The sequence below is a fragment of the Pecten maximus genome, chromosome 7 (assembly GCF_902652985.1).
Source record: "Pecten maximus chromosome 7, xPecMax1.1, whole genome shotgun sequence".
Lineage (NCBI taxonomy): Eukaryota > Metazoa > Mollusca > Bivalvia > Pectinida > Pectinidae > Pecten > Pecten maximus.
In genome coordinates this window covers 42,168,384-42,291,257 of record NC_047021.1, presented here as the reverse complement: position 1 = coordinate 42,291,257, position 122,874 = coordinate 42,168,384, and the positions used below count along the sequence as shown (strand labels likewise).

Here is a 122,874-nt window from a genome sequence, read left to right as displayed (position 1 = left end):
CAACTTTGTAGATGAGCCGGCGAGACAAACGCATCCCATCTAGCCATAACGCTATCAATATTCCGTTAATCGGCCATATCAGATCCCGATTTCTAATTCAAATTGATTAATAACACGTCCATTTGGGCAGGTTATCTGTTGAAAAGAATAATTTGTATTGAAATCACGTTAATATTGCTAGGCGTAGTGACAAGCTCAAATTTACATCAATGGAAATGTTCTATAAAAGTAAATGGATGTGCACATACAACACAATGGCAACGAATTCGAAGTTGCATTCGATAAATGTTGAACTTCCTTAATCATTCAGCATAATTTATTCACAAATAAAAGTATTTTTTTATGTCTCGAACTCCAAGTCGACAAAATTAATCCGTTTCGCTGTATTGAGAAATGCGCAGTTTCAAATTGGTGGTTTTCCTACATTGGGCTTATGCTAGTAAACAGTTGGATTTTTTTTTATTGAGGCATGAAATTCTTACCAAAGTTCATAAACTGTTCCATTATAATACTGATACTCGATACATTTTCGATTTGCTAATCTTTGCAAAACATCGCCTTTTTGTTGTCTGTTCATTAAACGTTAAACTGAGTATAACTGTAAAAACCATTGTTAGAAAATTTGATCAGGCGTAATATTTTTCTAAAAAAATATCATAAAATCAAAACTAAAAAAAATAAAATAATAAGATAAACAAACAAATAAAAAGTTTACGCATCCATGTTTTGTAAAAACCTAAATCAAAGTTAAAGAATAACATTTTTATTCGGTAGGTTTTGCATTAATGCTCCTAAGCAGAACGCTACGCATGCTTGCAGAATATTTCATTTTCGGAGATGGGTTAAGCATTGTAGAAGACATTCTGATTTTTGCTCAGAAGTATCTAGGTGCCGATTTTTGGCAACCCAATTTAGGCTTGCCGACATTGTTTTGAGAATATTGTATTGATGAAGTAGTTGATTCTAATGTTTATAGCAATTATAGCGCGTTGGAACTTACACGTAAATTAAACTTATTTTTAATATAATTTGTGTTTTTAGTATGTTTTTGAGTCATTAGAATGATGCTAGTGTACAATAGAAACCATTTTGTAACCATTTTCATTCTAACAAGTTTTCTTGTTAAGAGTTTAGGGCATGAGTTTAGTTTTATAAAATCAACTTGTCTTCACTAGACGGTTTCGTGCAGGGCGTTGTTAACCCAGAAAGGACACAAATAATGTTCTCGCGTAGACATTTGTGTAATTACACTTTTTCATTGACAAACAAAACAGATTACTTTTTCAGAGGATGTTTAGAAATGAACAATATCTCGTGTTTTCATATAAATGCATTTTTCTTTCTTTTTATTCTTAATGTTTGTACTAAAGTTTCACTGAAAATATGAAAAACTGAAGCAAAATTGTCTAAATATCTGCTTTTTCATGTCCTAAAATCAAAGTACGCTTTAGTTTTATAGTTTTATTATCCACGAGAAAATATTTATAAACCACTTAATATGTAAATATTATGGTGATATCCTAAATAATTTAAATGTATGCTTACCTTTAAACCATTCCTCTTAAATGCCTTCCCTCATCCCAATATTATCTCAGACTTCACGCAAATTTCAATCTCTCACGATAAATTAAGTCCTATGATCTACATTTTATTACATTTCAGATCCGTACGTCTATTTGCCTCGAAGCTAGCCCTGTTTAGGACTAATTATGATATACTCCTGATTGGGTATCTACGTGGGGGAACTACATTTACAGGAGAAATCCTAGGACTGCGACAAGGGAACTTTTATATTTACGAACCTTTATATAGACGGAATATGTTGCGGTACTTCAAGCCAGGCTGTATCTGTAACATGCAGGACGAACACTGCCAGTACGTATACAAACTAACACCATCTTTTTTTCTACAAAGCTGTCATTATATAATGATTTTTAAAAAATGCAAGTTTTATTTATTTTACAACAATTCCGAAACAAATTATACCAACATTTATTAATCACGCTTGTTGACCCGGGTGGAAGAGCGCAAGGGGTCTTCTGTGGGAGACTTAAATCAAGGATACCATGGACACTTCAACATCAATCGCTTACCTCGATCTTTAGTTAATTGACCATTTCTGGATAGTAACATTCAGTATTGCCTTTCCTATGATATTTACGCATCTAGGAAGAAAGATTCGATAGTAAAGAACCTGTTCCTAATATTATGACTTCCTTGACAAATACCGAAATGTTTTATTCTGATTTAGTTATACCCCCGCAACGAAGTTAGGGGGTATACTGGAATCAGGTTGTCCGTCCGTCCGTCCGTCCGTCCGTCTGTAGACGCATTTTGTCCAGACAATCCTCCTAAACCGATGGGCCAATTCCAATGAAACTTCACACAAATATTAATGATCATGTGAAGATGTGCATGCCACTTTATTTTTCTCAAACTTATGGTTGCTATGGCAACTGGTTACTATAAACAGGTTTTCCGATAAGAACCAGAACTTTAAGTTTGTCCGGACAACTCCTCCTAAACCGAAGGGCCAATTTCAATGAAACTTCACACAAATATAGAGAACCGTGTTTGATGTGCATCTCACTTTATTTTTCTCAAAATTATGGTTGCTATGGCAACTGGTCACTATAAACAGGTTTTTCGATAAGAACCATAACTTTAAGTTTGTCCGGACAACTCCTCCTAAACCGAAGGGCCAATTTCAATGAAACTTCACACAAATATAGAGAACCGTGTTTGATGTGCATCTCACTTTATTTTTCTCAAAATTATGGTTGCTATGGCAACTGGTCACTATATTACTGGGTTATCTTATTTAGCCTCTAATTAACAGTTCCAATTCACCATTGACTCATGCAGATTGCGGGGGTATTAGTCAGCCATTCTGGCGACAGTTCTAGTTCATTTTTCATTCTTTTGGGTAAAAGATCAAGCACATTTTGATATTCATTCATTCATGTACTTAATTGTTTACACTTTTTCTTTAACAGAAAATCTAATACTTCAGATGAGTTCGCTCTGAACATTTTAAGAGGAATATTCCACTGTAATAACAGTCGTCTGTTACAATCTTTGGAAATGTGGCAAGTATTGAAAAGTAGAGGATTCGATGGAAGTCCTCATAATCCAATGTGGAAAAAGTATTTTCCTGAATGCCATGGTGAGCAGAAAGGCTGTCGGGAAAAGTTTGCGAATCAGTGTTCCGACTCAAAAGCACGAGTGAGCAAAGTCCCTCGTATCAGTTTAAATCTAGCGGCACAACTGTTAAAAACTGAACCGAATCTAAAAATTATCCACCTTTTAAGAGACCCGCGAGCTATAATGCTTTCAAGGGATGCTTTCAAATGGACGCCCGCACCTGAGGGCTCATTATCGTTATGTAAGAAAATGAAGGAAGACTACCTTGAATCGGACATAATAAAAAAGACTCATCCGGAAAGAATATTGACTGTTTTTTATGAAGACCTTGTACAACATCCTAAAGAAAGTGTTCAAGAGATGTACGATTTCGCAGGATTTGAGTTTGATGAACGAGCAGTTAACCATCTGAGACGCATGACACAGATAAAAACGAAATCGATTTCACCGGGAACTACATACAGGAACACATCTGCACAGTTCGCCATGAGTTGGAGAACAAAAATTAATCGCACAATTCTGGAGTTGATGGAGCCCGGATGTAGGGATGTATATAAACTATTGGGATATCCTTCGTTAAAAACAGAAGCCGACCTACACAATAGTGACATTCCTCTCAGAATACTTAATTGATAGATCCATGTTGTTTAAAGTGATGTAACAATTCTTTTATCATGGATCAACATCATTTATTTCAAAACTAGAAAATCCCGCAAATCCCGCATTTTTCAATTTCATTTATTTGTTTTATTGTTTTTTTTTTTTTGTTTTTTTTTTATTGTTTTTTTGCTTTCATTTTTTGTTTGTTTGTTTTTATTCAAAGCTGCAATTACATGATCAATATAATACGTCTCAAATGGAAATCGGTACTTTCTACAATCCATTATCCTTGTTTGACGTTAATCACTGCGGGTGGATTTCTATCCCCAAGATTTGCCGTTTAAATTCTCCAATCTTCAGTTCTTCACAATCACAATTCCCTCTATAGGTGTTGACTGGTGAAAGAAGTCAGAACAGTTTTGATAAGAGGACATACTTATCAATGGAGACCAAATTTTATAGTGGACACCACGAACCGAGACTATACTATGTCAATTTCTGTTTTGATCTCGTTGAAAAAAAGTTCGTTCAAAGGGGAATAACTCCACTGTATTTAGATACAAACCTACTTATGTTTCAAATCGTGCTGATATAACTGGTGGCAGCATTCAGTGAATAAAAACAGTATTGCATATGTATAGGACAATTGATATTGTTGATTTAGCATTTTTTTGAAAAAAGATATCTGTATAAAGTTTTTGTATAGAAGAGTCTTGTGCGCGTTTATCTAGTTATATAATTATACTTATACATGTATTTTTGAATTTTCCCCTTCTTACTGTTGTATTTTTTCATTCTAGTATATAGAGTGATATTTGTTTTTCCTTTTATATTTTATCTTTGTGATTCATGCTGATCAAATTTGTCAATAAGATTTATTTAAATAAAAATTGTCAAATGTATCTCATGTGTATGACTAAACATCAATATTTTTATGAGTGAGAAATATCAGTATAATTCTCAGTCTATTCGACGAAACAATATAAAAGTGGTTGTGTAAAAACACGAATGCAATTTAATATATAACAAAATTCTATACCATGACACCAGTCCTCAATAAATATAAAAATATCGAAGAAGGCTTTATTTTGGCGCACTCAAATTTTTGCGAATACCTGAACCTAATTTTAACAGATTAATATTATGGTGATTTGTCGTATACACTTTTGTATAGAGCACTTGCAACAGAAAACCATTGAGATATGCAATTAGCGTAATTATAATTTCGCGAAAGGTTTTCAACGTAAAACACGCGAAAATAAAATACCGCTAAGATATGAACGTTTACAGTAACTATGTAGTGCGTAGAAGGGCTTGCCCACATAATGCAAAGCCTGTTACAGATTACACTAACGTTCGAAATCTCTTTTTAATGTACCGTATACACAGAGCCGACAAATTGAGGAAATTGCATGATGTGGTGATAAGCTTCTTCAACTAGTGCTATGTTTCATATGATGAATGTTATCTACAAAACAGATTAATGTTGACTCGAATCTCTCTAATAACTTGCTAAAGATGAATCCACAATATATCTTATTCCCTATCTACACAATTCAAGCTAGGAGCTACCGTTATCAGCGGTAAAGAATTTAGAACTTTGATTTCAAACTTTATTACAGGTAGGGATGCATTTTTTTACTTTCGTATTGTGCGTAAAATGTATATCAACAAAAAGAATAATGACAATTAAGAATTTGTCTAGTAGATTATGCTTAGAGTTATTACACCTCCACTTCTAGATCCATCTAGATTTTCACATTCCTTTCAATCTTTTTTAGCTTCTTCCATCGCCATCTAGGTATCAACATATCTCTTTGCATCACTAAAAGGACGAAACAGCTGCATCATGCAGTTTCCTAGTAATTAATATTACTGTTTGGCATTAATGTGTCTAATTCTTGATTTTTTTAAAGACATTGACAGATCTTGAACAATTCTTAATAAAATGTGACTGAGACAACAGCCGAGATATCACTCACTTGTAACGCTATGCTTGACGAAGGACATGATAGAATTTGAAAATAACAATTACTGACGTTTGAACGAAAAACATAATTTTAATCCGATCAATATAGATAAAAAATGTCGTTAACCAACTATGTATATGAAAACGACTCTTTTTGATACATTGACGATGTCTGCCATCAACATGATACAGATTATACAGGGAAATGAAAGATTTCAAAATGATATCATAATGACAGTTATCAAACTCCTCCATTATAATCTAACATTAACCCCCGTCTCATAAAGCTCTGTGTTTTTTCCGTCAGCAGTCGATCTTTGTCATTAGGATTTAATTTTTAAATATGTTTGCATAACAATTAAGTATAAATGCTTAAATATGTTATAGATGCATATCTCTTACACAGAAATGATTGACAGGTGTTTATAAAAGACAAATCATGTGGATATGATCCTAACGACGGACCTAAGGGTGTATGTTGATATAACACCTCCCTAATGATCTACACATTTAGCAATCTGATAATCTACAGTAAAAAAAACTTGGAACTACGTTTGTTAATTAAAGTTATGATAAAGTTGAGAAATCCCCCCCCCCCCCCCCCCAAAAAAAAACCCACCAAAAAACAAAACAACATAAATAAATAAATAAACCAGTTGTGTAAAACAAACAGTTATTCTGAATGACGAAAGAAGACGAATAATGAACAAATGATTAGAAAGTCTTAGCTCCAGGTTATTATTTATATATCATCATTATAGAAAAATATAACAATTGTAATATAAACGGTGTATGATTATGACGAAAATTGTTAAACTTGACGTTATGCAAATATATTACATAAGGAAGTGTGATCAATTGCAAAATATTGGTAACGTTTATTTCACACTAATAGTATTATCCAGGAAGTCTGACACAGTAAAACCGTTAATGAAACTAAGGATTTGCTCTATATTTATATATACATCTATATGGGACAATGCCATCATTTTGCCGACATTTGTTAGCTGTCAGCTTTAAAGTAAACCTATCAAACATTATCGCTTATAAAATGTATATGTTTATAAAAGAAAATCAAAACATGTCCATATATGTCAAGCTAAAATGCAAATATATCATTCAAATGTACGCTAACATCTCGATACCATTAAACGTAACAGGTGTTTGCTCTCAAACAAAGCATAAACTAAACTTCATATTTACAATTCTTGACCTATATTCGACATTCGCACTTTATTACTATAAAAAATTATGGATTTTCATACAGATTAAATATAATAAGATGCCAATGATAAAAGGTCACGTAGCTGTATTTAAACAGAAGTACAGTGTTAATATCATGAGGAAAATGATACTATACAGAATGCTTAAGCTGACAGTGCTTTATCTGTGCTAACCATTGTAGACCCAATATGTTGATAAGTTTCCGCATCGGATCAGTTACCGCATGTCACATTCCGTAGCCTGTATCAGCTTTCTTTAAACGAAAAAAGATTTGTCGTAACATTCTTGTTATATTATAGGTATATTGTAGTTGCGATCGCACTGACCTCACTGTTCGACAATCAGCAGTATGTTAAAGTACAGGTCAAATCTGAGATCGCATGCCTGAAGCAAAGTTACAAATATATCTAATAATTATTTTCAAACAGTTTACTATCATTTTTACCTGTGATAATGTATACTGCAGCTTCGTAATTGTTTTTTTTTTTTCAGTTTCAGGTACATAAATAATATATTAGTTTGTCTTTTGATGACAAGAAATGTATTAACCATCTCGATCGTGATACATGCCCTCTAAACTAGAGATCAGGGACTTAACATACTATTCTACACAAGTCTCTTACTTCTCTTACTTAACCACACCAAATAGCAAGATGGCCATTTGACTTTTGTTCATGTCTCTGTTTATATAGATAGATCTTAGCATCTCCCACTTACAATAATCATACACATTCAAACTCCGATAATGCGAAAACCTTGCTTAATTCGAAGTACACATTCAGTTTCTAAAGTAAAGTCTATCTAAAATATACTAAATTTCCTCTTATACTCATGTTTTCTCGACCTTTTTCATGATCCCACTTCGAGATAACCAGGTTTGACTGTACATTGATGTTGATTCCGACATCACGATTTCCGTGATATATGCATACTACTGACAAACATTTATTTCTAGAGGTACAGGTTGATCAAGTCTACGGGGAAGTTTCCTGTCAAAGTTAATGTTGGTGAAACTAAATTCAAATTCAGTGGTTACTACCTTGTTCCCTACTTTTAGAACGTTACATTAACTATATATATTCTGGGGGTGCCATTGACGAAGTAAAATCCATCTACCTATCTGGAGGGCAACATCTTCGCTAGCCAAGGCTTCTGATTACGTTTCACTCCACGAACCCTCGGCAGATATAGCCGTCAGATTTGGCCCTCTAGCGGGGATTCGAAATTACCGCCATTTACGCATTAACCAATTAAAACGAGCGTTACAGAAGTACTCGTGGAGTGAAACGTAATCAGAAGCCTTGGCTAGCGAAGGTGGGAAGACCATGACTTCACATTTTTGTACCTTTTAAATTACAGGTTTATTCAATAATGCTGAGACAGGAAGTCCTAAATAATCAGCGGAGTCTGACACGGTAACACACAGACTTATGATAATGCCTGTACAGTGAACCGACATTGCTGAAAATAATACAACTGTGTTATCTTAAACCAACGACATATTTTCATACGATTAGCATTACCTATCAAATGTTGCTTGCAAATGGTTTTGTTCGGAGAAGTCTTTTTGTGTGTATCGCTTCATGTTCCAACGATATTGGATACACCTGCCATCGGCGAAAATGAATAAGTCAAATGCAGCTGAAATATCATGCGTTTTCCTGAGGATTTTGTTATTGTATCCTCATTGAGTCACACGTTTACAAAAATCTATATACATGTATGTCACTTAATATTTATGATCTAAATGTAGCATGTTCGTGACAGACATTATAATGCGATATGCAACACACTGGATTCTAAATGACAGAGTATTGGAAACTTGAGATGAAAGTGTCATTTAGGTATAGGAGCTAAAACTCACATAAAGCTTTAGTATGGAATAAGACACGTGTAAACTGCTAGTTTAGAAGAAACTGAGAATTTTGTCCAATGAATATCTTCTTGTAAAGACTTGTTATGTGTTTTTAAACATTTTCGCACTTTCATCTAACGTTTGAAAAAAATGGGATATATATATATACAAGACATTATGAAACGGGTTTTACGTTTCCTATAAAAATCCAATTGATGTAACGTCCTCAACTTGGGAACAGGGGTAAGGATAAACACTGTAGTGGGCCCCACAAATGTTAAACACGACCTTATATTGGAAGTTCAGTTCATGTACGTGTATATATTAAAGTGTATAAACGAACAGAAGATCTCAGAAGATGATACTAAATTGTGTATCTTAAACAACGTGTCGTTTTGCGAGACTGATAAGTATGTCTGAACTACGGTTGACCCGGGCAATATCTGAACCTGAAGACTGCTCAATGATATATCAATCCCTCATCAACCACTGTTGTTCTTTTGTCAATACTTCAGACACTATACCGATATACAAGGAGGGATGTGTATGACACAACCAGATGTCATTGTATTACTACAACAATTCTCAGGTCTCCGACCTATTCGGCTGATTCAGGATCTCGTTTGCATAATGACAATGTTTTAGAATGGTCTAAATACACAGCTGTCATATTATACACTGTTTGACACCAAATTGCATAAAATGGATCAAAGTTATGGAAGTGTGAGGTTCCATTTTCTTGGATTATCATGCTTGTATTATTTGTTTCCTAATAGTCAGGTGAGTTTATTGATTTATTGTGTCTGGTCGGGATGGCCAGGTTCTCTGTAGTCTCTATAATGATAATGGGATATGGAGTATATGCTCTAATTGACAGTGGGGGAAATAAGGGTCCAGTTAATTATTTAATTGGTTGGATAAGTCTTATTAGCAGTAGGATTGTTTAGACTGGTGTAATGGTCTTAAGGTCCATAGAGTGATAAAATAGTAGTTATTTCTATAGGTTATACATGTAGTTATTTCTATAGGTTATACATGTAGTTATTTCTATAGGTTATACATGTAGTTATTTCTATAGGTTATACATGTAGTTATTTCTATAGGTTATAAATGTAGTTATTTATATAGGTTATAAATGTAGTTATTTCTATAGGTTATATATGTAGTTATTTCTATAGGTTATATATGTAGTTATTTCTATAGGTTATACATGTAGTTATTTCTATAGGTTATACATGTAGTTATTTCTATAGGTTATATATGTAGTTATTTCTATAGGTTATACATGTAGTTATTTCTATAGGTTATATATGTAGTTATTTCTATAGGTTATACATGTAGTTATTTCTATAGGTTATATATGTAGTTATTTCTATAGGTTATACATGTAGTTATTTCTATAGGTTATATATGTAGTTATTTCTATAGGTTATACATGTTGTTATTTATATAGATTATATATGTAGTTATTTCTATAGGTTATACATGTAGTTATTTCTATAGGTTATACATGTAGTTATTTCTATACTAGGTTATACATGTAGTTATTTCTATAGGTTATACATGTAGTTATTTCTATAGGTTATACATGTAGTTATTTCTATAGGTTATATATGTAGTTATTTATATAGGTTATAAATGTAGTTATTTATATAGGTTATAAATGTAGTTATTTCTATAGGTTATATATGTAGTTATTTCTATAGGTTATATATGTAGTTATTTCTATAGGTTATACATGTAGTTATTTCTATAGGTTATACATGTAGTTATTTCTATAGGTTATATATGTAGTTATTTCTATAGGTTATACATGTAGTTATTTCTATAGGTTATATATGTAGTTATTTCTATAGGTTATACATGTAGTTATTTCTATAGGTTATATATGTAGTTATTTCTATAGGTTATACATGTAGTTATTTCTATAGGTTATATATGTAGTTATTTCTATAGGTTATACATGTTGTTATTTATATAGATTATATATGTAGTTATTTCTATAGGTTATACATGTAGTTATTTCTATAGGTTATACATGTAGTTATTTCTATAGGTTATACATGTAGTTATTTCTATAGGTTATATATGTAGTTATTTATAGAGGTTATACATGTAGTTATTTCTATAGGTTATACATGTAGTTATTTCTATAGGTTATACATGTAGTTATTTCTATACTAGGTTATACATGTAGTTATTTCTATAGGTTATACATGTAGTTATTTCTATAGGTTATACATGTAGTTATTTATAGAGGTTATACATGTAGTTATTTCCATAGGTTATACATGTAGTTATTTCTATAGGTTATACATGTAGTTATTTATATAGGTTATACATGTAGTTATTTCTATAAGTTATACATGTAGTTATTTCTATAGGTTATACATGTAGTTATTTATATAGGTTATACATGTAGTTATTTATATAGGTTATACATGTAGTTATTGCTATAGGTTATATATGTAGTTATTTCTATAGGTTATACATGTAGTTATTTCTATAGGTTATACATGTAGTTATTTATATAGGTTATACATGTAGTTATTTCTATAGGTTATACATGTAGTTATTTCTATAGGTTATACATGTAGTTATTTCTATAGGTTATACATGTAGTTATTTCTATAGGTTATACATGTAGTTATTGCTATAGGTTATACATGTAGTTATTTCTACAGGTTATATATGTAGTTATTTATATAGGTTATACATGTAGTTATTTATATAGGTTATACATGTAGTTATTTCTATAGGTTATACATGTAGTTATTTATATAGGTTATACATGTAGTTATTTCTATAGGTTATACATGTAGATAGTTAAGGATAGGCATTAGAAAGTGGAAGCTAGAGTAGTTATTTAGTGCCTAGTGTTTATATATAGATATGAGGTCATTGGTGTGGACTGAGTAGGTAATATGATGTCATTGGTGTGGACTGAGTAGGTCTTGTTATATATATAGATATGAGGTCATTGGTGTGGACTGAGTAGGTGATATGAGGTCATTGGTGTGGACTGAGGTGCAATCCATATAAGTATGGATGATGTCATTCTAATAATAGATACCAGTAGTAATTATAAGAAGTTGAGACAAAAAGAGAGGTCACTGGGGAGTAGGGAGTTCTTAGAGTGAAGAGATAGAGAGAGGTGGTGTTATAGTTGAGAGCTGATTTGGACTTAGGGAAAACTCTGGAGAAGTTTGGGATTACTTTCCAGGATTCAGTGTAGTTTATAGTTTAGTTGTGTAGCTTAGTTTAGTGATCTAGTTTTGTGTAGTTATTTAGTGACAACTTGGGATTACTCTACCTTACTTTTGGATACTTGGTAATTGGTAATCACAACACCTTACAATTTGTTACTTTTTGAAGTACAGCATGTGAGAGAAATGATCAAACTGGTTCATGAATCGTGGATAGGTATATATCAACCCATGTGTAAGAGTTTGGCTGGCAAGCAAGCTGGAATCTTCATACTAACAAGCTAATCTCTTACACCCTGGTGAGATATCAATGTCCAGGGAACAAGCCCATGTAGGCTTCTATTATTGTCAATTCGGCGTGATGACATTAGTATGCTAATTTCATACATTTCGTATATTTGCTTCCACAGACACAGGCTTATAACATATTTAGTTTACAAGTACAAAACTAATTAGGATCAGCAACGACACAATTCATCCCATTAATTATATATAATTAAAGTCCAATGTTTACCATAATACTATTATTGACATTAGACTGTAGTTTTGGATTACTGTATATATCTTTGACTAGCTCCAATTCTAACACATCATTAATTTTCAGTGGATCAGCCCATGGGTGAACTGTAGAACAAACGATTTAAATATTATCATAAACAACTCCTGGGGCTGGTTTCTCCAATATTCCTTAACTTATAGAAATCCCGTAACTGAAAACCTTCCATAGGAAGGTTCCGTTACTATGATTTTTCCCTCAAATTCTGTAATTCTTTCCTATTGGGGAATTTAACTTACAGAATTTCCTAAGTTCAGGAACATTGATGAAACCTGGGCCTGAAATACTAAATATACGTTTTTAAAACGTTGATCTAACATAATTGATTGTCCAGAAAATATTCAAGCATTGAGGTTTTTTTTTTATCCGCTTAGCGGATTCTTACAAAGTTTGCAAAAAAAATTCTTTTCATACCCCGATGAAAATAAAAAAAATCAACCTCAATGCTTATAATTAATTTCAGTTAATTGTCTTTTTCTAATTCAAAACATGTTTATGTACAATTTTACGGGTTTATTTGGGATTCTTTTTCTCAAATCAATACACAACGTCAATTGTCGTATTGTGACGTCATATTTTTCGCTCCATTCTCTGAATTTCTTTCATAGAAGAATGAAAAGAATTTTTCGACCAATCACATTTGAGTATTTACCATGAAAACAAAGAAAAATTAATTATAATGTGTATTATCACTTATTTTGTTTCTGTCATTTTTAATACACGATTTTATATATTTGACGTGTAAAGTTTACCTACGTATTGGCGAACTACAATAATATAACGATTATACAATTGCAATTTAGTAGGATTATCATTAATCATTATTTCGTTAACACCTAGTGTCTACTGGCACGACTCTATTATAGCTGATGATTTGCGAATCATCTCATTATCACTAAACTAAAAAAAAAGTTTACAAAACCTCAAACAGTGTTATTAAATGGCAGGTCTACATTTGTTTTATGTAGAACTGTTGATCTTGAATAGACACCTTTATAAAACGGTATACATTTTAATCTTAGATAATATAGAGGTTATAAAGCATGTAGCATTGTCCTACCTTGTTCAGGTATTTCAAATTCCGGAATGGGGGATATCCGTTTCACTTGTTTTCTACTTCCCGTTAAGACGAAAGGAGTCCTAGAGCCCCAATCCATTTTGACCTTTTCTTTTTCTGATTTGCTAGAACAGTTCCCTGTATCCACCTCCGATTCACAACAATCTTTTCCTGGATCCCCTTCCGATTTACAATAACTTTTTCCTGTGTCCCCTTCCGATTCGAAATAACTTTTTCCTGTGACCCCTTCCGATTCGAAATAACTTTTTCCTGTGACCCCTTCCGATTCGAAATAACTTTTTCCTGTGACCCCTTCCGGTTCCCAAGAGCCTATTTCCTTGTACCCTTCCGGTGAAGGAAACTCCTTTCTAATACGCTCCTCTCGAGTACGGTTTTCATCCTTGGCTTCTGCGTACTCTGTCTCCGGTATAGTTGATAAGTATGACGATCGGAGCTTTTTTGAAAAGTCAGGCAGGTGAGAGATATTGTGATCGATAGCCATAGCTGTCACCATTGCTTCCTCAGATGTCGTACTGTTAAGATATCGGGCCTTGTCAGTCGGTGTCCCAGTCAACACAAATAAGGGATCCCCCTCCATTCTCATTGTCACCATTTCACGCCAGCATTGTCTGTCCCCTTGTAGACTTATTCCAGTATTTTCTGCCTGCTTTTGTTGTCGCTTTTCATGACAATAATGGGTCTTTGGCGACGATAACAAGTTTTCGTTCTCATTATCGAGTTTCGTTTGGTGTATGTTTGCTGGAATTTGCCAATTTCTGATGACACGTTGGTACGGGTCGTCTCTGTTTTTTTCACTCGACTGACAAGAATGATTCATGTACCACATATATTCAACCCAATGTTTAGCAGAAGGTTTAACTTTTCCGTCTAACCACTCTTTGGAACCCGGCAATACAATAGAGTTTTGGAACGCTTCCGTTTCTTTGGTAACGATATTTCCATCTCTTGGGTTTTGAGTGGTAGTATTACGTATGCTCCGTCTGAAGCTTAAAGGGTGAATGTCCTGTATATCTAGCGAATCATTTGACTGAAATGCTGATTGGGAACTGTGATCTTCAGCGTTAATCAGAATAGGATTTGCTCGAAATAAACCTGTATGCATTTTCTGTGTGTTAGTTGATGTGTAGTCAAGACCTCTCGGAATGTCTTTGTTCTGTAGGATATCTAATGACGATTTTGTGTCATCGTGGTCTTTCGGATTATCTCTGATCTGTATGGTATCCAATGTCGTTGATGATTTCACCGCACGGAAAATATCCTTTATGCAGTAAATCATTTGAGAGTGAAGTATCCTTAAAGCTACTCGGAACACCTCCGTCTTGAATATCAAATGATGAGAGCGTATCACCAAAACTATTCGGACAGCCTCTTTTTCTAGGTAAATCCAATGTATATAAAGTATTATCACAGCTACGCAATATATCTCCGTCTGCTAGAATATCAGAGGAGGGTAAAATATAATTCCTGTTTTTTACAGCTGATACAAATTTTTCCGAGCTTATCATAGTATCCAGTTCCTCCATTACACATGGCGATGAACCAGGGTGTATCTCATCATTTTGGACCTGATTTAACTCTCAACTCAGATAGCTGCTCTAAAGCGCGGTGAACATCGTCTGAGAACTCCAAACCAATGTTTTTACTTATATCATTGTTTGAGACCGGTAAACAGTCTCTAAACTTCTCTATATGATACTTGCAGTCATCACCATCATTCATTGTGTTTGGTGCAACGCAACCGACCGTGTCAATGTCACGGTCGGACACATCTCCGATGTTTCGGAGTTCTGTACTACGATCAGATGTATTGAGGACGAATTCAATGTCACCTTCACCGGTAGGAATAGCATGACACACGACGTCCCCACAGCCACAATACGCTCCCGTTATTCGACAAGAAGAACAGAAACATTGGAAACTTTCGTCATCGTCATCGTCGTCATCGTCATCGTCGTCATCGTCGTCGTCATCTTCGTCGTCTCCATCATCGCTGTCTACGTTCACACAGGCGGGATCAGTGGTATATTCACACATCCCACTATTTTCGTCATCACTGGTATCGTCGCTGATTTCATCGTTGTACAGAATGTTAATAAATCTAGCCGTCGATGTTTCGGCGTTACCCACTGAATTGCAGTAATCGGTATTCATTGTTGTTGCCTATGACGTCACCTCCTTTGTTGTTATACTAGCCTTTACATATCAAGCATATAAAATTCATTAATGTTCAGAACTAATGTCCTTCCCATGAATGTTATGAATTACTTGGCTTATTACACATTAAATAACATTCACTCCGTAATGATATTTTCATGATGCTTTTTCTTTCCGGGTGGTTGGTAAATGTGACAGCCATACACATCCGTTGAATACCGTTCAATGTCCTTGAACGCCGTCGTTGGATGCAACCCCCGTCGGGCATAATACTACTGTACCTCCGTACATCCTAGCTCTCGCTACATTATAGTGTCTGCCAATAATAAAATACGACAAAACCCCACAATTACACGTACGTTTAGCTTACTTACGCCGAGTTGACAAGGTAAAATGTAGACGCCCCGATGTGGGAGCCCGACTAATTGGGAGCGATAGAACTTCGTTGTGTATGCATATTAAAGCCTAATTGGCTTTTTATCAACCGCCGGAATTTTCCCAGGTATGCGGCCAGGTCACACCGGCATGTCCTAATTATGTCCAACTCAACTTGCACAAAAAAAACAGCGATACAACTGTCGTTTTAATCATCACGATATCACAGAGCGTCACTGGATACTAGTAGTGTCCAGTTCGTATAAAATGTCTTGAAAAAGTCCATGGGTATAGGGTTTAAATGTTTTAACTGGAATGAATAATTTCTTTTAACTGGTAACACATTTAGAGTTTAAATAATAATTGCGATTTATCATATTTTCTGGTCTTAAAAAATACTGCTTAACCATTATTATCTTGACAATAAACTCTAGCACAGCATATCTGAATCACTAACTGGTATTTAATTTCACGGTCCCTGACTGAGGACTTCAGTTCCCATACTCATAGACTCACTTATAGCAGATTTCACACTCCCTGACTGAGGACTACAGTTCCCATACTCATAGACTCACTTGAAGTAGATTTCACACTCCCTGACTGTGGACTACAGTTCCCATACTCATAGACTCACTTGTAGTAGATTTCTCGCTCCCTGGCTGAGGACTACAGTTCCCATACTCATAGACTCACTTGTAGTAGATTTTACACTCCCTGACTGAGGACTACAGTTCCCATACTCATAGACTCACTTGTAGTAGATTTCACACTCCCTGACTGAGGACTACAGTTCCCATACTCATAGACTCACTTTTAGTAGATTTCACCCTCCCTGACTGAGGACTATAGTTCCCCTACTCATAGACTCACTTGTAGATTTCACGCTCCCTGGCTGAGGACTACAGTTCCCATACTCATAGACTCACTTTTAGTAGATTTCACACTCCCTGACTAAGAACTACAGTTCCCATTCTCCTGGACGCACTTACAATAAATTTCAAGTTTCCTGACTTAGGACTGCCAGTCCATATACCCATAGAAACTGATATGTTTAAGTTATAAATTTACCATTGGAAGTGGAAGTAAGTATCTTACCTTTGGTAGCCCTTCGTTTTCAACTGCTTGTCCAATATTTATCTCATTCATAATCACAAGTTGTAGACCCAGATGTCATTTTACCAGCCCGAAGAATGTTTGTTGGCTTGAAGTTAATAATTGTACAAATGACACGCAGATAATAGCAATTTTCAATACAAACTGTTGTTAAATACTGTATAGACAAACATTAAATTAATTGCATCAACAGCTGTTTCATCCTTCTAGGACTCGACAGTGCATGATATCAAGGGCCTAAATTGTTGATACTTAGGAGACGACTCAGCAAACTCAAAATAAATATCAAAATATGAATGAGGAGGTGCAAAAAGACAATACATTTCATAATGGTCAATATTGGCTTTTTTTAAACAATGTTAAATATATCTGTACAATCTAAATCCTGATGTAAGATTCAAAATTAGCATTTATATCAATTATCCTGTTTACGATTGTAACTATGCTATTCTTCTTTAAGGAGGAAATAAAGGGAATAATAATACCAGTGTGCTGGTACTGAAAATATTTATGTTTTGGCCAAGCTCTATTTTTTAATGTTTTCAGGGATAAAAAAATCGCGAAATTACTCGTGAAAAAAAAGTATGGCGAATTTTATAGTTATCCTAAACAAATATCCTATTTGATTTGACCCTAAACATATTACAGAAAGAAGCACGCGGTAAGTCTAATTCATGTTGGCTCTATTGTATTGACCTCCATCTTGTTTAGAAATGTGTTAATATCTTGTGCGTATTTTGTACAAACATTTGGATTTCCCAGTACCAGAGGTTTATCGCAACCTGCTTATCAAGTTTAATTAATTCGTTACACAATATAAACATATGCCTAATGTTCTTTTAACATGCATTATTAAAAAATTATGAAATTTATTTAATTATGGGTCTTTTGCACCGAGTTCCGTTTTTGGTCGCCTACTCCTGTCATCAACATTTTAGACCCTTGCAATTGGCATTACTGACGATTCCTAGAAGGACGAAACAGCCGCATGTTGTTATTTGGACTCTGTCATATCCAACTCTTTGTTTGGAAAAATGTTTAAATTGTATATCTTGTGTTATTTTATTTAATTATTCATGTGTCGTTTGGTTTTTGGTTGTTTTTTTGTTTTTTTGTTGTTGTTTTTTTGAGGGGGGGGGGGGGGGGGGAGGGTTGCTTTTTCTGCTGTTATTTGTTTTGTTTTCTTTTTACTGATACTTTTGGTAAAACCATGAAATGTATTCAAAGGATCGAATAAGAACTTGTGTCCTTACATTATCTGGGCACACATCCAAATTCGCTGTTATTGTTGTTTCGTTATTGACCTGTTTCGCGATAGTCATTATGCTTGTAAACATGTCGTAGCTGATTAGTTTGTCTGGCGAAAACCCACGAGGGCACATATTAATCATTATCTGTATTAATTCTCTACCTCTAATACGTACGAAGCTTGTGTGAGTTCATAATAATACTAACCTTTTATGAAAATCAGTTACCTTAATTATGGAATGACATAATCCCTGTCGTGTGTTTGCCAATTTGTATAATCCCAAACGCATCGTGAATGACCTGTGAATGACCTCTAGAGGTATTAATGTTGTTACTTGTACAAATAAACCTTATGAAAACTGTTAACATATACAAAATTATGAGGTTTCTGAAAGTCCTAGGCCTGTACCACAAAATATGACACAGGAACATTTATCTTTTTGAAGTATGTACAGATGTACGTATGTGTGTGTGCCAACATTTATTTCTTTATATATTTAGTTTTTTTTTTGCCAACATTTATATGCCCTAATGACCTGTCAAAAGTCGATGGTTCGTTTAATTGAAATGATAATAATTCTAGCTGGTACACATGATGTAAAACTCATTCTACCACAATACCCTGTGTTATTCAACTCTCAGACCATCAGTTAATCATTACAGCTGTTGATTAACAATCTGTTTATACCACACGTGGTATAAACTCTGTACGCATTTCGATTGGCTAACACGGTGAACTTTGACCCAAGCTGCAATTGTTATTGACGTCATCAATAATCTAATGACGTCACATCACCGGGTCCCGTCACCGGTACACTTTATTTGCATACGCGAAATTATACTTGGCCACGTTTCCCTTTGATTCAAGCCGATATTATTGTGGTAGAAACAGGTCACACGACTCGAAATTGTTGGATATGGAATTTATTTCACACTCGTAAGTTATTTTTTAAAAGTTGCAAAAAACACTCGCTAAAGCTCGTGTCTTTTGTAACTTTTAAAAAATAACTTACTCGTGTGAAATAAATTCCATATCCAACAACCACTCGTTGTGTAACCTCTATTTCTACCACAATACCCTGTGTTATTCAACTCTCAGACCATCAGTTAATCATTACAGCTGTTGATTAACAATCTGTTTATACCACACGTGGTATAAACTCTGTACGCATTTCGATTGGCTAACACGGTGAACTTTGACCCAAGCTGCAATTGTTATTGACGTCATCAATAATCTAATGACGTTACATCACCGGGTCCCGGACGTCACCAGTACACTTTATTTGCATACGCGAAATTATACTTTGCCACGTTTCCCTTTGATTCAAGCCGATATTATTGTGATAGAAACAGGTCACACGACTCGTGATTGTTGGATATGGAATTTATTTCACACTCGTAAGTTATTTTTTAAAAGTTGCAAAAAACACTCGCTAAAGCTCGTGTCTTTTGTAACTTTTAAAAAATAACTTACTCGTGTGAAATAAATTCCATATCCAACAACCACTCGTTGTGTAACCTCTATTTCTACCACAATACCCCGTGTTATTCAACTCTCAGACCATCAGTTAATCATTACAGCTGTTGATTAACAATCTGTTTATACCACACGTGGTATAAAATCTGTACGCATTTTGATTGGCTAACACGGTGAACTTTGACCCAAGCTGCAATTGTTATTGACGTCATCAATAATCCAATGGCGTCACATCACCGGGTCCCGGACGTCACCGGTACACTTTATTTGCATACGCGAAATTATACTTGGCCACGTTTCCCTTTGATTCAAGCCGATATTATTGTGGTAGAAACAGGTCACACGACTAGAAATTGTTGGATATGGAATTTATTTCACACTCGTAAGTTATTTTTTAAAACTTGCAAAAAACACTCGCTAAAGCTCGTGTCTTTTGTAACTTTTAAAAAATAACTTACTCGTGTGAAATAAATTCCATATCCAACAACCACTCGTTGTGTAACCTCTATTTAAACTATAGCTGGAATCGATAACTAAACAACGCAACAATATAAATAAATGAATAAAAATCATTAAAAAAATAATAAATTAAAGATTAGCTTTATCCAGGGACTCCATGGACATCATAGGAATCTTACTTTTCAAGTGGAAACAAGTAGGATCTTTGAATTAGTGTTACGTAGTCAATCAGTCTTAAAAGACTGTACAAGTGGATGCCGCCTTTCATCATTTTTCTTTAACTTGCTTCAGTCTAGTCTCCATGACTACATAACAATAAAGCTGAAGTAGGTATATATCAAACCCATTAAAACAATGCACAATATCGTTATAGTGTTGTTGCATGGACTAACAACGAAAGTTTGTACACGCATTGTACGTAATTAATGGTTCTAACATGTAAATGGCCAATATGACGCTCAGTGCTTGTTTGGGGTTTTCGTCTGAATAAACCCATGACCTTATTTTGTCACTGGCCTAATAAAATGATTCTTGGCATCTTTTTAGACGTCACGTACGTCTCTGGCTGGACAGATGTATTTCTTACCATGGCATAAGATCACTTGCCCTTTCGACAGGCTACGTGTGCTTCACACCATGCCATACGATCACTTGCCCTTTCGACAGACTAGCTGTGTTTTTTCAATACGACGGCTGTTACGGCCTTCTTGGATTTCAGACCGGCGCAAAATGTTCTTTAAAAGCATTACCACAGGACAAGTGTTAGCTAGCTAGCTTCCATAGGAATATCTCGGCGAGTTTGCAATGTCTCCCGTTTTCAAAGAAAACTTGAATGTGTAATTATCTCAAAATGTTCGAATAATGACGAGAACGATGAACACACATTTCAGACCCAAAATCCTGATTGTTAAGTGTCGTCTATATAGCAGAATAGTGTTGAATTTCAAACACGAATAAATACCTTAAGATTTGCACAAAAAATGTCATGTAATATACCAAAATGTTTGTTTGGACATGTAGCTTCTTACAATCACCAATAATATGCTATAGATGCTACCAGTTTCTTCTGTAGAGTAACTTTGTGGTAAGATTTGGCATGGAATAAATCTAAGTCACGCAAATGATCAAACCTGAAAAATAGCCATGCTGTTATGTTCACAAGTGTCTATAGCACAGGGTAGGAGCATTTGTTTGACCGGATTTTACTGTATGTACGTATAAACACTTATTTTGTTTTGACCTTGAAATGCAAATGGCAACTGAGAATAATATTACACAAATATGGCTTAAAGGAGGCATTTCAGTTAATAACAAAACTCCTATATCGTACTTTTAAGACATCTCATCATAGTAACATGAACATTTGAATGTCAATTTGTTAAAATGGTGAGTTTGCAGCCTTTTTCAGAAATAGGCATATTTTACCCCAAACTCAACGGTTGAACATTTTTTCATAAAAGCAGTCTTCTTGCCACTTCAAGAATACCTTGCCTGCGGCCTTCGTTATTAATTTAATTGCAGAAAATAATTGCAGAATATCCTCATCGTATATTCTGCAACAATACACGAGCATCGAGCATCGTGTTCTTAAATAATGAACTAAAGCTACATTATTGTTAAATAATGAACTAAAGCTACATTATTGTTAAATAATGAACTAAAGCTACATTATTGTTAAATAATGAACTAAAGCTACATTATTGTTAAATAATAAACTAAAGATACATTATTGTTAAATAATCAAGTAAATCTACGTTATTGTTAAATAATACGAAGACAGATGTGTTTGACTTGCGGGTATTTTCAAATCTGTCATCACCGGTACCTTAATTCTCATTTGAAGAATGCCACACAACCCAGATTTGACCTACATGTAGATTTACTTTGTAGTTGTCGTCGATGAAGAAGAAAACACTTACTCTTCCAGAAAATGTGGTCTTTTTAATTTTAATTTTTACCACTGATCGCCATGTAAATTATTATTTCGTTCCCATTTGCCATTGTTTATCGATTTTGAGTTAAAATTACAATTTAATTTTAATGTCAGTACTTGTTATTTTCATTTAAGTAGAATTTTAGAACGAATGTTAAAATCGATACACGATTGACAAATGACAATTACTTTTAGGCCATCACGACCTTTCATTGTCCTTTAAAATAAACAAAACAAAAATCAATATCAATAATAGTTATTTATTGATGAACAAAATGAGCATTATTGACAGGATCTAATTATCCATGCATATATACCCAACAATTAACATTTATTAACATAGAATATTGTTATATTGTATTTCATTGTAGTTATTTATATCCTTAAAGTCGCACATGTACATATATTCAAAATAAATTCAGTTTTTTGAAGATGACAAAAAATATTTCAAGACAAGAACAATAATATATAAAAATCAATACAACATTTTTTTTATATCTAATTTCACATATTACAACACCATTTTGCGATAATAATCTTTTCACCTGTAACGTAACATCAGGAAAACGTAACATACAATTGTGTGCAAAATATATGTAGACTGTGATGACTATGATAATACAAGCAGTGACTACAGTTACTCTCAATCCCACAGCTGACCGACAACATTTGTACAATGACGTAGCTTGATACTCAAATTTCATGTAAAACAATGGTGGTAATTTTAATTAAGAATTAATTAATGATTGTAAACAGTTCAAATAGAGTTTTTTTGAAAAATGTGCTGCTTTTTTTAGAGTTCAATTGTAGTGAAGAGTATATTTGCAATGCTCGTAACATTCTTTAATAAGGAATCTTATACAATTCATAAATGCGGGAAAAATATGCACGAAAAACATTAACCACTATGGAACAATGGCGGCAGTATTGGCAGACTATTCATTAAATTCGAGAAAACATAAAAGATGTGGCTTGATGAGAAACGCATTGCACTTAAGCTTCCCATCATGCAATATGGAAGTACTGAAACAACTTCTTACCTAAATCAATATCCATTACATTGCTGTTCAATGGTTTTTCAAATCAAATGCAGTAATTGTGGAATCTCTTTTTCATGTTTCAAGCTATCTATGAAAAGGAAAAACAATCCAGATAAATTTAACTCGTAAATGCTTCAGTCGTAGAACATATATAAAATTATTTGTAAATCAATGTTTTAATTCAAAATGTATGAACGGTGATCTGGGTGCAAAATCGCGACGCCAAACTCCTGACGCAAGGCAAACTAATAGGGGCAAAAGGCAACGCCAGACTCCTGTCGCGAGGCAAACAAATGGGGGCAAACAAAAATTAAGGCAAATAGGTGAAATAAGCTTGTAAATAATAATCAAAAATAAAACTAAGGCTACAAACTCCTAAGAATGACAATAAATTCATACAAGGTTTCAAGAAGCTTAAAATTTGTGGAGCAATGAAAGCATTTTACTTGTAGTTATTGAATGTTTATGTTGGCTTCAAAACATTTAAATAAGTATGAAAATTGTACGGTTTTAATATGAAATGAGACTAATTATACAGTGCCTTGCTAATGTATAGCAGATATACAGATACTTATCACACCCTTATCATGAAGACTGAAACAGTTATGATTGATGAATTCAATTGTTAGTAACTAATTAACTTACTGTTAAACACTTGTACCAGATTAAGAATTGTTAAAGGAAACATGTTTAATGGCAGGAAAGTGATATAAAATCACTTTCACTTTCAAAGTTAAGATGCTGTTAAGCAAGTTATATAAAATCACTTTTACTCTCTAAGTTAACGACTGGAATGCAACTCTACCTAAATAGTCTCACATCTACTTCAGTGATGAAAAGAGAAAACAGTTCTCTAAGGTAGTGGATTTCAGCTCTCTATGACCATAAACTTATCTCGGAGCCCAAAATGTAATGCATCATTTTTTTCAGCGAACATTGTATGGAATATTGTAAATATGGAACATTAATTATGGAAATTTCAACTTTTGTTGACTAAATTGACCCTTTTTTTAACTGACAAATGAAATTCTGACGTTGCTTCTCTTGGACTAGGGTTGTGTTAACCTGCAAACATGTAAATACCTGCAGGCTTATGTAAATTAAATGAGTCAAAGATCACAGAATACATGTATAACTATTGTAAGCTAAATTATTTAGGTATAATATAGATTATTATAGATCAATATCAGACAGGTGTAAAACCGGATTGCACGACTGCTGTTGTAGTTTTTTTCACATGGTCCCTCTTGTAGCACTAACTAATGCCGTACTAGTGATTGGCTCACAGAATCGATGGTAATGTATGCCGTACTAGTGATTGGCTCACAGAATCGATGGTAATGTATGCCGTACTAGTGATTGGCTCACAGAATCGATGGTAATGTATGCCGTACTAGTGATTGGCTCACAGAATCGATGGTAATGTATGCCGTACTAGTGATTGGCTCACAGAATCGATGGTAATGTATGCCGTACTAGTGATTGGCTCACAGAATCGATGGTAATGTATGCCGTACTAGTGATTGGCTCACAGAATCGATGGTAATGTATGCCGTACTAGTGATTGGCTCACAGAATCGATGGTAATGTATGCCGTACTAGTGATTGGCTCACAGAATCGATGGTAATGTAAAGAAAGTCTAGTATATATTGCTTTGGCCCTAATATCAATAACACCTTTGGTCCTTTCCCTATAGTGATAAGAGCTAGAAATTAAAGGAACACAATTGCCATGATGAATACATACTGTTGAAAAACTAGTTTCTTTTTTTTCTGATTTTCCGTTTATATTGAACCTATATTGCCAATAGTTCCATTTTGAGTACAAAATCTTCTGACTGACATTTTATTTAACAAAGAGTTCTTTAATCTTAGAAATAATCATACCATATAGGTATCTACTAAATATGCCAAATATTAATCAAAGTTTGTAATTCTACACAACCTCCATACAGAATTTATACATCAAAACTCTTGCGAAAAGTGCCTTTAAGTTCCAGCCCTGCATATGTATAGATTAGAGTGAACAAAATCCATGTTTGACATGATCTACATTCACTGTTAAAAGAAAAAATAGAAATGATGCCTTTAAGATTTCTACTGCAGTCAGTGCTGATAAACTACAAATCATCCATATTCTTTTAATCTGAGAATGTGAATTCATCAAAGGTGATCTTCATTTCAATGCATCTTAATGAGATTTAATATATGATGAAGCAGTCGTGAAAAATAATTGTATAATATTCCTAGCAAAATTACGACAATAGCACTTTGTAGTGAGATTCTGATCAGTAAATAAAAGTTTAGCAATAAACCAATTAAACAATAGGACACTATATATGAAATCCAGATAAAACAATACATTCTTATAGGCAATCTGTCATATCTAACCAGTCTTTATTCAAGGTCAATATTTTTTTGCAAATTTCGGATTTTTTCATATATTAAGAAACAATGATGAAGTAAATTCCTCTAGTGAATTGCTTCTCTCATAGGAAATACATTATATGTTAAATATAATCCAGACTGTCTAGTGTCAAATATGACAAATTGCTGTGAAACATCCTCTTATATTATCACAATTGCAACACTTGGCTCCAACATATTTATAATACACAAATGACAAAACAGGAGCTTCATTTGGTACTGATGAATAGCCCAGAATAATTTATTTGTACAAATCTGATAGCTCTTAATCTGAATGCAAATGAAAAGAGTCGCTCTCATATTTCAGTTGGCTAGGTAATTCTGGTAATGTGCCAAACAGAGGTGTCTTAGACGACAAAAAATAAAATGAGAGGATATAAGAGAGAAAATTTAACCCTAAAAGTCACAGCTCTTGGCCAGATTAATGTCATTGCTCACATTTGACCCCCGTGACCCTACCATATGTCCAGGTAGTTTTAATCCATGTGGCCTTACTGTACATATGTCAAGGTAATTCATTTGAACAAAACCTGATAGTATCTTAAACTCTGATAAACTGTGTGTGATAATACCCCAACATGATTACCCTAATATGACTATGTAGTTCTTAAGAAGCTTTTTATAAAAAAAACTCTGACGGAAGAACAATGAAATATTGGAATAACTTATTTTGGCCTTTCAAACTGATGAAAAGCCATCATTTTTATAAAAAAAAAGAAAGAAAAAAGAAAACAACTCAAAAGTATGAATCCATAAAAAAAACCATTAATCATTGAACTGCATGAATAAACATATTCTAAAGGTTTAGCACATCAAATTTTAGGCATGAATCATATAATGCTTATCCACAACTGACCAAGAATAGATTTTACGACAATGTCCCTTCAGAACAATGAAATCAATTCAACGACCGACGAATATATGGCCCGAATTACAGTGTAATAATGACTATCAGTTGACTTAGATAAAGTTGAAATCAAAAGCATATTGATACTGCTGATATCTGTCCTTAGGGATTTCTTGTAATATATGCACTTTCATGTAAAACAAATGTCTGGCCATGAATCTCTGTAAAAAATAGATTCAAAATAGTCAGGATATCAGATAATATATTGCCACTTAATAGACATATTTATCCTGAAATTAGCCCAGAGGGCAAACACATAAAATTTTGACTGAAAATAGGGCTATGGGTTTATTGCAGAACAAGGAAATGCATTTTTACTGAACTGCAACATACAGGGTCCAGCTTTCTTACCAGGCATAAGCTTATTGCCAGATAAATACGGTATAATCATTCAAAACCTAAATAGCACCCAGTGTACGTCCTCTTACTGTACAGACCGTCACAACAAAGAGCTGATTTTTCTCTGCAACATTCATTCTTCTGTACAACATTTACTGAAACACAAGTTATCTCCCTTGTGGCTTCAATTATCTCCCTTGTTGCTTAGTAGTCTGTTGAACTCTTCCCAAAAGATCGGAATGTTGTCATCTTTCTAACTTCCATTGCTTGGGATTGCTGCTTCTAGTACAACCTTTTTTCGAAGCTGTAAAACAAAAAACAGCATCAGTCAAAAGCTCCAGTCAGTGAATATATTTCTTATTTTTTTTCTTCATTTATTTATCATTCATTATCACAGCACAAAAGCTAAGCATGTGACTATATTTCCACCATTTTAAAGTGTTGGAAGTACATATACGTGTAATGTTAGGATTTGCTCTGACTATCCCTCCCAGAAATTTCATGACCAATGAAAGTTAAAATTTATCATCTATGTTTGTATTTAAAATTCTATCCGCTTCTCTATCTTTCGAATATATATTTCATTTTCAGTGCCAGAGGGCATTTAAGCAAAATTCTATTCCTCCCAAAAGCTGCTGGGGGCATCATTGAATTGCAGAGTAATTTATTACTGATGACCAATGATGACGCCATATGGTATGTTTATAAGAAAACCTTGACAAAGTGGCGGGAATAATCATTTATGATGGCAATAGGTTTTCAACAATTGCACTGCATAATTACATGTCAGTCCACTATCATGAATTAGGTTGTGGCGAACACTGTGGTCTATAACAATTTTAAGTTCAAATCCTTTTAGCCACACTGAATAAGTAGTCTTTTAGGTATGGATGACAATATACTACACAATTTATCTAAAAAGCCGACTTAATTGGCATCTGGAATCTACAAACAAATTACTTAGGTAGACATTAACCCTTTAAGCAAATGTTTGCAGTGGTATTTATATAAAATACAAAAAGTAGTAAACCGGACAGAGACAGAAAGTAAGATAGCAGTAAGCTTCTCTCCTATAAATTTAAACATTAAACTGTTGAAGTATGACTTGGCTCTGAATATGTAAGAATTAAATTTCATCTTCATCTTCATATTTATTCTTCCTTTACTATCTCACTGAATTAAGAAAAGATGTGAAACAGCGATAGAGGGACACACATATAAGCATATCTAAATAATGGCAGAATACATCATTATATAGCTCTGAATAGATCTGCAACCATATGTTAATAAAGTGATGATGTATAAAAAATGTTCAAAACTTTTCCTTAAGCCATAACATCGTAGTAAAAAACTCCATGACGTGAAATTGTCTACCAACATTTTGCATAGGATACTACAAAACTAAATTGTAAGCAACACATATATTATATGTACGAGATGTTTATTGGATAAATATGCCCTACCAATTAAATATCTCCAACAAACTATGTATAGCAAATGTGTTTCAAGAAGGATTTGCAGACAGACTAGCTAGAGCAATGGGGAAGAGAGAATTTAAAGCTGAAATCTCTACAACATGACTGTATATAAATACTGTACATATGTATATTAGTACCAGGTCTCACCAAATGGTAACGGGGAGATAATCTATATACTGTATACGTGATATACAAATTCAACCAACAATTTCAAAGTTTCAATATCATGCAGTCTTGTGCAGGTCAATGTATTTGGGGGTAAAAAACAAACGTAACAAGGAAGGGAGAGCATATACCATTCGGAATAAAGAGTTATCAAAGGGAGGTAACTACGATGGCATTCCAAAATATCCATCCAAAGTGCTGCCCTGATGTTGTTTTTATAAGTCAAAAGTTACATTTCTGTACAGAAACTCTCTTTACATCATTACAACTTTGTTATGTTTTCATTTTCATTTATTCAATAATTTTATTTGTATTAATCAATAACTTAAAATTCACTAGCATTGCATATATATTTCATTTCTAAGAAAAAACTTGAAACTCTAACAGCATTATATCAAAGCAAATTATCAAGTTTTTCTATTCTCTATACACAAAATTCTATCAAATTATACTGCATTTACATACATATTTTTATGATCTTCCACCAACAGCTTAATTAGGTCCTAAAAACATTTGAGTGGGAAAGCTCTGCAGTAATATTACCAAACCTTGCTAGTCGTAGTGACCTTGCATGCTGTAAATGGCATCTGATGGTCGAGGAACGTCAAGAGTTTTTAAATTAGCATCTGATGGCTAAGAACCATCAGAGTTTTAAAACAGATTTTACAAGTATTGGCATCTGATGGTCGAGGAAAGACACAGAGTTTTAAAATAAATTTTACAAGTATTGAGTGTAGAGTGATGATGACATAGAATAAGAAAATACTTCCCAATCAATATTAATTAGCAAAGGTACCTGAAATTACTTATGATAAAATGATAAATTAAATCATCTGGAATGGTTATATATAGAACAGATATTTTTTAGGAGGTGTAGTTATGAAAAACTGAATTTTTCTTTGAAAAAAAAAAAAAAATCAGATATATATATCTGTGCATTATTGAGGAATGAAAAAAATCATGTTGAATAAATGCACATTCATGTAAAAAGATTTGGGGGAAAGAATTGATTATTGATAACGAATATTTAGCGTGATTGTTATACACATGACATATGAAGGAGACGTTTGTTATTTACCAGGCTGGCTTGTAATGCTGTCAAACGTTGAGATGACAAAATGTGATGTTAAATTGTCAAAACATGTCACACAAAAAATGCCTGGCAGATTTGATCCAAATGGAACACACTACCTTACCTTAATACAGACGAACATCGTAACTACAATCAACAACAGCCAGTGATTATTTCAACCCTAACCCTAATCGCCAAACCTCCCCACAGCTGATAAGCCGTTCCTCTACTGAACAGGTGTGGTGTATATTATTTTTTTTTATTATATTCAGTACAAACTTATTTTACAATGATTCCGAAATAACACCCAGTGATTATTTCAACCCAAACCCTAATCGTCAAAGCTCCCCACAGCTGATAAGCCATTCCTCTAGTGAACAGGTGTATATTAGAAAAAATATCATATTCAGTATAAACTTAATTTACGACGATTGCGAAACAAGTTATATCAACTAATAATCACTCTTGTTGGCCTAGAAGGAATTGCGCTAGGGATGTAACTGACGGAGGAAATTAAACTGTGGTATCCGTAGAAAACCGACAATGTAGGGCAGGCGACCACTCTACTTTTCCATGTCTGAGCGGGGAATCGAACCCAGATCGTCTAGGTGAAGGTTAGTGTGTGACCACTGCACATTTAACCTCGCATAGGAGTTCAAATTTACAAACTAAACTGGTATACCATCCCTCTGTCAAACACAGAACTCTCTGTATTATCAACATAGTGTAGGCCTAGGCCAATGCAAGCTTTATATTTGTCACTAGTTAATTTTCTGATGTATACAGGTGACACAACGAAGTTACAGAAATATCATTCATACAAGAGGCCCATGGGCCTTAACGGTCACCTGAGATTTGAAATATTCAGTTAATTTAATTTACCCTTTTTGGCCCCGCCCATCAGCCCTCAGGGGTCAGTCAGGGCCAACATATGCATATTATCAAACTTTCATCCCATGCTGAAAATGTTAACCAAGTTAGAATGAATTCCAATAGAAATCAAACAAATCAGTCAAAAATGTAATTTCCCTATATAAACTATAGTAAAATTTAACCCCTCTCCAGGGGCAAACTTATGACCCCCGGGTCATTAAATTAATAAATTTTAGTAGAGCATCTTAAGACCCTTCCAACTATGAAGAGTATTTGATTCTACCTTATTTCGGTCTTTAGAAGAAGATTTTTGAAATTTCAGCCAATTTGACCATTTTTAGCCCCGCCCATCAGCCCCTGGGGGTCAGTCAGGGCAAACATGTGCATGCCATCAAACTGTCATCCCATGCTAACAATGTTTACCAAATTAGAATGAATTTCAATAGAAATGAAACAAATAAAAGTCAAAAATGTGATTTCCCTATATAAACTATAGTAAAGTTTACCCCCTCCCCAGGGGCAAACTTGAGACCCCTGGGTCATGAAATTCACAATTTTAGTAAAGCATCTTAAGACCCTTCCAACTTTAAAGAGTATTTGATTCCAACTTATTTTGGTCTTGAGAAGAAGATTTTTGAAATTTCAGTCAATTTGGCCCTTTCCAGCCCCGCCCATCAGCCCCTGGGGGTCAGTCAGGGCCAACATGTGCATGCCATCAAACTGTCATCCCATGCTGACAATGTTTACCAAATTAGAATGAATTCCAACAGAAATAAAACAAATAAAAGTCAAAAATGTTGTTTCCCTATATAAACTATAGTAAAGTTTACCCCCTCCCCAGGGGCAAACTTGAGACCCCGGGGTCATGAAATTCACAATTTTGGTAAAGCACCTTCAGACCCTGCCATCTATGGAGTGTATTTGATTCCATATTATCCGAGAGTAGAGAAGAAGATTTTTGAAATTTCAGTCAATTTGGCCCTTTTTAGCCCCGCCCATCAGCCCCTGGGGGTCAGTCAGGGCCAACATGTGCATGCCATCAAACTGTCATCCCATGCTGATAATGTTAACCAAATTAGAATGAATTCCAATACAAATAAAACAAATAAAAGTCAAAAATGTGATTTCCCTATATAAACTATAGTAAAGTTTACCCCCTCCCCAGGGGCAAACGTGAGACCCCTGGGTCATGAAATTTACAATTTTGGTAAAGCACCTTAAGACCCTTCCATCTATGAAGAGTGTTTGATTCCACCATATCTGAGAGTAGAGAAGAAGATTTTTGAAGTTTTAGTCAATTTGACCCTTTTTAGCCCCGCCCCTGAGGCCCCTGGGGGGTGAGGACCATATAATTTACAATTTTGGTTGACCTTTAGCCATAGAAGCTTCCTGCCAAATTTCATTGAATTTGGTTTAGGGGTTTTGGAGAAGAAGTCGAAAATGTAAATTGTTTACGGACGGACGACGCACGACGCACGACGCACGACGACGGACAAAAGGGGATTAGAATAGGTCACTTGAGACTTTGTCTCAGGTGACCTAAAAATCCCTATTACTGCTAAATGTGTTTATGAAAAAAATACTCACTACACAGTGTTTCATGTGCATACTTCAGTACTTCTAGGGGACAATAATAATTATTTGAGCAGCAAATTAAAAAAAAAAATATTGAAAGAAAGACAATACAATATCTCAGTATGCATTTAATGATATTTACACAAACTAAAAACTATCTATATTTACCTGTGCAAGTTATGTACACCTCCTTCAATTTGTGCTGAAGTGGTTCTCCTCTCAAACTTTAGCTCGCCCGAGTACATCATTGACCTGTTGGTAAAATGAAATAATGTAGGTTAACGGACATTTAATAAATAACCCTAAAAATCTTCAATATTTCCTCATATAGTACTAAAATTCTCTATCTTGATATTTTGTAACAAGCAAAAGCTACTTTTGTAGCCGTGGCCATTATGCTAAATTTGTTTGTGTTTTAAGATTTAAACTGTGTCATATTAACTTGTGACATGATCAGTGATAAATCTGATGTACTAGTTCTCATTTCACTGATGTGCAGACAAATATTTTTCTTAAATATAAAACGAACATAACACTTAAGTCATTGAAATAACACTTTAACTTGTATTTACAGTCTCCAATTTAAAAGAAACAACCTTTATCAATCATTCAGTAAACAAAAAAAAAACATGCATTTATCTGAAAATCTGGTTAAAATATGAAGGTGTCAAGCTATTCAATTTAAACTTAAGTTTTCATGGAAATAACATTTTCTTATAAACAATACAAATCGTGCCGTGCGGATTCAAATTAATTTTAAACCAGCTGAGACAATATCTAAACAGCACCTGGGTATACGTACTGAGTAGTGAGTTTAGTTAAGTTAAAACATAAACCTTACTAGCATGTAAAATGACCAAGGGGATTCAGTCAGTAAGTTTTTTCCAAATTATAGACGACTCCTCCGATGAGCAGGTAGTTCTATACCATCATAATCAAATGCCATATGATTTATCTATCTCATGTTTATTATGGCGATAACATTTTTTCTTGTACTCCAGAAATGAAACTTCAAAACGGGAATGCAGCAGTAGTATATATCTAGTGTGAATTGTTAGGTTTTTATCATGAAATTGCTTCCCCTCCCTTTCCTATTAAAAAAGAATTTTCATTAATAATACAGAAAATAATTACTATTAAAAAAGAATTTTTATTAATAATACAGAAAATAATCAATGTAGACTTCACTGCTTGGATTTCATCTTAGGTCATTTTGATTGTACAATATGGCCATTAATTTGAATGATTTTAAAATATTATCCTGAATCAACCCACAAACTCTTAAAAAATGTCTTATACTTGAATTGAAAGGAGAAAGAAATTTTACAGTGAATCAATTTACAAATCCTTGTATACAGTAGTAAAGTGTTGGGACACTCTTATCTTAACAGGAAAATAACTTATAAAGGACTGTATATACAGTAGAAAAATAATGGCACAAGTTCTTTATACAAACTTTGAAAATGAAAAAAATATATACTGATCATGAGCGTGGACAATTTAAGGCCTGAAAGTTTGTATTTTTGGGGACACAGGATGAAACTTTAGTATGCAAAGACACAATTATAGCAGTATATTCATATAATATAGGTGATATAGCAAAGAAGTTTCATATAACTATTTACTATTGGTGATGCTCAGTCAGTGTAACAATGACATGATAATTAATTAATAATTTACAAAATATTTATAGTCAATGAAGAGTTTGTTGTATAATCCAATCAGCTGACAAAAATTGATGTGACAAGCATACTGCAGTGTGGAACAATATACATAAATATATATGTCTGTCCGATGACAATGTGACAAAGACTTGTACAAAAATGCATAAAATATAGAAATTAAGAAAGAAGTAATTGTGCTACAAAAATTCTGAAAATGTTATGGCAAAAAATCCTATGAAGTTTCATACAGAACAGTTCAAAACGAATATCCCAAGGTTAAGTTACATTCTGAAATAAACAAAGGGCAATAACTCTTTTTCAACAAAATCACTTCATACATTTACATCATGATTATAAAGTCAACCAAGTTTCAAAAAGAAATTGGTTGTAAACGGAGAAAGAAGATCTCTAGAAAAACATAGGATTGTGTCAGAGAGACAGACCTATATAGACAATGCCATTCATATGTTTCACCTGTGAAATTTTGATGGGTGACAGACCTATATAGAAAATGCCCTTCATATGTTTCACCAGTGAAATTTTGATGGGTGATCATGACAGACCTATATAGAAAATGCCATTCATATATTTCACCTGTGAAATTTTGATTGGTGTATAACAAACACTACAGAGTGACACAATATAAAATTTAAAGAAAATTTACATGAAAACTTACAGGTTACCCATCAAATATCAATTGCAGTCTAAAGCCACAATATTAAGATTTCGTGTTAGTAGTAAACATGCTGGCAACATCAGGCCATCACCAACCAGCTAAGGACAATTTGAAGCATTTTACATTTGAACTATATACCAAAGCTACAGATCAGTACTACCATTTTAATGTCAAGCAATGATTGTATTTTCATCTATTTTCTACAGGAAAATTTTACCTTTTTTTTTAAATTTTTTTTTTTTTGCATTGTGATTTCTAACATTGAAATAAATGTAAATCTAAAAGACAGGTGTTTGTATATAGCCAACACACTATGTCATATACTTCACGATTTACCTCGATAACATCTGTCATCCGAGCTGAGTTGCTGCCTGATTGGGGGATGTAAGTTTGGCTGCCTGGGGGCGTGTAAGGTTTCAGTACATGTATGGCCGTTTCCCTGAACAATATATAGCTTTAGCTGATAAAACTGTTTCTACAGACATACAGTTTGCTTAAAAGTTATAACTATAGCCTTTTGGAGCATGGACATTGAAAAAACCCATTATATTCTGAATTTTATTTTCTAAAATTTTATTTTCTAAAATTTTATTAATATACAGGAGTTATTTCATTTATAAAAGAGATCGTTTTACATATAACCTACATGTACCCAGTGCAAATTAACCCTGAGACTGTCTCAAATAAGTACCAAAGTCAAAAGAAAATCATCTGTTGTGCTATCCAACCTGTGAATGACTTGTAGTAACAGTTCTGATCATTAAATAACTAAACATGCAAAAAAAAAAAAATGGGTTATTTTACATATTTTGAACAGTTTTTAAAATATACATTTTCTCCATTAACCCATTTTTTTCAAGTTGATAAGTTCACAGATGATATAAGAATATATCAACCCCAGCCAAAAGGCAATTAAAATATTCCTTGTTTCTCAGGCCCTCCTACATCTATAGCTATTGAACCTGCTGCGTACCATGACCATTTTTAGCCAAAATAAAAAAAAAAAATCTCTGGAAAATATCTTATTCTAGCATGTTAAAAATCCTTACATTCCAGAAGCCAGTTTGCTCTCTGTATATAATTACATTTGTCAAAGCTATGAGTGTGTTTGTAATGCTACCCAAATCAGCATTCAGTGGACAAGCATATTGAAGACCTGGACTTGAACTCAGCAGGGAAATATTATATAAATAGTGCCCTTGTCTGAGGGGAATATGGAGGATTGTTTCCCCGAGGGAACATTATCTTCCCGAGCCGATAGGCGAGGGAAGATAATGTTCTCGAGGGGAAACAATCCTCCATATTGTTTATTAAGTTTATAAGTTTATTAACTTATTATCATGAAACAGAAGAACACTAAATAGGAATGTTAAACGCCTTCCAGCTTTACTCCTAATTACTAAATGACTTTCAATGTTTAAATTTACATCAAACTCTTAAAAGTGATTTACACAACACGATGATCTAAAGTGATGGCAAAGGTTACAGAATTTTTTTAAAACAGATTTTTTATTTTTTTTGTCAGCACTCAAATATGTTTAACAGACCAACAGCTCAGCTGGTGAACAAACACTAATTATTCATTGATAAATAACTAATTATATATAGTACCTAAAAAATTTTTTCATGAATATTTTTGGGGTCAGATTTAGGGATATTATATATTATCAATTATTTTATATGAAAATTTCATAAAAAAACAGAACATACATTACATGTATTACGAAGGAGAAGATGATTCCCTTCTTGTTGACGCTCAATCTCCCATAACATTCAAAAGTCACAACTATTCCTGTCGGCTTGACAAGACTTCTGCAAAACAGTCTGCACTCATAATGTGAGTATCTTCCACATTTTCCGATATCTATAATCTTCTGCAAAGCTTGAGCAGTACACACAGAAATCCCTGAACCACATGCAAACTGAAATTACATCATTAACATAGGCCCAGCCAGACACAGCATCCTTACCTTAGGTTAGATAGACTCCGAGCTCCAATGTCCTGACAGGCATGTTGAATCCCCGCGATCAGATAGGGCACAAATTTGTGGATGGACCCTTTGTCCACTATCGAGCCAGATACGCCCTGGGCTACCTTCAGCTTGTCACTTTCACTGGAGAATTAAGCAAAACCAAAATTATATAGGTAAGAATTCGAAATGCTGTAATATAGCTTAAACATGCATTTGTCTTAATTAGTAAAATTATGACATTTTTAGTAAAAGCTGTTGAAATTTTCTGTAATAACTTTTAATATTTGTTTGATTTATTCTTCCAAACATGAAATTTGAAAAGAAATGATTGTTTATTGCAATTATTTAGATGTTATTTAACCACAAAAACATGCAACAGAATAAGATCATAGTCCATGCATCTAGGTTTGAAAAGCAAAGACAAATCAAACCATTAAAGGATCGTCATGTACATTTCCACAAAAAATTTGAAAGTTGATAGACGTATGAAAAATACTACACAAAACAGAACACAGACAAAAAATGGCTGCTTATTTTTTGGACAATAAGAGGGATTGATTGATGTTTTTTTTTTTTACGATCATAGATTTTGTCTGACTGGGTTTCAAGCCAGAAAGAAAACAACAGAAAGAGATATCATGCATTTTAGCAACTGACTGAAGATTGTTGATACACAAAAACAACACTGAATGAATGAAATTAAAACGCACAGGAATAAACTGTTCCAGGAATCCCATTTCCAGCATAAAAAAAAATACAAAAAATTTGACTATGTCATAAAATTGTAGAAATAATTTTTTTTAACGAGTTAAAAGTTAATCTGCATGCATCAAATGAAAATTGCTGTGACTTGAAATTGTATGCCAATTTTAATAAAGAAAACGTTTTTGTTTAAAATTATGACTTTAATTTCGATTTTCAATTATGACTTTAATTTTGATTTTCTAACTTTATTGTATTATAAATTTACTTCAATCTATTATTTCAAGTAAATAGATAACTCTGCCTGGAGTTAAATAATTAGAGATTTTAGAAAAATATTATATATTCAATCTATTTCTCTTAACTGCACCAATAAAGTAGAATTTTCTTCCTCATTCTTTATATTATCCCAAAAATGATGCAATCATATTTTATAGATTATTAGTACATATCCCCTTCCAGTCCCTGCTAATAATAGTAACAGTGACCTTGACCCAAAAACTCTAAAACTGGAACTTTTCCGAGATATTATGGTTCTTTATCATTGTGTGAAGAAGCCTCTAGAGTGCTGACAAACTTTTGCATTATGTACATACATACGTAAAAGACAGACAAAGAGGAAACCTATAGTCCTTCCCGTTTCACTTGTAGGGGACTGATAAAAAGATTTTCCAGATAGAGATCTTGAATACAGCACAAGTCTAAATTCTAATTTGGATCATCTGCAGATCATGCACAAGTCTTCAATGAAACTCCCATCATATAACCCTATATTACTGGATGCAAGTCCATGGTCGGGAATAAGCCCACCCCATTATTTTTTCACATTTTCATTGCATAGACTCGTATTCAGGAGTTAAAGCGACATCATTGTAGAGGCCATCTTAAATGTAGCACAACTGGAATTTTAGTTCTGACCATCTGAAGATGATCATTCACAACTCATCACTGACCACCTGAAGATGACCATTCACAACTCATTACTGACCATCTGAAGATGACCATTCACAACTCATTACTGACCATCTGAAGATGACCATTCACAACTCATTGCTGACCATCTGAAGATGATCATTCACAACTCATCACTGACCACCTGAAGATGACCATTCACAACCCATCACTGACCACCTGAAGATGACCATTCACAACCCATCACTGACCACCTGAAGATGACCATTCACAACTCATTGCTGACCATCTCGTTTCTTTGTCTCTTTATGACTATCTGTTCAGGAAAATTGGTAGTTTTAAGCGATTTCATGGGGCCATCTTGAAAACAACACAGGTTCAAATTTCAGTAAGGACCAAATATGGACCATTCCTGAATCACTGGTTAAGTGTTCCAGTTTCATCATCAACGAGGGATGATAACAATACCGACCAATCGAGGACTGATACCCGAGGATACACCATGATATAAGCTCTTCTTGTCTTCGACCAAAAGAGCTACAAGTTGAGAATATTCTCTGAAATAGGGTTATTACCTGAAGTATCGACTCTGGCTGCTTTTGTGTTTCTCCATGGCATCTAGAGAACCCATACCTCTGTACTTCTTCAGTCGCACCCCATCGGCGAAGAAATACTCGCCGGGTGCCTCACTGGTTCCGGCTAACATTGAGCCCATCATCACTACAAACACAAAGATATCTCTATTATTCTCTTGTTTTAATGCATGAAATCTTCTTATAGTCACTTTGCAAATAAAAATTGAACAAAGGGCCGTAACTATGTAAATAGAGCAGAATAAGATTTGATTTATTATGCTTCATTTTCGTATCCAGTGAAGAGGTAGTTAAGAGGATGTGGTAGGTAGGGCTTGTTTGTATACAGTGTAATATGGTAACTGTCTCTCAGCCTACAGAACAAAATTCTTTAGTTTCAGTTGATATATATTGACATGGAGTATCATACTGGAGACCTAAGTGAGATCACTGTCAGGAAGGAATGGTTTTATTTCTGATTATTTTTTTAATACAAAAACGCATTAGATACTCTAAACAATGTAACATACAGTAACTAAGGGCAGTAATTGTACATAGAGTTGGCATACAAGATCTGATCTTAATGAACTAAAGGCCATAAATCTGTATAAAATCTGAGATCTGATTACAGTATGAAATGTTAATGCTGCCATTCAGCGAGGTTCAGAATCAACTAACAAAGTTTACCAATTGCAGCTGCCAGTATAATTTGTGAGTTATGCCCAACACAAAGTAGATACCTAGCAACAAAGGGCAATAACTCTGGTAATCATGATTTATGGGTATCAGTAGCCACGTACAGTAGTACTGCCATATAATATGGTTCGAGACGATCGATGCCTAAATCGAACTGGTGTAGGAAGAACATAAGCCCATAAATCTAGAGAAAGACATGCTTAAAACAATACTACTGATACACAAACCAATACTTCTGTATGCAGGATTAATACACAAGGCCCAATATCAGACACTCTACAGATAATTTAGCAATTGGAGATGTTGAACTATGAGATATGCCATAAAATAATCGACGCTAGTAAACATTTTGCTTTTTTTTGTTGTGTTATACCTGTGGATGCCCCGAGAGACAGTGCCTTAATGATGTGACCGACAGCCGAGATTCCTCCATCAGCTATAACAGGAACACCAAACCTGCGAGCGTACTCTGCCACTTTATACACTGCTGTACCCTGAGGCCGTCCTACGGCCATGACTGGGAAAAAAAATATCAAATTAATCAATAATCTATTTGTATATCTGTTATGGAAAGTGAACAAGAAAATCACAAATTTAATCTCTATACTGTACAAGAGATCCCAGAGGGATCTTGGCGCCCACCATTGAATGATCTTCATAGGTTCCATGTCAGATTGATCTTTTCTCTACTTTTCCCTTCATTTTACTAATCTGTGCAAATTGAGACATCCCTCCAGTACTTTTCAAACAAGGGAATCCTAGCTATATAAAAAATTTGAGATTTAACGATAATGGCTGTTTGTTTGTCAGGTTGTTTTCAGGACAGACTGGTCCAAAAATGCAATACAAGGGACCAAGGGGAACCTACTTATGAAATTTGAGAAAGATCCCTTCAGTACTTTCTCAGAAATAGCGATAACAAACTTCAACTGTCAAAATCCAAGATGGCTGCCTGTCGGCCATGTTGTTTTCAGATTGGTCTCAAAATGCAATTGCATAACTAATGCAATATGCATAACTAGGCACCAAGGGGAACCTAGATATGAAATTTGAGAAAGATCCCTTCAGTGCTTTCTCAGAAATAGTGATAACAAACTTCAATTTTCAAAATCCAAGATGGCTGCCTGTCTGCCATGTTGTTATCCAATTGGTCTCAAAATGCAATATGCATAACTAGGCACCAAGGGAAACCTACATATGAAATTTGAGAAAGATCCATTCTGTACTTTCTCAGAAATAGTGATAACAAACTTCAATTGTCAAAATCCGAGATGGCTGCCTGTCGGCCATGTTGTTTTCAGATTAGTCTCAAATCACAATATGCATAACAAGGCACCAAGGGGAACCTACATATGAAATTTGAGAAAGATCCCTTCAGTACTTTCTCAGAAATAGCGATAACAAACTTCAATTGTCAAAATCCAAGATGGCTGCCTGTCGGCCATGTTGTTTTCAGATTGGTCTCAAAATGCAATATGCATAACTAGGCACCAAGGGCAACCTCCATATGAAATTTGAGAAAGATCCCTTCAGTGCTTTCTCAGAAATAGTGATAACAAACTTCAATTGTCAAAATCCAAGATGGCTGCCTGTCTGCCATGTTGTTATCCGATTGGTCTCAAAATGCAATATGCATAACTAGGCACCAAGGGGAACCTTCATATGAAATTTCAGGAAGATCCCTTCAGTACTTTCTCAGAAATAGCGATAACAAACTTCAACTGTCAAAATCCAAGATGGCTGCCTGTCGGCCATGTTGTTTTCCGATTAGTAACTCTCAAATCGCAATATGCATAACTAGGCACCAAGGGGAACCTTCATATGAAATTTGAGAAAGATCCCTCCAGTTCTTTCTCAGGAATAGCGATAACAAACTTCAACAGTCAAAATCCAAGATGGCTGCCTGTCAGCCATGTTGTTTTCCGATCGGTCCCAAAATGCAATATGCATAACTAGACACCAAGGGGAACCTACATATGAAATTTCAGGAAGATCCCTTCAGTACTTTCTCAGAAATAGAGATAACAAACTTCAATTGTCAAAATCCAAGATGGCTGCCTGTCGGCCATGTTGTTTTCCGATCGGTCCCAAAATGCAATATGCATAACTAGGCACCAAGGGGAACCTACATATGAAATCTGAGAAAGATCCATTCAGCACTTTCTCAGAAATAGCGATAACAAACTTCAATGGGCAAAATCCAAGATGGCTACCTGTCGGCCATGTTGTTTTCCGATCGGTCCCAAAATGCAATATGCATAACTAGACACCAAGGGGAACCTAGATATGAAATTTCAGGAAGATCAGTCCATGTTAAATGACATTCACAATTGAAAAAGTTACAGACAGATATCATACTGATCTAAGAATAAAAAGATTTTTTGCTGTTGTTTTAATCAAAGACAACTAGGCCAGGCGACTGACTTTTCCAATTGGCGCCTAGATTTAATGACTTGGTAGCCAAATAGGCCACCTGGTAAAAATATCCACTTTGAGCCCTGTTAAGTAAGTAAAACTATAAGTGTTACTTACCTTCTTGTGTTATGCATATAGACCCACTACCCATGCCCACTCTCAGACCATCCACACCTGCATCAACCAAGTTCTTAGCCTGGGCTGCTGTCACGACTGTAATATAAAATATCTACGTACAGTAATCTTCAGAAATCATTTAATGTAATATTTGTGTTCAGTACATTTAATTATGTTACACATTGTTCCTGTACATACCCTAAGAAGTCATGCTACATAATATTGTGTTTACATAATATTATGTCCAGTACCATTTCAGACTTCATGCAATTTGTTACAAAGTACAGTGGGTTGTCACTCTGGAGACAGGTAATTTGTTTGGTTTGGTTTGTTTTTGTTTAACGTCCTATTAACAGCCAGGGTCATTTAAGGACATGCCAGGTTTTGGAGGTGGAGGAAAGCCGGAGTACCCGGAGAAAAACCACCGGCCTACGGTCAGTACCTGGCGACTGCCCCAAGTATGTTTCGAACTCGCAACCCAGAGGTGGAGGGCTAGTGTTAAAGTGTTGGGACGCCTTAACCACTCGGCCACCGAGTGTAATTTGTTACAAAATACAGTGCAAGCTACTCCTCCGGAGGCAGTAATTTTCAGATAAAATGTAGCCTCAGAATTTTTATCAAAGATTTCTTTTAAATTCATTAATAACACTAAATTCCTTCAAATTAGCAACATTCACAAATTCATATTTTGTGTGTTAACATTTTTGTGTGCCATGTTTTCAGTTTTTCTAGGTTTCTTGATCGACACATAGGACAGACCATCAAACAAACAAACTTGTCCAAATGGACTTACCATTTCCTCCGATAACTTGCAGATTTTGATATTTTTTCTTGATGTGTTTGATCATGTTGATCTGGTAAATAGAGTTGCCCTGGGAGGAATCCTGGAAAAAAATTAACATACAACAGTTTAAACATGTCTCCACTTGCCAAATGGTCTCCTCTCTATTCAATAAACAGACACATATCAACGTTTACTGACATTAATATATATCTAAGACAAACCTTCAAATAAATAGGAGATGAATATTACGTACAGTTATCTCCCTTCCTCTTCTAGCCGAGAGTTGATCACAAGAAGCTGCCAAAACTATGATGTGAACTTCTGCCGAGACTAACCTTTGAAGTCTTTTTTTATCTTAATTGTACCGCTGTACACTTCTATAGTCTTTTTGAACCTTAATTGTACCTCTTTAGACCTCTGTAGTCTTTTCTTATCTTAATTGTTCCTGTGTAGACCTCTGTAGTCTTTTCTTATCTTAATTGTTCCTCTGTAGACCACTGTAGTCTCTTCTTATCTTAATTTGTCTCTGTAGACCACTGTAGTCTTTTCTTATTTTAATTGTACCTGTGTAGCCCTCTGTAGTCTTTTCTTATCTTAATTTGTCTCTGTAGACCACTGTAGTCTTTTCTTATCTTAATTGTACCTGTGTAGCCCTCTGTAGTCTTTTCTTATCTTAAGTGTACCTGTGTAGACCTCTGTAGTCTTGTCTTAATTATCTTAATTGTACGTCTGTAGTCTTTTCTTATCTTAATTTTAGAGCTTTTCACAAGAAACAGAACTTACCAACACTACAAAGTCGACCCCGGCAGAGACTAACATCTCTAATCTGTCTTTATCGGAATCGTGCGTACTAATGGCTGCACCCACTAACAACTGTTTACTGAAATAAAAATTTCATAATTTACACAATAATTTGATCTTTTCTATAGCATTTCTTCCAAAATACTTATGACTATAGCATATAACTCATTCAATAAAATATTACAAAAGTATACATTCACAATTTCTGACTGATAAACTTTTAATTCAACACACATCAACCCACTTTAAAGAAATTGGAACTTAAAACAAATTAAAATGAAATGTTCAAAGCTTGGAATAATTTTTTTTATATTTCCCAAAAGTTAAAATTGTTTTTATTGTCCAATTTGACTACACAGCATTGATGTTTGAACCAAACACAATAAGTATTAAGACCATTTATAATATCTATGTTACATACTGTTCATCTTTAGAAGCCAACGGAAAGTCACGGTTCTTTTTAGTATCTGTTCTAGCGATTAAGGCTACAAGCTCGCCACTATCATTGATGATGGGAAGTTTTCCTGAAATGAAGAAACATACGATATTAAGCTAATGGATATCATTTACTTCTGGATTTGATACCACGCACACTAGAAATGTCCAGAATGTCTAGATCTAATACTATAAGTACAGGAAACGTCCATAATGTCTGACTAGATCATATACTATACGTACAGGAAACGTCCAGAATGTCTAGATCATATACTATACGTACAGGAAACGTCCAGAATGTCTAGATCATATTATACATGTACTGGAAACATCCATAATGTCTAGATTTAATACTATAAGTACTTGCATGCACGGGAGGCCGTCCTTAAATGACCTTAGCTGTTAATAGGACATTAAACAAAATAAACCAAACCAAACCAAACACGAAATGTCCATAACATCTAGATTTTATGCTACATATGAACATGAGATGTCCATAACATCTAGATCTTATACTATATGTACATGAGATGTCGGTAACATCTAGATCTTATACTATATGTACACGAGATGTCCATAACATCTAGATCTTATACTACATGTACACGAGATGTCCGTAACATCTAGATCTTATACTATATGTACATGAGATGTCCGTAACATCTAGATCTTATACTATATGTACATGAGATGTCTGTAACATCTAGATCTTATACTATATGTACATGAGATGTCGGTAACATCTAGATCTTATACTACATGTACACGAGATGTCTGTAACATCTAGATCTTATACTATATGTACACGAGATGTCCGTAACATCTAGATCTTATACTATATGTACATGAGATGTCCGTAACATCTAGATCTTATACTACATGTACACGAGATGTCCGTAACATCTAGATTTATTGCTAAATGTTACAGTGTACATGAAATGTCCATAGCATCTCAATTTTATACTGCCCATACATAAAGTGTCCGTAACATCCAGATTTTATACTACATGTACATGAAGTGTCCCTAACATCTAGATTTCATACTACGAGTACATGAAACATCCGAAACATCTAGATTTTTTTTAGAAATGTCTATAATGTCTACATTAAGTTTAATCTAATATGTCTACCTTGTGAGCTGATGAATGCCTGAGATAGATGGATGTTATAATATTAAATATGCAGTACATGATGACTGCACTTGGCCCTTCTGCCAATTAAGGTTAACTAAAATCCAGACAAGAGGTCCAAAGGGCCTTAACGGTCCCCTGAGATTTGAAATATTTCAGTTAATTTAATTGACCCTTTTTGGCCCCACCCATCAGTCCTTGGGGTCAGTCAGGGCCAATATGTGCTTATCATTAAGCTGTCATCCCATGATGATAATTTTAAGAAAGTAAGAATGAATTCCAATAGAAATAAAACAAATGATTGTCAAAAATATGAATTCCCTATATAAACTATAGCAAAGTTTACCCTCTCCCTAGGGGCAAACTTGAGACCCCAGGGTCATGAAATTCACAATTTAAGTAAAACACCATGAAACCCTTCCTTCTATGAAAAGTATTTGATTCTATTTTATATAGGTATTGAGAAGAAGATTTTTGAAATTTCAGTCAATTTGACCCTTTTTAGCCCCGCCCATCAGCCCCTGGGGGTCAGTCAGGGCCAACATATGATACCATCAAACCGTTATCCAATGCTGATAATGTTGACCAGGTTAGAATGAGTTCCAATACAAATCCAACAAATAATGGTCAAAAATGTGATTTCCCGATATAAACTATACTAAAGTTTACGCCCTCCCCAGGAGCAAACGTGAGACCCAAGGGTCATTAAATTCACAGTTTTAGTAAAGCACCATATAAGACCCTTCCATCTATGGAGAGTTTTTGATTCTACCAAATATGAGAGTAGAGAAGATGATTTTTAAAATTTCAGTCAATTTGACCCTTTTTAGCCCCACCCATCAGCCCCTGAGGGTCAGTCAGGGCCAACATATTCATACCATCAAACTGTTATCCCATGCTGATAATGTTGACCAGGTTAGAATGAGTTCCAATACAAATCCAACAAATAATATTCAAAAATGTGATTTCCCTATATAAACTATACTAATTTAAAAGTTTACCCCCCTCCCCAGGGGCAAACGTGATACCCAAAGGGTCATGAAATTTACAATTTAAGTAAAACACCATGAAACCCTTCCATCTATGAAGAGTGTTTGACTCCACCATATCTGAGAGTAGAGAAGAAGATTTTTGAAGTTTTAGTCAATTTGACCCATTTTGGCCCCACCCCTCAGGCCCCTGGGGGGTGGGGACCATATAATTCACAATTTTGGTTGACCTTCAGCTATAGTAACTTTCTGCCAAATTTCATTGAATTTGGTTAAGTTGTTTTGGAGAAGAAGTCGAAAATGTAAATAGTTTACGGACGCACTACGGACGACGACGGACAAAAGGCGATTAGAATAGGTCACTTGAGACTTCGTCTCAGGTGACCTAAAAAAAAAATCCCAAATGCTTCAAAGATTCAAATGCCCACAAATAACAGAGCTATTATTATTGACAAAACTTTCTGAAATTACCATAACCAACCTTTTTTACTCTTTTGTAATATCAGGTTAGCCTCCTTTAGTGTTACTCCGCTATGTGCCACGACCAGAGCCTCAACTTTTGTCATAACCTAAAACAAAACATATAAAACATATATAGTATATTCTCCTGCTTAATGGTGCTGAATTTCATCATTTTTAATCTCATTGATAATATTTCCCATTTGTATCAATTTCTGACAAGTATTGAGATCAATACATACTGTTCATGAACTGAAAAGGTTTCACAGTTCAAACACAGCTAGTCACCATTAGGTTAGCCTATAGGAAAATAAACTGTCCCCCCACATCAATGACGAAAAATTGTAAGATCATGACTTTCAATATCCTGAAAATCCTAAAGTAATATGAAGTCAATGGAAACCAATTTAGCATATCAAAATACTATAAATACTAAGCAGAAGCATTGGATGAGGAAAACATATTTATCCGTAACATAGCCCAATTCGTTAGAGAGAGGTTTTTCCTTTGATTGTAGATCAGAAATTTGTGACTACAGTGGCTTTAATGAGATAAAGGGAGAGAGCAACATTTATTTTGTTATAATATAAATGGATCTAAAATATGTATGATGTCAATTGAAATTGTCCTATACAACAATATCTAGTGAATGGATCACATTATTTGTATTAATAATTTACCTCTCCCAGTGGGGTGTTGAATTCCTCCGTGGTCAGAAAATCGATGTCTCGCTGGGTCACGAGTCCGACTAGTTTCTCCCCCATGTGCCCGTTCTCTGTGATAGGGATACCCGAGAAGCCATAATTCTTCTTGGCTTCGTTGACGTCTTTCACGGTTTGTCTGGGTGACATGACAACAGGGTCCAGAATAAATCCTTGTTCATATTTCTGAAAAAACAACAACAACAAAATGACTAAAGAAATGTATTTATCACCTTCTTAACTAAATTGTCAGGGAGCTGAAGCTGGCCAATTTGCATATAATGGAGAAATTTATACAAGTCTTTTATAAGAGTATTTTATCTATCCTGCTGTTTTTTATAAGAGTATAGAGTGGATGTATATTATGTATCCTGTTGACAGCCTATAGCAAAACATGCTCTAAATCTGCAACAAACAAATATCAAAAACTATATACAGATTTCAAACCTGTAATTAGTTCTGCCATCCAGAGTAAATGGCAGAAACGCTGGTCTCTCAAGACGAGCAACAAACTTTTTAAAGTACAACCGAAACTTAAAACATCAACACCAAGTTGGAAGGATCATAGATAGTAGTGGTGCGCCGATCATCGATTATAATCGGTTGACGAATCGAATGCACCTTCGATTTCGACCATCGATTTCCGTTTTTCAAGAATCGATCATCGAACGCGCCCGAATCAAGGGAAGTCACTCTAATGTTATAACCTTAGAATAAAGATGGCGGACGGCTGCCTTGTCGTCGACGACTCCGTTGCAATTGCCACTACAACGGATACTGATACAGAGCTATTCGACCACCCGGGGTTGGAAAGGCGAAGTCAAAAGTATGGAATATATATGCATTCCGCAAAATAAAGAAAAGAATGGGGTCCTTCTAGAAAAAACCTTGACATGACGGTCGCTGTTTGCCGCCTTTGTAAGAAATGTTACAAAAATACAAGTAGCTACATTTCGGTATTTGATAGTATTAGATAGTGAAAGACTTATAAAATGACTCCATCTGTTTATTATTTTCGATAATAAGTAGCCCTGGAGGAATCATTTGGTTTCTTAATGATAAGTTTTAGCATATTTTATATATATTAGCTGAGTAATGAGGTATGTTTCTGCTAGGTATAAGGGAAACAGTCCAGCCACATTGCTCAATCCCTGCATACTTATATAATCTCGCAATAGGCAATACACAATCTACATTCTACAAAGAAGCACATTTTTATTTATATTTTGTAATTGCATACTGTATATTAATAGATAAATTTATGGTTTAATACAATAAGTACATGAAATGTCCGTAACATCTCAATTTTATACTGCACATACATGATCATGAAGTGTCTGCAATGTCTAGATTTTATGCTACATATGAACATGAGATGTCGGTAACATCTAGATCTTATACTACATGTACACGAGATGTCCGTAACATCTAGATTTATTGCTATGTGTTACAGTGTACATGAAATGTCCATAGCATCTCAATTTTATACTGCCCGTACATAAAGTGTCCCTAACATCTAGATTTTATACTACAAGTACATGAAACATCCGGAACATCTAGATTTTTTTTTTTTAAATGTCTGTAATGTCTAGATTAAGTTTAATCCAATATGTCTACCCTGTGAGCTGATGAATGCCTGAGATAGATGGATGTTATAAAATTAAATATGCAGTACATGATGACTGCACTTGGCCCTTCTGCCAATTAAGGTTACATTGTAACTAAAATCTAGAAAAAAAAAATCCAAATGCTTAAAAGATTAAAATGCACACAAATAACAGAGCTATGACTATTGACAAAACTTTCTGAAATTACCATAACCAACCTTTTTTACTCTTTTGTAATATTAGGTTAGCCTCCTTTAGTGTTACTCCGCTATGTGCCACAACCAGAGCCTCAACTTTTGTCATAACCTACAACAAAACATATAAAACATATATATCGAACTTCATCATTTTTAATCTCATTGATAATATTTCCCATTTGTATCAATTTCTGACAAGTATTGAGATCAATACATACTGTTCATGAACTGAAAAGGTTTCACAGTTCAAACACAGCTGGTCAGCATCAGGTTTGCCAAGGAAAATTAACTGTCCCACATTAATAACGAAAAATAATACACCTAAAGTAATATGAGGTCCATGGAACCAATTTAGCATATCAAAATACTATAAATACTAAGCAGAAGCATTGGATGAGGAAAACATATTTATCCGTAACATTTATTTTGTTATAATATAAATGGATCTAAAATATGTATGATGTCAATTGAAATTGTTCTATACAACAATATCTAGTGAATGGATCACATTATTTGTATTAATATTTACTTCTCCCAGTGGTGTGTTGAATTCCTCCGTGGTCAGAAAATCGATGTCTCGCTGGGTCACGAGTCCGACTAGTTTCTCCCCCATGTGCCCGTTCTCTGTGATAGGGATACCCGAGAAGCCATAATTCTTCTTGGCTTCGTTGACGTCTTTCACGGTTTGTCTGGGTGACATGACAACAGGGTCCAGAATAAATCCTTGTTCATATTTCTGAAAAAACAACAACAACAAAATGACTAAAGAAATGTATTTATCACCTTCTTAACTAAATTTTCAGGGAGCTGAAGCTGGCCAATTTGCATATAATGGAAAAATTTATACAAGTCTTTTATAAGAGTATTTTATCTATCCTGCTGTTTTTTTATAAGAGTATAGAGTGGATGTATATTATGTATCCTGTTGACAGCCTATAGCAAAACATTCTCTAAATCTGCAACAAACAAATAACAAAATACCATATTCAGATTTCAATCCTGAAATTAGTTCTGCCATCCGGAGTAAATGGCAGCAACGCTGGTCACTCGAGACGAGCAACAAACTTTTTAAAGTACAACTGAAACTTAAAACATCAACACCAAGACGGAAGGATCGTAGAGAGGAAATAGTCCTCTCTCGGCTCCGTACCGGGCACACATATCCTACTCATTCGTTCCTTTTGAAACGAAAGGATCCACCGGTGTGTTATGCATGTGATGCTCAATTCACAGTGGAGCATTTTTTAATAGAATGTTCCGATTTCAAGCACATTCGTGATAAATACTTTCGAGTCACGGATATGAAAACCCTTTCAGTTCTGTGGATTCGAAAACAATATTTATATAGCTACTTGAAAGAAATCGATCTATTCTATAGACTTTGATGTCTTTTACGTGACTCTCTTTGACGTTCTATCTATATCACAAAGTTCACATAATCTATTCGTACATCTGTATATATATTTCACCATTTTTAACGAACTTTTTTATAATAATGATCTAAATATACAATACGAATGCTTTTAAAAATGATAATTTTTATCTGATTTTAACGTTAAAAATTAAAAAAAACGATAGTATATTGTTTGGCCCTAAATGACCCTAGTTGTCGATGGGCCGTAAAACACAAACAAACAAACAAACAGCCTATAGGTGGCTAACACATGAACTTAAACTTAGGCTTATTGCAGGGCAACGAAATGGCTTTTTAGGCCATATTTGATATAACTGAAATTGACATTGAGAGGGCCTATTTAACCTGGCATAGAGTACTGCTTATTATCCAATAAATGTATAACAAAATTTCAATCTGATGGCTTTTGAACATAGACTTGATCTTGATACATGAATTGAATTATCATAAAGCTTGTTGGCCTATGTTAATGGCTGCCTTTAATTTGTAGAGTATCTACAAAGAGACCAAGCAATGATTATGGGTCACAGTCCTGTACATAAATAAATCAACAACCGTGACATGATACTGTGACAATAATCAATAATACTATACTCTCAATACCAAACATCACAAGATTAATTAAGGCAGGTATTCAGGGATACCCTTGCCCCATCCCTGTAAAATCACCAAAATATTTTTCACTAATCATTTTATGTACAAAATTGTACATGTATCTATATTCACAACTAAAATCACCAAAGTTTTACTTTCACTATCAATTTTCACAACTTAAATGATCAAAATTTTATCATTTGATTTTACTGCTTTGCATGTGCAATTCTCCTAATCTTCAAAATCAATCTCATAATGATCATTAGCTTAATACAGACTTGTACTTGGCAGGTGATGAGGTCAAAACTATCAAAGGAGGTAAATGCTTGCTAATTTTGTCACTTTACCATCAAAACAGTCATATAGTGACAGTGGTCTTTGGGTTGTTAAGTGTGGCCTTTGACCTTTAACCTTGACTGAAGATGACCACCAAAATCTTTCTAGATTTACACATATATGCACTAAGGCATTTAGCATGGACAGATGGTGGCACATATGTGTAACAGGAGAGGAGAAAATGTAGCAGCCAGCTGACCGGGGTTCGAACCCGGGACCTACGAACACTAGTCGGAGGCTCTACCAATTGAGCTACCTGGTCACTGATGATCGACCCAGTCAAGTCCCGCTACATATGCATGCACATGCAGACATGTTATTACAATGCACTGTAGCTACAATGTATTCAGGCCTGGCCTCCATACACACACACACACACACACACACACACATATTACTAAGTGGGGTTTTAAATCATAATCTCCGTATCAGATCTATGCATTCAATTATGACGTATAGAATACCGGAATAAACATAATGGGTGTTTAATACATCTTTCATGGTTTTGTGAGTTTTATTTCGGTCCATATTTGTTAACCGAGATCACGACACTCGACATGGATGTTTCCTGAGATAGTTATTTTTACGATCCCCACAGGTCTGTAATCACGACCCATTAATCATTATATAATGCCAGGTTGCTCACTACTTACAAGTTAAAATTTCAAGCGTGTAATATCAATTATTCAGGGGCATTTTATGTAACACCTGTGTGTGTGGCGGAGTCTGTTATCTCTATTATCAATGAGATTTAATTATGATGTATAGATATACTGGTATTATTGGTGTTTATCTATCATGAGTTGTGACAAACCTTTATATCAGCCCACATTGAGATCACGATATAATATATATACTCAACTATCATAAACGTTACCATTTGAGGTTTTTTAAAAATATATCCGACACAGTGTGACCTTGAAAGTAGGTCAAGGTCGATGAGGAAAATAACCATCTGTCCCTGGCAGATTTCTACCAAGACACCAGTTCAAACAGTTGTCTAGAAGAAGGTTAATTACCATTAAGTGTAGGTTAGACAGATCTATAGATGGACAGACGGACAGTTGATGGACAGTATATCTGGGATGGCCTGCACCAGGCAGACCCTTTCATGCACTGGGAGCTTATATAGATCGAACAATTTTCTCCAATTCAAGGTGCTAACAATAAATTAATTAAGACATGGAAAGTGTTTGGTAACATCTAAAACCTAATAAATTAACACATCAGTCCTGCATACCACTGTAAGCACACCCAAACCTTTTTCAGGAAAATAGGATGGGTGAGCTTAATGAAACATATAAAAAGTTTTCTACCTCATCAATCAGCCAATATAATCTTCAGTCTTTATTTTAGCCAAAGATTCTAGATTATTTTTGCTACACATAATTATAAAGCATTTAGATGGAAAAAAAATTCTACCCAAATTTCCCTCATTATGCTTTTAGTAAGTACCCCATTTTTGTAAGCACACAATATGCTTATTAATCAGGTCAGATGTGGTATAAAAATCAGGTCGAGTAAAATTGAAAAACAATCAATGCATAACTAACAAAACCCATTTTCCTTGGAAAACATTGATCAAGCTAGCACACACAGCCTCGGGTATATTGACCAACTGTGTATACACTCTACACCTCCCCGGACAATTTAATGACACACAACCAAATTATCTATGGAACATAAACATGTCAACTCCACTTTATTGAAAAACCAATAACTTATCTAAATAAGTAATTGAAGTTTTATTGAACGTTGGGTAATTGGAATCCTGACCGTTCTGTGAGGATCACCTTAGCAGCATAAATCTCGCCACCTGAGCTGCACCAATTAACCTCACCTCCTAATCAGTGACTGCCGATAAATACCTGCTCAGCCATATGAATCCAGTGGTAATTATAGCTTCATCCAAACAAGATTAAATCAGAAAGGTTATGCTTCGTCTTAATCGATCACTTTGATTTTCCGTAATGAAAAACATCAGGCTCTTCATTGATTTTCTGCATTTTCTACTATCAATCTTACATAGCCCTAAATGTCAGGAAAACTATATTTGTAGCATGTATATCTCTTGAAAACATTAATTGGTACCTTGCAAGGTCAAAACTTTTCTAGGTACAAGACATGCATGTATATATATGCTCGCTAAATTTTAATGCACCGATGCATGCATATTTTGAGATTGAAATTCTACTTACATTTTGTACATCAAAAGCATATGCAGGTGCCCTCAGAGTAAATAGCATGGTTATTGATTATATGTCACAGTATAATCAGCTTCTGGCTATTACATGTTTGTGGATCAAAAGAGTCTGTCATGCAACTTCTCCATAATACCTGGATTCTGACATCAATAATGATATCAGAGCTAGTATGGACTCATCAAGTGATGTTTCAATCTTCAGAAACATCAACTTAACAGGTAATCAGCTTTGACACAGTTCTGATTCAATAATCAATTCTGCTTTTGACAAGATCTATTTCTTTACACTGTTCACCAAGAATTATATTTTCAAAAGATACATACTGACCTGATTAAAGTTTATATTCTTTATTGAACAATCCAAGATTAAACAGGGGTTAACTTATTGTCATTTTCAATTTCTTAATATGTAATTCCTACTTGAAACCAAGAAATTCCAGCGTCATGGTCCATTGAAACAAGATTTGTAACATTATAATTAGTCTGTCCTCATTTTCGCATATGTTTCAGACAATGTACATGTCTGATCAATCGAAATTGGGCCAATTTCCAGCACCAGATTCATCAACATTGCAGCTCTACAGTGCAGCTAAAATATGTACCACCAAATATCCACTTTCCACTTGAGCTCTCAAATACTATAAATGTCGAGTACATACAATGATATATGTATGCCGGGCAATCAACATAAAAGATGCGCTTACCATATCTACCATTTATGCAGAAAATTTCCAATGTGAAATCATTTTAGTTGGAAATACTGAAGAAAGCTAGAAAATGTCTGTAAGACATAAATGCCCCTGCTGCCACTTGACAATCCAAAACCTCAGCAGTTCCTGACACTATCTAGTTACATATTGCATTAGGATGGGATGGGATGGGATGGGATGGGATGAGACGAAACGGGACACACATGGGTAACGCTATATGCCTCCCCATTTTATGGCGGGGGCATCAAAATGAAGATGTGCTTATTGATATAATCAAACAATATATTGATTTAAAGAAAAAAAAGCTTTTGTTTGGAGAAAGAAAAAGATTATTCATGAACAGAAATCTGAATGTTTTGATTTGAATTTTTTTTTCTGAAACAGTTGAGGTTGCAGATTGCACTGACAGATCTTTTTAGTGATTTAATTGAAGACATCAATCCTCTACCACAGAATATGTGGGGAAGGTACATTTATTACGTCCAATATGGTAAAATCAAATCAGCATTAGTAAGCAACAGCACCTGATCATATGCTGACCATGAACCTTCAAAGATTTTTGTTTACAAGATCATTTTCAAGATAAAAATATCTATAGTATACTTAATGATTTATGAAAACTCATTCCATATTTTCATGGTTGTTGGTGATCATATCTTTCAATATACTTTATATGTCAAATGCAAACTCATTTGCTAATCTATTTATCTTTGGTACCATTTTGCGTCTCTTGAGTTCTCACACTTTTTGTTATCCTTGAAAATGATCATTTTCTACACTGTATGGATAACATGGATGTTATCTGCCCTCCCTTACACCAGATCTGTCTATTATCGCAATCTGAATCAAGATCCCTTTACATGCAAATTTGTGAAGAAAGGATTTACTTTTCTCTTACCCTGGACAGGGATATCCGCAGTTTTACCGGGGTGAGATTTTCTTATCTCACCCTAGGGATAAGACAAGCTACACATGCTCTTCTCACGTTCGCATCAATTGTATTTCGTCACGTCAACAATATCATGACGTCACGGCAACAGTACAATGACGTCACGTCGGCAATTCAATCACGTCACGTCGGCAATTCAATCACGTCACGTCAACATTTCCTTACATTGAAGTAACGTATATATTAGATACATAAGCGGGTAAACAGGGTAAGAGAAAAATAATCATTCACCCCCATGGAAGTGAGACAGGGGAATCTCAACCCTCAGGGTAAGATAATTAAGCTGCCAAACACTTTTTTGCCTCGTGTTTGGCAACTTAAGAATCTTCCCCTTGGGTTGAGATTCCCGTCTCACCCCCATGGGAGTGAAAGATTCTATTAGTCTGGCTCTACATATATGTACCTGTTATCACAATGTATGACAAGATTAAAGACAAAAGTGAGTGAAGATCAAAGATAAGAGTGAGTTTGACTGGCACTGCAGCTTAATGGCAAATTCCATGACTAGCTTTGATGTTGTATTATATAGCTCTCTGACAATCTTCTAAGCCCAGTGCAGGTAACATTCTATCAGTCGGTGGTTGGTCATTAGCTAACACATCACAGTGCCATACATAAACAGTAACGTATGTATCCACAGATCGTTTATAAAAATGTCTTCCTTCCTCATTTGTGTTACTGTACATCTGATTATTAGCACAATCAATGTATCCATATGCACACTATACAGGTATGTATTGTTTCTGTTGTAATTGTACTGTGTTAAATTTATGTTATATATATATATATATATGCAGGGCTCAAAGTATTTTTACAAGGTGGCCTAGCTATTTGGCTACCAAGTCATAAAATCTAGGCGCCAATTGGAAAAGTTCATCATGATCACTGCACCATCAAATTGTTCATTTTTTAAAGAATGTTAATGTGGCACAATGGTAAAAGCTGCAGGTATTTCTGGCTAGGTGATTATATTTATTTATTAGGTGCCATAGATCGTGACTTCGAGGCTCGGTCACAGCACGAGTCATAAAATTGTAATCCTTTGTGATGTAAAGAAAAATATTTAAAAAATTTGTAACCAACTTACTTTTAAAAAAAATTTCCGTATTCACGATCTCCACATGGATGTGTACCAAACTTTTTCTTACTTTATTTATATAAATTTATATATATATATCTGATACAGTAGATACAATTATATGTAATGTGTTAGTACGATCCATAAAGTTGAAGGGGACAGTAAATTATAAAACAAACACATATACCTGGTAAAAAATTAATGCAAAAAATTAAGTTATCAAGCATACAATGTACCCTATTTTAACATATTTCAAGCCTCAGGAAAGTACACGATGTACCTTATTTTGACAGATTAAATATCTAAATAACTAGATTGTTTAACAAGCTGCTGCTCTTTCTGATGACCTAATTCTACTTTTTAGAATTATAATTCATGTTTTACTAATACACAATTAGATTTTAAGGAAAATTAAATAAGATTCATCGTAAAATATAAAATCTAAAACATCTGATGAATAAATATACAAAAATGTTAACTGAGAGTGAGAAAAATTTATTCAAATAAAATTTATTTTTATTTTTCACAACCGTATCTTCTAAAATATAAGGGGCCACGGTGGTAGAGTGGTTAAGGTGTCCAAACACTTTATCACTAGCCCTCCACCTCTGGGTCGTGAGTTCAAAACCTATGTGGGGCAGTTGCCAGGTACTGATTGTAGGCTGGTGGTTTTTCTCCAGGTACTCCGGCTTTCCCCGCCCTTCAAAACCTGGCACGTCCTTTTAACAGCCAGGGTTATTTAAGGAAAACAAAATAAAACCAACAACCAAATAAACGTCTAAAATATAAAGAATTAAGAATAATCCACTCACCTTAACTTTTCTAACTTCATTGGCTTGAAACTCTGCTGCACAATTGTGATGGATGACACCCACGCCACCACATAACTGTAAGACAATTAAAAGATTTGTGACTTTAAAGTGATCTTCCTGATTTTGTAATTTATAAGACAGATTTTATTTAAGCATTGATGTCAATTTTTTTTAGTTTCATCGGGGTATGAAAAAAAAAATTGTTTGCAAACTGTATGAATAGTGGTATGAAAAAAAAATCTCAACCAATCAGAAAGCCGCATTCTGTGTACAAACAATGGGAAATTAATTATGAACTATTGTACTAAGTATCTGTCATAATATTTTTTTTATTGAAAGGCAGATTTTACCCTTTCAACACTGAAATCAACAACAAACAACAATCAATAGTTGATATACTCAGCCTGTTATAAGCCTTGGAGGTGGGGAGGACTTATTTCAAAAGTTAGATTTGGATTTGGTAACACTTTTTATTAAACTTATTGATATGGTTGGGCATACAAGATTGTTACCAAGTGGGGGCTTGTATTTGGATCGATTTATGTATTATTTGAGAATAATCATTTTGGCAATATTTACTTTCAGAAAAATATTACATAATGTCAGGTTTAATCTATGGACTTATAAGTGACTAGAGTATCATTACTTCTCCTCCATATGATCTTATTCAGGATTAAATGTTGTTTTATCTACAAAGCATAGGAGGAAGCCAATATTACATTACTTACCGCCATTCCGATTGCCATACTAGATTCTGTGACAGTATCCATAGGAGAAGAAACAAGGGGTGCCTTGAGGGTAATTTTGCGTGTGAGAGCTGATGTGAGGTCCTGCAAAATAAAATCAATGATATATTTACACAAAACCATTTATTTTTCTTCAATTTAGCTTTAGAAATTTTAGAGGTCAAATCACTATTTCTCAGAAATATGAAGGGTCAAAACATATGTCAAATAGACATGTCACTTAATATCTCAATTAGACAGATCTTATTTAGGTGATGAGAAAATAACTTACTATCAAGGGTCTAATATAGATGTCCTGATTCTATTTCATGATCATATACAGATGTAAATGTAAAATAGGCAATATATTCAAGGTCAGACCTTTAGAAATTAGTTATTTTATTACAACAACCATCAACGCAATACATATGTACATATATGCATGTACAAAAATGTAGATTTATCATATTTTTAGGTTCATAGAATATTTTTAAAAAATCAAGTCTATTTTTTTATCAATAATTCAATTTTTTTCTGTTTTAATTTTGTATCAAAACATGTACAATATTTGAATTTTATATACCCAGTATTAGGAACTTTTTTTGCCAAAAATTCAGCACCAGGTTGGTAAAAAGTTTATTTCATTTAATAGTAAATTTCAAGACTAATCTGATTGCAATGAAGTTTTCATCTAGAGAATTTTGCATAAATTAATTAAGTGTATTATGTGATGGCGACAGACTATGATATACCAAGCTAATGCAATCATACAGCTGAGTAAAAAATGTTAATATGATATGTACATTGCATGCAGGCTGATCATGTACAGGATGATGTGGGTATACATACGAAAACAAGAATTATATACATACCACATTTTCCGAAAGAAAATCAATAAAACCTGGCAAGATAAGGAAATCACTGAAAAACAGAGAAAAAACCCAATAAGATTTCACTCAATCAACATCTGACTGCCATTAATTATGGCAGAGTAATTAGCCCATATACGACATTCATCTACATTTGTCCTCATCGGTACATATATTGTGTATATAGCCAAGTTACTGGGACTTGCTTCACACCATAAGATTGAATGTTTCTGCTATCTCTTTGAAATCTGTCCGATATATTCTCAAAATCCTGCTTGGTGAAAAGAAAAAAAGAAATAAATAGAAAACATGTGTTAGACCTTGGTTATTATATATACGATAAAGGAGAAAATATCCAGCCATGCAGTTGGCAATTTTGGGAAATTACCACCTGGTGAAAATTTTTGAGAAATTAAGAACTAAAGAGTAAAATGATTACATGGGAACATGCTCAACATATAGGTAGCTGGTTTCCATTTCAAAAAGCTTGGTAATATAACTTGCAAAATTTCATAACTTTTGCATAACTCAGATTTACGAAATTACTTAGAGTTTCACAAAACTTAACTCCATGTCCACTTTATGTCTGTCTTAACTTAAATTGTGTTGTTTCTATACTATACACAATAATTAATACACTTTTGAACAAAAAATTGTGCCATATCATGATATGTGTGTAAACGCAACCATAACCTTTCATTAAGAAGTGACCTATGCATGCGTAATGAGTGTTTCAAGACACTGACAGAAGTTAAGATTTGGGATGTTGTAGATACTAGCCCAATAATCTTAATCCTGTGACTTGTTCTTGATATCCGTACACTGATCGCGAGTTAGGCTATTTTAAGAATAATTTTTTATTGCATTGCCACCTAGTCCTATGTGCATTACTGTGCAAAGAGCAAAGCGACATACACATATAGGCTAAATTACTGATTGTTTTACTATTAACACTAGCAACCATCTTGTTTCAAACAACCCAAAATTTTGGTATAAACTGCAATCCTAATGAATTAAAACACTTTACGTGTTGCAGTCTGTAAGGTCTAATGAATAGGATCGAGATTGCATTTCGTAAGGCAGGTAAAGTGAAAGCATTTATTCTACAGACACCTGATACAAAGTTATTAAGTTTTGTGTAAAATTTTATGTAAATATTTACCAAAATTTGTAAGTGATGAAGCTTTAGTTCATGAAATGGAAGTGAACTTTTTTAATATTTTAACAAAATTTGTACGTGATGAATTATGAAGCTTTAGTTTGTGAAATGGCAGTGACTTTTTTGGGGTGCATTTGGGACTGATTATATAGCTCCTTCCTCTAGTAATATTTTCCAAATCAGAAATTGTTGAAGTATCCCTGTACATCAATTAGTATGAAGAAATGTTGATTATCGAAACTCGACACACATAGAACAAGATTTGTTAAGAATATTTCCTCAATTAGTGATAGACTTAAAAGTTAGAACACAAATTTTTGACAATATTTCCTCGATTAGCGATAAAAACGATGGTATTTTCCCAAAAGAAATGGTGCAGGCCCCTGTAAAAATAAAGGTAAGACAATCACTGAATATGGTATCTTGGATTTATGTCCTGAAATATCACACATAGCCCTATATCTTAGATATTTGATTTTAACACAGGGTGTTAATAATTAACTAAATTTATATTTTGCTGTCAGTGGTAGATTTAACTATAAGTAGCCAATGTACATAATGTAATAGTTATACTATATCATGTGAAATTTTACATTAAAAGTTGAGATTTTTAAAAATATTCCTGAAAGTCAGACATTTTCACGATCCAGCATTACAGTAGACAGTATTAGAAAGCTGGAACCTTTAGGTTAGTAGGCCTAACAGGTTTTGTTTTTCAAAATTGGTTTTATTAAATCAAACTGAAAATTTATTCACACAGTCAGAGCAAAAACCCTATGACAACAGTGTCACAAGAACACTCTTTTGTTTATTGTAATATAATATAACACAAGTATGACTAATAGTTTCTAGTAAGTGTATGTAAGATTTCAAAACAGTTTAACTAATGACTGGAGACTTTGTTTACATAGAAAAGATTACACATATCACACGATAAAATTAATGGTTGACTATTAGTGAAAACTGTCTGAGACCAGTCAGTTTAAAACTTGTCCCGATTAAGATAAATTATTACAAATCAATTCAAGCCAAGCAGAAATAACGATAACCATCAGTTACACCCCAGTCTATTTATAGAATCGCAGTGGAGTACTTGAATGTGTACGCACTCACCCGTGGTTAGTCAGGCAGGGTTGTTTACCAAATGTCGGCGATAACGGGATGAGAGGAACATTCGCTAATATTCGGTATAGACCTTATACAACAACTAATCAAATATCCACAATCCGTCCTTACTAGCTAGAATATGTTATATAGTATATAACGTAATTAACGTTTGGGGATAATCACCGATGAAATGGCTAGCAAACAGAAAAAGTTTATTTTTAGAACCCGTTACTCGGTAAACAATACGCCTAAATTACAATGAATAATACATAAACTAGAGTAACCAAATATAATTAGAAAGGTCACTTACTTATATGTCATTCCATCCCCATTCGCAAAAAGACCAGCCCCGGTTAAACCATCGTCAGGGACGTATCCAGCACCGCCAGTTATTAGGTAGTCTGCCATGCTGTCGAGAAGAAAAAGACCGGCGTTACTAATAGCTGAAACGACCTCTCATCCGGGACAATTGTTCCGGAATACGTGCACGCACGCATACCTGTAACCAGTTGTCGCCGAGATCTATACTATTGGACTTAAGCCTCTCTGATCTATCTTTTAAAAACACAGGGTTAAAAAATAGTCTTTCGACTCATTAAATGCTGCTCTCCACGGAAATCTCTAGTAAAAGGCGAAATATTTATGCGTGGTTTGAAGAGAAAACACACTCGATCTGAACAGTCTCTGATCTGTAAGACGAAAATCTCCACATCATCCACACGAATTATTACCATTCTCTTTATTACTTCCTTTAAGAAGTTTTTAAAAGCAGAGTAGTATAGTTACAATTTTAAATATGATAATAATGACAAAAATGGGGTTTCTAGCGAAATAAAAATTCAGCATTAGATGCCATTCAACTCCTCCTATTTGGTTTATTTCCTTTAACGTCCTAAACCACTCGGCCACCGCGGACCCTTCCAACAAGTCTCAGATCTGGCCAAAAGCCAAAATATTTCAGTACTTGACTTGAATTTTAGTAACGAGTAAGGAATAGTGAACAATTGTTAGATTTAAGGAAAAGCGACCATGATATACTAAGTTTTAATATCAATATTTGAACTAGTTCCACTCCAAGTAAATCCGAGAAAAGGAATTACTCCAAATTAGATACGACTCTATATATTCCAGAATTGCTGAATTGGCAATATGATTTTCTTGACGACAAACCAGAGACATATACACACATACCACAGTCACCAACACAGAAACTGGACGGTACACAGTTACCAACAAAGAAACCGGACGGTTCACAGTCACCAACAAAGGAACCGGACGGTACACAGTCACCAACAAAGAAACTGGACGGTACACAATCACCAACAAAGAAACCGGAAGGTACACAGTCACTTACAAAGAAACCGGACGGCACACAGTCACCAACAAAGAAACCGGACGATAAACAGTCACCAACAAAGAAACTGGACGCTACACAGTCACCAACAAAGAAACTGGACGCTACACAGTCACCAACAAAGCAACTGGACGATACACAGTCACCAACAAAGAAACCGGACGGTACACAATCACCAACAAAGAAACCGGACGGTACGCATTCACTTACAAAGAAACCGGACGGTACACAGTCACTTACAAAGAAACTGGACGGTACACAGTCACTAACAAAGAAACTGGACGGTACACAGTCACCAACAAAGAAACTGGACGGTACAAAGTCACCAACACAGAAACCGGACGGTACACAGTCACCAACAAAGAAACTGGACGGTACACAGTCACCAACAAAGAAACCGGACGGTACACAGTCACAAACAAAGAAACTGGACGCTACACAGTCACCAACAAAGAAACTGGACGGTAAACAGTCACCAACAAAGAAATTGGACGGTACAGTTGTCACCAACAAAGAAACCGGACGGTACACAGTCACCAACAAAGAAACTGGACGCTACACAGTCACCAACTAAGAAACCGGACGGTACACAGTCACCAACAAAGAAACTGGACGCTACACAGTCACCAACAAAGAAACCGGACGCTACACAGTCACCAACAAAGAAACCGGACGGTACACAGTCACCAACAAAGAAACTGGACGCTACACAGTCACCAACAAAGAAACCGGACGGTACACAGTCACCAACAAAGAAACTGGACGGTACACAGTCACCAACAAAGAAACCGGACGGTACACAGTCACCAACAAAGAAACTGGACGGTACACAGTCACCAACAAAGAAACCGGAAGATACACAGTCACCAACAAAGAAACCTGACGCTACACAGTCACCAACAAAGAAACTGGACAGTACAACAAGTCACCAACAAAGAAACCGGACGGTACACAAGTCACCAACAAAGAAACCGGACGGTACACAAGTCACCAACAATGAAACCGGACGGTACACAAGTCACCAACAAAGAAACCAGACGGTACACAAGTCACCAACAAAGAAACCGGACGGTACACAAGTCACCAACAAAGAAACTGGACGCTACACAGTCACCAACAAAGAAACCGGACGGAACACAAGTCACCAACAAAGAAACCGGACGATACACAGTCACTAACAAAGAAACCGGACGGTACACAGTCACAAACAAAGAAACCGGACGGTACACAGTCACCAACAAAGAAACCGGACGGTACAAAGTCACCAACAAAGAAACCGGACGGTACACAGTCACCAACAAAGAAACTGGACGGTACATAGTCACCAACATAGAAACCGGACGGTAAACAGTCACCAACAAAGAAACTGGACGGTATACAGTCACCAACAAAGAAACTGGACGGTACACAGTCACTAACAAAGAAACTGGACGGTACACAGTCACCAACATAGAAACCGGACGGTACACAGTCACCAACAAAGAAACTGGACGGTACACAGTCACCAACAAAGAAACTGGACGGTACACAGTCACCAACAAAGAAACTGGACGGTACACGTCACCAACAAAGAAACCGGACGGTACACAGTCACCAACAAAGAAACACAGATGAACTAAACTCCTATTTTGGCTCTGTATCTAATTTACTTGACATTGATGATGGACTAGAATTTCCAACGAAGCCACATAGAAACTGAAATCACTTGTATAAGGAAAGCTATGTAGAAATTAAACCCTAACAAATCTCCTGGACCGGACATATTCATTCAAGAATTCTCATTAAAACTTCGGAAAAGATAACAGAATACTTGGGGATTGTCTTTATAAAAAAAATCAGTTAATGAAGGAACTTTCCATATGACAGGAAAACTGCTCTCGTAACACCGATCTTAGTGGGTGGTAAACCACAGCAAATGTGGACGGTATTATTTGTTAATAAATAAGAAACCATCCCTGATCTTACAGGGCTTTATTTGTTTGGTATATTTGCGTCTTTTTAATTCGATAAGGCTTTTTACAGAACGGTTTCTACGAATGATATGTCCAACTTGATAGGATTGTGACACACCACGTACACCAAGTCGCATAATACTGATAACGGAAGAAGCAGTCCTAAAGCTGTTCATTACATGTAACATCAAGCAGAGAGCGTGTGTAAAACGAAAGATAATCAGAATTCCTGGAAACTCTCCTAATCACAGAATGACCGAACACACCGGCGCTGAAGGTGGAGGGGGTCATTAAGTGCTTTCTACGACTTGTATTGAGATTCAATTTTTTTTCAAATTCATTTAATTCTCTTTTCACATGCTGACATGATGTATAGAGAAAAACATATTTACAATATAATATATACAATTAAAGTAGTGTTCGTAGTTGATACATGGCACTGTTTCACAACAAAACATTTTCATTCTTATCAAGGGGGAGGGATATATGTTATCAATTAATCTGATAAAAATTCACATTTTATTAGTTTTTTAACATTACCTATATTCATAAGTTCACGAGACATAGCGGATCTGTTCTTTCTTTGGGCATAAACAACTAACTACATATGGTTGTGCGCACGTGAACTAAAAATAAAAACATGTACAGAGAAAATAAAGATTGAAAGGTTAAAAGAAAGACAATGTAACCGTTGTTAACATTGTTAAAATATTGATGGTCATTATTAAAAATATTACAGTGTAAAAAAAAATATTAAAAAAATAAATGAAAAAAATGATGAATTAAATTGTTTGATTAACACTTTTCAGAAACATTGAATGGTGTAGAAACTAATGCGTTTTCTATTCTAACACTATTCTTGAGCGCTTTCTTTGGTGTAGTGGTCTCAATTGAGTTATTAAGTTACAGTTATGTGGTACAAAATTTCGTTTCTGCCACATATTACATGTAGTAAGCTTATTTAACTAATTTGGAAATCATGTAGCAGTATTTGTGTTTTTATACATGTAATAACTATAAAAACTGATGGTATTGGATGGATGGACACATTTTAAAGGTAATGACGGTAAATCTGATGGGATATACATGTACATGGACTTTATAAAAACACTTAATTATGTACCCCACCAACGTCTACTAACAAAATTAAAGGGATACGGAATCAACAAACAACTAACTAACTGAATTGAAGGCTTCCTTTCAGCGTATTTTTGTCAATGCGCAGTCATCCAGAACCTATCTACTGTTGCGTGGAATTCCACAAGGGAGCGCCCTTGAGACAGTTCTCTTTGCGACTTATGTATCTCCCGTCTCTCGTGTTTGCGGACTATTAAAAATTATACTGTCATATTTGAAACCATCAAGATGTAAACATTCTGGAAGACAAACTCGAAAAAACTTTATAAATGGTCAGCGAAATGTTCACTGATGTGCCATCCAAAAAATGGAAGGTTCTCTCTGTGAAAATTTGACGAAAATGAAAATACAATGACAGGTTCGAAAGGGGGAAATATCAGTGGAAATTTTCAGGAGAAAAGGATCTATGGGTTACAATTTGCGACAATAGGAATTTTCGGACTCATGATCAGCATTGTGTTAACAGAGTAAACAGCATAGCAGGTTTGATAAGAAGAGTATCCGATTACTAGCTTAAAGTCAGTTTGTGGAGCCCCAAAGACAAAAATGATATTGATATATTGAACTTACATATTCTTGTAAAAAACTCTTATTGAACAACGAGAAGAGATATGATCAACGAATACAAAATTTGCGAATATATTATGATGGAGTCACTTCAAGTTTGTTTGAAATGAATACATACTACAGAAAGAGAGGTTATTCCCAGAAAAGTTAAAAACAAATTACAACAGAAAACAAGCATACCGTATTGTTAAAGCAAAACATGTCCCCTACCCGCCCATACTAAACACAATAGCCTTGACCTTGACCCAAAAACCTTCAAACTGGAACACTTTTCCGAGATATTTTGGTCCTTAATGGCGGAATGAAGCCGATAGAACGACTGGTGTAATATCCATGTGTACACACGTACAAGATGGACGGATATACATGAATAGCATATTTCCGTTCCACAGTCGATGCATCGTCGCCTATCACGGCCGCTTTTGGTCCAATATCTCAGCTTTGAATCACTTTCATACGACAAAAGAATAACAGGTATTGATATTTAAGGATTCTAAACCAAGGTAACGTTACTGAAATGTGTGTGCATTTGATATTTTAGTTGGTTGAACCTAAATTAAAAGTGAATCGGAAGCAGCAATCTCTCCCAGAGTGCATTGCGGTTCCCTTCATAATAAGGGCCAATCGGATAACCTCGGGCCTTTCCGGCAAGCTCGGAAAAACATTGGATTATTGAAAAGAATACCCGAGGAGTTCCGATTGAACAAGGGCTTCATAACAAGGGAACCGCAATGCACTCAGGAACCACAATGCACTCTGGGAGAGATTGTCGGAAGCAGATGATGGAGCTTCCATAACGTTCGCCCATGGATTCCATTGTAACCTTGGTAGTGCGTCGATCAGCGTCCGTTACTGTGTCAGTAGTGTTTCCGAAGGTGGGCGTTCTACGTCAACGACGAAACCTGTCACATCTAGATATATGGCACATGCACTAAGTTCACATCTTCGCAACGAGAACCCGGATGTGGTGACCATATAACTACCAGGCGTACCAAAGATCATCGAGCACGCCATTGTTTTGCGTCCACAAGGAAATAAAACATGATATCGACTGAATAACCCTCATGATTTCAATCGACCTGCATCTCTCATAACCCCATTTTGTAAGATTGAGTGCCTATTTTTACATGAAATACAGATGAAATATAGATTCTATCAGTAACACTAGGTACAAGTGTACTGTGAAGTGCCACACTATATCCTCGCAATATATAGCAAACTGTTACTTTATACAAGATTCCTATTGACAGATTTTAGACTGTTAAACGTAAACGGCATCACATTCGGGAAAAGGGTGTCATCAACTCATCTACTATTATATAAGAGCTAAAACTAGGTTCTTTCAGAGACTTGTATATCACATATACAAGTCTCTGGTTCTTTCCAACCTGATGGTTATAGCGATTTTATATCAACTGTGATTCCAATTATTTAATTATACTGGTTTGGTTTATTTTGTTTAATGTCGTATTAACAGCCAGGGTGAATTATATTAATTAAGGACGTGCCTGGTTTTGGAGGTGGAGGAAAGCCGGGGGTATTCGGATCATCATCGGGTTGAATTTGGGGGGAAAACGAGGAGTTCCGGATGAGCCGGGGTGCCCGGAGAAAAACCACCGGCCTGCGGTCAGTACCAGATATCGGCCAGTCCAGGCAACTGCCCCACGCGTGTTTCGAACTCACGACCCAGAAGTGGAGGGCTTGTGATAAAGTGTCGGGACACCTTAACCCCTCGGCCAACGCGGCCCCATTATACAGGACACATTTTTTTCATAACTCTTTACCTTAGCCTTCTTAACACCTTATGTCAATTTCTTTCTGTGTGGGAATGTGTATGCGTTCAACTTAATTTTTAGATGAAAAGTATTTTATGTTGCTTAGTTCCGGGCGTTTTACATGAAATGTTATTGAATATTAATAGTTTAATATTTACATATAAGCGAGTAAAAGGTTTTACTCTATTCTGAAATCACGTTTCGTAAATCATCATTTCTTTGACATTTTTTTTTTTATTATTGACCCTAAAAACAATTTCTAGATATATTTCATTGCATTATTGTGATTTTAGCTCATCTAGAATGACTCACCGACTTTTGTATTCATGGATTGCTCTTTTAATTTGAAGATGAACTATTGCGCTTTTCTTGATACAAATGTAACGGGGAAAGATGCAGGGGAAATTGAAACATTTCTTTGTCCTACCTTTCTGATTACATAAATTGAACTAATATATATATTCAAGGAACTAAAACGTGTCCAAGGAACTAGTATTCAAGGAATTAAAATGTATTCAAGGAACTATATATATTTCTGGCTAGGCGATTGGGTGCCGCAGATCGCGAGTTCGAGGCCCGGTCAGGGCACGAGTCAAAAAGTTGTCTTCCTTCGTCATTTGTGTTGCTAAACAATATATATAATTTCAAGAAAATAATGTTTATTTAAGGTACGTATTCAAGAAATATCGGGTAGTTCGTATCTGATGCCACAATTGGATCTTGTATATCTATAAAAAAAATTATTTTCAATACTTCATTTCATTTCAACAAATTGTATTATACAAGTGTTATAGTAGAAAGGGATTTGACAACAGGCTTTGCCTATATCAGTCTTCTCCCACATAAATGACATTTTGATAAAATAATATTGATTGAATTTAATACTTCTCTAGCATCAACGAGGTTACGTTTTACTATATCAATTTGCTAGATAGTATTTTACATTATACTATATAAATGCATCAGTATACTTTACAAACATCAAGTGTATTTGGATATCCAATTAGCATTTATTAGAGCGAATCGGAACTGCTGGCGAAGGATTCTGACACAAATTACATTTATAGAGCACGGAGACACATTTCCGTCAATAACTGGAAACCATCGATGCAACTCGCCTATTGATTGCAGCTCACGCGCAGATCTACAGGTTCCCAGTAACAAAGATGGCCGCAGTTGCGTATTTATTTATAGCCCCCCAAAATAAACAATTTCCCTTTATCTTTGTGAACATTCATTGTTGACCTACCTGCTGTCATAACCAAGTTGGCTCATCTGATCATGGCATCGTTTTCCTACGGAGACATGCCGCGCTTGATGTGAACTATCGTCATCCATTAACAAAGTGGACATCTGTCGTCTGCTCGACCCCTCACAGACTAGCAGATCAGCTGTTGTCTCGCAGAGAGATTCTTCTGCAAAAGATGTGTATTTTCTCTTCAAATTATTTTGCCTGAATCTATTTTCAATGCACGTAATGAAAATATATTATGGGATGGATATGATTCCTCTTCGCCCTGCATTCATTCACTATGTCTACATACACAGTCCTAAAAGCTGCAGTAAAATGTCACCTTCTCTCCTCGCCTAATCAGCGACACACTGAAAAATTCTAACACGTCTGCTCCGCTACTATACATTGGCACGCATAGTGATATCTCGTCCAATCGATTTTCTAACTGTATCACTAGACACTAGCACAAATCCGAACGATAATCTGACCACGCCAATTGACGATGTTCTCCCCTTCCTAGTGGTTGAGAATACTTCAATTCACCAATACTCTACATTATATATATACTAGTTAGGATTCTGTCGAACGTTTGCTATTTATGGAACGATTATTTATAGAAAGTGGAACGACTCATTTCACATACCCTGTAATGCTGATAGAAATGAGATAGTTTAATTCATAAAAAAGCAATGCTACGGTCGGTAAACATCAAAACACGATCTTAAGAAACTGGAGTTGCTAACTTTCATTATCATGCGAGAATGTGGGTCTTTTTAATACACACGTTTTCAGCTGGAGTTTACGCTGGATTATTTGAATAGGTAAGTGTTAAGTCAACTGGAAATTATAGGAACTACATATCACGCCAGCTTTCTATGTGAAAAGTCGAGGTTTATTTTAGTTTACATGTCAAACAATACTTCAGTGAGGGGTATAAAGTTGAACAAATATCATGAGAATATCCGGCATGGCTGTCGTTTCAGAGAGTAAATTTTGTAATTTCATCTAGATAAACACAGTCGTCTGCTTCTGGTAAATTTTTTCCAGAGAAATATTTGCCCATACTCTTAGTATATCGATACCTTGTTGATAGAGTAAGAGTAGAGGCTAATATTTTTCAGTCATTCTAACCAGGAACAGGCGCCTGAAATAAACAACATATATAACCAAAATTTCAAACTAATATACCCCATAAACAGACAGACAGACAGATAGACAGACAGACTTTATTTCCTCTTTGAAGAGATTTACATAAATCGTGTTTTTTTTTTTTTTTTTTTTTACATCAAATCAGATAATTATACAATATAGATACAAGGAACAGGGACGGATCCAGATTTAGATGTTGGGTTGGGGGGGGGGGGGGGGGGGGGGGGGGGGGGTGAGACAAATCATTCAGGCGTGGGGTCTGGGGGCCGCCCAGGTCCCCAGAAGCCTTCGACAAAGTGGTATATTATCATCAAATTCTGGGAGTTTCTGGACCATATTTTTCAAGTTTTTCTTTTTCTTTTTTTTTGTTTTATCCTCAGGATATTGTTTTCCATGATTAACTGTTCTAGGGTAAAGAAAATAAGGTGGGGGTCTGGGGGCCATGCTTAATGTTCTTTTCTGAATGATTTTTTCACGATTAACTATTTAATGGAATCTTGGGGCCGCCCCAGAAGCTCTTGATAAAATGGTGTATTATCATCATATTGTGGAAGTTTCAGGACCAAATTTTTCCTACTTTAATTTTCTTACACATTTCAGGTTTAACTCTTTAGAGGGCGCGGGTCATTAAAGAGAATAAAGCGGGAATCTCGGAGCAGTCGAAGACCAATTGGTTTTAAAATGGATCTAATAAAACGAGAATCTGTTTTGATTATCTTTAAAAGTGTTTATGTCCACACAAACTTCTGAAAATGCAGAGTTTTCAGATTACATAGAAGACATAAGATCGTTTTTGCTCTCGTGCATTCTTTGTTTTAGATTTGCAAATGCTAAGGCAGCAGTATACTGCTTCGACCGTGAGTTTTCTAGGTGTCTTACTAAGGGTATAAAGTGTACAGGTAGAGATCTATACAGAGAGAAAGTGACAATGGAAATGACTGAAAACTATAAGGGAGGCTGAGAAAAGAAAGATTTTTGACAGAAGAAATGAGTGAAATATCACCTCCATATGAAAAACAGAAACAATTCTTTATGTTATTGTCATTTTACACAAACATAACATTTATATGTCATTGCTAGGAGATACTCTTCTACACACTAACTGTTGAAATCAACAAACTATAGCCATTGTCTTGAAACTGACTCCTGACCTGACCAGGCCTCGAACTCGCGATCTAAATTAAGTTTCTCGCCTTTTACTCATCTAACATTATTGGAGGGATCCTGCTGTATATTCCCCAGGTAGTTGAGAAAGACTCAATCTTTTGTGGCATTTAAATAGAGACTTTTCACAATAATAACTATGATCATCATCAAGTGCAGTGGCTGAACCGAAATATTTAAGTTTGATTTGAGCCTGCCGCTCAAAGCCTTGATGTGAATGAAGTACATTTCAAGTTCACTGACACTTTGAAAGTCAAAACAATTTTCAATTGCACATGCCACATAGCTTCCGCCTGTCAAAGACAATGTAAACATTTCACTGAAATGTCATCACTTGCGTATATCTACTGCACTGTTATCATGATAGGGTTATTTTTGTTCTTTCCGCGGTCGAGATAAACCGCGAATGAAAAATGCAGTGAAAGTTTCCGTGTTCCCAGCAGGAGATAAACAATGACTTTATAATGGTCCTCTCGAAAAGGAGTTTAATATATTTTAATATTAAGGGATTTTCATGTTTATAACCTATTTGATACTCTATTTGATTAATAATGCTATTTCTGTGTAATAATATAATAATATTGGACATGTTTATGTTTTTTAGTGTCTCGTAAGTCTGATAAGGCTGTACATTTTAATGTATCATATCTATGTGCATTATGTACTTTTATGTATTTAAAATGTGTGACACTTAAATAAAATATATCTTATCTTATATTTACATACAATGTATATTTGTCTTTGCAAGAAGTTTTAATGGTCAATGCTTAGACTATCATCTTGACGGGCGAGTTTCATGGATGAAGCAGAAAACTCTAGATACTTAACCAATGGCCTATAAACTGCTTTTCACGAAAATGCATAAAATCGCACCCATGGCATAGAAAATAAATAATTATTACGAAAAAAATGAACAAGTAATATCTAGATAATTATCGCTTATCAGACCTTAAGTCATAATCCAACACGGAGAACTGTCGTGCTGAGCTTTGATTTGGGTATTGAATACAAAAGAGTTGATATTTAAGGTGCAACATTCGTGAAGTGTAACGTTGCTGAGTACAGGCCTAAGTGTAACGGGATCAAGTCCAGAATGGCTTTGTTTTTCTTTAAGTAGTTGTGTGTGTTTTGTTTGTATAACTGTGACAGTACTTATTTTATCGTGTTCTTATACTAATTAAAACGGATTAGCGCAATGATGGATAAGCGCATCGACAATTCTTGCCATGTCAAACATTGTATACTACCATTAGCACAATCAAAATCTAGTGGAATTCTTCCCTCGCGAAAATCGCTAAAATAGGATTATCACTAAAATATGTACGTTTACAGTATTTATGAGTAGATTGTATGTTTGTGCGTATCTTTTGAATCGGTTTTGATTCCTCTCTTTATTTTTTTTTCTCTCTTTTTTCTCTCTCTTCCTATTCTACATTCCATTTCTGTCGTCATCCTTGCTGGCAACTACTATTACCGACTATTTGCCAATCATATAACCTTCCAAGAGACGAAGAGCATTGGCCGGTTAAAAGGTAAAAAATACAAATGTATGTAAATAATATAAAAATAATTATATGAATTGTTATTTTTTATTTTGTTGTTGTTTTTTTTGTTGTTTGTCTTTCTATTTCTTCTTTTGAAATACACATCACTGTTCGATATTTTCCCCATTGGACCTTGCGAATTATTTGTAAACAATTTGTAACATCGCAGCCAGTTACTCCACAACGTGCACATGGGCACGTTATATACTTGCTGAATCTGAACAGCAGTGTACAGGTTGACATGCATGCGACCAAATGGGATCACCTGCTTTACATATCTCACGAAAAAGGTCAACGCGACAAGTTGCTCCGACTATACCCACAAACCATAGCGGAAGAGCACAATAGGGTTTCTTCGGCTCAAGCTTTCAGAAGGTGGTACTAGGGTCAAGTGTTAAGCTTTTGGATATTGCAAAGAACATACAATAGCATTTTCTTGTTTTCAATTTATCACGATAACTCTTTTCCATAGATGCAGCACATTTATGAATCATTCGTAAAAACATTTTTTAAATGTTAAAATTTGGAAAATATACAGCAGTCATGGGTACTTTTTATCTAAAATATATTCTTTTTTCCTGAAAACAAGAATCAGATAACAATTTTTTTAACCGGAGACTTACTTTGCCAAGGAAAACAAGAGACTTCATCGCGGGCGAGAGTTCAAAAGTCCACAGTTTTATAACAATTGTCTATCTTCGAAGGGGTGTCCAGAGGTTTGTCACACAATTAGGCTGTTAAAAAACTGCGAAGAGAAGTAAACATGTTTAACTCCATTTGAACCTTAAGCAAAGGTTAAGACGATTCTATTGTGTAAGAACCTCGGCGGCTGGAACCCACTTAGGCTTTCCAGGTAAATCAAATACGGAAGGTGTGACTGTCGGGAGCTTTAATTAGCTCGAAGTATCGTTGAACGCAAACAGGTTCTATAAATAGGTGTTAAATAAGTACTTAACACAATAGTTTGGCCTCCTAGGCATCAACGCTGTAGGCCCTTACCATCACCGACGAGTCCTAGAAGGACGAAACAGCTGTATGATGTCCCTTACATCACTGACAAGTCATATAAGGACGAAACAGCTGAATGATGTCCCTAACATCACTGATGAGTCCTAGAAGGACGAAACAGCTGTATGATATCCCTAACATCACTGACAAGTCCTAGAATGACGAAAAGCTGTATGATGCCCCTTATATCACTAACGAGTCATAGAAGGGAAACAAAAACAAAACTGTACGATGTCCCTAACATCACTGACGATTCCTAGAAGGACGAAACAGCTGTATGATGTCCCTAACATCACTGATGAGTCCTAGAAGGACCAAACAGCTGTATGATGTCCCTAACATCACTGGCGAATCCAAGAAGAACGAAAAGCTGTATACTGTCCCTAGTATTACTGACGAGACCAAGAAGGACGAAAAAGCTGTATAATGTCTCTAACTTCAATGACGAGTCCTAGAGTGACAAAGAAGCTGTATCATGTCCCGAACATCACTGACTAGTCATGAAGGGACAAAAAAAAAAGACTATGATATCCCTAACATCACTAACGAGTCATGGACGACAAAACAGCTTTATAATGTCCGTAACATCACTGACTTAGAAGGACGAGACAGCTGTATTATGTTCCTTGTATTCCTGGCGAGTCCTAGAAGGACGAAATAACTGTATGATGTCCCTAGTATCCCTGACGAGTCCTAGCTGGACAAAACAGCTTAAAGATGTAGTTTTATTCATGTCGTTTGTACATAATAATGTAATTATAGATGAAAGGTGAATAATTTACACTGAAGAACTCAAACAAATTGCAAGAAGAATCACAACAATGAAGACAGAGTGTTCAGGAAGGCAGAGCGTCTTTAACTTTACAGGCGACAACCGCAATGTAAATCCAGGTCGTATCTAGTTGATGTAACGTCCTTTAAATGAGAAAATGGAAAAACAAAAGGAGTACAATGGAAAAACAAAAGGAGAACAATGGAAACACAAAATAAGAACAATGGAAAAACAAAAGGAGAACAATGGAAACACAAAATAAGAACAATGGAAAAACAAAGGGAGAACAATGGAAACACAAAATAAGAACAATGGAAAAACAAAAGGAGAACAATGGAAACACTAAATAAGAACAATGGAAAAACAAAAGGAGAACAATGGAAACACAAAATAAGAACAATGGAAAAACAAAAGGAGAACAATGGAAACACAAAATAAGAACAATGGAAAAGCAAAAGGAGAACAATGGAAACACAAAATAAGAACAATGGAAAAGCAAAATAAGAACAATGGAAAAACAAAAGGAGAATAATGGAAACACAAAATAAGAACAATGGAAAAACAAAAGGAGAACAATGGAAACACGAGGCATATCGATGAGCATCATTATACCATGTTATATGTTTAATTATTAACACAATGGTGACACACGATATTCAATTGTTATATGCATGGTATTCAATTGTTTAACACGATATTCAATTGTTTAACACAATATTCATTTGTTACAAACATGATGTTAAATTATTACACACTACTTTCCACACATTATACATGTATACAATATCTTCCATACTGCATTCAATATACAGGTATACAAACGCAATATAAAGAGACATACATTTCATACATACATGTGACAATTCAGGTAAAGTGATTAAACAATAAAATACGTTTGAAAACATTGTCAGGCGATAATATATTTTACTTTAGGAATTTATCATAAAACCATTACTTTCCTTTACTTACGAGAACTAAAATTCTCCGAACCCTTGTTTTGTACATACATCTACCTAAATCAGTGCAAAACAATAAAATTCGGTAGGTCCTACTGTAACGGAATTGGACCGGGTCGATCGTCGGCGACCAGGTAGCTCAATCGGTAGAGCATCCGGCTAGTGTTCGGAGGTCCCGGGTTCGAACCCCGGTCTGGCCGTGCATTTTTTCACTCCTACTACATTTGGTGCCTGTGACCAAATCTTGTTTCAAGTAAGGTGAATACGTGGCAAGGGGATACCCGAACCTGGGTTGTGAAGTTGTTAGGTCTTCGGGGTCGAAGACTTTAAAAGGGAGGGAAGAGTGTGTCGGAACTGGATCGGGTCGATCGTCGGCGACCAGGTACATGTAGCTCAATCGGCAGAGCATCCGGCTAGTGTTCGGAGGTCCCGGGTTCGAACCCCGGTCCGGCCGTGCATTTTCCCACTCCTACTATACTACAACAATACATATATATGTTACCTCGCATAAGCAGAACGCTGCAAGGACTTGTAATTCACTATTGTATATAAGATATACATCAATCATGCACATCTCAATGCATGAATCTCTGAAGACTGTATATGTACTTCATGTATCTATTGATTATGTATACTGATGATAAGACAGACCCCCAAAAGCACCGGAACAGGAAGTGAGACATGGGGCCGCTTAGGTACCAAAAGCATCGCTTAAGTCATCAAAATAGTGTAAGTAACAGAGTGGAAGGAAAATGTCGGGCATCGGCTTACTTTGTATCCGTTTATTGTTCACTTCATTCTTTCAAATTTGTGACAACATTCAATGATCATAGACACGGTTGTGAATATGATCCATTCAGTATGAAAATATTCATTCTTTTTTTATCTAAACATATTTTATTTGCTTCAAAAACATAAAAGATTTGACACATATTATTACAACATTACTAAGGCCTTCTCCACAATACATAATATATAAATTTAGAAATAGCATAATTTGATCACAAAGAATATATTATTTTTACAAATAATTCAAAAAGATGTATATCATATCATTTTACCGAAACCTTCATATTCCATACACACAGCTACATATTTTAGAATTTGAATACTTGCATAAGCTGGTAAAGGCATGGTTGTTAACTTCTATTTATGGTGAACTGATAACGAACACTGAGGGGATTGGTCAATATCCCAACCCTACCTCCTATATTTCTTACACACTTTGGTTAGGCCTACGTCTCATTGCTTGTTAGGGTGTGAAAAATAAATGAATATATACAAATGCAAGTCAAAATGACCACACAAGGTCTGATACGCTAATAAACCGTGGTGATAGTTGTTAATTGGCTGTCTATATATAGAACGAGCTTTACTCTTAGATGACAGATTAAGCTTCATTGGTTATTTCGGGATGGACTTTGTTTCCTCGAGTTATGGGGGGAAACAGTTAGACATGATATTTATTACATATAAGGTGTTAAAACATGCTTTTATAATCAGAGGATCTTACATGGATGTCAAGGCCGCATAGAATTTATCAAATGAGTGAAATGGTTTGATATGCCGCAGACCTTTAGGCGAATGGCATATTAAATTATTTAATACTATTCTATCAAATTTTTCGTTTGTCATATATGGGAAATTAAAATGAATAAATAAATGAATAAATAAAACAAATATATAAAAATAGATAAATAAATAAATAAATAAAAAATTCCCTACCCTTTAAGACATGCCTTTTTTGACCCGGACAGCACGTTAATCACAACTGTGTTATATGGCATTTGTGTCCTAGGATACCAATGACATGACAGAAGAAGTCAGTGATATAAAAAGCGATATCCTTTCATGGGACATAAATTGGTTTCTTTGGTATCACATCTGTATGTAACTCCCACAATAAATATGACACTCACCTGAAGGCTGTTGTCATATCCAGTTATTCTCGTTTACTTGCTTGATAATTAAATAAGACATAGAAGAAAGAGTACATCATTGGTTGTATTTGAGAATTTTTTTGCAAGTAAATTTTCCTCATTTTGAATCATAAGGGATGTACAGTTTTATTTTTTTGATACTTTCTATTATTTCATTTAATGTACCAATAAGGAACGCATCTCTGTTATGTTGCCACATCAAAAACTATTATAATATATAGCATATTGAATCCACACTGATTTTCTGGCTCTACTTTACTAAGTACAAAAACTGTTTAATAAATATGAATTACTGTTTTAAAGAGCATTCACCTTTGTTTTTGTAAATTATTAAGTAAGCATATGCTCACATCCGCATCTACTGTGAACTAAATTATTTTTGCGTGCGATTAATTTTCGCGATTTTCGAGGACGATTCAAAATTCTCGAAAATTAATCGCCGCGAAAAATGTTTAATCAAAGGTATAGTAGGCATTTTATGACTGTAAATCTCGAAATTAAATCGCCGTTAAAAAGGCGTTACGCATGAAAATGCGAAATTAAGTTGCCGCGAAAATAAGTTTGTTTAAAATATATAAAATATTAGCTGGAAAGAGTAAATTGATATTAAAACGAAACTGTAATCCAAAATCGACAAATTGAGGGGAAAATATAAAAACATATAGAGTTGCACGGAGACCATTGAAAGGAAAAATGTATAATTAGACTAGGTATTCTGAAAGGGTAAGCGTCTTCTCCCGCCATGCAAGTCTAGATGAAATCAGAGTTCAGTTGCATTAAGGACTCATAAAACTGAATAGTCTACTATTTGTTACCATTAGTGACTCTCCTCACTTACTCATTTGGAGTTCAAATGATATGAAATTTATCTCACATAAACGTTTAAAGTTTCGCTACATGAGAAATGATATCATTGTGTTGTTTGAATGTCACACGAGTTTTCGAAAGACAGTGACCCTGATATTAACAGTGAATGCGGATCTTCTACCAGACGAATTCCCTCCTTTTCCACCTGTATTACTGCGTCATTTGCTTCTCAAATTATAAGACATTACGTTTTTTTCTCGTCTATAGGGAGTGCCTATTCGATATGTTAATTACTAAACACAATAGCTACAGACATTGGAAGTACATTTTAGGGACTTGGTTCGAGTTTGGCAGCTGATTGCCAGAAAAGTTGTGCGAGTCCTTGATAAGCCTCGGCCATGTCTGACTTTTTATAACACGAGGCCAATTGGATCAGAATGTCGAACATAAAACGTTCTTATGATCTTCATCGGAAAATCATAGAGCCCCAAGACAATAATATGTACAACATTTGTTCAAAATGATTATATATTGTTTATTTTATTTTTATTTATTTATTTATCTGAATGTCCCTAAAGTCTGTCCTGTATTGACCGCATTTGTATACAGCATGTTTATCTATTGAATGACCTATATTGTGAGGTAAACAAACACATCCAGGATAAGATAAAATAGCCATTAGTTTAATGGCATATGCCGTCCCTTTAATTTTACTGGAAATATATACTAATTTACGATAATATTTCAAATATGCTTTGGTAAAGGTAAATTGAAAAACAATTATTTAATTTTAACCAGCATTTAATTATATTCTTACATTATCGCCAAAATTATTCACAAATCTATCCTTCACAGGTCATCTTTAGAGGAAATTGAAAATATTTCAATCATACATGAACATTAATCAATTGATAATACTAAAAACAAAACATTGCTACAAATTGGAATACAGAATTGACCTTAGCTATAACTTTGTGCATATAGATAATCTGTTATTTATATCATATATCTAAACTATACAAACAAATATAGATGTTTATCTATATACCACGGGACCTTCACCATAGATATTATGGGACACTGCTACAAACAATCACGACATGGATGTTCTAATACAACGCTTGAAACACACTTTCAAGGATCTAAAAGAATCTCGACATGACGTCATTTTTCGTATGAATCTTCATCCGTTAACCTTTTACATAACACCAAAATAATTCACCATGAAGGGTGAAAGTTCTTCACTTTTAGATAATGAGAACGCTACAAAAGTTCAAAGAGACTGTAATGTGAAGAATGTCACCCCGGTGACAAGTAACAAGTCGTTTGTTATTGCAGTGGTCTTTTCATCCCTGATTCTTGATTTTGGATCCGAAGCTAATACTCAGTATATAATTCAATTGACAAGAGAATTATCCAGGTCGACTTCAAACTCCACGTTCACTCAACATCGAAATGTGAGCGAAAACTCATGTGGCAGACGTTTGAACGAGACTACTGGAGAAGAAATTTTAGGCCAGAAACTTGCAGCAAAATGGACTTTCTATTGCAGTTTGACTGAACATGCTTCAACTCTACCAGTTGTGATGTTATTTGGAATTTATTCAGACAAAATAGGTCGTAAGCCTTTATTCTTAATGTCGACAGTCGGCATGTTTCTGGAGTACGGAATAAAAGCCGTAGCCATTTACTTTAAGTTACCACTGTACTTCTTTGTCGTGGCAGCAGCTGTGGAGGGTTTGACTGGCTGTAGGTACCTATTCAGTATCGCAACAAACTCTAGCATTGCCGATACCACTGATAGAAATCATAATCGAACGGCGTCTTTTGCATTAGTAGATGTATTTCTAGGAATCGGAACGTTTGCAGCCAAACTTGGAACTGGGTATTTGATATCTGGTACAGGATTTTTCTTCCCTGTCATATTGACAGCAGGTTTAAACTTTCTAATGGTAATATTTATAATAAGTTTTGTACCTGAAACACTACAAAGGAAAGTAAAAAATAAATCAACATGTGATCTTTTCAAGGATTCTATGTCATTTTTGTATGACAGGACACAGCTTCATGGTAATAAACGCTGGAAGTTTCTTTACTGCTTTTCTGTCTACATATCTTTAGAATTCTCCGGTATGGCCGTATCTGGAATATCGACAATTTATTACATGGGGTTTCCATTATGTTGGGATTCAAAGAATATCGGTTGGTACTCGGCATCTTCTTCATTGATTCATACGACTTTAGGAGCAGTATTGTTAAAACTCTTCGTGAAAAAGGGGCGGGACGAACCTTTAGCTATAATAGGACTACTATCGTCGATCGGCGACAACGTTATTATCGGTTTTTCTTCTCAATCATGGATGCTTTATTTGGGTAAGTGAATCATTTTTCATTTTATGTACATTTTAATGCATACGCAATTTATCTTTTTTTTTTTTACAAATGAATACTGTCTTTTTTGTAATATTCGCGGTGAATTTAATTTCGCTATATTTCTGGTCATTGAATGTAAATATTCAGCGAAAATTCATATTGTGAATTATGAATATACGTATGTATATCATACACACACGTGCTCTTCAGTCGACCAGCGAGCTAACTCCGCCCCGGAACAACCGTGAAATAAAAAATGTATTAGACCCGCGAAATTTAACAATTACACAGTATGCCTTTGTCCTACTTTGTCAAAACAGATTATAGCATATGTCCTGTATGATGTTATGGTTTCCGTAACGTCTTATAAGACATCGTTATAATATATTATCTATAGATAATCACAAAATGATCAATGATTAACACTTTTATTTGGACATTCTTTTTACATATATTTATGAAAAATATAATTTTTCTCAGAGTATATATCTCACTTTGATATGTCAAATTTAATCACATTATTGATATTAAATTTTAGTGGTCGTTTTGCCACTTTTAATGAACTATTTCTTGTAGGCGTATTTTTCTATGATTTCGAGTGTCTTTTCCACCTTTTAGGCATTGTTATTAAAGTGAAAAATATCGCAATTACGATCAAAAAGTTATATAATACTGGTATATATTTTTGAATAATGCAATTGATAATTAGAGACTATTGAAGATGTTATGACACAGGTACGAGCGTTGGAGTCCTCTCCTTGCTTCAAGGTGTGGTTATTCGTTCTGCTATGTCTCGGATGGTAGTCGAGAGTAAACAAGGTGAGTTGTTCACACACATTAGAAATATACACAACAATGTGCTTCATTCTCTGAAAATCTCTGTACAGTTTGAACGAAACTAGTTTGATGTTATCGAGGATGGTATCTTTTCAAAACGTTTAATTTTATCGATATGAATTCATAATAATAATGTTACAATTGTTTTATTTTTCGTTACATATTTCGTTTTAAAAAATAACAATAGATTGAATATACATGTATCTATCACCTTAAAACATGTCCTGTTCTTCATTGTTACAGGATCCTTCTTCATGGTGTATCAACTGGTAAAGATTGTTACAGTTTTAGCGGGTAACTCTTTGTCCACTAATATATACCAAGCTACAGTATCAATTCTCCGCGGTTTCCCTTTCCTGGTGGCTGCATGCCTTTATCTCTTCGTGTTGATCATGGTATTGTAAGTATTATGCTATGAAGTTTTTCTTGTTCTATAAGCCATGAGATATATATCAGTAAAAATATGGTAAGTTATCTATGCATAACTGTTCATTTATGCACAAATGTAAGTGTTTGCTACATGTCATGTAAATAATAATAATTCATGAAACTGTATATAAAATAGAAGTTAATGACATATTGAATTCAATTAACTTATATTTATTTTTCCAAATTGCAAATTGTGATTTACCTGTTATAGTGGGCAGATGTGACGTAATAGTTAACCATATAAATACTTACCAACACAAAAAGTTTCACAATTTATTTTTTCTTATGTTTTGTTCTGTAAAATTCCGTATACATTCTAAATTAATTGTAAACAGTGTTATGTTAGGCTAAATGTGTATTATATACGATTCTACCACGTTTGCGATGCAACGCCTGTTTTGATTGGTTTAAAACCGTGTGTTATTTGCCAGTAATCCATTCTTGTGTCAATAATACATGCTCGTGAGTCACGGCTGCTACAATCTTTCCCCACCAAAATCGTGCATTTGTAAACAAACATGGCGGCGCCAAAACGTTTGAACGTCGGGGACCGTGTATTTTACAACGAAGACATTTGCCAGATTGTTCATTTCTATCAACCCAGAGCAAACTTTGCTAAACAATATGTTGTTAAGTCAATTTCTACAGGCAGCCTTTGGAGAACATTTCTACATGAATTGCTGACCGACATCCCCGAAAGTTCTCGTAACGTTGCCGTCAACTGGCTTGGGATTGACGTCAGCTTTTGAATATTCATTAGCACGCGCGCCTTATCGTTTCTTATGAATTGTAACAGCCATGTAGCGATACATTTCCCGGGGTTTTTGTGCCGTTTTTCTGTTAGGAAGGGGAAGATCTCAGAACTAAACAGTACATGGTAGAATATAAATAATCAACTTTGACTCTGTATTGTTGCAGGATATACATCTCGGACTCGGATATTTTGCCATTTTAATTAATAACTAATTGCAAAATATCCTCGTCCTCGTTGTATATCCTGCAACAATACACGAATCATCGCTAATTATTTCTTAAATAACCTCCTGTGGATATATATCACATCTTTTGTATTGTTGCAGTTCTTAGCTGGTAAAACTAAACAGCTAAACGCACAATGATAAGTTGATATATGCTTGCATCAAAATTCCAGGCCTTACCTTCGGAAGCTTGAACAGACGTCAGGTTTATTGTCGTGACCATGTCACGTCACCTTGAGTTGTATATTTTCGGATTGTCTCCGAAATTTTAACTATTCATCTATTTATTGATGTCATATGTTGTGTTCCAGAATCTTGTATATATCCGGTGGGATGTATTCAGAAAATGGATCAAAGGGGACTAGCACTGCCAAGAAACCGACAAATTCTGCGACATTGTATGGGTCAAACACAAAGAGAGTTTCCATTGTCAACTCCAGTGAGAATATTTGTAGTGAAGTGTAGATACTATCTCGGTGTGTAATGCTGGTTCTGAGTAAGTTCGTACTAATTGATGATAAGATAAAGTATCAATTTCTATACAATCAATTATAAAGGCGTGTTAGTTGTAATTTTAGCATCTTTTAAATTGAAAATTTTAACGATATTTAAGACTAACAAATCATTGTAGTCGCCTATGTATATTTATTTCTCTGTTTTTCTCTCTATATATATATTCATGCGATATTTTCATAATTGTATAAGTATGCGATGGGACTTTTGAATGTATCATTAATGATATTATATTTTTGTATATGCCTATATGTATATATATATATATATATATATGAATGTCCTAAACAGGAATAGCATATGGATAATATTAACAATAAAGTTTGGATTATATGTTTAAAAGTATTCTGTATATTTTATTAACTAGCATAACTTTTATCGATAGTCTACGAATTCGGCAACGTAACTTGTCTAATCACTGCTAAAGCATGATAAGAAAAGTGGCCTTTGTCTTGTAAGGGTTTATAAACACCTAACAATAATTCTCCTACATACATGTTAAATAGGTTTATTACATATATACAGTTTTGAACCTGTACCTTGCATTGACTTGGCCTCGAACTCATGACCTACGGCACCCAATCGCCAAGCCAGAAATACCCGCAGCTTATACCGCTACTCCACATCGGCATTCTTGGAAAGAATGTTTCGATGGCGCAGTAATGGTCGGCCCGATATCATGACATGATCATAGTGGGTGTCGTCTATTTCATGATATGAATACCTGAACATACATGGATGCAAATGCACACGTATTATAGATATTCATCAGAGTATAACTACGATAGGAAATTCAAATCTTTATCTTCGAATCCCCAACACATAGTGCATATGATACATTGTGTTAATTATTTGATATATAACATAGTAACACGACTGACGAAGGGAGACAACTTTATGACTCGTGTCCTGATCGGGCCTCGAACTCACGATCTACCGCACCCAAATTGCCTTGCCAGAAATACCCACAGCTTATACTGCTGCGCCACATCGGCATTCTTATACATATGCACTAGTTGTTACATCGACAATGTACGACATTGGTTGTGACAAAGACGTTTTGGCGACCACATGGAAGATATTATCATCTTCTATTCAGCTACATGTACTTTTATTAACTATTACTGTAACTGTTAAAAGTTCACGTTGTTCTGAAGGCATACACGGTAGAAGACAGCAGTTTATCAATATATCTTTCATTTATTGCATATTTTAAACGTCCTTAATTTGACGTACTCAAATTTTAACGCAAAACCAAAATAAAAGATATTTGCAGAATGATGAATAAGCGTACCAACAATGATTGCCCTAGAAATCAATGTAGATAAACTACAATTAACGTAATCATAATTAAGCGGAATGCTTCCGGCGGAAAACGCTAAAATGAGTTCACCGCTGAAATGTGTACGTTTAGAGTATGTGATATCATATTATATATTTTGAACAAACACGGCCATTCTTCGCTAGCATATATTCATAAAGTCGTTGACTTGTACTGACTTCTTGTACACCCACAAACTGATTTGCGTCGTGTATGCAATAATATAACACTTGACTTCTTAGCTGACTTACAACTGCTTTCTTGAATAAAATCGATATTTTACATACATCAAAATTATATTCAAGCCATATTTGAAAAAATAGAATTTGGTTTTGTTGATGTTATATCAATATTGCACACAAACAAACCTTTAATAGAAGCATAAAACTCGATATGACCCGTAGCATAAATATGTTTTTGTCCACCCAAGCCCTAAAAATACGAACCTAGAGCTGATGGGCACTTCATTTTCACTAAAATAGCGACGTCCTGCCAGGTATGGAAAGTGTCGGCGAAGATTTAGTGAGAGTACGCTTAAGTGAATCATCAAATTTTCGAGGCAGTCTTTTCCTTTATCATGGCACAAAAATACAAAAAAAAAATCCTTACAGATATTGCCCATTAAGTCACAAGAAAAAGATTATCATTTTTTACCGTATTGACGACCAGTAAACCCGCTGGCCTTGTTTAATTGGTAAGCCAATTCGGTGTTTTTAAAAATCTGGATCACCTTTTCATACTTATATGTTGATAACTGATATAATATGTATAGTTAAACCTGATATGGTGTTATGATATGGTTGGTGTTCTAGATAATGACCTTTGACTTCCCCACAAACCTTTAGTCGATATCGGTTATCAACAAAGATAACTCCATTTACCTCATCCAATACACATTTGTCTGGATTTTAAAACTTGTTTATGATTTATGATTTTCGGGAATAGAATACTATGACGTCCGACACAGAATCAAAATCGCTTTTGGATAAGCAACCGGAAGTACAAAAGTCGGAGAACACGCAATATGATTCCTCTGGTTCTTCATTTGACATATGTATCCGTGTTGTTGTGACTATACTATTTGTAATAGGTCTAGAAGGTGGAGGTTTAACGAAAAACCAGTATGTATATAGTTGGATAGAGAAAAATACAAACTCAAGCAGCACTGTCTTTAACAGTTCCCATGGCAACATAACGACTGCTTCACAGGACCCGTGCGGGGGCAACATCAGCGCTGGAAATGAAAAGAAGGACCAATCTTTGGCATCAATGTGGTTGCTGTATTTTTCGCTTTGTGAACATGGTATAGCTGTTCCGATGGTACTTCTTTACGGTTCCTATTCGGACTATCTCGGGAGAAAACCATTAATGATAGTTTCCTGTGTCGGTTATTGTATGCAGTACATTATGAAATCTTTCATTGTTTATAAAAATCTCCCATTGACATATTTCTTTATTCCATATTCATGGACTGGGCTTTGCGGCGGTCATTATCCTTTTTATCTCGCCATGATGGCCTCAGTGGCAGACAAAACAAGCAATAACAAGAAACGAGTCTTTGGTATTGCGATAGTGGAAACCATGATTGGCGTTGGTAAGAGTTCAGCCCAAGTTGGAACAGGGTACTTCATTAAGTCGTTCGGGTATATGTATCCTATGATAGCGGTGGCCGGGCTCTTTGCCGTGTGTTTACTCATAATTCCGTTTGGTATAGCGGACACGCGGGCAACTAGATCAACCAAACATGTTACACTACTCGTTCACATTAAAAAGATTTTCGGAATGTTTTTCAGTAAATCTCACGTAATGTCAGGCAGTGTTTTTACATTTAATATGGCATTAATAACATTCTTTCTCCTATATATGGCAGCATCAGATTCATCCACCTTAGGGACCCTTTATCAACTTCGTTCGCCATTTTGCTGGGATTCAACAAAAATTGGATGGTATGGATTCGGAACCGATATTCTTCAATACGTGTTTAGCTTATTTGTAGTGAAATGTCTTCAGATTTGTCTTTCAGACGGAACTGTGATTGTGTACACTCTCATATCATCTATAGCTGGCTCAGTTATTACCGGATTAGCTACAACTAGTCTGATGCTATATATTAGTAAGTATTATTTTATTTACTTTTATGATATCAGACTAATATATAAGATACTTATATGAAGTGGCATCCGGTTTTATCGCCTTTTTCTCAGAGAAGAGTAATTTACAGGACATGTCTGTTTTGCTATTCTTTGTACACGTTACTGAGCAATAAAAATTGCTCGAATAAAAATAATTATCATCAGGACAAATATTGATTTGAACTAAAGGAACTAATTAAATTGGTTTTGCATTAATCTGTCGAACATATTATTGTAATGCTTTAAATTTATATATTTAATCATATAATTCCTTATTAAAAATATATCTTGATCTTTGTTATTATGACACATTACTTTATTATGCTTAAACAGATGACCAACAAGAAAAAAAAAACATTTGTAATTCAAAACCGTTAAAATTGGGCCAAAGGATGAAAAAGTACAAAGAAACTAAGAAAATGTTCTCTGTTTTTCTATTAAGGCTCGGGAGCAGGTATTTTATCTGTCATGGCCAGACCTCTACTTCGAGCCTTCATGTCTAACATGATTGATAAGGACAAGCAGGGTAATACTGCATATTACTAACAGCTTACAGTGTGAACGTAATTGTACTGAAATCTTACATAATTTTTTGAAAGTAATTCCTTCGATTACGAGGTTTAACAATGTTCTATGTTTATATCTTAATTACTGCTACCGAGCAACGAACAAACACATTCTTTTTTATTAAAAAAAAAAAAAAAATCTTGAAGAGAACTTGAAACGAAGTACAATGCATAAAAAATCACATTATATATATATATTTTCCAGGTAAGGATACAATTCAGGCAAATATTTTTGTTGTTTTCTTTTGTAAGTTGCTTCGTTATAGTATTGGTGATTTATATATATATATATATATATATATCTTGAAGGTGCTGTGCTTGGAAACACGTATGTGGTAGAAAATATTTGTAACCTGCTCAGCAAGACAGTTTTCAGTGAAATATATGCCCGGACGCAAACATACATGTCTGGCTTTGTATATCTGATAATGGGAGCATTCTATCTATCGTCACTCATCATATTCATGTAAGTACCCAGCTCCATGAAATATCTGTTTATGTTTCTTAATAAATAAAAAAATAAATAAATAAATAGATAGTTAAAAATCAGTGTCTAGTAACATCATAAGGAGGTAAAATATTGATACTGTTATCAATAAGTTAGTCATTATTTTTTAGCAAATAAAGATTGAAATAACTTTTATGTTATATATCTTTTTTTTTTAAACTGAAGTTACGATATATATCATATAACAACGAAAGACAATTGTTAAGGTATAAGGAACCCGAAGAGTGATGTTTTACCTGCAATGTGTTTCAATTAATATCTTATTTAAATTTAGAAAATTATGCTCATTAGGAGACAACCGAGTGCATACAAACCACAATTTTTGCCTTTTATGGTATTGTGATTGTAATCACTCTGTGGGGGTAAAAGGGTTATTAATTGTCTGTGTATGTGTTGAAAGATACTTTTTTTTTTTTTATTTCTTCCAGAATCCTTCTCTGCTGTCGAAAAAGAGAGGAGACAACTATTAACATACAAATCAAACAAAGCTGACTCTGTGTGTGAGTTTTACAAAACCAATAAAATGTTTTCAACAACATTTTTCTTTTGTTTGTTTGTTTGTTTGTTTTTGTTTTTTTGTTTACTTCGGAACGTTTATAGAGAGTAAACTGAAAAAGCAAGCTGTCTAACTGCGATACCACTTGGAGGTATGTGTGTGTGTGTGTGTGTGTGTGTGTGTGTGTGTGTGTGTGTGTGAGAGAGAGAGAGAGAGGGGGGGGGGTGTGGGGGTCGTTTGTGTGAGAGGGGTGTGGGGGTCGTGTGTGTGAAAGAGGGGGTGGGGGGGTGGGGGTGGGGGTCGTGTGTTTCCTTAGTTTAGCTATAGATGTACATCTGGTGTGTCTTGTTTTATTACGGATTTTGTTTTTTGTATATTTGAATTTTTGTTTTGACGATGTGATATAATTGTATGATATAATCGGTCAGTTGTCAGTAACTTTGCCGATGTCATAGTTTTGCATACATTATGTATGTCAATAATGTAATATACTATGGGGCATTTTTCATTGGTTGTGCCAGTGAGAAATCGATTGCGATGCCACACTATGGATAATTACGTTATATCATGAATTGGATACGGTGGAACAAAATAGCTGCTGTCAATCACATTTTAACTAAAAAAAATCGTGAAACTGTAAGTTTTTGAAGTTAAATGATACGAAATATCTTAAATTTGTTTTCATTTCATATGCGATTTTATGAGACTTGACTCGAAGTTTTTAATATATGCTCATATAGGCTCACAAAAACATGAAAGACCACTTATTGATACGAAACTAGGTACGAATATTATCGCCAAGTTTATTGCTCAGATAAATAGATTCCAGGGAGATACACTGACGCACTTGAAAAAGCACATATAGCTCGTCACTCAAGCTAGGTTTCCGAAATATTTGTTTCAATTTCAATTTCAACAAATTGTATTTACATGAATGGAAGGTCAATAGGATTTGACATCAGGCATAGTCTAAGTCTTCTCCTTAGAAACAACAGGTGGTAAGAAATACAGACAAATATAATGTATATGTACACATTGATATGACAAATTGACTTTAAGGGGAAGTAACTCCTTGAGGTTGTTAGACTTATTTTTTGAAGTAGGGTTACACAACTCTTGCAAATAATTTGATAATTTCTTAATGCGATTGAAAGTAGTTACTTCATTTTGATGGTTATATCATAAAAAAGGGAAAAAATAAACGCATAATGACTTGAATGGTCACTATAAACAATAACATATATGAAATATCGGATGTGACGTTTGGTTTCGCGGTGACGTCCACAAACACAATGATTGCCATTCAATATTTCATTTTGAAATTGAGATAATTTACAAATATATTACAATATACATATTATCAGTTTATCTAAAATAAAATAATAAACCTTCCTACGTTACAAACTACATTTGTCACGATGTAATTCGGCTGACAGAATTAAGTTAATAAGTTTGGAGAATTTGAACTGGGTACATTTGTAGGTTAAGTGATGATGTGATAATCGTCTTTCCCAACGAATGAGTTATTTATCATGCTTATATAACTCTCCTTTGTTAATTTTCAAATTTAGAAAATACCAAATACACTTTTAAACCCTTTGTCTTTTATAAATTTGGAAATTAATTGATTGAGTGATCAACAGCCGTTAATTGTTGGAAAAACGTATGTTTCTTGTTACCAATAGATAGCAATGACTCTTTGTCGGTGAAGTAACATCTTTCAACATAATGCACTTTGCTTATAGCGTATTGAAAATCAAGTATTGTGCCTGTCTTCTTGCAAAGAAACATACTGATCGAATGTTTGAATTACTACATGTAACAAAAACTTAATAGCTGAGTTCCGGAGATACCTATGTATCCCACAGATATAGGTACAGATTACAGTTGAATAGGTTAAACTGTACAGGTAGATAGCAAGCAGATTAAATAAACAGTGCAAGCTTTTTACACTACATATTGGACATCTATCCGACAAATATCATTGTACTGTTATTTTACCATGCGCGTTCGTGTTGGAGACAGAACAACTTCAAAATGGATACGGCTTCAGAACAAAAACCTCTGCTAGTTAACAGTGATAGACAGGGTAACAAATCTACGGCTGGCAAGACACTGACAACTCAAGTGGTCTTCCGCATAACTTTGACTTTTATATTTATGTTAGTTACGGAACTTGGAAGCTTGAATCAAACTCTTTATATTTATGAACGAGTAACTGAATACAACCAGGAAAATAATCTGACATATGTAAGTGAAGTAAATTCAACAACTGCATGCGGCTCGAGCCAAAATCATTCTTCCGAGGACTCAGATCAAAAGCTGGCTGCGAAATGGACCTGGTATTTCAGTTTGGTGGATCATAGTTTGAGTGGTGTTTCTCTTCTTGTGTATGGTTTGTATTCTGACTTTATTGGCCGCAAACCACTTTTAATAATTTCACTTACCAGCAAAGCTCTTTATTTTGGTATGATGTCATTTATAAACTACAAAAATCTGCCACTCATCTTCTTTTTTGTGCCTTACGCCTTGTCGGGTCTAACCGGAAATAGCTACCTCTTTTTCATTGCCAGTACAGCCGCCATTGCCGACAAAACAAGCAACAATCAAACACGAACTGTGGGTTTGGCTATTTTTGATGTTATGATTGGATTAGGTAACGCATTAGCAAAAATCGGTGTTGGATATCTAATACATGATGTGGGGTACCTTATACCAATGCTTATTTGCATGGGATCCTATGGAACCTGTTCAATATTTGCATGTATATTTATAGAAGATACCATAACAACGATATCCTCGAAACATCTGACATTTTGTATTGGTTTAAACAGAATCTTTGGATTTTTCTACGATAAAACAGCAGTTATTGGAAGGAAGCCTTATCTTTTCATCGTAGCATGGACAGCCTTTATCCTTTTGGTTTTAGCACACACATCTGCTGCTGGTATCACAACATTCTTTGAATTAAAATCACCGTTTTGTTGGACATCGGAGGAGATTGGATGGTATGGATTTTTTCAGAACATTGTTGAATTCATTTTAGGATTTTCCATTATGAAAATATTACAACGCTGTCTTCAGGATGAATTCATAGCTGTGCTTGGGTGCTTGTCAAATATTGGACTTTTCATCGTAATGGCTTTCGCGACATCTGATTTTATGATGTATACAGGTAGGTTGATACCCAAGTTTACATGCTCTAATCAAATGCAAATGAGTAAGTCCTAAAGACATGTGCTTGATCATTTCAATGCGACATCACACAAATTGTATATGTGGGTAGATACTTTATTAGCTCCTAAATGACATACAGATTAACAATCATCCAGAGAGGGCCTTGTGGGATAATACGTAATAATAATTTCAGATGAAAGCTAATTGTTATGGTTTAAAATTGGGTAAATGTCGTTTATCATCTTATGAATGCCGCGAAGAAATAATGAAATCCGTGTTTCATCAAGAAAGGCCAATATTCTCAAGGATTACTAAATTACAAATAAACATAAGTTAATAATTGTATTAACTAATGAATATATTCACATTAATTGGATTATTCATCAATCAGTATGATTATTTTCAATATTTTCTGAGCTGTTACAATTTACAATACATTAATGTTTGGCAAATGATCATATGTTTCATTCGTGCTTGATGCCTTATTTTTAAGCACTAGGAGCCGGAGTACTTTCAGTTGTGACGTTTCCAATTATGCGTGCAATACTGTCCAGATTTGTAGTGGCTGATCGACAAGGTAAATATCCTTATGCTTACAAAGCATTGCTTAAACAAATCATTATATAAAATCAATGTATAAAATCAATATATAAATACAAATTCAACAGGATTGACAAATCATTATATAAAATCATTATATAAAACCAATATATAAATAGGATTGACAAATTATACATCTATAAAATCATTATACAAAATCAATATATCAAAACACATTCAACAGGATTGAATTCATACATACATTTAATTTCATTCATACACATATCTATATGAAATAAATATACATCCCTTATACCACAATCTCAAAACGGCTTCAAAATGTTAGGTAATTAAACTTTGAATAAACCCAAAAGTATCAAATTCTATAATAGGTTAATTTGAAATTTCACAACCTAAAGTTTTAGGTTTTTGGTAAAATATATGCTCAAAACGGTTGAAAATGTTGTTGTTGTTTGTTTTTTTGTTTTTTTTTTGTTTTTTAAATTTATGTATTAACTTATTTATCTATTTATTTTTGCTTTTGATTCAAAAATATCAAATCCAACAATTTGTACGTGTCAAAGTTTTATATGGACCTTTTTAACCCTATATCCCTTTGTCTGTTTTATATTAGGGGCCTATATTCTTTTCTTAATTTGCATTTATACGTAAACCTGAAGCAGAAGAACCCATTCTCCTTGGCACATTGTGTTCCTATGGTAAAGCTATCATACTGTGCTTACTCTCGAAAATAAAAACCGCCATTAATTATGCTGATTTTACTCAAGGAACAATAATTGGACACAAAATAATTTGTTCGATGAGAGTTCACATTTTAAGAAAACGTTATTATTGATCCCTGTTTAAAATGCTTTTATTTTCTCTGGTCAATATATTAATCATCAATAAACATAATCCCTTTTAAATCCACTATAGACTGTAAATTAAGATGGTTTCAATATAGAATAATACACAGGATTATAAGTACAAACAAATATCTACATATGATAAACCTAAAGGACTCTCCATTATGTACTTTTTGTAACCGTCATACAGAAACTATAGTCCACATTTTTTGGGAATGCAGACTAGTAGCAATCTTCTGGGAAGATTTCAAAGTATGGCTATATGATGATACTTTAACTAATTTACAATTACATGTTACGGATGTAATCTTGGGAAAGTTACATAAAGATCAAGAAGTCAAATATCTCAATACGTTAGTATTAATAGCAAAATTCCATATTTATAAACAAAAAATTAAAAATTGTCTCCCCTGTATTAATGGATTCATAAAAGAACTAGATTTGTATCTAAAAACAGAGGAAGTAATTTACAAAAACAACATGGAGTATGATAGTTTTGTGAAAAAATGGTCTATATAAGTGAATAATTTTTCAGATCTTCTTCACACATATCATAACATGTACTTAAAAGTAAGTCAAAAGTTTTTCTTTTTTTATACCTTTAAACACAATATATTAAAATGAGAGAAAGCGTGAGTGGAAGGTTGTTTGTTTGTTTGTCTCTGTATTCCAAAAAAACCCAACCAATCCTTTTTTTTCTATTCATCACTTAATACGTGTTGTACATCTTACTGCTGTAATGATATGTCTGTATTATTATACCATGTAATATAATGTACCTGTATGTATACTATATGTAAAAGGATGAATAAAAAAGATTTCAAAAAAAAAAAAAAAAAAAATATCTATTAATCATCCCAAGACTGCTATTTTCAATGGGTCCTGTTTCTTCTATTTACAATAAAAAAGAATAAATCGAAAATAAATCATGGCTCTGCCAATAATATCAAATTTACATATAGTTTTCCATAAATTTGAGCATTCAGAGATTATTTTTTTACTGTATATTTCTACTGGTTGGTTTCTATTACATACATGATACAAGTAAAGCCTTTTGATTAGGTCGATACATGATTTTATTAACCTGAAAAAATTAACCGAGGACGAAGATACCGGCTGGTTTTTATAATATATTTATACATTTATGTTCTAATTGATTAACCATTACGAGGTCATTTGAGTTCCAATTAAGATGTGTGTATATTATACTTATTTTCAGATATGAAAATTGTGACATTAATCTGTGACTTGGCATGCATCTTGAATGTACAGGTACATTGTTAATGCCATGTCTGTGTAGAATTCTTCAATAAATAAATAAACAAATATGACATTTGATGTGCATTTTATGTAAGAAGGGGAGGCCAACTGATTTTCCTTTTTAGAACAATAGTATTACAAAAATATTCTTAAATAATAAACTATACATTATATGTTTCAATGAGATCTTGAGATAAATGAACACGCGTCAAATGATGGATATCATCTGTTCCAGGTATATTATTTGCCACTCTATATGTGATGGAGAATGTTACGGCTTTGATTGGAGGAAGCATCTTTAACAACCTTTATTCTGAGACCGAGGATAGCATGGCTGGACTAAGTTTTATCGTGGTATCTTCAATCATACTCGTCCCTCTGGGCCTCTTAATGTAAGTTTATAGTAAATCAAATATGGCTACGTCGTCCATACATTGTTTGTCGCTGACATGATGGCACGTATTGTTGTCTTATGTTGCAATTTACCGGAAGCTAGAAATCGGATGATGTGACCTTGGCCTTTGTTGTTATGGAAACATCCGCTTCATTAAAACATATACAAAAATGACCAATTCATTGTTATGTTGTAATATAGATGCAAGCATTTAATCGTTGCTCTCATTATTTAGTCGCTTTTTGGGCAGAGTTTGTCCTTTTTCTTTACTAAAGTTTTTAAATTTTTTTTTTTTGCATTACACCTGCTCGAAATTGACTTTTTATTTCACATCTTATCATTAGTTTTTAACTTGTGATCTTTTTTTCATCTTTTATTTCAGAGCACTGTTTGTCCGTACAAGAAACAGAAAAGACCAACACTGACCGGTAAATAATTGGTTCGTAGGAAGTCGACTTTGGAATGTATCAAGACCGTTTTGTACAATTAACACGTGATTAAGGTCTGGTTTCGGATTCTAATCACGAAGAGTCTACAGAGGGATAACGGTAACCAGGATAAATGCCATTTTTTTGTATGTGTATAACAAATCTTAATTATCTCGAATTTACAAAAATAGGAAACGCCATTATAAATATGAATACTTATATAACACTATTACTGCAAAACATTGATAGAAACCCGGCGATGGTTATGTCGAAATGGTTAATGCTCCAATATGAAATAAAGAGGAAAGGTTTGGGAATTAAATCATTTGAGACTTTGTTCGTTTAAATAATTAGGTTTAGTGTTCTGCAAGAAGATTCAGGACATGTATGTACATTGTACATGTAATATTGTCGTCAAACATTGTACATGTAGTACTGTCGTAAAACATTGTACATGTAATACTGTCGTCAAACAGGGTATATGTTATACTATCGTCAAACAGGGTACATGTAATACTGTCGTCAAACAGGGTATATGTTATACTATCGTCAAACATTGTACATGTAATACTGTAGTCAAATATTGTACATGTAGTACTGTCGTAAAACAGGGTTCATGCGATACTGTCGTCAGACAGGGTACATGTAATACTGTCGTCAAACAGGGTACATGTAATACTGTCGTCAAACAGGGTACATGTCATACTGTCCTCAAACAGGGTACATGTAATACTGTCCTCAAACAGGGTACATGTAATACTGTCCTCAAACAGGGTACATGTAATACTGTCCTCAAACAGGGTGCATGTAATACTGTCCTCAAACAGGGTACATGTAATACTGTCCTAAAATAGGGTACATGTAATACTGTCCTCAAACAGGGTACATTTAATACTGTCCTCAAACAGGGTACATGTAATACTGTCGTCAAACAGGGTTCATCGATACTGTCGTTAAACAGGGTACATGTAAAATTGTCGTCAAACATTATACATGTAATACTGTCGTCAAACAGGGTACATGTAATACTGTCCTCAAACAAGGTACATGTAATACAGTCGTCAAACAGGGTACATGTAATACTGTCGTCAAACATAATACATGTAATACTGTCGTCAAACATTATACATGTAATACTGTTCTCAAACAGGGTACATGTAATACTGTCGTCAAACAGGGTACATGTCATACTGTCCTCAAACAGGGTACATGTAATACTGTCGTCAAACAGGGTACATGTAATACTGTCCTCAAACAGGGTACATGTAATACTGTCCTCAAACAGGGTACATGTAATACTGTCGTCAGACAGGGTACATGTAATACTGTCGTCAAACAGGGTACATGTAATACTGTCGTCAGACAGGGTACATGTAATACTGTCCTCAAACAGGGTACATGTAATATTGTCCTCAAACAGGGTACATGTAATATTGTCCTCAAACAGGGTACATGTAATACTGTCCTCAAACAGGGTACATGTAATACTGTCGTCAAACAGGGTACATGTAATACTGTCCTCAAACAGGGTACATGTAATACTGTCCTCAAACAGGGTACATGTAATACTGTCGTCAGACAGGGTACATGTAATACTGTCCTCAAACAGGGTACATGTAATATTGTCCTCAAACAGGGTACATGTAATACTGTCCTCAAACAGGGTACATGTAATACTGTCCTCAAACAGGGTACATGTAATACTGTCGTCAGACAGGGTACATGTAATACTGTCCTCAAACAGGGTACATGTAATATTGTCCTCAAACAGGGTACATGTAATACTGTCCTCAAACAGGGTACATGTAATACTGTCGTCAAACAGGGTTCATCGATACTGTCGTCAAACAGGGTACATGTAAAATTGTCGCCAAACATTATACATGTTATACTGTCGTCAAACAGGGTACATGTAATACTGTCGTCAAACAGGGTACATGTAATACTGTCGTCAAACATTATACATGTTATACTGTCGTCAAACAGGGTACATGTAATACTGTTCTCAAACAGGGTACATGTAATAATGTCGTCAAGCATGCGTCTTAACAGAACAATCAACAGGGCTTGTATCAACCAGTTGTCTCAAAGAATTGTTTTAAGAAAAAAATTAAAAAGAAAATAAAGAAGCAAATGGTACATTTAATTATGATTAAAAACGAAAACTGCAACAAAAGTGCATCATAATGATGATGAATCAAATTCGTGATCAAACGACCATTTTATGAAATATAACAATCTAAGATTATTGAAAATAGATATCATAGTTTGTAAAAAATGCATCTAAATTAGTGGTACGTTAAAGTATATATGAATAATTACAAAATAGTTCATACAAATGTATTATACTTCTGTGATGTCATTTCTTTTTAATGACATGTGGTATTGAAAAACGATATCTATTATCAATGACATATATTAAGGGGTTTTATCAGATAATTTTGCGGCACCAGGCAAACGCCTCATCGAAGCAAATAGATAAAACATAAAAAAAATAAAAATAGATAAATGAATAGATAACTAAATAAATAAAACATATCTGAGAATGAGAGTTCACAATATAGCATGCTTCTGTTTCTCACAATGTTTGTGGTATAATTGCTTGGCATTATTTAGTACCTACAGTTGAGTATATACTAAAGGTTACACAAAGTGCACTCCGAGTGCCCCCCCATCCACCCACCCCCACCCCCCTCCCTACTTCCAGGATTACCTGTATTTACCTGTATATCAAACGTGATTACAAGGGTGTAGAGAAAAGACAGGCTTACACTGACCACAATAATGACCCCTTTCTCCATGTTTACCTTATAAGGTGTGAAGATCTGGACAGGTGTACACGGTCATCTAACTAGATAAAGACCCCCTTAATTGTTAGATGGAAAGTGGTCATCACACCTTACCTTTAGCAAGGTCATATAGAGCATAGTTACAGACTTGTGACTGTCTCTATCTGACACTTTTGAAATGATATGATTGTCCATTCCTATTATAGTACTATTACAACAACAGTAATAAGTCATTATTATAAGAAAAACAAATTAAAAAAAGACGTTTTATTTCAAACTGGTATAAACTTTGTGTTGATTTATCAAACAACATGTTCTTTTTCAAGTTTATCTTTAAATGGGACTGGTCATCACACCTTACCTTTATCTATCAACATAAATTTTCAATGTCGTATATATATATAGGATATAGACATTGACTGTCTATATAATACATAGCCAGTCCTATTTGACAAAAGATATTTTATCTCAAAACTTGTTTAGAATTAAACAGTATTTTAATAGCAGATCTTTTAATAAATATATTAGTATCAGTGGTTTTACAAATAGTATGAAAGCATGTTACAACACTCAAAAATATAGAGTAAGAGGTCAAAATAATATTCTTAAAACAAAATTTAATATTTGGAGTAGAAAAAAAAATTAGTCATCTTCACATTTAAAATTACTAGTTGATACTCAAATATAACTTTATGAGTTAATTATTCTTAATGAGATCATGATTGCTATTACTTTATGTCTTTGATATTGTAATGGAAGTATATGTATAGAGTATTAGAAGTCAATATGTAAATCACCATATATTAATATAATTCTCCTGTATGAGTTAAATGAATACATATCAAACATTCCATACACTAACTGCAGTTGGCCTTCAGTCATTATTTTTTAAAGTTTGAACATTTAAATTTATGATTTTATAATTAGCTTGAACAATCATTGTACATTCATGACCTGTATCTGTTACATAAAATGTATGAGTTACACATACTATGATAGATATTGACTGTGAATGGGAATAGAAAACGATGTAGTTCCAACAGTTCAGTTTTACATGTAAATTGTACATAGGTTGCAGGTGTCCAAATGCCCAGAGGCAAATTGTACCTCAGGCTCTATAATCTTATTTCCTGGACGAGAACAATGTGTACTAATTACGGGTATAAGGCTATAGGTTGATTTTGAGAAGTGGTGAATTTACATTTATTATACTATTGGGAATTACACTGATTTTTTTTTTACTTTAATCTCTTTCTTTACAATTATTTTTCTTAAAGCAATGTCTTGATATTTTCTAATCAAACAAAATTAGAACTGCATCATTTCTAAATTTGATTTGCATTAACTTTTTCTGAAATTATATCATTCAACATTGTACATGTACCTGTACATACCGGACACCTGCATACACCGGCCAATACGTTAGTCTAAATGACTTACGGTTTGGACAGGTTACAATGTAATAAGAAACTGCTTATTTTGACTTTCTCATTGCAGTATGAAATGACTTCATTTCAATAGAGTTGGTCTTCTTAAACCTGTTAACCAATTGATTAATGGTTTTACGGCTTATTTTGACTTTTCTACCTTAATTACATCGGTATTTTGTTTATAATTTTGTTCTGATTAAGGCCTCTCAGATGGAGAGCTACACTCCTTTCCTTCAAGTCAGGAGATTAATTTACTGTTCTGATGGCCTGAGGTTACGCACCCTGCTTTGCACAGCTTCATCATTTGAAGCCATACAACACAAATATTGACAGAGGTATTTCTGTGAACCCAAGACAGTATCTAGAGCTGGCTACTAAAACTGACCTGGCACAGATATTTCATCCGAATCTGCATTTGCCTTGTTATTGGTTGACAGGGAATAGTGATAGACATAGCCATCATTATGCATGTATACTTACAAATCAGTCAGCTTCAAACGCTGATCTCAATAGTTTAATCCAACAATTTTTATCAAAAGTAACGACGAAGTATGAAGTTAATGAAACCCTTATAGATATTCTTTTATGGGGTGATCAATCGCTAAACACTAAGGAAAATATTCATTTCTGTTCAGAATTTCATTTTTAACAGTAACATATTTCGATAATGTCCACATCTTGATTAGTTTTCAAACACCACTGAGGCTACATGTATGTATATCAAATTTTCCAATATTTCAAAGTATCAAATATATAATCAACTGAAGTATTTTGTTGAGAAGTTAATTAGTCCATCTCATTATTGTGTGCAAATGTCCATGATTTAACACTGTAATCGTATTTTAGGAAAGGAATTGGTATAAGCTTTTAGCTTGTTTTCCAATCATATATGTATATATGATTTGTAATCAGTTAAGTTAATTAGTATCAAGAAAAATATCAGCGATACTTAGCCATGTTGATAAAGGGTTATCGGATAGTAGTAAATGGCCTGAACCTGATGTGATTTTGTTTCGCAGTTTTAATCATTTCAAACAGTGACATATTTATACTATAGATGTCTTCTGCAAGTCTAGTTGATGAAAATGGTATCAGATATGTAAAAATTGATTAGATAGTAGCGAAATTAGATGAATTCAAAGTTGGTGTAAAATAGAGGCAAAAACCATGTAATATGGGAGAATACAGGTAAAATCCAGGTAATGTGGGAAAACACAGGTAAAATCCAGGTAAGGTATATATGAAGCAGACTATAATGACTGTCAAAACATACCTGTCCCTATGTTATTTTTAAAAAAAATTGGAGAAAGGAGAACACACGGTTCTCAGATGTGTCAGGCCAGAGTCAGTCATGCATGGCCAATAAAAATAGCAATTATAGCAGATACCGTTATTCATTATGGGTAGTCCAGAACTACATACTTGTGTGTACATTATGTCAGCACATTAATTAAACCAGGTAATGCTCGTAAATATGTACAGTTGTAAATGTATATTTGTTTCAATGATACATTAAAATATATAACCTATATAAACTAAATTGATTATGTTTATTTTATAATTACTTGCCTGAATTGAGTACATACATGTAATTGATTATAGTTTCCTTTCATGTAGAGAATGTCTAATTTAAAAAAAACCCACATAATTCATTAAATACTGTTAAATATCAATATTAATAATTAATAACATAATATTTACGTTTGTCTGGCATTGTCTCTATATAGTCTGTTTGAGAGCTCTGGCATTGATGTACGTTTAAATGCCATCCATCACGCGCTACACTTATCAGCGTATTAATACAACATAAACCGGAACTACAATATGCAATAAACATTGTTTATTATTAAGTTTAACGACTAATTATTTTGTCTACATTATTTGTTAGAAAATTATGCCATTTGTGCATTACGTTGATAATAAAATGATTAACAAAATTGAGTTTTTTTTTCAATTTTCCATGTACTTTTTGTTTGCCAAAAAGCATGCGCCCATGTTCCGGCTGTTCCAACGACTGACAAAAAATCTGCTGACTGTCGGTAAGGCGGGAATTATGTATTTAAATATGAATTATATCATTTAAAAAATAAAAAAGGTAAAAGAAATGTAAATATAAGCGTTGAACACCATACAAAAATAGTTCAATGCTTAAATATACATTATCTAAACTTCCTTTAAAGTCATGATACGTGTACATGAATAAATATTGAAATAATAATTTTATTGTCAATTCCGTAATAAAATGAAATACAATCTAATTACATTTTAATAAAATATGAAAAAAGGCAATAAACTTTCATAGAAACCCGATTATAGCATAAATTATATAACTGTCTTTTATGGATCTGAATAAATATAAATCTAATGTGCAGGCATCTTAATACCATGTATTAACAATGAAACAAATATTCCTAGTAGACTAAACAAATGTTACTAGTAATGTTCACAGAATAAAAGTAACTTGTAAAAATCTATTTATTTATATATAAATTATATTAAAAGCATCAAATTATTAATATATAATATAGTCTGATTATAGACCCGGGGCAGACATGGTGTCTTATAGGACTCAAGGTAGACTCGGAGTCCACTCTGCGTGCACTCCAAGTTTATACCTGGAATCCAAATGGAGTGCACTCGGAGTGCACTTGGGTGTAACCTTTAGTCTACACTCAACTGTAAGTACGTATGATAAACTACAGCAATGCATAAAAACAGCATTTTGTTGATTTCCAAACACATATACATCAGTGTGGGAATATTAACCTATATGCACGTTTAAATTCTATCGAATAATGACACAGGTTCGAATGCAACAGTTGAAGTCACTGTTGGAAAAAAATTTTTAATGAGAGCACTCTGTTCATATCAGTGTGTGAACAATTACAAATTTATCAAGCCGTGACAATTCACAAATTCTGAGGTTCTTGTTTTAAAGATATTGGTGAAAAACTGAAATGAAAACAGAATACATTAACAAAAAATGTTTTAATGGTTTAATACTTTCTATTAGGTAAACTCCAGAAGTGTGCTCTAATTTAAGATGGCCGTTCATTTGTCCATAATTACGAGAACTATCAAACTGTGATTTGTATATACCTTAATCGTTACAAAGCAATAACATTACAATTCTGTAGGTCCTACAAGAATGCGTGTATTGCAATTCGTAGGCAGAATGCTGCACGGAATTGTCACTTGCAGCCACGTGATCAAATTTGACTTTCTTTGTGAAGCCTTGTTTACGAGCATAAACCCAGGTAAACAATCTTTATAAAAAACTATAAACGTATATTGCAGAACATTTTTACAATATAGGCTCGCTTTAAGTTATTTAAACCTATTTCACTGTTTACAAGAATAAAGCACCGCTTAATGAGGACATTCTTGGGGCTGCTCATTCTTACAACTAAATTACATCAACACAACTTACAATATTTTATAATTAAATTGACTCGCTACTAAACAGATACACCTAAACAATCAAACTACTAATGATACTAGAGGAAAATGCAACCCCCTAGCTTGAGCGATCACAAGCCTAGCTAACTGTGACTGAATAAAGAAAGGAGAGATCACTAGCTTGACCGATCTCAAGCCACTGAGTAAGCAGCTGATAGCTACAGCGGGCGGCTCTGCTAAGACTGTTTCAGATGGGGCAACCCCCGAGCTTGAGCGATCCCAAGCTTATTGAGTATAATGTTAGAGTCGCTTTCAAATGATTGATACCAGTATATTTGAAATTGATTATATTAGGGATACGATATACCTCCTCTTCATTCACAAATAATTAATTTTTCTGTTTTCATGGTAGATACTCAAATGTGATTGGTCGAAAAATTCTTTTCATTCTTCTATGAAAGAAATTCCGAGAATGACGCGAAAAATGTGACGTCACAATACGACAATTGACGTTGCGTATTGATTTGAGAAAAAGAATCCCATTTAAAACCAGTAAAGTTGTACATAAAACATGTTTTAAATTAGAAAATCATTTTCAAAAATTAGTTATAAGCGTTGATGTCAATTTTTTTTTAGTTTCATCGGGGTATGAAACAAATTTTGTTTGTAAACTTCTGTAAGAATCCGCTACGCGGATTCAGACAGTTTGCAAACAAAATTTGTTTCATACCCCGATGAAACTAAAAAAAAAAAGACATCAATGCTTAAATGTGTTAAGCCACGTATTGATTTATCTGACCTATATAGATTTCCCTAGCATCAATGACGAGTCCTTGAATGACGAAACCGCGGTATGATATCCCCAACATCACTGACGAGTCATAGAAGTACGAAACCGCTGTATGGTGTCCCTAATGTCACTGACGATTTCCACAAGGACGAAACAGCTATATTAGGTACCTAACATCACTGACGAGTCCTAGAAATACGAAACCGCTGTATGATGTCCCTAACATCACTGTGGAATCATATAATGACACAATAGGTGCCGATTCCCAGAAGGACGAAAAAGCTGTATGATGCTGCTTTGTATTCATTATTCAGCTTATACATTAGCTGTTACTATATTTAAAGACGATGTTTAAACGCGTCTTTTGTACACGTTAGACTATTGCAAAGAATACCATTTAAAACGTTCCCTCAAGTACATTGTACAGTTACTCGGGTATAATTGTTTAAATTCTCATCAATACCTATCATTATTTCGATATTTTGGTCTGAGGAAGTAGTGTTCTATACAGAAGAGGGTACTATGTGAAACCTAGATTCCAAGGCCAAGATCTAAAAAGTTTCTCTAGGTATAACATTTGACGAATTTTGATGAATTCGCAAATTCAGCGAAATTAAAACTCTCGCAAATATTATTAACGATACAGTATTTGGTACGTAGTATATGTGTATATCCATACCTTGATACCGCTGATGATAAGTTTCAATCACTTGACATACCTATCTAGGTTGTTATAGTACATAGATATAGTTATGTCAATACATCCGGGCTATTATTGTGACAATGATGTGCATATAGAATGACCTTCATAGCTACAATTTATCACTCAATGAACAAAGTGCTTGGTACATAAACAAAAATTCATTTATCAGGTCAGAAACTGAACATATTCGAAATGATTCGCGACGTGGAGAAAAAACCTTTACTGGTGAATGAAAACAGATCTGTTCAAACATCAGTAAAAATCAGTGACAATCTTCAGATATCTATACGTGGATTATTGGTAATATTTTATATTATACTGCTGCAAGTCGGAAATATCAACCAGACTCTGTATATCTATCACCGTGTAGCTGAACATTCTAAGGGAGGTAATGCCACGAATGGACTCAGGAATCACACAGCCGACCCATGCGGAAACAATGAAACCATGGCAACCGAGCATAAGGACCAATCACAGGCATCTACCTGGACGTGGTACTTCAGTCTTGCAGAATATGGACTAGCTACCCCTGTGATGCTACTACTAGGGCTCTATTCGGACTACATCGGACGTAAACCACTTCTCTTGATAAGTCTTTTAGGCGGATGTATTCGGTTTGCTGTAATGACAGTAATCATTAATCAAAATTTTGGTCTGGAATATTTTTTTGTTTTCTATTTTATTTCTGGAATAACCGGAAGTGAATTTACATTTTTCATGGCGTTCGCAGCGTCAATAGCTGACACTACGAAATATGACAAATCAAGAACTATGGGGTTAGCGCTGCTTGAGCTTCTCATTGGAGCAGGGTCAGCTGTTGCGAAACTTGGAATAGGATACCTAATCAAGTACAGCGGGTTTATGACGCCTACGATTATTTGCAGTGTGGCTTTTTTGGTTTGCTTTTTTCTGGCATGGTATGGTATCCAGGACACGATTGAGAAAAGTCCTTCAAAAATTCCAACATGTATTAGTTTGAGAAGCATATTTGGATTTTTCTTTGACAAATCGTCGATAATTGACAACAAACAACGAACATTTATAATAGTGTGGCTATCCTTTTTGGTGATGTACTTTGCACGATCAACAGGTTACGGCTTAGAAATCATATATGATAAACGATATCCACTCTGCTGGACATCAGAGGAAATAGGTTGGTACGGATTCGCTACCAATATGATCCAGTTCATTGCAGGAATTATGCTGCTAAAACTATTGCAGAAATATATGTTAGATGAAAACATATCTATTCTTGGGTGCGTTTCCAATATAGGATTTTTTGTCATCATGGGTCTTGCAACAACGACATGGATGATGTATATTTGTAAGTATAATACAAATTCCTTTTTTATTTTGTATTCTTTCATTTCTTTTTATATATGATTGGAATTTATGATTCTATTTAATCACATGACTATTACGGTGACGTCATCGATCTCATTGTGACAACGCTTAATTTGATGATTAACTCTACTAAAACATTATATAAATGCATACTATACAAGTCATGAATTTCTAAGAAAATCTAGTGTTATTGTTCTTCAATACATATTGTTTTTGTTCAAGAATACAATCTCCTGTCTTATCAAGTTTGTTAGAAAAACTAATGTGTGTCAGATCTTAAACTCAATTTAAATGCTTACATAGGCAGTGTGATACTCAATTAACTGCATAATCTACACATACTATATTCAAGTTAATTCTTATGATTTAATTCATAATATTTATATTTCCACTCAATTCAGACTCAATGAACCTACCACAGTTAACTCGAGTCATTTTTCAATGAACTATATCAAGTCCAGCGTAGGAATACATTTGTCGAGCTTGGACTATATTTTTTTCAAAAGTGATCATATTTATATGAAATAAATTCCTTTAAAACTAATATCTGTTTTAATTCGTTATTAAGTTTGTTCTCGAAAGAAATCCTGAAAGTATTAACCATATTTCGGTAAGTTCTGTGGTAGACTTGCACAAGTCCCTATTTGTCAAAGACAAAATCTTGTACAAAATATCAAAAAAATATAAATATAAGGTTCATAAAATTTGTCTCAAGACCTATTGAGGTTAATACCCCCATATACCTCAACATAACTTTATTCAATCCTTAAATGTACGATTCATTTAGAAATCTTTTTATCGACGAACACTCTTCTCTTAATTGTTTGTACGCCACTGTATAAGCCGTTCAGACGTTATTGCCTGATAACATATCTTTAAGCCAATGAAAATGCTTGTTACAAACAAGATTAAATTACAAATATATAACGTCTTAATTTTTACTGATGAAAACCAGTATAAATGTAGTGATACTTATTACATATTCATAAAGCTATACTAAATAATTGTGTGCGTTATAATTCCATGGTAAGTACGAATACGTACATTGTAACATTGAAAAGACATTGACTGATGACAAAAGTCCTACTACAACAACACAAATTGCAATTTCAGATTGCCATTTCAAATGATATACTATTGAGAATCTGAAACTGACGTTTTGAAATACTTTCGTTTTCCATGCTGACGGTATATTTCTGTTAATCACTAAAATTTATTGTCTTATGCTTGGACTTCATTATCCAAGCAACTTCAACTAGAAAAAAAAAAGTGATTAATTTGTGAGAATATTATTCATGCTTCTGACATAGACCTTTGTACATCCTAAAAATTACTATTTTGTCGAATATCATTTCAAAATTTCGAAACACTATCTAGATATGTAAAAATATATAACATGAGTAAGTGAGTATTAGAGTGTTAGAGTGGTCCCCCTTACCAGGAATTTCCACTACAAAGATTGATCATCAGTAATAAGTAGACCTAAATGTAATTTGATATATTAACTGTATTTATATCAATATCGTGTTACAGCCATTGTCTGCGGATTATTATCCATCATTCCGATTCCAGTATTAAAGGCGGTGTTATCCCGACTTGTACAGGCAGACAAACAAGGTATTTCAAAATTCTTTATAAAAGTCTTTATCATTGTAGATACCAAGGCGTCGAATCCAATGATGTGTATGAATAAATATAAATAAAATAACAAGTATCTAATCGTTAAATCCGTTAAGTTGGAATATTCATATGACGTCATAATGAGATTCAGTGAAATTTGCATTTAAATAGATTCAAATTTCAGTGGACAAAATGATTGTTAAGAGAGTACTAAGTTACTTACCTTAAAACCATTGATATAACTGTGTATTCACCTTAGATTAAGAAAGTGTTCATTTCTTTTTTTAGTATTTTGATCTATTGATAGTAAGTAGAGGCCATATTTTGATGTATACCATGCATATTTATGCAATATAACGATTGCAGTTTACTGTTTTATCATTGCAGGTGTTTTATTTGCCAATTTATATGTACTGCAAAGTTTGAGCCATTTGACCGGTGGGAGTATCTTTAACAATTTGTACTCCGAAACAGCGGACACGATGCCGGGGTTATCGTTTCTTCTAGTGGCATCCGTTTTTATTGTTCCAATAATCCTGCTAATGTAAGTATTTTCATATTTCTATTGAGCGATGAAAAGTACGACCTTTCTATTTTCCAGCAATATTTCGTAATTTGTTAAAAAAACACCAAAACTTTCTTGTAAGATATAAACTATGATATATATTCCAAAATCAAATCCATGTTATAAGCATAAGACAAACGATAAAAAAAGTTTTAGATTTAAGATAAGCCAAAGGGATGTTAATTTCGCATGTATTTATTTATTTATTCATTTATTTGTAGATCACTCCGAATACAGTGCCGCGCAAGAGTGACAGCACCACCTTGACAGGTCGTGATTAAGAACAAACATGTCATATATTTATTTTATTTATACGTCAATTCCGTCACATGTGAAGCAACTATTCCATAACATATTCGTTTATATAAAGCGAAATATATTCACCTGCAAGCCTTCAAACTAGTCAGCATCAGATGCCTCGCATTGGTAGCTGAATCGCAAAGATGTTATAGCTCCTCGAAACAAAATTCTTAAAGTCAGACAAACTATTAAAATGTAAGGTTGTAAGGTTGTAATATTTGCAGTTGCAAAAAATCTGATTAGAAAAAAATAAATTTGCCCAAATAGACCCTTTTATACATTCATCTTCCGAAAACCAACCCGAGCGAGATATCAATAACAAATTGCATTCGACGAGAAACTGCAGTTAGCAATTATGAAAAATACCCAATATGGAAGCTCGATGCGAATTGAATATTTTTTTTATCGAATTTATATCTATATAATTTTGAGAGTTTTGCCGAAATGCCATTCATAAATCCATAGCTATTTTACCTTTGGGATTAATTGAAACAATGAAATGGTAATTAGATTTTGCTTATATATTATTTTTGAATATTCATGTTTATTTTTTTTTAAATTTGGCCAAAGGAAAGAAACATATCGAGAGAGTTTTTGGTTGAGACTGACTGGCCGTTAACACACCTATGACGTCGTTTTTTGATTACTGATGGTTTCCATGAGAATATCATTTTTTAAAACATAAATGCATCTAGTGTAATATGTCAATAAATCATCAAGGAGGCATGTTAAATTTTCATGGAAATTGATCAAAGATCAAGATAATTATATCACTAGTACTCTAATAAGTTCAAATATGTCCGAAAGGCTCATCGACATCATCAATTGGTTTAAAACATCAAAATTATTCTGGATTGTAAGACGAATTGATAAAGGACAATAATTGATTATTGATAATCACTTATTGCTGATAGAAACTGATAGAGAGGAACCATGCCGCCTGCACTCATTTGCGCAATCATTAAAAATAAATGTCATAATCATAATTGCGGAATATTTTATTACATTCAGGAGAAGTGAAAGAAGAAAACATCTAACTATATATGATGAGCTGTACAACAAATGATAAACATAATGTCTGTGTGAGTCAAGTAGTAAACACAACTTGTTATTTTTGACAACATATCATAGCTAAACGGCTCAAATCAAATAAGAACAGAAATTAAAAGTTGAAAATTGGAGTATAATACTTTTAAGTTCATATATATCAAAAAGGCGTGGTCCGTTGGTCAATCAGGTATCAGGATTTCTTAGTTGTGGCTCGCATTCTATTGCATGGACTTCATGATTTTCTTCAGAAGTTGCTTCAATTTGAATATTCTCTTCGAAGGTGGGCTAGGTGAGGTTGGATGGTGAGCTCCATTCTGATTTTGAGATGGTTGAGGTGAGGTTGGATGGTGAGCTCCATTCTGATTTTGAGATGGGCGAGGTGAGGTTGGATGGTGAGCTCCATTTTGATTTTGAGATGGGCGAGGTGAGGTTGGATGGTGAGGTCCTTTCCGTTTTTGAGGTGGGATAGGTGAGGTTGGTTGAGGAGATCCTGTTCTTTTTGAAGGTCGTGTAGATGCAGGTGGTGTCGGTGATTTTGGCTTTGAAGATGCTCCATTTCCACTTGGCTGATTTTCTGTTGAAAGAAAAAAGAAATATAATTATTGTAATTTGAAATATGATTCGGTGACTAGATAGATCCACTTAACTCAGTTTTCTATCGACTGCATTTCATATGTGTACCAGATAAAATGTTATATAAACAAACTGTTAACCTATACTGTACATCAACCTATTTTAGCGGTGATTAATTTTCGCAAATTTTAGTCGCCCGCAAAATACATGAATATTAATCGCAGATTTTTTTTAGTTAATTACAGTCTATTTTAGCCATGCTATTATTTCAATGCCTATTTTCGCGGTGAAAGCATTCCTCTAAACTGCGATTACCCTAATTGTAGCTTTTTGTATATTATTTTTCTGCTACATATTTGTGAGGTTTGCCAAATCATCCTTACGCTCATGTGCTTGAGTGCGACAAAACAATATTATTAACATATTCATGTGTCTTTAATCTGTCAGCTTCCTAAAGCTAGTATAATATCAATAGTGATTTGAATAAGTCTATCATTACGGTTGTCGAACTTAGTTATAGGGAAAACCATGAGGGAAATGTTGATTAACTAGTGCTTGGAGAAAAACAACAAGACTATTGCTTGTAAGGTTATAGCGTATACAGTCACTTAGCGTTTTATGTAATAGTTGAAATAGGTTATAGTAATTATTTCACGATTAAAACTTACTTATAAAATTGTATTTCAATATTGTCATGAAAATATTTACCTGCACACCATTCCAGGATTGGCTCCATAAACAACCCAAGCTTTCCATTCACTTTAGGATCAATCGAGCCTAAAAACAATTAATTCAACTGATGAGTAAGCATCAAATTATTGAATATCATCTTCATCTGATTAACATTCATATCAGGATCACTCGAGCCTAAAAACATTGAATTCAACTAATGAATAAGCATCAAACCATAACCAGTGAATATTATTTCGTATAATTAAAATTCATGTTCAACATAAAACACTGTCAGATACTGCAATCTGATATGTAGAGGTTTAATATTCAACAAGCCTTGTAATTTAAAAAAATCTTCTTAACAATAATGACATGCAAAAATACTGAATAGCATATATCATTGTAATCTGTAGGTTTGAATAAAGGTTCTTATTGATGTTAATAGGGTTATTTTCAATTTATATGGTATCTTATGATTGTATTTTTTAACATGTGAACTTTGAACTTTGTGTGGAAAGATAAGGACCGATATTATCCCTTACATGCATATTGAGCCCCCCTCCCCTTAATATTTAAGTATTGCTGATTGGAAGTAGGCATGCATAATGTGGTGATTTATGTTGCAGTGCCGTAATTTAACAGGAGGGTACACCTATTTAATTACTATATGAACAAATTGGGTTCCGACAGAAAACAAATAATATTGATCTTACGAGACAGCTATGAGACAGGCCTTCCAAGACGGGGGGCTATCCTCAAGGCTCTGTCAGCCGTGCTTAAATTCCGCCACCCACCTTTTCACTGTAGCATATGATGGGGCATCTTTCCCTAGTGTTGCTACCATATCATTATGGATATCATTAAAAAATTTTATGTAAATATAGGATCACTGCTCTGTCACCGATTTTTACCATTTTGCAAAAGCCGCTTGTTTTGTTTACATAGTGCTACCTCATCGATATAAACTAACCAAATGAGACTAGTCCTTTGATGCACGGCCCAATATAGTCAGAGAAAAGTAGGACTTAAAAAGGAAACATCCTTGAGTACCTCCTTCAATACGAGGCTCACAACCTATCAATCATCCCTCGTATTTTCCTTTAAGTTATCTTGAAGTTAGAAAAGAAATACTTATATATGTGTTGATTTGGAATTAGACTGATATTTCATCTCGTTGAAAAGTGTATTTCATTTATGTGTTAAAAATAATGTATCGCATGTCTAGCTTTTCAAACGCCATTTTGTTGATGTTCCAATTAGTTTACCTATATTCTAGGTTCATAATTATGCATATGAATTACTACGCTGATTGGAAGAGTACTTTGTGATGACCCGCATTAGGTTTGGCACCAATGAGTGGAAATAGATAAAAAAAAATACCCGATTTTAGACTTTCCTGTGTGATAGTTGTCTTTTGTTTTAGCAACGACACTTTTGATGAAAATCATTATTCTTTTTATCAACCAATTAATTTGTTAACTAGGATGCAGAAGGAAAGTCTACCTTGTGATTTTCGCGCTTTTATGAACATAGAACGAGTATTTAAGAATGCAGCGAACATTACAAATCCAGACGTTATTGCATACGTCAGATTCTTGGATATTAATTCACTTGATGGTGATAAAAAAAAACATTAAAGATGCTTCATTAATCCATGTGGTGTATGAGCTTGACCTAATTTCTGTCCTAAACATGCTGCTTGTTTCATACTTACATGTTTTTTGCTTGATGCAGGATGGCGCGAAAAGCTGCAACATCAATAAAGCATAAAGAATTAAAAGTATAGATGTTTAATAAGGGAAAATATAGTGATTCTAGCTATATAACGAGGATATGGAAATTTCACTTAAAATTACATACATATTGCATTACTATTTAATAAAAATAAACAAAATGTCACGCCTTATTCAAATTATGTCTTGATAGAATGTTACAACACCAGCTCAATTCTACAGTTTTATCTATTATTTTCTTCCAGTTGGTATCCCCTGGTGTATTTTTGTACATACCTTTGTATATATATTTAAAGAGGGAAACTACACCAGAAAATGCAATACCTAGCCATTTTACATGGAGTTGTTTCCCCTACTTCGTCAGTGTCAAGTCACCACGGGGTTTTGTTAATACGAAGATAACTTTGGCAGAAAATGTGCAAAATGACACATGAGTGAAAAAAAACCCCGTCATAACTAATTTCAGAAATACAACACATATAGAATAATGAGTATTTCTGGTACTCATTTGTCATACTTGATGGACCTGAATGTTGAAATATTGAAGGGGTATACATACCCGACATTTTAACTAGTTTCTAGCGTTTTTGAGTACAGAATTTCCTGATAAGCTCATGTATATGTAGGTGTGTGTGAGTGTGTGTGTGGGTGTGTGTTCATAATGCATGTCGGACACTTCTATATATTTTTTTAACGCATGCTTTATACTTTCACATGGAAACAAACTATTTGTTCACTATATATATATATAATTAAAAATATATAATGTCCTTGTGATGGATATACATAGTAATAATAATAAAAAAACACAAACCAGAAATTCACACTAGCGCTTTCACATGCTTTGATATATATTGATCACGTGACCAGTCAAAGTCTCGAAATAGACCTATGAAAATCCTTCACCTTCAAAAAAATAATTGTATTTACATATCCTCCGAATCCCCGCCCTCTCTTTAGTAAACGAAATTGTCCGTACATGCCCGGGTAGATTCTGGGTGTTTATATACACCGCTGACCTAGCCTTGTGCAGACTTGTCACATTTGTACCCAGATGCCAGTAATGTTCTAACTCGAGGAACATTACCAGGTACTCGCCAAGGCGGGGACAGGTCAGAGCACTTTACAATGGGTAGAAATAATTCAAGCAGCGCCCAGTTGTAATTTGAAAACTGTCAAATAACCTGTTGAGGGAAAGTAGATTTCCCCGTCAACCAATTTGATCATAAGTGGGTGCTTTTAGCCACTGAACCGCCAGCCCGTGAGAAATGTTTTATAATTCAAAAGGCCCCCGGGACAGACCATTAACCTGCCTAGGTGTTGTTTACCAGAGCATATTTTTATCACAATAACTTACGATAATAAGTATCTCTTCTAAACATTGTAATTTACGTACGTTCTACGAGCTTCAGTTTTTCACAGACTTCTTCCAGCACGCTGACAACTTCCTCACTCTCGCTAGACTTCAAAACATGAAAGGACAAACACGATATATATGTAGCACAAGGAAAAAACAAACAACATACATTAAATGAAACAATATAAAATAAAACAATAGCAAATCAATATCACATTGGCAAAAACAATAGAATTATGTGGTAGATCAAGCGTAGGTATATGACGTCGTCAGAACATAAGAACAATAAGAACAAAACTGCTTTATTACTTACAAGTATAACTTTATAACTGAAGTATATTCTTATAAAGTAATGAATGTGACACATGTAACAGAGCGCATGATTAATTAAATTTAAATCACTGCCTCTGCTAGGGATCGAACCCGGGACCTCTGGCTTACTAGTCTTACGCTCAACCGATCGAACTAAAGAGAAGATCTTTCTAACCGAGCGGTATATCGCTGCTAGTATTTACCAAGGTTACATACTCCCCCTCCAGGAAAGAACTCGTCCTCGAGTTTCCAGGGCTAACAGCGATGCTTTCGCAAGCAGCTATGAGTATCATTCCCGAGTCCCTACATGGGCTTCAATGTAACGGGGCGAATGATTAATTTAATTTAAATCACTGCCTCTGCTAGGGATCGAACCCAGGGACCTTTGGCTTACTAGTCTTACGCTCAGCCGATCGAGCTAAAAAGAAGATCTCTCTAGCCGAGTGGTATATTGCGGCTAGTATTTACCATGGTCACACACATAAAACTTAAGTTAACTGGCCATGAAAACCTCATCTGACTATAAATGTCATTGCTCCCGAACAGTGCATTATCAAAGTTTAACATATGTTTCCCATAGAAAAAAATGACATACTAGAATTAGCGAAATCATCATTAAGTATCTCTTTACGCTTAAAAAGAAGATAATGAAGTTATGTTAAGAATTCCATTATAAATAAATATAGATATTATTTGTAAGGATTAGTTATGATTGTATAAGCAAACAAACACTTGTATTTATTTGCGAGACAATTATATCTTAAATTTTGTTGTTGTTGTTGTTCTCTTTATTTGTTTTGTTTGTTATCATCGGATATATTTCTATAGTTATCTTTATGTTTGTTTTTGTGTTTAAAACCAATCTCACGGGATATCTTTCATTTCAATTAAAGCATCTCCGTTTCTGCCTGATGCCTCATTTATTTTCACTAAAAAGCTGACGGCATATAGTCTGTAGATGCTACCTTAGATAATTCAGAAGGATGATATGCGGTAATTTGATGCACAAAGATAATGATTGTAGGATAAGTGTGTAGCTTATGTTTCGGATTAGGCAAAAATATGTATAAACATACCGTAAATAAGGACGCCTACGGTTTGTCCTTGTACGTAACAAAAACATACCTTTAAAATGATTACGCAAGCAATATATTCTACCATGTAATAGACTGCCAATTCAGATATAATGCTGTTTTACGATACACCTTATTTTCTGATAATATATTAGTAATATTTCATCGATTGGGGTGGAATCTCAGTTGCTTCACAAGTGCTAAGCACGCATGAAAAGTACCAATGTTTTCACCCCACGAGACTGTTCTTCCTCAAGAAACAAATGGATATTCTATTACATTCTTTCTCACTCTTTCACTTTTCCAGTTTTAATCTGCCGCTCTGTGTATTTGCTTACCCAAATAGTATTACTCCGCTGAATAATATTGTTCCATATGGTATGTTTCGAAGAAAATTACCATCAAATAAAAATAAATAAATACATAAATATGTGTAACATGCCAACTATGTAACATGAACTTCCTAGGATCAATATCTTTTTTATAATTTCTACCGCTTAACAAAATCTGAAAATGATACGCGTAATGATATCATCGGTAACCGATGACCAAACAGGCTGTTAATGGTTGTGACTTGTAGGCTTCCGTTTTGAAGCCGTTTGTTGACGGACAATGACGATAAATAGCAAAAAAAAAAAAAAAAAATTCTTTACTGCAAAAATTAAGGATTATGTGTGACATTGTATACCAAATCGCTGTCGAAGTCAACAAATAGTCTGAAGCGTTTAAAATGCTTTCTAAATGCATACGAGATAAATCATTGGGTTCGCCAAGCGCTATATTTTCACTGCAAACACTGCCCCCGCATTGGTCTCAAGTGAGTGAAAATATCAAAACTGTTATTTTCACTTCAAAGCCTTTTTTCATTGGGAGAAGTGTAATGAAGTATATTCTACAATGCACAAGATTATAACATCAGAAATAATGACATGCTTTATACATCTTACCATGTAATAGACTGTAACATCAGAAATAATGACGTATACAACTTAAATATATGACGTCACAACGTCCACGATGAACATTTATATCCATGCGTTTTAACTTTAAAAAGTAAAATTGAAATAAAAACGGGAAAAAAAATCAAATAAACAAAACCTGCAAAAAAATGCATTTCGTCGTAGATAAAAAAAAAACAATAACCTACCCGTGTAAATAGTGCTTTAGCCTGGAGGCCTCCGCATAGCGCAGCAATCACGGACAGGGCAAGTAAGACATTCATGTTAGGAGTAGGTCTGTCAACTCGTGTGATCTGGCCGGTTTGACCAAATCATATATAATATTGAATCTGTCAATCATTTCGACCTGTTGACCCCACCCCTGGTTATGAGACATCTCCGAGTTTTTATTTGTTATATTTACATGTAGTGGAATCAATTTAGACATCAATACAGAATATAAATCATATCGTGATCCCTGGTCGAGATTATTATTATCATATATATCTATGCTAAAATTTACCTAAGTGTATCCCCTCAACTGCGAAATAAGTTCCCCTGGTTATTCTAAGCTAGTTTGGTGACCAACGCATGTTTTTATGATTTTACTATTGACTAAGCTTCTTTCTTGATTTCATTCCTTGTCGGTATTTGGTGTAAATGCGTACATCGTATGTATATTCCATTAAATTTATCTTTTATATTCAAAGAAACGTACTGAAGCGCATATACTTTATATAAGGTCATATCAAAACTCATACAAAGCGGGGATGAAGTTGTTGGAAAGAAATCAAATTCTTTGTTAGTTAGAAAATATTCAATAAACACTGGTACAAATGATGACCCTGTCACCGAGGGCTGTTGAGGAACGAGATAAAGTCAGTATCGAGGTTTGGAATAAACTAATATTTTACATTTACATCAAATACATGTACTTAATATAAGGGCGCTGCCTTATTACTACTCGGGTTTTCACTTTGAGAACGTAACATTATCTGGATTTGACATAGTTTCTCACATTAAATGTTGTCGATGAAGCAAAAGACAATTAACCTCCTGGAAATCCTGGTATTTTTATCCCTATATTTTTCGGAAGTCTCAATATAAATATATATATTGTGTTGATTTCTTAAGGAAAAAGAAAATTTACAATATTGAAAATAACTTTAGTTGTAAGCTTTCCATATTGGTTACGTTGAAAGTACATGTACATCTATTCGCAATATGAAACAGACTATAGCATCCTTGATCATAAGTTATTAGGGATATCAAATCAACATGGTCAATTCATTTCTTTTATCTAACTCATCTTCAATATATCTAATGGTAGTACTTAGACATTGTCTTAACTGCTCTGAGATTCTTTTCGATTGGTTTGATTTCATATCAATCAAAATAGCTCGAAAAAAGGAAGGCAAAAGATTTTATAAATGCACCTTTTAATATAGGTTGATGCAGTAGAGCAAACCATAAACTACACTGTCTAATACAGCTGTTTTGTTTTTTTAGGACTCGTCAGTGATGCTAATGGTTTACCAATGGTTCACATGCTGCAAAAAAAGAAAAAAAAATAAGCCGAAAGAAATACCACAATCTGAATGATCAGTTGAAAAAGACTTATAAGTCTATACAAAATCATAATGTTTAATATTGGTGTTCAAAGGAACGGCAAGTACAGTAACAGTGTCACAATGTAACTAAATTGGAGCGTGATATGCAGGTCATGGCAAACCTAGGAGACTTACTTCTCCAGCAATATCTGTCACGTAAAATCAACAAAACACAAGATATTAGTGTCTTTCAATACGATTTGAGCCAAAATGATTTAGACTGTATCGGGCAGCATTTTCTCAACATAATTTTAGTTGCATTGAACAATGATTATTTCTTTACCTGTATATGTTGTATTAAACCATGATTATTATAACAAGTATCTGTTGTATTAAATCGTGATCATTATTACCAGTATATGTTGTATTAAACCGTGATCATTATTACCAGTATCTGTTGTATTAAACCATGATCATTATTACCAGTATCTGTTGTATTAAACCGTGATCATTATTACCAGTATCTGTTGTATTAAACCGTGATCATTATTACCTGGATTTGTTGTATTAAACCATGATCATTATTACCAGTATCTGTTTTATTAAACCATGATCATTATTACCAGTATCTGTTGTATTAAACCGTGATCATTATAACCAGTATCTGTTGTATTAAACCATGATCATTATTACCAGTATCTGTTGTATTAAACCATGATCATTATTACCTGGATTTGTTGTATTAAACCGTGATCATTATTACCAGTATCTGTTGTATTAAACCGTGATCATTATTACCAGTATCTGTTGTATTAAACCATGATCATTATTACCTGGATTTGTTGTATTAAACCGTGATCATTATTACCAGTCTCTGTTGTATTAAACCATGATCATTATTACCAGTATCTGTTGTATATAATCGTGATCATTATTACCAGTATCTGTTGTATTAAACCATGATCATTATTACCAGTATCTGTTGTATTAAACCGTGATCATTATTACCAGTATGTGTTGTATTTAACCATGATCATTATTACCTGGATTTGTTGTATTAAACCGTGATCATTATTACCAGTATCTGTTGTATTAAACCGTGATCATTACTACCAGTATCTGTTGTATTTAACCATGATCATTATTACCTGGATTTGTTGTATTAAACCGTGATCATTATTACCAGTCTCTGTTGTATTAAACCATGATCATTATTACCTGGATTTGTTGTATCAAACCATGCTCATTATTACCAGTATCTGTTGTATTAAACCATGATCATTATTGCCAGTATCTGTTGTATTAAACCGTGATCATTATTACCTGGATTTGTTGTATTAAACCATGATCATTATTACCAGTATTTATTAAGTTGTATTAAACCATTTTCATTATTACCAGTATCTGTTGTATTAAACCTCGATCATTATTACCTGGATTTGTTGTATTAAACCGTGATCATTATTACCAGTATCTGTTGTATTAAACCATGATCATTATTGCCAGTATCTGTTGTGTTAAACCGTGATCATTATTACCTGGATTTGTTGTATTAAACCGTGATAATTATAACCAGTATCTGTTGTATTAAACCATGATCATTATTACCTGGATTTGTTGTATTAAACCATGATCATTATTACCTGGATTTGTTGTATTAAACCATGATCATTATTACCTGGATTTGTTGTATTAAACCATGATCATTATTACCAGTATCTGTTGTATTAAACCGTGATCATTATTACCTGGATTTGTTGTATTAAACCGTGATCATTATTACCAGTCTCTGTTGTATTAAACCATGATCATTATTACCAGTATCTGTTGTATATAATCGTGATCATTATTACCAGAATCTGTTGTATTAGACCATGATCATTATTACCAGTATCTGTTGTATCAAACCGTGATCATTATTACCTGGATTTGTTGTATCAAACCAATATCATTATTACCAGTCTCTGTTGTATTAAACCATGATCATTATTACTAATATATATTTATTATGCGACGAGTTTATTAATATATGATCATTTGCTTATTTAAAATGTGATATGATTTTGAAATCAACTCTTTAAGACTTTCATGTATCCCGGTATTACGAAATACTTATATCTTGTGCATTATATTGAAGCTCTTTATATACGAATATATTCATGAAATAAATTGACACTACAATATATACACTGCCAGACAGATCTCGTTTTAAACGTAGGTCACAGAAAGGGTAACGTGTAAAGTCTCTTTCAAACTTCTTTTATATATAAAACCTATTCAAATACACCGATTTAGAGTTAATTTCAAAATAGTTGTGATTTCTATAAGCAACGAGGCTATTATCGTTTTCAAAAGGAGTTTTAAACTCTGAAAGGCAGGCATTTGTCTATCATTTACCGCAGCGCGTTCGCTTGGTGACATGTTCAACCATCCGGTAATTTTTTCGTCTACGAACTAATTCAAAAGACTTGCTCGTTTAGATTTTCAGATTATTCTATACTAATTTAGTGATATAGGTTATAGAGATCAACTTACTGCAGCCATTAAAATCTCTGATATTTATAAATAATACACCTTTTATGAGGTCAATATATAGGATTATACCGATCTTGTAGATTCTACCAGGTTGGTATACTACTATATTAACCGAATAAAAGGTTTTTACGTTAGATATGGAAGTTGTTTACAAAAGAGTTTAATTGCATTATTCCTATCTTGATAACAGGGCATTTTCACTGGGGCATTCATATTGACTTAGTGTTTCTGAAGATAAAAACCTAAGGTAAAATGTATTGACCACCACGTGACCATTTTTAGCCAATGAGAACTGAGAAAAATAGGACTAAATCTAATATGTTGAAATAACCCATACAGCAAGTATTTTCTTTTCTTCATCTCAGATGTTCTGTGTTATTTCAGGGCCAACTTGTTGCAACTTTTTTCATCTGTTATATAAGTTCTCAATAATATTAATTTAATGATGCTAATTCGTTTTACCTAAATTTAATTATATAAATTTGCTCAGATAGATATATATATTCAATTCTAATATTGACTTAATTTTGAATAAACTGTAACGAAAACAAAATAAGAGGGGTTCAAATAGATATACCCCCAAGCCATCGTAAATTAAAGCAAAATTAATATAAAATACATCCTCTTATCAATCAAATCGATATGTCGGAATAAGAATTTTTTATTTTTCATTATTTTGAAAATGGCGATGTGTCACTTGTGACCGTTGATGCCGAGAGTAGGCCATCAAAATCTTATCAAGTGCAGAACTTGATGATAATATGGCGGTAAATTGAAACTGCCCAGGGGTTTCAGGAGATATCTGGTTCTCAAATCATTATTTGTTTGTCAGTGTTCATGGACGAATACACAAAAGTTAATACACTATACCCGTTTTCATTGTAATTGGTGTACGGTACGTGTATAGAAATATTACAGAAATTGGATCAATGCCAAATATCCATTGTACTTATACACGTTTAATCTCGCCAGATATTTGATATGGAAGATGGAACGACCTCAGAAGAGGACATAGAACTGGAACCTTTTTTAATAAAAAACAAAAATGAATATCAGACGAATTCCTCACTTTCGTTTAACAGTCATGACAGGCAATCTTGTAAAAAGGAAACACGTATACATATTAAATTTTGAAAGAACCTATCATTTCAATTTCAATGATTCTGCAGTTAATGACGAATTAGTCTCGCTTGCCAAATTAATTAAGTCAATAAATGACAGACTCAATTATGTTGAATAGAAGTCCCCAGTAGTAATGTATGTACATGACTATGTCTTGTTATTCTACATGTATACCATGTACACCATTCTCTACACTATATCTACATGTATACCATGTACACCAGTCTCTACACTATATCTACATGTATATATAATGTACACCATTCTCTACACTGTATCTACATGTATACCATGTACACCATTCTCTACACTGTATCTACATGTATACCATGTACACCATTCTCTACACTATATCTACATGTATACCATGTACACCAGTCTCTACACTGTATCTACATGTATATATAATGTACACCATTCTCTACACTGTATCTACATGTATAACATGTACACCATTGTCTACACTGTATCTACATGTATACCATGTATACCATTCTCTACACTGTGTCTATATGTATACCATGTACACCATTCTCTACACTGTGTCTATATGTACACCATGTACACCATTCTCTACACTGTATCTACATGTATACCATGTACACCATTCTCTACACTGTATCTACATGTACACCATGTACACCATTCTCTACACCGTATCTACATGTATACCATGTATACCATTCTCTACACCGTATCTACATGTACACCATGTACACCATTCTCTACACTGTATCTACATGTACACCATGTACACCATTCTCTACACTGTATCTACATGTACACCATGTACACCATTCTCTACACTGTACCTACATGTATACCATGTATACCATTCTCTACACTGTATCTACATGTACACCATGTACACCATTCTCTACACTATATCTACATGTATACCATGTACACCATTATCTACACTGTATCTACATGTATACCATGTACACCATTATCTACACTGTATCTACATGTATACCATGTACACCATTCTCTACACCGTAACTACATGTATACCATGTACACCATTCTCTACACTGTATCTACATGTATACCATGTACACCATTCTCTACACTGTATCTACATGTATACCATGTACACCATTCTCTACACTGTATCTACATGTATACCATGTACACCATTCTCTACACTATATCTACATGTATACCATGTACACCATTCTCTACACTATATCTACATGTATACCATGTACACTATTCTCTACACTGAATCTACATGTATACCATGTACACCATTCTCTACACTGTATCTACATGTATACCATGTACACCAGTCTCTACACTATATCTACATGTATACCATGTACACCAGTCTCTACACTATATCTACATGTATACCATGTACACCAGTCTCTACACTATATCTACATGTATACCATGTACACCATTCTCTACACTGTATCTACATGTATACCATGTACACCATTCTCTACACTGTATCTACATGTATACCATGTACACCATTCTCTACACTATATCTACATGTATACCATGTACACCATTCTCTACACTATATCTACATGTATACCATGTACACCATTCTCTACACTGTATCTACATGTATACCATGTACACCATTCTCTACACTGTACCTACATGTATACCATGTACACCATTCTCTACACTATATCTACATGTATACCATGTATACCATTCTCTACACTATATCTACATGTACACCATGTATACCATTCTCTACACTGTATCTACATGTATACCATGTATACCATTCTCTACACTATATCTACATGTATACCATGTACACCATTCTC

The 122,874-nt window shown here is 34.3% G+C and overlaps 5 protein-coding genes and 1 non-coding gene across 6 annotated transcripts; 3 read left to right on the top strand and 3 right to left on the bottom strand.

The window, feature by feature from the left end:
- Positions 1-1,696: 1,696 nt before the first annotated feature.
- LOC117330893 (carbohydrate sulfotransferase 4-like) lies at positions 1,697-3,894 on the top strand. The gene is made up of 2 exons (XM_033889445.1): positions 1,697-1,875; positions 2,997-3,894. Exons 1-2 carry the CDS (start codon positions 1,820-1,822, stop codon positions 3,775-3,777), a joined length of 837 nt encoding a protein of 278 aa, XP_033745336.1. The 5' UTR covers positions 1,697-1,819; the 3' UTR covers positions 3,778-3,894.
- An 18,741-nt stretch (positions 3,895-22,635) lies between these two features.
- On the bottom strand, positions 22,636-69,548 carry LOC117330892 (inosine-5'-monophosphate dehydrogenase 1b-like). The gene is made up of 16 exons (XM_033889444.1): positions 69,088-69,548; positions 61,364-61,462; positions 58,791-58,839; positions 57,922-58,023; positions 57,194-57,268; positions 49,627-49,833; positions 49,119-49,206; positions 44,001-44,103; positions 43,562-43,658; positions 42,788-42,878; positions 41,995-42,090; positions 39,836-39,979; positions 38,770-38,914; positions 36,578-36,721; positions 32,436-32,519; positions 22,636-27,408 (listed from the first exon to the last, which is right to left on the bottom strand). Exons 1-16 carry the CDS (start codon positions 69,189-69,191, stop codon positions 27,387-27,389), a joined length of 1,650 nt encoding a protein of 549 aa, XP_033745335.1. The 5' UTR covers positions 69,192-69,548; the 3' UTR covers positions 22,636-27,386.
- On the bottom strand, positions 61,604-61,725 carry LOC117331957. The gene has a single exon (XR_004533706.1). It is a non-coding gene; the product is annotated as a U5 spliceosomal RNA (small nuclear RNA).
- Positions 69,549-81,423: 11,875 nt separating the features above from the next.
- Positions 81,424-83,706, top strand: LOC117330891 (proton-coupled folate transporter-like). Its single transcript, XM_033889442.1, has 3 exons — positions 81,424-81,604; positions 81,866-82,022; positions 83,340-83,706. Exons 1-3 carry the CDS (start codon positions 81,574-81,576, stop codon positions 83,491-83,493), a joined length of 342 nt encoding a protein of 113 aa, XP_033745333.1. The 5' UTR covers positions 81,424-81,573; the 3' UTR covers positions 83,494-83,706.
- A 1,933-nt stretch (positions 83,707-85,639) lies between these two features.
- Positions 85,640-88,606, top strand: LOC117330890 (proton-coupled folate transporter-like). The gene is made up of 4 exons (XM_033889441.1): positions 85,640-86,975; positions 87,437-87,520; positions 87,870-88,026; positions 88,497-88,606. The coding sequence occupies exons 1-4, from the start codon at positions 85,814-85,816 to the stop codon at positions 88,558-88,560; spliced, it is 1,467 nt and encodes a 488-aa protein (XP_033745332.1). The 5' UTR covers positions 85,640-85,813; the 3' UTR covers positions 88,561-88,606.
- A 20,543-nt stretch (positions 88,607-109,149) lies between these two features.
- Positions 109,150-112,676, bottom strand: LOC117330889 (4-O-methyl-glucuronoyl methylesterase 1-like). Its single transcript, XM_033889440.1, has 3 exons — positions 112,179-112,676; positions 110,501-110,569; positions 109,150-109,793 (listed from the first exon to the last, which is right to left on the bottom strand). The coding sequence occupies exons 1-3, from the start codon at positions 112,219-112,221 to the stop codon at positions 109,438-109,440; spliced, it is 468 nt and encodes a 155-aa protein (XP_033745331.1). The 5' UTR covers positions 112,222-112,676; the 3' UTR covers positions 109,150-109,437.
- Between the last annotated feature and the right edge of the window lie 10,198 nt (positions 112,677-122,874).

What these genes read in the sequence shown, in the direction of transcription:
- LOC117330893 (XM_033889445.1), top strand. Translation starts at nt 1,820, where the DNA reads ATGTTGCGGTACTTCAAGCCAGGCTGTATCTGTAACATGCAGGACGAA. An exon ending in ATGCAGGACGAACACTGCCA is followed by an intron (nt 1,876 to 2,996) that starts GTACGTATACAA and finishes TTTCTTTAACAG; the next exon opens with AAAATCTAATACTTCAGATG.
- LOC117330892 (XM_033889444.1), bottom strand. Translation starts at nt 69,191, where the DNA reads ATGTCCACTTTGTTAATGGATGACGATAGTTCACATCAAGCGCGGCAT. An exon ending in GTATGGCAATCGGAATGGCG is followed by an intron (nt 57,269 to 57,921) that starts GTAAGTAATGTA and finishes ATTGTCTTACAG; the next exon opens with TTATGTGGTGGCGTGGGTGT. An exon ending in GCAAGTTATCGGAGGAAATG is followed by an intron (nt 42,091 to 42,787) that starts GTAAGTCCATTT and finishes TTTATATTACAG; the next exon opens with TCGTGACAGCAGCCCAGGCT.
- LOC117330891 (XM_033889442.1), top strand. Translation starts at nt 81,574, where the DNA reads ATGTCTCGGATGGTAGTCGAGAGTAAACAAG. An exon ending in GGTAGTCGAGAGTAAACAAG is followed by an intron (nt 81,605 to 81,865) that starts GTGAGTTGTTCA and finishes TCATTGTTACAG; the next exon opens with GATCCTTCTTCATGGTGTAT. An exon ending in TTCGTGTTGATCATGGTATT is followed by an intron (nt 82,023 to 83,339) that starts GTAAGTATTATG and finishes GTTGTGTTCCAG; the next exon opens with AATCTTGTATATATCCGGTG.
- LOC117330890 (XM_033889441.1), top strand. Translation starts at nt 85,814, where the DNA reads ATGACGTCCGACACAGAATCAAAATCGCTTTTGGATAAGCAACCGGAA. An exon ending in TAGTCTGATGCTATATATTA is followed by an intron (nt 86,976 to 87,436) that starts GTAAGTATTATT and finishes TTTTCTATTAAG; the next exon opens with GCTCGGGAGCAGGTATTTTA. An exon ending in TCGTCACTCATCATATTCAT is followed by an intron (nt 88,027 to 88,496) that starts GTAAGTACCCAG and finishes TATTTCTTCCAG; the next exon opens with AATCCTTCTCTGCTGTCGAA.
- LOC117330889 (XM_033889440.1), bottom strand. Translation starts at nt 112,221, where the DNA reads ATGTTGCAGCTTTTCGCGCCATCCTGCATCAAGCAAAAAACAT. An exon ending in CTGCATCAAGCAAAAAACAT is followed by an intron (nt 110,570 to 112,178) that starts GTAAGTATGAAA and finishes AATTGTTTTTAG; the next exon opens with GCTCGATTGATCCTAAAGTG. An exon ending in AATCCTGGAATGGTGTGCAG is followed by an intron (nt 109,794 to 110,500) that starts GTAAATATTTTC and finishes TTCTTTCAACAG; the next exon opens with AAAATCAGCCAAGTGGAAAT.